A 144,179-nucleotide genomic window follows, 5' to 3' on the forward strand; every position below is an offset into this window, starting at 1 on the left:
ATCTACTCTTCACATGCTTTTGAGTCAGTCTATATTTAAACCTGTCTCCAGCAGTATTTTATTTCAGTTGTTTTAGTCTGGTTTGCTTAGCTGTGGATACATTCTTGATTATGCTGTATGTTTACTGAGAGATTTGCTATCATGTACTGCTCTACAGCAAACACTTCAAAACATCATTTCATTCACAGTTTAGCAAGCTGTAAGATCATTTCTTTAAAGTTTGTGAGAGGATAGCATGGATTCCTTGCTGTTTTCGTGGCAGTTGGCTGATTGCACCCACACAAAGCCCAAAGGACTGGGGTAAATCAGCCTGGTGTCACCAGGCAAACTGAGCTACACAGCTGAGGATCTCATCCTGCATATAATTTGTGTTATGCTCTGGTGTTGTCATTATTTGTTTAATGATAACCATTGCTTTGGCTGAGTTTTGAACACAAGGCCGTTCACAAAAGAATTTATGGAGTCCATATGTTTGTATTTCATTTAGCTGCCTAAGTAAGGGGGGGGAGGGAGCAATATGGAGGTTGTACTGTCCTGGTTTTATTTTGAAGCTGCATCTACAGACTATCTGGAGCCAAGCAGGGTAACTATAGGATGGGACAGTAACATCCAGGAGTGGGGTGTTGAAACTTCTTGGGCAACTTCCACAGAGCTGCCTGGCAGGGCTTCCCCCTGATTCCTCCCAGATCAAGAGGTTCCCAAGGGATAATGAAGGGTGGGTGCCAGAGATGGAAAGAGGTTCTGCAGCAGTAGGATGGAAAAGGACATGACTGTCTTGTGTCCAAGAGCTTTAGCGATTTCAGTGTGTGGGAATTCAAGCCTTTCACACCACTAGAAAAGAGGATTAAATAGGTCTCAGGATGTACAGGCTGCAGACTTGGGTAGTGAACCTGAGGATGCTGAAAGTTGGTGTTAGTTTCCCAGTTTTTAAAGAATTCTTAAGAGTTTATAAGAGTTTGAAAGAGTTAAAGAATATATGTAAATGTCTTCCATCAGCAATTTTCAGTCAATGTCTTATCAGGGGGGTAACTGTATTTGTATAGAGAACTCTGGATAGGTTCATGATAGTTCATAACACAATGAAAAGATAAACTTAATAAAGGGCAGAGAAATGGTCTGGTTTGCTTTGCTTTCCCCAGGTTTTCTTATATTTTTCAGCTGGAAACATACACAGATTTAGAGATTCCCTGGATAGAAAGATGCCAGAGACTGAGGGATGACCAGTCTTTTTTTTATTTTAAAAATTACTCCCTTCTAATTCTACAGAAGAAACAGGAGTGTGTGATGGGAAGCTCTGGGCAGTTATCTGCTCTTCTTACCCTGGGGATTTCTAGTTGTGCTTCCACAGCAGGAAGGATGTTAAATATATCAGTATCAAGAGGAAATCCCCCTACAACTCAGTGGGAGATAAGTGCTTTGGGTTTTTTGTTTTTTGGGTTTTTTTTATATATATAAGCCCAGTATTTCACACTATAATACATAAGTCATGACTCGACAGGAAACCCTGAGGGTTCAGGTTTATATGGACAATGAAAATTGCTCCTTTAGGTTTGGGTCAGAGATATTGATAGAGTACAGCTAATACATCCACCCCTAAAATCAAATACTTGGTTCTTTTCAGTATTTAATATCTTCCAGGAAAGCCACCCTGGCCAGACCAGCAGCAGGCACAGTCCTGATCCATACTGGAGGCCATGGCCAGGACCCAGTTCATGTACCACACCAGACAGTGCTGATGGGAAAGGACTGCACTGTAGGCTTTAACTACCACTGTATCTCCTTTTGCTCATTAAATCTGCACTTATCCAAGAGACCAAGGAATGAGGGTCTCACAACATCTTTAACAGGGAGCTTAGCTGTATATTGGGTCACTGAAGTTTCCAACCCAAGGAGCATCCAGAATCAGGACACTGCCCTGAAGAAAAAGAATTACTTTAAGTACAAGATATGTTGGCTCATAGTAGACTCTCTAGAAGGGGCTGCAGAAGATCAGAAATGGGCTAAGGCAACAGGAGAGAAAGGGGAGGAGGAAGAAATCCATTGTTTCTTGTTTGGAGAAGACAGAATCCATCGTTTCTTGTCTGCTGGGAGAGGGGAATGAGAAAGGTAGTTAAGGAAGAAGTAAAAAGGAAAAGTAAAAAGAACTAGAATTGAGACAAGCCTGACTAAAAAAGGGAGAGGGGACAGAATAGAGCAGCCTGGTGTCTACAGGTAACACCTTGCAATCTGCATCCAACCTCAGTGCAGCAGGGAAGTGAAAGCCCACCTCCTCCTGCCAGCTTTTTTCCTGCTCCCAGGAGAGATCTGCTCTACAGAAGACAGACAGATGGCATTGCCATTGCCTGCACTTCCAGATGGGGAGTTGGAAGCCTCTTTGTGCTGCTACAGCCTTCCTCTCCAGCAGCACTCGAGTGCTTGGGGCCTCTACCAGTCTGTGCAGCAGTACCACATGCTACTCATACCCGTGCAGACGTGCATCTTGGTACTGTGAAAATAACAGCTGAACCTTTCAGAAAAATAATTGTATTTATACCCAGGGTTTTCTCCATGTTTGGAAAGTATCCTTGTTGACTTTTCCTTTCTTGTATCATATGCCTGTATTGTTTGTTTGGGGTTTTTTTCCATTATTGAGAGATTGCAAGGGAGAACTGGGCCATTAGCACAGATCTGAAGTTGCCATGGCTGCTGGGCACAGAGGAACCCCAGACACCACTGCCTCACTCACACACTTCACCAGTCAATCTCAGAGCTTTCCAGTAATGTCAGCACACCTCTGCTACTGCCCACGAAGCACAGATGTGACAAGTTTCTCATCAGTACCTGGAAAAACTGCTGGGCAGCCCAGGAATCATCACCCTCATTACAACTCAGTGAGCTGCTAACTAGAATTGGGAAAAAAACCCAACCCATCACATTTTAAGTAACAAGAAGCCACCTTTGATCTCCACTTCCTTAACAGCAAAGCAAATGAGCACAGAAAGTAAAACTCTGAAAAAAAGTTAATGTGATTTCAAGTTTTACAATCAAGGGAGATACTAAGTTTAAACCCTTTATCTTAGTTACACAATGAATTTATGACAACCTCACCTGTGTAAATAAGTACATTTTGTTCTGCTTTCTTACACTTCCCTTCCTCTGCAACTTTCCAGTCTGCAATTGCACCAGGAGACCTTGCTCTTTCAACTTTCTGTTCAGTTTCATTTTATACTCATACTGGACTGCCAGCAGGCACTCCTGTCCTCCTGGTTAGTTTCATTTCTGCCAATAGTACCAGAAGAAGCAAAAACTGCTGCAGCTGAACATGTTGTATGGAAAGCTCATTATATGCTGCAACCATCAAGAATAGTATCACTACATTTATATTATTAAAGTTTATTAAAGAGCTTCTGGTTTTACCTTTCTGCTGTTCCAGAAAGCCTTTAAAATCACAGGAGCAGTTTACCAAAGACATTAGATAAGTTTGTTAGCTCTTATATTCACTCCAATGCTGTATCATCCTCCTGTGCCAGGCCTGTGGGTGGGAAAAAGGTGTTGCAATTCTTCCAAGTCTGATTTGCACTTCATTGAATTAAAAAGAAAAAGCCAATTTCAGGCTAAGATGCAATTCTGCATCTACAGAGCAGCCCCTGCCCTCAGCCATGCTGGGGCTCTGGACTGAGGCACTGCTGACATGTGGAGCTGTTGGATTCCCCTCTGCCAGGAGACTTGGGTCAAACTGGCATTGGCAGCATCAGTTGGCAAACTGGAAACATCTGCAGATCCATGGGGTACAGCTGGGCAGCTCCAGGTGCCAGCCACTTAAAGGAAGCTGGCAGCTCCAGACTGCTCTGGAAAGTATTTCTGAGTGACCTGTGTCAGACAAGCGAAACAAACATCAAAGGAGCCTATTTTGGGCATGACACTGTGGGAAGGAAAAGCTGCAACCACCAAAACCAAGCAGAGGTAAAAGTGCCTCATGGTGATGCTGTCAGTGCAGCCTTTCAGAAACAGCCAAAGAGTCTGTGGGAGTACAAATCCTCACACACAGCATGTAATACATGTTGATGAATTTGTATTCCTAGCTGGTAAAATTCAGGAAAAGAAGTAAACTGAGAAAGAAGTGAATATGGGGCTAGACAAGGCAGTTGAGACATGTAGTTTTCCACTAAAACAGCGTGAACAATACAAGGCCCTGACGAGGCTAACTTCTGTCTCGAAGATAATTAAAAGTGTAGGTCCTGTTCTTAAAACAAGACACTGCCAAGGCTAACTAGGCACCAAAGGAACATGAACATCTGCACAAAAAGAACATAAAGATGTTCACAACCAGCAGATAAGGGGAAAGTTATGGCTAGGGTCTGATATTGCCTTGTAACAATATAATGAAGTCAGCGAAATCAAGAAAGGTAAAAAGTTCAAGTTTGAGGAAGACTTCTTACTTCATCCAAAGACCCCCTGACAACCTCCAGATATCTCCCCAAAAGAAGACTGCCCGGACTCCACCTATCATGAATATCATAATGGCATGATGTAACCCTATGAATATGTATGTAAACCCACCTCCTTTTGAATATGCATAGAATTGTAATCAATAAAAGGTAATTTCCAGAGTTTTAGGGGTTGTGCCTGTCAGTGGAGGGGAGACTCCCCACGCACCCAGTGCTGTTTTGCTTATTGTAATATTATTAATTAAATTAAACCATTAACAGAATATTGAGTCTTGGTCATTTTTAACACATCAGAAAGAGTAAATATCACTCAGGGGTTTCTCTGCTGGTTGCTGCCCTGGCCATGACAGGAAGAAATCCAGAGCATCCAGCTCTGTGCACAACTCAAGCAATGCTGCTTGTGTTCCTGCTTCAGAGGGAAGCACTGAACCACCACTTCAGGAGATGGTACTAGAATACAACTCACTCGTCATGGCCTCACATAAACTGCTTACAGAACTATGGTGCAATTTAACAAAGGTACATACTTTGCTTGAATGTGAAGTACAATGTTTTTGGGATGACCAGGACAAATGACACAAAATGAGAAAAATGTGGAATTCATACTAGCGGAAGCATCTGAAAGCAAGGCTGGTGCTTGTTCACATAGATTCTATGGAAGTTGTAGACAGGTCTTGTCTGAATATATATATGTATATATACATATATTACACAGATAATATATATATTATAGCAGAGACAAACAGAAAAAGCACTTGAAGAACCTCCTTCACTAAAGCTCATGCTCTGAAATCCAGGACCTAAACCATTAAATACAGTACCAGACCACTTGAGGTTGGCAGGAACCTAGAGATCACCTATCCCAGTGCCCCTGCTGCAAACCAGGTCAGCAGGACTTCCCCAGCAAAGTCCAATTTGTTGCAATTGCTGTACTTCAGTAAGCTGAAGGAAGAGGAATATTCCTGGTTTGTCTTCCTTCCAAAACAATGGAATATTTAGCCACATATTTTCTCATTGTTTTAATAAAATTTCAGTGAATTCCCAGGCACTGGGCTGAAGATCACAATCACTTTTTTCGTTCTGCTACAGCACTGAACTACAGTTTTCTGGTAACAGCATCAGTACCATGAGAACACAATAGTGTGAGGAACCAGATATGGCAGAGTTTACAAATAACTGAAGATCACAATATTTGAGGTAGGATTCTATGTCCTCTATTTCTGAGAAGAATCTTCACTCTTGTACTCAAATTCCAGTATCTTTTGTGGGGTGTAAATATATGTAATATTTCAAGTATGTGCAGAATTTTAGAGACCCTCAGAATTCAGGAAACACAGCAACTGCTGTCTGTGCAGTCACTGAAACAAACTCAGAAGACCTGATGAAGATGCAACTATACAAGTAGTTACAGCAAGACATCAAGAAACTGTGAAAAAATCGTAAAAATGGAACCTTGGCATAGACCAGGGTTACATTTAACACAGGGAGAAGCTCACAAAGTCCACCTCTGGGGAAACAGGGAGTGAGCAGAGACAGGCAGGCAGACACCCACGTGAGGCAGTGCTTTGGTGAAGGAGAAACTGAGACCCAAGCTACAAGGATGCTGAAAAACCATAGAGGGAAGCAGTGTTTTCTCATATGAGTCCCTGGCCTGGGATCTGGTCCTCAAGAAAGAACCCACCATGGTTCACAAAAGCAAGATGGTGACCAGCAGTCACAAAGATTAAAATTTAAAACCAAAATTAAACAACAAAAACGATTTTTTTGGTTTAAAATTATTTCAGACACAGAGCAACCAGTCATCACCTGATTAGAATGCAACATACGTTCTACCAGACAGAGCTACCATGCCTCTGTACACTCAGCTGCTCTGGGGATAATAAGCTCCTATTTGCTACAAGCACTGCGTGTTCTTTTCGTTTTACTTCTGATGGCAATTAACCTCCCTGTTATTAAGAAAATTGAGCTAAAAGTGGAAGACAAACACACGCATTTGCAACGCTGAAGGAAGATCCTTTTACATCTGCCCATTTCTTCAAATGTGTTTTTACCTCTGAAGCTCTTTTTTGATACAGTTAAACAAATCAAACCTTCCTCCTAGTTTACAATTTCCTCAACTTCTTGGGCAGAAAATTCATGGAACTCCCACAGGTGCTTTGTGTGTGGGCTTCTCTTCTACAACTCCATCTTCATGGAGCTTCCATTCCCACTACAGATTATGACCTCCTTTGGACCACCACTCTAAATCCTGCTAATGGAAAAAAAATCTGACTTAATATCTAAAAAGCAAAGGGCATTTTCTCTGACAAAGATTTTTAAAAAGGCCACAAACACCAAGGAGCATGAGCAGTTTTGTACTGAGCATTTAGATGAACATTAGCAATTCAAAGCAAAAGACAAGAAAGTTTATCCCCAGTTAAGATAATCCAGTTCAAACAATGAAGGAAAGTTTTTACCCTCAAGCCTCCAAAAACTATCATGATTCATTTCTCAGGCACAAAACCAGAAACAAATTCAAATAGCAGCTGAAATACTCAAGGTCTGCATGAGAGCTGTGCAGCAGCTGAAGAGCACATGGAGGCAACCTGCTGCAGGGGTGATGGTGAAGAAGAAAAATGAAGAAAAAGCAGTTTATGTTACCGTGGGGGTGAGAGGTCAGTTTGTGCAGAGTTGGGAATGCTATAAACCACAGTGAACTTCCCAGAGTTTAAAGGGAGAAGAGCCTGCCATATCCTAATGGGATTGCAGGGGATGTTTTAGTTACACAGAATAAAAACGGAATTTGCAGAATTAGCTGGCTTCTGCCAGCATCTCTTAACCCCTAAGAGCACCAGCAGCAGTGTATGTCTGTACCAGTACACGGATGGCCTCATTTTCTGACTGCAGTTAGCAGCACACAAAGAACAGTGTTACTTATTTGCCCTTGCAAAGGTTTTTTTTCTATTTGTCTCCCAACCCGAGTTAACAACCAAGATACTGGGCTACAATACACCATCAGCGTCCTGCACCATCCTTCCCTGCAATGTGTGACATCAAAGAAAAATGATGTGCCAATGCTGGAAGAAAAAATGAGGCTGACTGTACAAGTGGAAAAGTTTGGGGTTTACACATAAAAGAGCTAAAGGCATGTGCAAGATTTAAGCAGTCTCTCCTTATATGGCACAAAAGCAAACTGAGGTCAACAGCACTCCAGTGACAGACTTTTGTGATAGGCACAGGACAACAGGGTGCTAACAGGGACGTGTATTCCACTCCTCATTTTCAGTGCCAAGCCAGAATTTAAAGAAGACACTTCAAATTCACAGGCAGACAGCTGTTAACACTGATAATCATTCAATTACAACTGATGAGCAAGGTGTTTTGAAATAATCACAGGCTAAGAAAGGGACAATACCCAGATGACCCTGCATTCAGCCCTCACACCTCACTGTTGCTGAACAGTTTTAACAACCCAAGACTTTTTTGGCAGGTTTTTTTTGTTTTTTGTTTGGTGATTTGGTTTTTGGTTGTTTTGTTTTGTTTTTTAAAGTTCAATGTTATATAAGGGAGTTAAAACAAAAAAACCCTGGCAAAAACTGGCAGAAAAATTCTGCTCTGAGACACAGTCAGCCTTAACAAAACAACCTGATCTGTATCTGTTCCTGCATTCGACAGACCAGGTCTTCCTGGGGCAGATTAAGGTAACCTTTGCTTGTTTGTGTTGCCTATATTTGGATGCACAAAGTGTGTTAATTCAGAACTTGTGAGGGCTTGTAGACTTGCAGAAGAGTTCTTTGGACTTCATCCCCAGGCTGGCTGCAAACTCTGATGATGGTTTGGAAGCAAAGGAAGGAGAGCTGTTAGGAGATCAGACTTGCAGGAGGGGACAGGCGGTCCAGCATCTGTGCAAGGTGTCCTCTACAGAGACACAGATCCCCCCTTTCACCTTCTCTCCTTGAATACAATCCCCAGTAAATTCTACTACTATAGACTACTACAGACTACTTGAACCAAAACACATTTTGGCACTTTTTGGGTATTTAGTGATTTACTACAGTTGTGATTTTTGTGCTTAGCTTGAAGCACACCATAGTTGTTATTGGAGGTTCTTGGTTTTTTCTCTGTATTCTTGTTTGGAAAAAGACATTCCAGCCTTGTATATTAGAAACAATTGTTAGTCCCTAGAAAGGAAATGCAGTAATACACATTGTACACTGGCCCAAGTGACTGAAACAGAAATACTTTTGAATATTAGGGCCTCAGTAACACAATCTCACTGGCATCAGGAGGACAGCAAAATGAGGCCTGTTCTCTTTCATCACCTCAAGACAAACTATTTCTGAAATAGGGTGTATTTCTTTTAACAAACATTTTCCAAAATTTTCTTTGCATAATGATCAGCACTGAGATGAAACAACTAAGGAAGGGAAAGCCTAAATGCCTCAGCAATGAGCACATCAGTCTCGAGAACTTGGAGCAATTCTTGCATCTCTACAAATTCTGAAGGCCCCTACCACAAGAAATAAGAACCTAACTTGTTAAAGCAATTTTTATTTAAGTATTTGGAGGGAAACTTTCATATCATGAGTCAAATACTAGAGCTGAATGTTGTTAAAAAAAAAAGTCAAGATGATGGGCTCTGTGCAAACACAGCAGTGTCTGATGGAAATGGGAAGTAAGGGTTTTCAAAACATACTCCCTTTCAAATAAAAAAAAATTAAATGCTAGTTAACTGCAGTACATGTCATAATTTTTATACAGTCAAGAGAATGAGAAACAAAAATTAGCTATTTAAGAGAACGCAACCTACAATGGAATAAATTCATTCGCAGCAGAGACAGAGTAAGACTGCTTTTATGAAAATTACAAAGAAACATGATACAACAAAAATAGGGTGTGGGAAATTTTCCACTAAGATTAAAAATGAAAAACAAAAAAAAAAAATTCACTTTTTGAACACGATTATTATTCAAACACATATGAAGTTTCAACCTAGGTTTTTTCTTATATATGGGAAACACTGTTAAAGTGAATCTTCAAGAGTGAGAAGGCACCATGAACTGTTGGCTGATACCTTTAATGCACACTCAAGAAAGAAGAAATGATCTGGCATGATGCAAAAAATCATAAAGTGTTTATATATATTCATATATCTTTTCATTAAAAAAAAAAAAAGCGGCAACAAGTCATTACTTCAGTGCCAAAATGTACTTTGTCTGGTTGACTTACTCATTAAGATGATTTCTCACTTAGACCTGTATGGTATTTTTATACAGAGGTGAAAGTGGGTGATTTTGCATTGTAGCATTTCCTATTAGATTTGTAAATCAAGTGTTTCCTAGGTTCTGAGAAGCCAATCCTATGAAGTATTCCTAAACTCTATGCAAATGGAATCATTAAATGCACTGTCCAGAATGGAATACTAATCTGTACGATGTGGCAGTTCCACTGGATTAATTTTGATATGTAATGTCTTGTAGCAGATGTTATAACAAAAATAACTTTTGCTTTTTGCTTTACCTCACTGAGGCCATTAATGCTGTTCTTATAGTTGGTTTTCTGGAGTTGGATGACACTTCACTGCTGTCCAAAATGAGTTTGAACCTCAATCCTCCAGAGTTTGTTCACTTTGTTGCTTATATTATTGCACTAGCTACTAAAGTCTTATATCTTCCTATATAAATCTAATTGTTCAGAGTGCAGATTCTATATTTAGGTAATGAACTGTATGAAATAAATAAAATAAGGGGATTTTCTGGTCAGAGTTGCTGATATGTTGAATATCTTAATTATTCCTAAAGTAAACAGTTTTGGTGTATATTCTTAAAAACCTATGGTCATTCAGCATAAAAGCCTTGACGTAATACTTTAAGAATGGATTTGTTTTCCTTCTCAAAAATGCATCAAAGTATTGTTTTAAATACAGAATCTGTGAGGCTTCCTACAAATTCATCTAAATCGTAATACAAACACAGTTTGTAATTCAGATAATATAGAAAGTTCTCTAGTGTCCACTGAAGTAAGGTCCCCAAAATGCAGTCTGTTTTGTTTCTGAATGGGAAAACATTGCAAATCATTAAGCGGTCCCACTGGCTGAGTAGGAGAACTGAGGAAAATGAGGTCTTCTCTCATTATCTACACAATCCATGCTGTCATCTGAAAAATAAATAAAAAAACAATAGACATTTGTTACCTTTTTAATTTTAAGTAAACAAACAACATGGCAAAGTTATTTCAGAAAATTTCACTGTTGCATTTTTCTCCCAAAACTTGGAAGGATGATGAAACAGGAAGTCACCCCATTAAATGGGCACCACAGGAGACCCTGACTGTTGTATGTAAACAGCTGTTCAGATGTCCATTTAAAAACCTGTTAGGAGGTGCATTGCTTAAATCCATATTCAGCATTCTGAATTTCTGGCAACTGCTGTTTCAGAGCATCAGTTACCATGAAAATAAAATCTCTTTTGATTGAATAAGGACATTAACCCATATTCAATAGACTCTTTGCATACTTGCAGTGTGTGTGCAGATGTACATGTGCACAATGCAAGAACTGATTTTTTTTTCCAGCAGAAAAGTGTAAATTTGGTGAAAAAAAACCCCAGTATAAATATTTTCACTATCTTCTAAACAGGTTTTTCCATTTCCCAAACTGGAAAGACATGTGAAAAGATTCATACCAGTTTACCAACTTCTTTGTCACATACATACGTGGAAACCCAGAAGCTTAAGCTGATGCTTTTTCACACGGTCTAAAGAGACCAGGTAACATTACAGAAGATTATTTCTGGTGGTCTGGAGAAAACAATGTGAAACATCAGGGAAAAATTCACCTTGGTCAGGAGGAGTGATTGTTATCATCTGTGCTGTAAATTCTTCATCAAAGTATCTTGTATCTGTTTCAGATGTAACTTGTGGCTTAAATGGAGGTACAAGCTATGAAAAACAAAAAAAAAATACTGTCAAATTATGCTCTTGCAGTACTGTTTGAAACAGGTAGAATTTGAACTAGTTACAAGCTAAAGTTCCTTTCCCATACATTACTCAAGTAAGTTTAAGAAAATGCAGTTCATGAAGAAGGAAACATGTGCAGTAAAACAGTATTTGTTTAGCTGGGCACTTCCTCTTTATGGGCATTTAAAGCATCTGGCCTCTATGATTTAATTGCACAAAGATAAACCTAAAATCCTAACATTTCTTCAAGTAATAAATAACATGCCTACAAAATTATTCTGTGTAGCACCAGGACAAGGGGTAATGGCTCCAAACTGGAAGAGGGCAGATTTAGACTAGATAAAAGGAAGAAATGTTTTAGTGTGAGGGTGGTGAGACACTGGCACAGGCTGCCCAGGGTGTCCCATCCCTGAAGTGTCCAAGGCCAGGTTGGATGGGGCTTGGAGCAACCTGGGCTAGTGGGAGGTATCCCTGCCCATGGCAGGGGGATTGGAACAAGATGATCTTTAAGGTCCCTTCCAACCCAAACTATTCTGTGATTCTACTAAATGTTTAGTAATAATAGTATATACTATTTCCTGACCAAACTATACAGAGACTGATGACTGGATCCAGTCAGATTCACATTTGAGGAGGATGAAAACGAATAATCGAGATGCTGACACCAAACTGATCAGCTGGGCTGCCTATCACCACAAGGGTTGTAACATTCTCCAAAGAATTTCAGCTGCAGAGCTACTGTGCCCAAACAGCTCTGAGTGCAACCGTGCTGTATGACAGGGCAACCTGGTAGAACTTAGGAAGCAGCAATATTAAACATTTATACTCCTGGTCTCCAAAAGCAATTTAGTATCAATTCTGAACTTAGAAAATCCGGAGTGCTTACAAAAAAATTGAGCATGCTTAGCAGTGAATATCCTCCTTGTGTTAAATTATGAGCTGCACTATTTGGGTTTTATTCTTGACACTTGCTTGGGCAGACAGGCTAGAAATCATCCACGTGTACCTAGGCAAGCTCTGGCAAGAGGAACTCCAGATGGAGCGGAGCTGCTTGACTGGGGCTGGAGGAGGAGTGTGTCTGGGAAGCAGGGTGGCAGGGCTGGCTGCGTACAGATGCACAGAGCTGGAACAGGTACAATTTTGGAGGGCAACAGAGCTGGAATTCAGACCTTGCTCACCTCCCTGCTTGCACGATGCAGCAGACAGGGAAGGTAAACTCTGTTCTTAGCCCTCCCACAGAGGACATGTAATAGCTCAGCACTGGGCCTCAGCTCGCCCACCACTGGGGTTAAGCATGGCCATCTTTTAATAGCACAGAGCCACAGCAGGCAACAATTTAGGAGTGTGACTGAGGAAGTATATGGCTTCCCATCTGAAACTGCAGAGAAAGGTTTATCAAGGCAAATGGTAAAATTGCTCCGACTGGAATTAAGGAATGACCCCAAGACTTGCACTTCGGCACTTACAAAAATAAAAAGACACCAACATGAATTAATACCTGGAAAACAAGAGCAAATCTTGGATGTATAAAACACCTCTTCCTCACCCCTAATTTTTCACCCAGCTTAGATCTGAAGAAACATTTGCAAGTTGGTTACCAAGAAAAGCATTAGTTTCAGCTCCCTATCATCAGCCTCATCTTTTTGATCTGTTTAGAGAGCACCTCACAGAGTGTCCTGTCTTAGAAAAAGCAATCCAAGGAAGCTTCCTCCTTTTCAATGTAAAAAAATTAATCTACACATAAGGTGATTATTTCCATATACAAAGAAACATTCTACAGTTTAATACTAATCTTTAAAAATCAAGTGATATAAAAATTCTGCTTATTATGAGAGAGCACAATGACAATATATATTCATCATCACTTTTAAAATTATTAATAATCCTCTGTGCCCAAAGATAACTTAAAGGAGCCTGGTCAGTGTTCCCGTGAATAAATAGGTCGTCAGAAGTAGTCTTTATATCCTGAATTTAAAAAGGAAAAGGAAACAGGATATCCCAAAGCCACAAGTCACCCAGAGCCTTACAGTCCTCCTGAAGCTATTGAAGAGGCAATGCTCCACATTAGAATGTTAATAATCCTATTCTCAAGCAAGCCAAACCAGCATATTATTAATAAAAACCCTGCTGAGGATAAGCATTCTTTTTTTAACATTTTAGCTCTTCTCTTTTTCTCCTTATAGCAGTTGTCTGCTTATTCCTTAAAAGAAAATCTCAGATTGTTTTTGACTAGCTGTGTGTGCACAAGTGTATAAAGTTCTATCTGTCCTTTTAAGCTAATGGTGCTTTTGGCACTCTCAGTGCTCCCAGTCTTGCTGTGTGCAGCACAGAGTGATTTAGGACTTGGTCACTGCAGCAGACACCTGAACTATGCACATCAGAATGACCTGGAGCAGCAACCCCAAGGCAGAACGCATGTGTGATGGGCTATCACTGCCTGTATCATTTTCCCTTTTATTTTAGTATCTGTTAAAAGCAATTTGAGACAGATTATGATCCACAAGATGATTTTTTTGCTGCCTCCCCCATCCCCCCCAGCTGTCACTGAGAACGTTGAGCTGGAAACAGAGGAGAAGCCACAGAAAGCCATAACACTGGCTCTACCAAGCAAATATGTTGCTTTACTGAAAAGCTGCTAATGCAACAGCTCTGCAGTTCCACTGGCAGAGGTGCCACCTGTAGCCTCCCACTGCTGCAGACCAGCACGATATCCGCAGGCTTATGTTGATTTAAGAGGCAAAGCAGACCAGAAAAACACCATGTGATTAACATCTCATTGCATCTGTTTCGCTTGTGGGTGGGCAAAATGCTGCAAATTAAATAGCAACTTTCTTTGCACCAGAGACAAATAACAGCACTCTTTCAGGAGAGTCTGCTGAGTATTTTAAATACCTGGGACAACCCCAGTTATTCAAAGCTCCTTATAATTCAACGCAGAGCCATGTTTCCAGAAAGCTTAATTACAAAGTAAGTGTTCTCCATTACCCCAAGCCTCTATTCATAAACAGAGTCACCATTATCTGGAGATAGTAGGTAACCAAGCTTAGCACATAAACACCTCCAGGCAGCAGACAAAATGCAGCTTTTATCCCTGAGAATACATTTCAGGTGAACAAGATTCTGTTTGGACCACCCAAAACAAAGGCAGCAATTACTCCCAAGCTTTTTGAAATCTCTTCATTTGCACAGCATGGCTATTTCTACAGCAGGTAATGGTTTACATTCAATTTCAGATGCACATGCTAACAGGACAGGAGCAAAACCAGAATCCAGCCTCCCTGATTATACCCAAATCAGAAATAGTCTCAGTTTGCAGACTGTTTTCTCCAAAATATGCAGCATTTGGAATTTCCTGGTATTTTGTACAACAATCTGAGTCACTACAACTACAGAACAATTTCTGAAGGCTTCCTCAAGTCCTATGAATAAATAAATTGCCTCCAGCTTGTTTAATTTCTCTTCCACTCAGAGAAGCAGAACTACCATCAAACAATAAATAACTTCACTGAAGAAATTTGAGCCCAGTTACCAACTTTTTTACCTTTAACTGCAAAAAGCAGCAAAGCCCAAGTATTCAGCTTCTCAGCTGGGTGAAAATGGGGATAAACGTCCTGTTTATTAGAACAGTATTTCAGATACACATTTTACATTATACTGAATAAGCTCCACACAACTCCCTCCTGCACTCATGACAGCTCTGTCATTGAAAGGACAGAGGTCTAAAATCTATCTTCACTTTCAAGGTACAGAATCTTGTTTACAATTTTTCTTTCCCTTTATCCACACAAATCTGTGAGGAAGTGGAACAAGAGAAGGAAACAGAGCACCCTTTGTAACTGTATGGAAGCACTGGACAATTTCCCCCTACAACATGGAAGCCAGGGATGTGATGCTCTGTTTTTAAAAATACAAATACTGATAATGGATCACTGTATTAGTTTTAGCAAAAGAATCCAAAGAACTAAATTGACCCTTTCTGCTAAGTTTCTTACTTTCTCCCAGCTACTGGAGGGAGAAATAAACTGTACTGGGAGATCAAACAAGGTCTCTTATCATGGTGGGCTGCTGGGGAAAGAAGGGAAACCGGGAAAGGCTGGGATTGAGTGAGATGATGTGACACCAGAAGATTGGAGCCTCAAATCACCAGACCCACATTTTAGACACATTCATGTAAGCATTACAGAAAATGTGTATGGTGAGAATCAAATGCTAGAGGACAACAGCAGATCGCCCTAAAAGTGGGAAGCAGGGAAACTTGGAGGAGTAGGATAAGTTATCTGTGAAGGAAGGAGCAGTGAAGCATAGACACAGTTATATGGAAAGAGCTGGGGTCTTTGACTTCAGTGGGTCTCAACCCAAACATCACAAACCCAGCGGGTCTCAAGGAAAACCAATAATTAACACCATGAAGTGTAGACACATGCCATCAGCCCTCTGTCACAAAAAAACCCAAAAATACCTATTAGGCTTATATCAATGTAAAAGCCTACACACTTCTCTGCACTTGCCTAATTCAGTCTAATTTCACCATTCAAAACAGGAGAATTGCAAAGGTAACAAACAGCCCATCTTCCACTACTGCTTCTAAGTCGTTTTGCTTCAGATGCTCAGTAACCAGTAAGTCCAGGCCTCTGAAAGGTTATGCCACTTGATAGCAAGCAAAAGCCATTTTAAAAGTTTGTATACACTCTATAGGTGAAAGTAATTTTGGTTACATCATTACATTTGGTTATTTATTCAGTCACAGAAACAAGTATCTCACTGAGAGATACTCCTCTCATTACAAAAAATGCCCTGGCTCAGAAGTACTCCAGTTGCAGTACTTAAAGAAACATGCAGCAATTTAGCCTTGTTAAAAACAATTGCAACCCTCTTCAGTGGAGGGCTTCTGTGTACCTTACAGAGGGCAACAAAATCTGAAACATTCAGTATATCCACAGCTACAGTTCACCTTGGGAGAAAAGTTGTGCAAGTACCTTTTTCTCGTATACATCTTGCCAAACAATGCCAGCAAAGAATTTGTGCTGCATAATCTCCTTGGCATCATCAGGACCGCCACCTAACCTGTTGGGAGCAAAATAAGTAATTAAATGTTTGAGTACAGTTATTTCTCTCATATAATTTTTATTAAGGAGTAGTGAGGAAATTCTGTGTTTATATAATACATTTGGGAGCAATTCTAGCATTTGCTTGTTTTTTGTGCAAGGGTTACAGGACAATTTATTTCAGGCTTCAACACAGTTGTACTAAAATATCTGAAAACATGCTAACAAACAGAACCAGAATAAACAGAATAAAGCAAAAAACAAAAACAAAAACAAAACCCCACAAAACAAACAAACAAACAAAAAACAAAAAAATCCCACCACATTTCAAAAGACCTGCTTCTCATGAAAAAGCCTATCTTAGGGACCTCAGCAAAGAACCTGTCTTAGGGACCCCAGCAAAACCTGTGAAAGATCTGAACCAAAGAGCCTTCTTCCTTTCCACATTAACAAATAACTACCTGTTACAATTTTCTAGAGCAGTAATGCCAGCTGTAAAACTGAACTTGATTTTGAAGTGTAAGAGAGGCAAGGATTTTTAAGACAAACTGATTTATGCAATCTGATTTAATTCCCGTTAAGGGAAAGAGTTGACAACTGCAGTGATAATATCATGTTGTATGCAAATCTTTCCTCCTCCTTGGCTTCACGAAGGTACAAAGGGTGTTTTATTGACTTAAGGTATATCAAGATAAAGCACTGATATTCCAAAGTAAAACTGTCCACACAGCTTATAGATGCAATCAGTTTAGTTGCAGTCTTGAGCTAACAGATGCTTACATTTTGTTATGGAGGTTGAAGTGTTCTCTAAAAGACTGAACTGCATCTGCAAGCAGAGGCATGTACAGAGAAAACAAAACACATACTGAGTCATCAGCAGGAGACTTACTTTCAGGTAACAAGGTTAAGACAACACTCAGGATTTTAAGTACAAGAGGTGTCCTCATGTTAATCCAAGCTGACATCTAGTATCTCCCTCTTCTCTGATCATTGGTCCCACTGGCAAACTGAGATATTATGCCTGTTTTAAAAGCGTGGAACAATGGAGCTATGTGATCAAGACTAGAGCTATACTGCTCCAGGAACATAAGCCAAGGACTGTTCTGTGAACCTGAAACCACGCTGTGTGGCCAGGCCTCATCTGTGCTGCTATCACCTCTGGACCACGTGTAGTAACCCCGTGACCCTAATAAGTGATGACTTGAGGGTGGAGGGAAGGGTTTCAGTTCAGAATGGCAGAGATAATATGAAGGCTATGCTACAGCCCAGTCAAGTGGTATTTTGACAGCTTCAGACTGTGCTGCATGCTCTGAAAACACAATGGTACTGGGACAGTGCTGAACAATTGTTTAGTGAGGAGGACTCAAATACAAGAACAGTGTCCATACTGCTGACTGGGAATGGATCCTGGTCCATGCCCAAACACTGTCTTCAGAGAGCACACTAGCAGAAGCCACAGCTGTACCAGAGAGGCCAAGCAGCAGAGGTTCCTGGCAGTTCAGAGTCCATACTTGCTTCCAGCCCTCATGTTGCTCCTTCAGGAAAGGTGCAGTTTTACACAGAACAGGTCTCCAGTCTTCCAGCAGCAAAGTGCTGGGTGACATTCTCAGATAAGCTCTAAGACCAAGCCTAAGTTCACCCTAGAGCCCTGCAGGCCAAGCAAGCCAAGCCAGGTGATGGTTCTCCCATCTGCCTGGCAGCATGTTACACAGCTGCAGAGCAGCCTGGAACACAGACAAACTCTAGGGCAGCCTGGAAAGAGAGACAAATTCTGTGAGTATTCATCTCTCTGCTGGTTCCCTACAGGTCTAGAGACTTTGCCAAGTCTACTTTCCAGGCTACTTGTTGATTCCCCAATGCAGATGACAACGGCCAGTGAAGAAGAGGGTGGAACTGATCCTACCTGTCCACAGGTGTCAGCAGACTGTACTTCTGCACATAAGTTCAGGACTGACTATAAGCTAAGAAGAACCTGAATCATGTTTTGCAGAAGCATGCAGGAAGGCTGGCTGGCTGCAGCCATGCACGAATGCTTTGGAGAATTACTAATAAGAGCCTTTGTTCCATGAAGGGCAAACAAATACTCAGGGAAATGCCAAGAAAAAACCCAGATGCTTTACTTACCTTTAAAAGATCTATACAACTGAACAAACTCATTAAAATCAACTGGGAAAGTAACAGAAAACTCTTGTTTTGGATATGCACTTACTCCCAAATACACCCTTGTTTTCCAGAATTACTCAGAAAGAACCCTCTCACGGAGAACAAAAGTAAATCAACACCTAAAGCAAAAGTCATAGATAAGCACCACTGAGAAATGAAAGAACAGCAGGTTTGTCTTTCAACTGAAAAAAAATATAGCAGAAATAAAAGTCTTGAGATTACTCTACAATAAAATTAAATTCTGAGCATTAAAGTCTTCAGACAAAACCAAAAATCATATAAATAAGATTTAAGATTTATAGTGTACAAGGAAATACAACAGAAAGCGTAGAGGCCAAAAAGCAACTTAAAAAAGCACAACTAAAATATCCTCTACACCCCAGCTTTTGTCAATTGGTCTTCTTAAAAATACGTGCCAAACAATTTTGGTTAATCATTTGACTTCTCTCTGTATCAGAGAGATTTTGTTTCCACATTTCAATTAAATCCAAAAGAGAGAATTATTACTAAAGTGCAACATCAATATTACACTGAAACCATTTCCACGTATTTAATTTTTGTGAAACTGTGTATTGCTTGCAAGATCCTTTAATCATTTAATGAGAAATATCCATGCTCCACAAATCAAGGGCAATCAGCTACCATTCCACAGAGGAATCATGTGCAAATATTTTTATAAATGTATCTACTTAAATTATATATATATATATTTATATTGAAAGTTTATAAATATAGTGCATAAACACAGTCGATAGTGAAAGCCTTGTTCTAACAGGCCAAAAGATTACAATTAGTGGATTACAGGACAAATACTGATTCTCTGCTTCTCTGTGTTAAAATAAACAGTGCTCAGCACCCAGGTCCATTCCCAGCTCTACAACAGTGCAAATACACTCACAGGGGTGAGGACAATCAGCTCAGCAAAAGTTATTGGTGTTCACCACCTCAGAGCACACAGACACATATTTTTCCTTTCCTGATACAGGCAGGATAACACGTGTCTAATGCAAACCTAGTGGACCCAATAACCCTGGAAAAGCTCCAGGCCTCCAGTGGCAGTAACCATGGAGGAGTAATATTTGAGGATGCTGAGGCTTGGGAAGTCTCTACATTACCAATTTTTAGAAACCTGGTGAAAAATAGATCCCTAAATTTGTGTTTTATGTTTTATTCAGTTTGAATTCAGATCTCTTACGGGTGAAATGCTTTGAGTTTGTCCAACTTCATTCTGCAAATAGCTTTGGACTGCATCAATTTAGTCTAAAATTATCATACAAAACAGCTAAATCTCAGTCTACCTGAAAACACCCGGTGAAACATGTATGAGCATTCTGCATTTCAAGAGATACCCAGGACACTGGTGTTACCTGCAGGTGGAAACACTTTTGTACTCACACACATACCAGAGCACACATAAGACACTTGTCATGTATGGTTTTGAAACTCTGGATGCCCACAAGGCATGAAGTCTGCTGCCTAGGAGGACCATAGGTCAAGTGACCAACTCAAGGTTTCCTCCATCTGCCTGCCACCAGCTAGCTGGGACCTCCTCGAGGCCATGCAGTCCCCTTGATGGTCACCTCTGTGTCTTCTGACTCCAGCAGCAGCTGTGTGGGCTGCAGATCTAGCTGTATCTGAGAGCAAGTTTGCTCAAGCCATCCATCATTCCCATGGCAGACCACCACAGAGGACACAGACATACACTTGAACTATAAATTGCCTCCCTTCACATGGAAAAAACCCAAGGTGTTTGTTTTCATGCAAATACAAGCTTGATTGACCCTGATCTTCCTGAGCATCTGTAGCCAAAGCTAAACTCAGGATATGGAAAGAGCCACCATCCCTAGAAGAACACAGTGCTAGATCTCTGTGTGGCTGCAAGGACTGAGCACCAGTTCCTAGCAAACACCTTCAGCACCCCAAAGCCACAACTACAACTCTGTGAAGCCATTAAATTTCTGAACAGGCGTTTGTGAAATGCTCCATCTTCTTCCTCTCACTCTGAACATCAAAGTCCAACAGCACCACAGAAGACAGAAGCAGATGAAGCAGCTTGTGACAAACTTCATCTGAGAGAGGCTGAAAAACCCTAAATTATGACAGGGAGGACTAAAGCATATAGTGGAAAGACACAATCAAAATTCAGAGGAAACCATCCTGAAGTTCTCTCAAGTTTAAAATCTGCCAAGATTCAGAGCTTGTGAGACACTCTGTTGATTACATGTTCACCCACCCATCTAAACTCAGCTCATCTACATGGAAAGCTCTGATCCATGCCCACTTTCACATGCTGGAGTTTCCACATCCAGAGAAGGAATAAGAAAAGTTAAAATTTTTGCTGGTTTATATGTTAAAAAAAAAAAACAACAACCACATTCTAATTACCTCCTTCCATCTGATATGTGTCATAAAGCAGTGAAGGAAGATTCCACATAACATTAAAAAGAAATATTTACAAAATAGATTTTTTCCTTCTTAGGAAAATTAAGGCTCGCATTGCAAGATTAAGAAATTTATATCAATCCCAAAAGAAACTTCAAAATTCCTTTTCTCTTACAAAATGCATTTTATATGACCAAACTTAGAAAACAGTCATTATTAACAGCAGAATACTATTTATTGTTTTTCACATCTTGCCCATATGCCTGTAAATTTGAAACCAAACTGGTATTCCTGAACACAGAGTGCCAAGACTGTTTCTGTACATCCAGCTCAGGCACTTCAGCTAATTTTTATGATTTAATTCATTATCACAGGTCACAATTCCCTACATCTTCGATATGTAACTTAAAATATCCTCATCACTGAGCTTTATTGTATCAACTTTTTTGTTGCAGTTTTTTGAGGATTTTACAAGGGTCAATATCTCCCAGTTTCATTTTTCTTATGGTTTTGGCTGTTTCCTCCATCCCATTCTGCAGTTCATCAGCAGTTACTAAATGCTGCCAATCCTGATGTTTTCTGCCACAGACAGCATTACAATGACACCAGTTTCTAGCCACCACTGGGCTGTGTGGAAGAGGGGATTTCTGTTGAATTACATAGTGGTTCCCCAATGCATCATCAACAGGCTAATGTCAACCAGACTATTGTACAGTACCTAAATTTTCACTGGATGTATTTTCACAGCTATTTGGCTTCTTTTCTTCAACATGGCTCCATGAATTCATTATGAGACAACTACCAAGTACCCCAGACACCACAACCCCAGCACACAGACCACACGGTAAAAAGAAAATTAAAATACAAGGCCAGGATTCAGGACTTCTATCCATGTGCTTCCAGCTCAGTTCTCTGTACTGCCTGGGATGCCACAAAGTGCAGGGGATTTGCAGAATTACAGCTTCAGTTAAAAAGTTGAGTGAACAGTGACTGGTGAGAAACCAGTATTTAAGAATGGTCCATGATCCAAAAAGATTGGGAAGCACCAGTGTAATTAGCAAGCTGTGGGCATGTGTGCAGGCTTGTCTAGTCCATAGTTATTTCTACCAGCAGCATGAAAATCATCTGTCCAACAGATCAGAGCATCATTGCTTCCAAGCCCGCAGAAGATACATGTGAAGAAGTGGTTATTTGTATAAAATGAGCATATTGTGGAGTAATTATTGGCACTGGGAAAACCTTGTAATTAGAAACAAGTGGGCGTTCTTTGTTTGTAAATAAATTGTATTTTGGTTGATCAGAGATGCTCCTATAAGAACAAATTACAGCAGATGCTGCTTATGTTTCCAGTGATTGAAAGGCCCCACCTGAATAAGCTACAAAAGGGTCACAACTGTATTTAACCCAGCACTCTCCTGGACAGGAATCCTATTGGCAGGAGCTGCAACCACACTTGCTCACAGAGCACAATGCCTGGGGGGGCTCATCAATTACACAACCTTTTCTTGGAGGTCCCCTTGCAGGCACTGGGCTTGGGAGGGGTGTGCAGCTGTTGCCACCTAGGACAAGGCTGGCAATGTTCCTGACTACAACTGCTCCTGGTTCTCCATGCCAGCACTAAGTTGAATCCTCTGGAAGTACAATCAGTGGATTTGCATTACAAGGCCTCTCAACAGGACTTTCCATCAAAAACAGAGATGCAAAAAGCCCACAGTGATGACAAAAAAAATCCTTGCTACAAGTATCCATGTACTGGCAAACCCCTTTTTCCTACCGTGTGCATGCACACCACACAGACTAAACAAATACCAGACAGCAAACCAAAATACTTTGCTTGCACCTTATATTAAAGGTTTCCTATTTGGGGCCCATTTAAAGTGGAAGGTTCACAATGTGAACAGGGAATGACAATATTATTTGTTTAAAGAATGTCTGGGTTGACAAGAGGGCAGGTTTTTAGGCTGGTGTTTATCTTTGTGTCAAGGTCAACATCCTTTTTGGATTTTCTGTTTTCTGATTGTTAGCCATTAAGGGCTTTGTGTGTTGTTTCGGATGTTTTTTTGGTTTTAAATCAAGGGTTTAAAAAAAAAACAAACAACAAACAAAACCAACCAAACAACCCCCTCCAAAAAAAAACCCAAGCCAAAAACAACACTACACAAAGAGGAAAAAGGAAAAATAGATTAAGTATGGTATAAACTCCACCACAAACGTGGTACAAACACCACCACCTACTGTCTAAAGCAGGATGCTAAATCACTGACACAGATTTAGTAAAAAATCCAAAATTCAGAAAACAGACAGCATCCTGAACTCGCACAGAAGGCGAAAACATTCCCTGTAAAGCAATTTATAATCCACATCAGCCATTGGATTCATTATGATGGAAGGCAGGGTTAGCTTGCTTTGTCCACACCATATCTTTGCATTCATGGCAGCCACCATATTGTGAACTTCATCCTTCTGATCACCAAAGCTGCTTCACATCACTATTTGCAGAGTCAGGTTGTGTCAAAAATTAAAAGAAAAATGAGCAACAGTCTCACCTTTGCTTAGGATCTTTCTTCAGCAAACCTGACAAGAGAGATTTTGCTTCAGGTGACAAAGTGCGTGGAAATCTGATCTCCTCCATAAGGATGAGTTCAAAGAGCTTTTCGTGGTCCTGATTGTAGAAAGGGAGCCGGCCACACATCATTTCATACATCACAACTCCTAAACCCCACCAGTCCACTGCACGACCATAGTCATTATCTTCCAGCACCTGCAGAAATGTAAGGAAAAGCCTTTATAAGATATTCCCAAACCCAGGCAATAGCACAGAATTCAAGGGAAAACCTCCCTCCAGCAAGGTCAACTTGTCATATGTCACAACCAAATCTACCAGTGGAGCATTTGCAGAGATCAATTTGGAAAGAAGAGGCATCTATGTTCACAGTGCTAAGTGAGGAGAAGGAAACAGAGGCAGTGATCACATTATGGCAGCTTCCTTCTTCCCTTCCTCTCACACTCCCTCACATTATGGTCACAATAAGCACAACCTTAGAAAGCCTGAGGCTAAGAACAGTTCTCATGTTACAGAGCCAGTTGTTAAATTCTTACTTATTCATCACCAACCATTTTAAACGGGATCCAATTTTTCAGAGAAAACTCAAACCACATAGGAGTCAGTATGGGAAGAAGAGAGAATACCATCAACCTGTTACTTCATAAGCAACAAGCCAAACTTCCCCATGGCAACCTGCACCCCCAAAAGGGTGGCTCTGCATATCCTGAAAGACCACTCACAAATACTAAATGAACAGTCTACATTAAACACTAAGAACAAGAACACCATTTCTAACATTTGACCAGCTGGAAGACCATAAAACAGCAGCCAAATTATCTAGAAATGTTTCCCGTGCTCTCCTCTGCTCCCCTCCAAAAGCACTTGCTCAGTAGCTCTAATGCCCCTGTCTCTGCATAAGAGGGCTGCAAACTCAGAAGCTGTCAGTGAGGTGGACCTCTCACAGTGGAAGAAGCCCAGGACAGTTCATTTTTCCCTTCCCCTGGGCACTTCCCTCTAAGAAAGACCCTGCCAGTGGTGCAGGCACTCAGGAGCCCAGCAGTGCCCTCCATCTCTTCCCCTTGCTCTGGAGAAGACCTGTCACAGTACATTTCTGATCTCCTGCACTGAAGGTTGCTGAAGGCAGTGGGAAATGTTTTGTGGCTTGAGGAGTGGATGTTATGAGGACTTCTCTAGACTTAGTGTCTCCTATACAGTTGTCTGTAGCTGACACCAATAGTCTCACGTTCCAGACCCTGTCCTCAGGTTCTAGTTATCCTTACTCTTCCCATGGATCTGCACTGAACTCCTTTCTCTTGCTAAGACCACAAACCACAGCCACACCACCAGTGTGTTTTCTTGTTGCACGGTGTCTGTGTGAGCTTTCACATTGTTATAATTCAGAATGCACTGAAAATTAAAAAGGTGAAATAGCTAAATGAAGGTAACACAGGTTTAACAAAACCAGAATCTGAACCTCTTAAAAACCCCAGTATGGGTTCTGCACACAAAAAAACCATGAAAACACCCCAGGTAACAACTGTTTGCACTCTGCTGTTCTTTATTCACTAATTATTCCTCTTAATTATCTGAAGCGGGGAAAAGGGCCTGCAGTAAAAATCAAAAGGCTGCCAGGTATCAGATTACCCCACATAGGTCTATTTACAGCATCCCCTGCCACATGATTCACACCAAACGACAGCTGGCTCTGCAGCTGCCCCGTATCTGTATACGGCCGACACAGCTGCTGGCCAGACAGGATTCCAGAAGCCTTCCCAAGGCATCGCAGCCCTTCAGCTCACAGGAGATATTGTGTGACAATGCAGTTACTGCTCTCTGAGTCACCCCGCTCAGTAAGTGCTTCCTGTTCACACTCCCTGACACTTGGGCTACTTAAAATAAAACAGTCGTAGGGCCTCTGATTTTTGTTTTTCCCAAAGGCTGCAAGAGATGCAACAGGAGAGGACAAAATAGAAGAAAACCAGAGGGACTTCCTTGTGCATTGTAATGGATGCCACAGGTACTTTTCAAATGCAGCAAATACTTCAAGCACTAATTCAGTAAGCATATTAATACCTTGTATCATAATCTAAATTACCAACTGCAACTCTTTCCTTCACCTCTATTAATTCTGAAGAGAATATAATATGCTTATTTCTCCAAAGTGCCCTCTCAGAATGAGCACACACCTGTACTAGTAATTGCACAAAACAAGGCAATGCTCTGAGCATCAAAAATACACTAACAAAAAAGGCACTGCAGACATCCATAATTTACTGTAACACACAGGATAGCTGGGGAGCAGTAAAGTAGCAAAATGACGTCACTTAAATTAAAGGATGATCATTCCCTAATGAGCAGCTCTAGACTGCAGTGCCATGGAATTTGAAAGAGAAGGTGCAACAGCTGTAAACATCACAGCTACAAATGCACCTGACACATCAAAGTTGACAGTGTTCACTGTCACCCATGCACAGGATTTCAGTATGAACCTAAAAACAACAATGCAGCAACTGTACAAACACACCACTATGCTGGATTCAAGTTACAAATGCAGACAAGAAGATCAAGACTCCCTGCTTTTAAGGATGTCTGACCTTAAATACATGGAATATTGCATGCAACCCATTTCCAGATTGTTTGCATGCTATCGACCAGGTGACAAAAGCCTCCAAAATTTAACACTAGAACTCACAGATGAGATTTGGAAGTAAGGGAGAGAGCTGGGTTAATTAAAAGGACTTGTGCTTCTGGGTTTTGAATGAACCAACGTATCATGAATATTAAACCACAAAATAATAGTAAATAATACAATAGAAAGAGCAACATAATAAGTGCACACATTCCAAGTTAGGAAAAACAAAAACAAAGCAATACATATTTTCAATCTCTTCATAAAATACTGCAAGAGGAACTGAAGTTCAGCAATTGATTCTAGAAGAGAAGCTAAAACAAAAGCCATGTTAATGAATAATAAAACTGTCATGCTGCTAGTAAGTCCCTGCATTGGTAAACCTCAAATTGTCTTGCAGAGATCTCAATTTAGATTCACTGAAGACTTCTGGTGATCCATGGAGAGCTGGCAGCTATCATGAGACTGGCTTCACCTCCTCGATACAACCTACTTTGACAGGTCCCACATTCTTCATTATTATGAAGAGACTGGAAGCCCTTGAAAGCAGCTAGGAGTTCAAAACAAAACAAACCACACAAACAAAAAACAAGAGCACGCTGCCATGGCTATGCATGTGGAGGAAAGTGCAAAAGCCCTGATCAGCAAGGACATCAGTTCTCAGTAGAAGTATTCCCCCTCCACTTTGGTTTTCCATACTTTGTACTTCTGCATACTTCACATCAAGAAAGTTTGCCAATGCCCAAGTCTCCAACCTCAGAGAAAAGCTATATCCTAGCATCCTGGCTACCAAGAATATATCATCTGCCAGCAGCCCAAGGCTTGCTTCTGCCTGTGCTCTGAGCTGGATGGAAACCTTGATGGGAGGGTAGCACAGCACTCACTGCAAGGCAAGGAGCCCTTCTGTGAAGCTCACCATGTTAGCTCAGGCTCAGTGCCCTGCTAATAGAGCCAGGCTGCTTCCAGACAGCTCAGAGCGTGGGCAGAGAAAACGAGCGTCTGCCTGCAAAATACCATGTATACATATTTCCTCTATCACACAATTTCACTTTTGATCTGCCTGTAACTAACTCACAGCTATAACACCACCTGTGTTGCACAACTCTCAGAAGGAGTATTTCTAGGATGAAAGTTGCAAGCACACATTTGCATTTTACACATTAAAAAAAAAAAAAAAGTAAAGTACGAAAAAAAATCCCCAAAACATGTAGTTTAGGAACCGAGATCTCCTGCTTGGATTTATTTCCTGTGAAACTGAAAAGTTCAAATTAACATCGAGTAATATCTCATGCTCCTACTGTCACAAAACAGTCAGCGGTTTTAATGCACACCATTCTAAATTCTGAATAAAAAGCTTGGTCTGTCCCTGTTTTTGAAAACGTGTTGCTTTATACTGTCTTCAAAGAGTGAAAGAAGTGGACAATACAATTACTTCTTAACCCAAGTCCCAGTGATAGCTTTCAAGTAGGCCAACATACAGCAAACACATTGCAAAAGAATCTCCAATCCATCAAGTAGTATTTAAAAAAAAATTTTAAAATAAGTATCTGACATAAGAAGAAAGCACTGTTCCAGTAAAATGTAAATATTCCCTACAGTGGAAGATGTTACCCTGCCTGAAAATTACCACACACATTAACACACATCTTATGCTAAAGATATACTCCAGAACATGATGAATAAAAGATCCTCATTATGTGTTATTATATAACAGGAGCTACAGTATGAACACATTATGACCAGGAATTATTCTGTATAGCTAATGCTATCACAGATGGTATTTTAAAAATATAATTTAGTTCAACAGCCAACATAAACAGACCTCTGGTGCAAGATACTCTGGAGTGCCACAGAAAGTCTTCATCGTTGCTCCATCCTTGATGCCTTCTTTACATAGTCCAAAGTCTGTTATTTTTATGTGTCCATCTTTATCCAGCATAAGGTTTTCCAACTGAGAAGAAAATCCAAATGAAAGACAAGATTGCATGAAACATATACTGCTCCTGAGCAAGTCAATGAAAGATGTGAATTTCTGCAGATCAGTTTTCAACCTCGTTCTCACAAGGGTAAGAACCATGGCAGCTGCCAAAGCACGTGTGATGTAAATATACCTTTGTATGGCCTTTCTTAGGTCTTCAGGGAATGTTAGGTAACTGTTTTGCAGACTTTGGCTAACTGACCACATACAGAGAAGTAATACAGAATGTATACCATGTATTTATGGTTCTACAATATTCTCAACAAGAGAACACCACTTCTTTTAAGAATTTATTGTGTACTCCCCCACACACAACTTCATCCCTGCTTTTACTTTAAGTGATTTTAAGAAATACTCTGTGACAGCAAAAGAAAACAAATGAAAAAAAAAAATAAAATGCAAAGCTAAGGAACCACTTCCAAGGAGATCCTAGCCTGCACCACTAAGTTTTAAGAAAGCCAAAGGACAGTTTCCACTGTGAACGAAATAAAGTACACTGTGAGTGAAATAAAGTGATATGGGAGAGAAAATCCCAGCAAGAATCCCAAAATTACTCTGATGTAGCCTGAAAACATTACATAGCATGCTTCTTTTTAGAGTGCTTCTAATTAAACTAGCAGAATCCCTTCATGCACTCCTGAAAAAACTTCTTAGGAAAAAGAAAATGCTAATGTTTCATTTTCCTCAAGAATTTCTCATGTTCATTTGCCCTGAGATTTCTTGTTTGGTTGAGGTGTTTCTCCCCCTTCTCTTCTCACCACACAAATAAACAACTTGAAGTTTATCCAGTCTTCTAATTACAAGCAGGTACTATGAAGACAGTACTGCACAGCACACTGCAAGGAAGCAGCACATCCACAAAGTATGAATTTGCATCTATCTGATAAAAACTGGTATGAAGAGCCCAGGATTACATTTCCACCACAGAGAAGAGCCAGAAAGGTTTCTCTTAGAACATAAGCAGACAAGCAAAAATACAACTCCTTCATATTCTCTGAAATGCTGCCAGGGTCCTGATAAATGCATTATACAAGACTATAAAAGCATTTGGACATCCTGTAAAGTCAGGTCCAACAGCTGCAATAACTATTATGCTCAAGGTCATCAGAAAAGGTTTTCTTATAGTTGAGGCTCATTTGCTTTTGTGACAAACAAAGAGCCCAAAACCTAAAAGCCTAGGAAATTATTTTTCTACATACCTTCAAATCTCTATAAACCACGTTCTTCTCTGAATGCAGGTAATCCAATGCTGAAACAATCTCAGCTCCATAAAACCGAGCCCGGTCTTCAGAAAAGACACGCTCCCTTGACAGATGGAAAAATAACTACAAAAACAATAATTGGGAACCTTTCAATTGCACAGTTCTGAGTTACGTCTCGCACTTCACAGACCATCCTGCTTGCAATGTGGTATTACCAAAGAGAAAACCCCTTCCTGCCCTCACCAGTTGTATTCCCAAATGCATTAATATGCATCATCCCTTAGAAAAGTAGACAATTATATCTCATATTCATGGAAGCATGCTGATAAAACTACTTTGATTGAACTACAATTACATAGTAAACTACAGATTAATGCATGATTAAGAGATGTCAATACTCCAACTTTAGTTTGCCCTTTTCAGTTCTGCTTCCAAATAACACATGCTCACAATATTCATTAAAGTGTTAAAAGAGCAACTAGAAAGCAACCTTGACTTCTTGAATTACTAAATGTCAGATTACAGTATGTTTCTCTCATGTAAAATACCAACCCACACAAAAAACTTCTATTCTCTATAAATGGAGCTAAGAAAATTAATAGTCTTATCTTAAAGTTAAACCTGCAAACAGCTCTGTTTAACTGGGACAACTTGTATTAATTAGAATTGCAAACATGGACCTTAGATAAATAATGTCAAGCAGAACCAGTAGTACTACAGGAAAAACCTAAAGTATGAAAAAGTATTACATTTCCCTTACCTCTCCTCCATTAGCATACTCCATGACAAAACACAACCGATCATGTGTCTGAAAGGAATACTTTAAAGCCTGAAACAGATTAAAACCAAAACTCAGAAGACAGAGCCCACTGAAAGTTATAAAAGCACTTCTAATAGATTTACAGAAACATAAACTTACATAAGATTTTCTATTTTAGTGGACATTTTGTCCTTGGACCTTATACAATACTCAAACTTTCTGTTGTAGCTGTGCACTGATCCACTGCTAGCTTATTTCATTATATAAATTTAATCAAACATTAAAACTGTCCCTTGCAAAAGCTATAGTAACACCTATAATGCTGTGAAACAAAGCCATGACCTACTAACAGTGATACAAAAGGTACAAATAGTGGCTCTCAAGTTTCCTCTCCAGGCCACAGGCTCCCATAGCTTCATCTCACAGACAAGAGGCCACAACCAAACCCCAGGAGCAAAAGGTTTTACTGCACTGGTTACAAGTTCTCTTACACGAAACACAAGACATTTACACACACCAGCCCCTGGGTCTCTGCCCTGCTGCCTGCAACTGCTCTCCATTGACAGCCTGCCAGAGGACTGAGCAATTATGTCAGTATCAATCTGTGAGCAATTCACAAAAACAGACTAGATGGAGGGTGTGATGGAGCATCACAAGGTGCCTTTGTACAGTCCTGTCACGTGTATTCCTGTGACAAGAATAACATCAACTTGTTTGCCACAGTCTTGGTCATAACCCAGCCTAGTAGCAGACTTCTCAAGACAGTCCTTGTATCAGGTATTTGGGGTTATGAACACATTTTTTTTTAAAAATAGTGCATATTATACCATTCTCTTCATTACTATGGCTGGTATTTTTAAACCAGTCATATTTTGCAGAGAAAGGGAGGACTGGGTTTGAGACAGGTCAAACATTTACTGATTATACCCAATGCAGCCCATATTTACTTCCAGAGGTCACACTTAAAAGTCTAAATTCCAGTTAAGCCCTTGAGTACCTGGACAAAGGAAACAACTGGGATCCTACACAAGTCTCCTAGAGGGCTTAAGAGGCCGGAAATAATTCACAGTCAACTTGTAATAAATACTTGAAACAAAGTCTTGAGGTGGAACTTTGGTATCTGAACTCAACACAGACTGCTGGTGTTGGAGGTAAAAACTGAAGAGTAAGGTCTGATTTTCCACCTAAGCAATCTAAAAGGAAAGCAGCAGACAGAACACAGCCCTGGGCTTCCCTATTTTCCCACCACTATCTTTTGGCTGGCATTACCGGTGCTTCAATTCTTTAGTAAGATGCTCCTGGGAGCTTAAAAAAATATATAGAAAAGCAAAATTAAAGGGTTTTTCTGACACTACATCTTCCTGAACTCATTTGTCACATGATTAGGGTCACCCTGAACTCTGCTACAAAGAGGAAGTCAAGCATTTGGAGGACAAGGAAAGCAGATACTTCTGTCAGAGATAGCAAGCCATTAAACGGGTGAGCCATAAAGTCAAACCACACCCTGAAACACTCTCTTTAAGAGGTACTAAGGACCTGCTCTGCAAGAGTCAGAAGACTTAAAAAAGCATTTTAATTTGTGCTTTCCCAAAACGGAGCATTATAAAAACACACAGCTGCTCTGAAAACACAGATCTGAGATGTGATACTTTAAATAACAAAAAATAAGCAAAATCTTGGTTGATATTGAGTTACCTTCACCAGAAGGAAGACACTTACTGTTAAGAATGGATGCCGTGAGTTCTGTAAAACACGGTTTTCTGTCAGTGTGTGAGCTACTTCGTCCTGAAACACAAGCAGCAGGAAATCAGTAATGTGATTCCCCAGATCAGGGGGGTCTATTTCAAACACTAACAGAGCAATTATTTACAAGTACTCAGAGAATCCTTGGTATGAATTTCCCAAAGGCTGTATCAAGGGTGAAGCACATTTCCAAGTTTCTCATCTGCTCACCTTTGCTACAATAACTTCCTTCTTCAGAATTTTCATAGCATAATACCGTCCAGTTGCTTTTTCTTTAACTAAAATGACTTTTCCAAAAGTGCCTTTTCCCAGTAGTTTAAGGTATTCAAACTCATTCATCGTCTGTTAAGAGTACAGATAAACAACAACTGAATTACATGAAGTAACAAGTATATCATTGCCAGACCAGAACTTCTTATTCATCTGAGAATACATTGCATATGTTACAGATGTGGGGGGTTTTAATCCTTTTGCTTCGTGGAATTTAGGAGAATAAATGGTTCTTCCATAAAAATGAATACTAGTGCACTCCCAAAGACATTCAAATTATTCAGGGAAAAAACATAAGCAGAACACATGACTCACCACTCCATTGTGCAAATACCACTCAACTTACTATTATGAATACATATTAATTTTGACCACTTTGCCTGTGCAGACATTCTATAATAGACACATGTTGCTCTGATTCCAAGGGATAAACCCATACCTTTTTTCTGATGTTTTCCACCTCACTAGGGGACCAGCTCTCTTGTGCTTTACTGAACAGCACCAAAACCCACAGGCAAAACCAGCTGCCTCACAGTTTAGCCACTCAGCCTTAGCTGCTTCACTGTTAGGGAAAATCATAATCTGTTGCAGGCTGAGGACAGTCTCATTACTGTTGCATCAATGACCACTGCTAACAGGGCAACAGTAAGAGTTATGCAGCCTTGGATGGGGAAAAATTTTAAGAAACAAATTACTTAACAATAGCAAATTACTTCTATATTGTTCCCTAGATCTGGCTGAGGAGACCTTCCACTACCTGTTCAATACAGTTGACGTCAGAACCCCAAACACCATTTTGACTCTTCTGACTTACAAGAGTCTGTCCCTGTCACAAAAGAACATGTTTATTTGACGAAAAGGTGGTTCTTGCATCCCTATGAAGAGTCACTTGGCAAGAACAATATTTGCTAATGGCAGCTACAAATCAGAATGACATGTATGTAGCCACTCAGATCAGTCTAAAATCACTGACATGACACAAGGCTGGTACACATAATTAGTGATGATGCTGGTAGGTGGTTATCTTTTTACTTCAAAACTTACTCTGTTTTCCCAAAACAGAAAGTAACTTACAAAAGTAAGTGTGGATGACAATGGTGAAGGTAAGGATGCAAAGAAGGGTCTTGGTACAATCCACAGCCATAGCATTTGCATGGGAGAAGGTTCTATCTATTATCTCCTACAAGAGCAGATGGGAATGCTTTGGAAAACAGATACCCAAACAGAAGACCACAAGAGGGCAGAAAGTAGTGAAAGAAGGTTGAACACTTATCTAAAATGACTCCACAGGGAAACAATCTCCTATGGCACACTCCTTTCATGGAAGGCCTCAGTTTAGCGAGCACTGTGCACTCAGACAATGCTGTGCCTCATGCAAAAACCTGAGCTCTAGGAACACCAGGGACAGACAGTACAGCAGCTGCCTGGGAATTAGCCTAAATCCTTAGCAATTAATCTGAACCCACCATAAAACTTGCAAATCCACTGGAATACCTTTGCACAGGCCTGCAAGGAGTTTACACTGCCACACAGTCCAGTAGGAGCTGAGACTTCAGGCTCTGCACCACAGGAAAATGGGCAAAACAATTCCAGACCTGAGCTGGCCTCAAAAGCCATCCAGTAAAAATCTTGAACTCAAAACTCCACCAGACCCAGTCAGGCTTTGCCTGGTACCTGCTCAGCTCATGCAATTGCTTCCTCCAGAAGGTGCATCTAAAATCAACACTGTAATTGTTATGAGAACACAAATGTATTGATGTTTTTCTCTTGTCTACATTCAAGAAGACCTAAAAATATTATTATTGCTGCTATGCTCACTTACCACTTTGTGTTTTGGCTTTGTCATAGAAACTTCCATTTCTTCAGCACCTGAATTATCACTGGGAGAACCAGATCTAAAATCCATCATCTCTTCCTCTTGTTTCTTGAGGCTGTCTGCTACTGTTTGGATGGCTTTTGTCCATTCTTCCCTGGCAAAATATAAGCAAAGTCATTTGTTACTTGTGACTTTAGATTACTGTCTGCCATGGCAAGGGTCACCAAGCAATACAGTGATACCAATGCTCTCAGATCAATCAATACAACATAGGATGAATTTTGTGCAATTTCAAGCACTGAAAAAATGCATTTCTAAGAGAACTTTTAACATGTACCTTTATTAATCATACTAGAAAGAAGAGACAACTGAAGTCCCCCAGTCTGTATACAATATAAGGCTTTTCGAGCAGAATTCTGAATGAATAGGCATTCAGTCAGCAGCTCAAGATATGACCTCATGAAACAGAGATTTACATAACAAAACCAGACTTGTCTAACTCCAAAAGCAAAAAGCTCCCATGCAGCACAAAGCAGTTAAACACAGTTACTCCATTCCTACTGTGCACTGAAACACATATACCCAACTGCTGGGGGCTCCACCTCTTCACACCCATACCCCAGATTTTAATGGCAAAAGGTGTTCTAGAAGAAGGTATTAAAGCCCCAGGATACTTAGAATTTTCCTCTGTTATGAAGATTATGACAGAAGTACAGCAATTCCTGAGTAAATTTTAACAGCATGTCGGAAAAAGCAATGACATTTTATCTTAGACACAAGTCTTGGTTAGGATAAAGTTTCCACAGCTGTTTCACTAGTGGGTGCTCTAATACTGACCCCTTCTACCTCCTAGGAGACCACTTCCACTCCAGTGTCCTTTAGAAGCTACTGAAGTGAAAGTTCTTGGCCTTCATCTCACTGCAAATTTATTGAACAGAGACCGTACAATTCTTATGGACTTACAGGGTCTTAGGATAGGCATACAGGGTGTGAAAAAATGTTCAGTAGATAATGGGAATTTACCATGATTCCTTATCTTTTGTTATCTGTAGGGAATGAGGCTTAAAGGTTTAGTTGATTTTTGGGGGGCACTGGCTAAACTCTTCTCCCAAGGACACCCCAGGTAAAATACTTTGCTACTATAGCAGGAACAGGAGCCAATGTTTAATGACTCCATGCACAAACTGCAGTGAAGCCAAGGCATCCTATTCACATTTTTCACTGTTTCTATGAAATCTTTCAGTGAAATACCACATGAAGAAAGTAGTCTGAACATGTGAATTTCAGTTTGTGATGGGTGGAAATGAGAAATTAAGCAAGATAATGCTAAACATTCTAAAAATTCTTGCTATACTCCCAGACTTCTTCAGTCACCAAATACATTTACTTTTTCATATTCAGAACTATTAAAAACTAACTTTTCCTTATCTCTCCCTCTCAAAAAACAAACGCTTTTAGAGGCACAGAGAAAGCTTCACATTTACTTTGAGACTGGTTACTGACTTGGTTGAGATCTCAGCCCTCCTGAAATGAGTATCTTTGACTTCTGGGAGACCAGAATTTCACCCTCAGCTTTTACTGCTCAAGCGTACACAAGAGAGGTGACTAATACCCCAAACCCTGAAGTGTCACAAAGCTGACTTAATTGGCTAGGAGGGAACAAAACAAGACTGAAACACAATCTTCCCCCAAGTGGAAACTGTTATTCACTCCCTTTAGGGTCACTGACCACAAATCTACTAAAAGAAACAAGAACCAGTTATTTTTCTTCGCTTTTAACTTTATTTCACCTTCTTCAGATCAATGTAAAAAAATCAGAAACAATAAACAGCAACCAGCAACCTTCTTAAAATCAGTGCATGCAAAGGCTACAAAAGAAAAAAAGCAAAAAAAAATTAGGTAGTATTTGCTGATCTTAAAAAGAAAGCTCTGCCAGTATTGTATTTAGGGAGGACAAGGATTTTTAAATTTCCCTTCCCCTAGGGCAATCATACTGGAATAGAATAATTTAAGTTCAGTTCCTGAAGTGTAAGTAAATATTTAAATACTCTGTAGTTGTAGAATAGCTGTGCTGGAAAACTCTTCTCTCAGGAGGTAAGAGATCGATTCTCCAATGATGAGAGCACAGAATACCTGCTTTTAGCTTTTTTTCCTAACAGCTGAAACAGAAATCTGCACCTGCAGCAGATAACTATCACCTTTATTATCAAATTTGCATAAAGCATTAGCAATCAGCAGCAATACAACTAACTTTTTTCCTTTATAAACAAGGATGTCTCAACAGACTTTAAAAGGTCAGTATTTTGATAAAACTCGGCTTTGTCTGAATCTCTGTTTCACTTGTGCTCTTGCTTCCAGAAACTCCCAGGTCAGAAATCCTTAATTTCACATACCACAACATTCCCAGTAAGAAATGAACCCTGATTTTCCAGAAATAATTACCTGTGTGCTGATACAACACCTGCACCTGTCCACTTTGGATCCCAAACATTTCATTTACAAATACTAATCAGAATCCACCCTCTGAAACATCCTCTAAGGTACCTTTTATCCTAGAAGATGCACTAAAACTGAGGCACTCAAAAATTATTTGTTGCTTTTCAGTCTAGACGTACATCATCTGACAAATAAGAGCTTCAGCAAAGGATCTTATATTAATGCTGAACACTTGCATCTGCTTTTGCAAGTAGTTTATGTATTAAATATGAATGAAACATACCGCTCCTCTGGAGTCTCCACATGAAATGTTCTTTCAATTACTGTGGTCCACTGGAGGCATCTAATGATAAATGTGTTTGGTTTAGGTCGTTCTGTCTTCATCAGCTGGCACTCTAGCACAATCAAGGAAGAAAGAGTCATGGTACATAACCAGGTTTAAATAATCATTTGTCTTTATTCTTATCTAGCAAACTGTTGCAATTAATCAGCCATAGAAATCTCTGTAAGTACTTCTTTAGGAGACTTGAGACAATTTACCTTGTTGATGAAACCAATAAATATCTTAGAGATAGTCATCTAAGCAATCAAATTTTGCTTAGACAGGCTCCACATTTGGTCTGCCCAGAGAGGTAAGCAGAAATGCAATGCAATGACACAGGAGCCATTGAGACTCAGGTCCTACACTCCAAAGGTCATCCAGAGCAGAGCACACGGACAAAGTCAGCTGATAATGCAGTGATTACATCCACTGAAAATAAAGCCAAGCCCCACGTTCCCTTCCTTTGACTTTCCAGACATAAACCCATCCTTAGCTTTCAAGGTGGTGTTAGAGAGCCTGTTTGGTCATTTTGCAGCAATCCAATGAAGATTAGACTCAGCATTTCCAGTCTTCAAACACTAGAGGGAACACCAAACTGCAGAGGCACCCCCAGAAAAGACCCCATCCAAAAGACCTTCGGGACAGCTGCCACGGAGTCAGATGTTGTCCCGATAGGCAGCTAACAGCTTCCATCCCTGCCAATATTTAAGTACAACCTAAAAAGGCTATAGAAGTATGGCTACACGAAACAACACCACTTCATAAAAATGTGCTCTCTCTCAAATTAGGCATTAATTTTGTTTTTTGAAAAGTCACACCTACTACTTTAACCTTTATAGGATGCTATGAGTGTTTATCCTTCAACTTTGGGCCTGACACAAACACATAATTAAGGGTACACTAGCTATACTGAACAAGAGAAGATCTGAAAAAAAAAATAAATCAATTAAATAATAACAGAAGCCAAAACGCCACATTTTTAGATTTCTATTAATAGAAATGAATGCTAATTAATGGAAACTAATACTAATTTCCTGTCCAAACAAAGCCAAATCAAGAAACCAGGTGAATAAGGGTAAAAAACAAAACAAAAAACAAACACAAAAAACCTGTGTTTTTGTTTTTTCTTACATTAAACTCTCCTCCATGCAGCTAGTGAAACCAAAAGCTTGCTATTAATTTGTCTTTTTTCAGGTTCCAAATCAGCTTCCAAGAAAATAAATACAGCACTACAAAGGCAAGGAGAAATTTCAGCTTACTGCTAGAGTTATGAACATCCTCCACTATCAGCAAGCTGAGGACAGAATCCAGCCAAAATAACAAAGCATTTTACTGGGGCTACCCTGGTATTGTTAGGTTAATTTTATTATTGTGAAAATTTAGAATGCTCAGTTTTAAATTCAAGCTCTTAATTAGCACCAAGATAAAATATTTACTGTCTGTGGTTTTGGGCGCTGTATTTTTGGCTATGTGTTTCATGCCTCATTTGCTACTGGAATTATAAGCTTTTCAATGAGTAACTTTGCATTTTTCATGATGCGAAAATCTAATTTTTCTTTAATGGCACGCTGAGGTTATACTCCATCCTACCAAAGCACTGCAATTAGATATGAGAAAAGTTTATTAATGAGTCATGAAAAGGTTTTAGTGTGATAAACGGCACTCGCTCATTCACTGAGATTGAGGAACTTGCACCGAGCGAGGCAGCCTTTCAGCTGAACCCTCCATCCTCTTGCTGAAAGACAGCTGAGGCCACTCACAACTGTACGAGCTGCTGCAGCCCAGGAAACCCAGTTCTGATAAATTTGACTAAAGGAGATCTCATTCCTGCTACTGGATGGTCCCCTTTAACTTAGCTGCTCTTCTGTTTTCTGTTGCTTGTTCTGTCTCCCACGTTCTCCTGCCTAAGGTGATCAGATGAAGGCTGGGATTGTCCTCCATCAGCCTGCACAATACAGCCATAACAGATACTGAATTTGGCTGAAGGCTTCAAGCAGGAAATCTGGCTATTTCTAACCTCGTACAAATCCAGGATTGTGCTCCCCTACTTACATGATGAAGAAATAAACCGAGAGGTTTATCTTACTATTTCAGAAGTCTCTAAATTCACTGTTAGTTCCTCAGATTAAGTATTCTGAAGTAGCAGCACAGGTATTTAAACTAGCCATAAACTCTAAACTTTAACCACTTAATTTCAGCATAATAATCCAATACAAGGCATTTGCTGTCATAGAAGGGGACCAATTAAACATCTTTTCCCCTAAATCAGCACTGTCCATTGATATTTGTTAAGCCTGCTGATCCAGCAATCTTTAAGGCATACAGCAAGATGAATAATAGAGATTTGTCAGTTAATAACCACTATAATTCAAGTATGTCACATAGAAGTGTTTTGTTTAGTGAACAATATGCTGTCTAATTACCCTGCTCAATCATAACAGCACATACCAAGAAATACAGAAGGCTTTATTTTTAAATTGCCTTACTAAAGTGCTGCACCACATAGGTTTCAGGAAGTTTGAAGCTACCACTTAGTTCTGCCCATATACAAGAATTGCATGGATTTGATCAACAAATCTTACTTTTGAAACTGTGTTCTTTACTGTAGCTGGCAAGGTAGAGAAGCAGCAAACTTGCCTTCTATAATCATGTACTGCAACACGCACCACTACAGCCAAGCACAGATACAGATGCTGTGTAATATTAAGTCTGATTCATGGCATGTTTGGGGTTTTTGCTATAAAAACCTTCACATTTCATGTAAGGGCCAAAGGCCACTTACCACTTTGAAGACAGCTTTTTCTGTCAAACAGGCCAACCTAAGTATTCCCCACTTGCAACAAAGTACTATAAACAGCAGCCTGTTAAAAATTACTTAAATTGCTCTAAAGAACCTCTTGGTTCTTTCCTGGCATTTGGTCTTTTAAAGTAAGCAGGACAGAGAAATTGTTCCTAACAGGAATAGACATCAAGGCATTCAAATGTAAATTACCATTTTGTATTTGAAAGACATTTAGTATTATACCAGTGACTTTCTAAAATGTCACAATATTTGCTTCTCCAGCACTTAAGCTAAAAGGCAGATTACTTGTGATGAAAGTGTCAAACTCTGCTCCCTATATAATGACATCACACTTTAAAACAATAATGTCAAGGTAGAATCCTCATTCCTGCTTTGGTTTAAGGAAGGGAATGGGGGGGGGGAAGGAAAGAGAAAACAGTATATCAGGCAAGAAGAAGGACAACTAAATATAACTTTGGAAAGGCAAAAAGGAATATTATGTTGGAGTGCTCCTTTTCTAGTAGCACCACTGGATAAATTCACCACCACACAGCTCAGCATGGCAAAATTCCGAAGCCTCAAGTTTAGAGACCTGGACTAATATCAGACACAAAAAATCTGTCTGCCATCTGACTATCCCATGCCCTGCAATAAATGCAGTCCTGTCCCTAAAGGAGCACTCAAATTGTTGAGCAATTATATTTTCAGATATGCACCACAGCTCACCCTTGTCCTTTTTGACAGAGAAATAATCCCTTGATTCTAACAGGAACAGCCTCTCTCTCCATGTGGTTTTTCAGAATATATGGTTTTAAAGGCTTATCATGTATGTCTGCCTATTAGGTTATAATCTGAGATTACAATCAGTATGAAGGGTACTTATCGCACAGATTTACAACACAGGCTCTATTAGTTATTTATCTCTACCATCCCTGTAGCAGAACTACTTCTGCTGTATTTCTTTCTTTCCCTTCTATCTTATTGGTGCTGAAGTACAGAACCTGAACACAAATATGACTCAAAAATCAGTTAAATGTTCATGCACCATCTTTCAGAAGTTTTGTTTTTTAAATTAATCACCCATACATAACTTCCAGGGAAAATAAACTTCTTACACATATAATTTAACATGGATATGTGGCAATTTAAAATGTGAAATTAGGTTGAGAAAAAGGTACTTTAAAAAAAAAAGTGAGATAACTACATTAGATGTTCTCTTTCACTATTTTCTTCTGAATTGAGTATTTCCTGCCTCTCATATCACTTATTATGAATAAAATCACTTATTATGAATTTTATGCAAGTAAGAAGAGTCCCTCAGTCACAAAAAACCCCCCAACCTTTTACTTGCAGAGATAAAAAAGCCTGCATTATTCTACAGCAAAAGAGGGTAAAGATTTCAATCAGAAACATGGGACCACTTCCAAAGAACAGACTGACAAAGACAGCCTGCCATCTCATTAAAAAAGAAAAAAAATAAATCTAGTTCACTAATTAACCAAAAAAAAAAAAAAAAAAAAAAAAAAAAAAAAAAAAAAAAAAAAAAAAAGCCAGGACTATCATGGTCTCTTGAAAAAAAAAGGCAGAATTCTCACAGAACATTTAAGCTGAATTCCCTCCACCTTCTACTGGCAGGAGGCTTCTGCAAGCTGCCACTGCAGCACAAGGTTGTGTTCTGGTCTGAGCCTTCCTCCAGAGGCAGTTCCAGTTCCCTCACACTAATTCAACAAGTTAACACAATTGAAAGTACCAGGCAAGCAGGTTCAAAGAGAAAACTTATAGTACAAAACACATCCAAATGATACATGTGGAGGGTATCCAGAAGTGAACCACACATCAGGTGCTGGCAGCACTGTGTGCCAGTGCCTACATGACAAGTTTAAATCCTGGTGGAGCAACAGCTGCTTCAGTGAGCCCAAAACCACAATAATCACTTTTAGCAAGGCCCATAATTATTAAGGCCTTCCCGACCTGTTGCTGGTTCACCAGGCAAGAGCCACTGCTCCAAATATCCCTATATCCACCACCCTCCCTGCAATCCCTCTTACAGGGCTACACCTCACTCCATAGGCATGCGTTGCATCTTTTTTGACAATGCTTCGATACCATGGCAACAAACATGTTTACCTAAAAATGCCAAGATTCATGGGCTCAATCTGCCCCACCGTATTTCTGCTGTGAAACCTGATTTAAGCTAACTCTTTTTGAAAGTAACCTGGATAAAAAGAAGGCAATGAACACATCCTTTTTTAGTCCTTAGCACCGAGCTGCAGTAAATAATTATCAGAAGTGATGCAGTTAGCAGCATCAGGATAGAAGTGTCCTGCAAGAAGTGCGTTTGTTAAAAGCCTCTGGCTACAAACCAAGTACTGAATTAATTTATGAATTAATGGCTTTCTTTACCTTCTCAATCCATAAGGCGATACCAGTCTAAAGAGTAAAGTATGTCATTACCAAAATGAAAACACTATGATAACTCTCTCTCTGAAACAAGACAAAAAACCCTGAAGCGCTCTTGGAATCCTGGACAGAGGCACCAGGCAATAGCACATCCATAATTTATTCCCATCATCAGTCAGAACAGGTATATGTTGCTACCAGCAGATAAAAGAAGAACATTTGCAATAATTCCTAGTGCTGCCCAGCCCTCTTCTGGACCCAGGGCATTCCAAAATAAATGTTTGCTTAAAGGTCAATGACAAAGATGAACCCCATATCCTTCAAGCTACCCTGTAATGAAAAGGTAAAGGAAGGGGCCCTACCCTTCTCTCTGCAGGATTTCACTGCCACTAGCCACCAGGAACAGGGAACCAGTTGCTAATACCAGGTGCCACAATGATGTATTTTTAAGTGGTAGAACAAGACAGAGGCTGATCATGAGATGGGAAAGATTAAGAATGGGAGAAAATAAAAGCTGGAGTTACACAGTGAAAGGTTAAAAACACGAGCAAGAAAATAAACTTCACAGTATTCTGTCACTTGCTGTGCTGTAGCACCTCAGCAAAGTGTCTGAATAGGAAGAGTGGGGAGGTTAGGGTGTCTGATGATTTCCAAATCTTTCTGTTGAGGAAATATGGGTTTGTGCTCAAAATAAAGAAAAAACTGAGTATCTTTCATTAAAAGCAGTGCTCATTTCACGTCCTCTTATGCTAACATCAAATAAGTTTAACCTATGCCAATGCCACTTGAATTCAGTTCTGGTGGCAGAACAGAGGCTGTGCCTACCTGCCAAGTGCTGAGACATGTCCCTGGGTTAACTTTCAGTCCAAAGTAACTTGATGAATAACAGACATACAAAATATTAACAAAAAGACTTGTTTTACTCTATAACCAGAAACAGTAAATTAGTAGAAAGCAAAACAACAGAGCATCAAACCTCTACATCACAGGTTGTGACTGAGAAGCATCATTACAAATAAACATGTTTATATACAAGCATAAACGTGTTTATATACATTGGTCTGGGCAGATCTGAATGTTACTTGATGCAGCTCACCAGCTGTATGGCTACAAGGTGCCATACTGCTACTGGACAAAGGTGCACGTAAAAAACACTTACGAGCTACTGAGAAGTTATTTAGAGGTGATTCCCGTTGGTCAACATCCTGAGGTCGCTCCTTGTACCCAATGAAAGTTCCATCGTTCTTTAGAAGAAAATACCGCGGCCTCCATGTTTTTATGTATTCTCCTAAAAGATGGGCAGAGTGAGAGAACATCAGAAAACACCCTGAAATACTAGACAATAATTTTTTTTAATAATTAAATTATATGTCATCCTGACATAGAAGCATTTTTAAGAATGTTCAGTTTATTCTGCTACAGTGGAAAAATACAGGCACTGAGTCAAATATTGCTAGCAATGTAAACCATAAAAATGGGACTTGATAAAAGGTAAATAGCTATGTTTTGTTCTTCCATATACTCCAATTTCCATTCAAATTCTGCAACATCTGCCTTAAATGCATTTTAAATTTTAAAAAAATCAGAGCAGATGTCCTATGTATTATTTTTGCTATTGTCATTTTTCATACTGACAAGTGGAGAAATTTTTTTCATTTACATTTTGCAGCGCAAGTATTTTAAACAACAATGGGTAATTTACTAATTAGTCAACTGCTTTATCAAACCAACAGTCACTTTTAGAACATAAGAAGATAATTCTCTGCTTAAGTTACATAACATCACTCACTCCTCTCACACCATCTCAAGCATGAAACACAAGATGATACATCACAATATGAAGGGGAAAACACTGGATGATGTATACTTACCACAAAGAAGAATAAAACCACCTACCCCAAGCTGAAAGATATTCTACCTATCCTTGTCAGAGAAAACATAACTAATTCCAACCATGCTACTGCTCACAGGTAATAGTCACCTGTTATACAACCATGCTCAGAATCTCCAGCACTAGCACAAAAACAGTCAGTCAAACCCTCAGTTGTTTACTGCATTTACCCAGTTGGGCTTCAGGGAAGGAAGACAGGGTTTCACTTGTGGCTCTTCTGGGTGACATTGACATGTGCCTCAGTTCTCCCTGTTGCTCAGTGCCCAAGTTATCATCTTCTCAGAACCTCATATAGCTTTATATGGTGCCAAGCTGGGCCCGTAGGTCCTACAAGGTCAAGCAGTAATGTTTCTGTTTGGCTGAATCACAAAAGCCTCACTCAATGTGCTACTCAAATCAGAGCACTAGCCACACTTCTCCAACTCTGCTCACCCTAACAACTGATTAAAAGGAAAAAAAAAAAAAAAGGGGTCACTACAAAGCACCCACAGCTGGGCAGCAGCAATGCCCTCCTCCCTCCAGTATGGTTTCTCAGTTGTTTATTCAACATCAGCAGGAGGCCTAGGGAGCATAGCAGGAGCCAAACTTCTTTCTTGTCTGCCACAGCAGAAGCACGCTTGCCCACCCCACCCGACCGCCTCTTCAGCAGCTGGTATCTAGCACCCATGGTTTCATCTGCTGGAGAGTTCTTCAAACAACCACCAAGAGCTGTGAGAAGAAAAGGTTCCCTAGATTTATTGGCTCTGGGCAGCCTTCTGCTGCTTTCCTGGTCTCCCAGGCTCTGCTGACACCCTCTCTTCCTGCTGCTCGCCTCTCCGTAATTTCTCTCCCGGCACTGTGCACCCTGCGCCCCAGGAACTCCCCTGCAGCTGCTTTGCCTCCTTCCTCTCCCCACAGACCTCCTCTCCTTCTGCACTGCAGTTTCAACCTGCTTCAGGCATCAGCTGTGTCATTTCTTCTCTGTCCAAACTCCTACTTTTCTCTCCTGCATGCAGAAGCACAAACAATCCCACAGCTCATGCTATGCAGCCATGGACACACACACCCCTGGCTGCTGCTTTCACCTGTCTGGCCATCTTCAGGCTTTAATTTTCTGATCTAAAGAAAAAAACCTAAAGAGTTACAGAACCAGAGGGAAGAGAGTGACACAGAACTACCTTCCCAACAGCGGCCATTCCTGAAGAAAATACCCATTTGCACTAATGAAACAAGGCATGGGACAAGAAAGATGAGAGAGGAAAAGGAATGAGCAGAGTCTTTCCTTTAGAGATGTCTGTTACAGCTGTAGGTTTTACACTAACCTATAAGAGGTTTACAAAAATGTCATTGTCACTTCAGAAATTTCAGAATAACTCACCTAAGCTGCCATGGCTTAACATTTATAAGCAAGGCAGTAAACGTAGAAGGTTTTTTTTGTCATCATCCTTTTAATTTTGACCTTAATTGAAAGCTGCAAACTTCCTGGGATCAGTAAGAGATTATGAAGCCTTTCACATTTAAATTATCAGTCCAACTCAGCCAAGATCATTGCAATTGCTCCAATCTCATTACTATTACACCACAGATGCGACTACAGGGACAAGCAGATACATGGCACACTCTTGCCAAGAGGTTTACCAGGTAAACAGGTCAGGAAGGTGGCTGCCTGGACTATCACAATATAGGAATGCACTGCTACATACCTGACTCATTGGTATTTTCTTCTCTTGCATAAAGCAGATCCAGGAGACCTGGGAACCAGCACGTATTTCTTATCATACCTACATTCAGGACTAAATCCAGATTGGATGGGATGAAAAAATATCTGAAGAGGGGCAAGACAGAGTTTTCATTTCTCTGACTCTCCAACACATGCTACACATCTTTCCTGCTTTATTTACAGGGAAGACATGTATTTTTGGCAGATTCTAAATTATTATCTGGTTATTTTCAGTGAAGTATGTATAATTTTACACAAAATGACACTGTACTGTCACAAGCTACTCTTCCTCTTAAATTAGATGCTTATGTTTGGCTCCCATACTTTCTTACACTTTATCCCACCAATCTGTTTCTCTGTTAGAAACATATCATGTAACAGGATTAATCACACAGTCTTTAAAATGGTGTATTTCATACATATATAGCATCCTCCTCCACACTTGCTCTTCCTTCACTCTTTGTGTGAAAAATCAAAGATTTCATTGCTATCAGGGATTTTGGAAGAAGCATTCTACTTGGACCTTTCCTTATCCATTGCTTTATCTGGTTCTGCTTCCTGATCCACCTTTAAAATTTGAAAATAAGTTTGAACTTCTTTTCTGACACGTCTGGAGCATAGTGAGTCCTGGGATATAGCAAGCACACATATTATTGATTACTGCTCTAGCCAAGGACAGTATAAAGTACAGTGCAGCATCTGTGTTACAAGTTTTATTATATAACACACTGAGGTTACACCTCTGCATCTTGCAAAGTGGCAAGATATCACCTGGTATGTGACATTCTAATCAGATACCTGTAAGTAAAATTTTACATTCAAGCCTGTGCAAACTATCACTCCTCTACAGAAGTTCAGAAACACAGATTCACCAACACAGTCATCAAGAAAATGTTCAAAGTGTGTATTCTTAAGAAACAAGCTTGTATTTTTATCTTTAGCTAAAACACTGTAGACTCCCTACAACCTGTGAGGACCACCACATTGATCACAACAGCACATATGAGTACTTTAAGCAGAAAAGAACTTTGTCAACACAAATAAAAAATAATTACATGGGACCACTGGGACAAAGCTCATTGCAAAACCTTAACACCTCTTCCTTCCTCCGATATACTCAGTAAGCTGTCATGCTTACTGAGTGAACTGAGCTGTTTCAATTTTTGCCTGTGTTTTTTGTTCCTGTTGTGATTTTCTTTTTAAGAATCAGAAGCAAGAAGTTACTTGAAGTCATTAATATTAGTTACGTAGTCACATTAGAAGAATTGCAGTGAGTACAGTAAATGCAACCACGCGTGGCAAATTCTATCGGACAACACTCAAAAAAAAAAAAATAATGATCCACCATGGAAAAGTGAACAATTTACAAAGCAAAACATTTTTTCCTCTGTGATTCATTGCTTGTGTAATGCCCTGGCAGAGCCTTCTTTGTTTTCAGTAACAGAATGCTAACACTGCAGAGACTGGAAAGAAAAGCATGGGTTATAAATCCTACATATAAAATCCTGGAACCAAATAGACTCCTCTGTAGCTTGCTAACTTTATTATTTAAAAATCTTTATGCACCATTCTGTTTATTCCAAGCAATTTCCAAATTGCAAAGATTCCCAAATTGTATATATCTGGAAATATACACGAAGATTGTTATAGACCGATTTCCCTTTATTGCCTTGTGCCTGCCCCCACACACTGCACATTAAAATACTTAACACACACTTAAAATGTAAATCCACCTCACGCCAGAAAAGCTTTTTCACAGTAACACATACTGCAATGCATGCTTACGCCTGAGTATTTCAGAAAAAGTTAAACACAAAACTCTTTTGGTTCATGAAAAGTTAATTCTACTGAGGATTTACAATAATGCAGGGTTAGGTTATTTTCCTCTCCTCCCCACAACAGTATCTCACCGAATCTGGAGCTGTCTACCACTGATAGAGTGTCTAACATCAGAAACAGCTGCCACTCCCTGGGAAGCTCACAGGGTAAGTGGAGAATAATGAGCAGCAAGCACCAGCAGAACAAAAGAAAATCCATCTTTATTTACCAACTGCTGCATGCTTGTTGCTGCATCAAGCTCATTCAAAGCCAACACCACACCCTTTAATTCAGAACAGACTATATTTAAAAAGCCTCTGCTTTTTTTTTTTTTTTTATCAACTCATACATACCAATGGTTTAAAAAAAATCATTAGCTTAACCAAGTCAGGCATCCTATGATGCCCTTGATATTTACAAAAGCACTGGACCAACTACTAACTTTCTTAAGCCCTGAAGTAACCAGAACAAGCCTAAGGGATCTGACTGCAAACAAGGTCTCAGTTATATAAAACACACTCAAGTGGCTACCACAAATCTATGGATAAATAATGCATTAAACTTTCTGCTCCGAGCAGCATAAGTAACACCATTAATTACAATCAAGGTTAACACTCAGTACGTTAGGGCTCTGCAGTTACGCAAGCCTTTGCTGCGTTCCCACACACTCCAAAGAGGTACGACATTCCTGGATTGTACAGCCCTGAGCTGTCCGAGGGAAACATGGAAGTGATGCCAATCGCTGCACTCATGTGCCACCGGTGAAAGGCAGGATGACTCATTTCTGAGGCTTTGGTGGCCGCCAGAAGTGGTCTGCATCCTGTTGGCCTAAATAAGGTTTTGGTGAAATCGATGCCAGCTTCCTTAGGGATGTGAAGCTTTCAGAAGCTGCCATCTCGTGTGCGCTGAAGAGCGGGCCGGGGATTTACGGTTAGTTTCTGCTGCTTGAGTAAATAGGGTAAGTGTCCACTCACTTCAAAAACAGCTGAAATCAAAACAGATTTGGAAAAAGAAAGCAGGGCTAGAAAACTTGCCTTTGCATTTCTAAAGAGCTCAGAAGCGAGCCCCTTCCAAACTCAGCGAGCTAATTCTGGATCTTAACAACTTGACACCAAACAATTAAACAAGTCTAGGGTGACCCGAATGAAAACTCTCACAGTTCAAATATGTATGTTTTTTAAAAATAGATGCACAGACACCCACCATGCTGGTGCAGCACTCTTCTCTTCCCTCAACAAACTGTCAAAACAAGATATTTAAACACAGCGCCAGGTTTTCGGTAGCTTGGAGAAAAGAAAAAAGAAAGAAAAAAAGAGGTTATGCTAATGTCTTTCCCAACACGCTGGCAGAGAGCGGGGGACCTCTGCTCTGCCTGCCTATTCAGAGGCGCTGCGAAGGGGGCCGGTTCTTTGATGGTGGCTTTTTTTTTTTGGCCCCTCTCTGGATGCCTCCCCGGCCGCCTCCAGCGTACAGCTGCGGAGCCGCCACCTGTGCCCTGAATCTCAATGAGGCAGCCGGGCCTGGAGCCGGGTCTGCTCCCCAGCGGGGAGGTCAGTGCACTGCCCGCCTGCGCCAGGCCGAGGCTCCCCAGCTCCCAACACAGCTCTTCCATGCCTTTCACCACCCTAAAGTGTGGTCCTCACAGTCGCAGCAGGGTAATTCGGGGCACGGCAAATCCGCTCCCCTCTTTATTCTCCCTTGGGCAGCTGGACGGGCACGCGGTGTGCCGGCGGCCCGCATGGCCGTGACTGACGTGACTGCCAACAGGTTAAGAAGAAATGCCTCCTCCTCCAGCCTGGCTCCAGCTTTTCTAAACCTACTGCCGTTTCTCACGCTCACACAAAGCTGCAATACAGGGGCACCTGCTTCATTATCATATCTTGGGGGAATTTGGGGAGGGAGGGGAGGAAGAGGGGAGCTGTGGAGGTGGGGCGAAGGGAGATGGAAGAGCGGTCTGGCCTTTGAGCCACAAAGGCAGCCCCATGAGGACTGCTGCTGGTCACCTGGCACCCCACATCTGTAAATTAACTTCAGAAAGCAACAAACAGCCTTGGCTCCAGGCTTCCCACAAAGCTCCTCAGGCACCCTGTGTAGAAATACCCACATACTGGAAGCTACCTCTGTCTTCAGTTACACAGCAGCACAGATGGGAAACACCAGAAGAAAGCAAGGAATGGGTGCTCCGGTTCACAAACCTGGGCAAAGGGAGAGATCAAAAGTCCTATTCTGGAGAAAGAAAATGTGATTTTCACCCAATACTTTCTTCATGCAGGGAACAGGGAAATACCACAGTCTTCAAGTCCATGTCTCTTCTCTCAAAGGGCTTGAGATCACCAGACAGCACCTCTGCTACACAGGATGACACCCCTGCATTTTTTACCACTGTATTTCAACTGTATGGTTATGTAAAACTGAAACACAGAGGTTTATCTTTTTCTTTTTTGCTGAATTTCAATTTAGAAGGTCAAAAATGTTGCCATATTGCTTACAGCAATCAATTTAAGCAATACCAGATATTCCCAAAGGAACAAAAGAGAATTAATCAGCATGTAAAAAACTCCTTACTCCTACCTTTGGCACAGCTTAGTCAGGCCAGTCCTAACCTACAGCTGTCTCCAGTGGGAGAAGATGTAAATGAAGTTTCATTAAAAACAGCAGTTTTAAGGATAGCTACATAAATTACAAGGAAGTATAAAGCAATTTCTTAAGCTACACTGAAAACAATCTCAGAGTGAACTGCATCTCCACTACCTCATGGTGGGAGCAAAAGGACTTAAAACTACCACAAGGAGTTTAACACAATTGGAGAAACCTTTTCTCTAATATGCTCACAGGCAGCTAACACTATATTAACAAAATAAAATATTCCTGTAACAGAAAGAGCCATCACGTATTCTTCTGATTTTGACAGGTGCCCAAATCCCTCTCATTTTTATGAATAAATAAAAATGACAGAGGAGGTGTCAGATTCACTGAGCTGAATTGAGCATGCTTGGAACAATTATTTTTCCCCAAGTAATTTTTACCTTGACACCATGATGGAAAATAGCACAAGCAGCGAACAAGGCACTTAAGCAAAGAAGCCTCTGCAACTTTTAAAATATCTTTCCTTGGAGGAGGGAGGTACCTACAACTATTCCTCGAGCTCAATCTGGAGTTAATACAATTAATATTTCTGCAAATCAGTCTCTTAAATACACCACATGTATTTATACAAAGGGTGTGACTTAATCCCCCAAAGATTTTATGATCTGTACTAAAAATACTAAAGGGGGGGAAATAAAAAACAAAACCACACAAAACCACAAAACCACCAAACACACCACACCCCAGTGTATTTGAGCATGCAAGGGCTTTTCTAGACATCATCTAAAATGTGATTTAGTTATTTTACCTCTTAGCATAAGCATCCTGAGCCTTGACTCTAGTGCTTATCTGAACATGTACCTTATTTGAATATAACAAACCAAATTTTGCTCTGAAGTAAATCCTGTCTTCAGACTGACAGTGTAAAAAGGGACAAAGCAAAGGTATGCAAACAAACCAAAGCTCTTCCAGAGATTAAACAAAGTAAGTCCAAAAACATAGCTTTAGTTTTTATTTCAAGGGCTGCCTACACAAAGAGGATGTTCAGAAAAAGCATTATTAATTATAATTTTCTCCAGCAATAAAAACTGATTTTAGATTAATTCCACCACTCTGTCCCATTAAAAAAATATTAGGAATGCCAAAGACTCAGGCAAGAGTAATTTTATGATGCATTTATTTGCTCTGCAAACATTAAATCTGAAAATTACTCAGATGCTTTCTATTAAAACCCTGAAGTTGGTAATGCTAAGAGGTGAGCTGGTAACTTGGGGATGGGCTCTCACATGGGTAAGTGAGAGCAGGGGAGAGAAAGAACAGGATACAGCCACATACAAAACATCCGTGATGAGGACTCCCAAGTCCCTGGCTCACTCTTCTCCCTCCTTCTCTCTAGACTTCCATTACTAGATCATTGTGTCCTTCACAAAGTGAATCTAAACCTTGGGGAACTGTAAAGAAATGGCGAAAAAAGGCTAAAGGACATCAGGGGAGATTTATGGGAACAGCTTTTCTAAAAGAGATGATATGGACCAACTTCAAAGACGGTCTGAAGCAGAAAAGAAAGCTCTATTTGTGGAAACTAAACCACAGAACACAGACTTTTATAAATAAGCAGTTTACAGAGGTAAGAAATTAACACATTGTATTGTTATCCTTTAGCTTCTGGACTAGAGTTCTAATTTTCAATATAAATGCACAGATTTGTTTTAGACCATTTGCAATAAAAGCTCTACCAGTAACTGTGTGACCATGCTGTCCATCAGGAGATTTCTTAAATGTGCCAAGAACAAAAAACAACACAGAATTCCAAACACGTTTAAGCAAACAGTTATTGGGTAAATATTTCATACGAAGATGCATAAAAGCCAAGCTAAGCAAATATTTCAATGGCAAAAATAAGAAGCAAATAAATAAATAAAAAAGGATGTACTGTTTATATAGCTGGCAAGAGTTTGGATTTCCCTTTTTCATTTCATCACTAGCAAATCTGCAAAATCCTGGAAGAGCACATGGAGACCATGTTAGTTCTAACAAAAAGTTTCATTTATTTTGAGCCATTTAATGGCCATCAATGGAAAAATTGCAAGTACTTCCCAGAAGGCAAGTTCTAATATTTGTTATCATGGCAACCTCCTGGTTACGCCTCCAAATTTAGTATTCCACAGATAACTTCTACTGAGTCACTACCCTAAACTCAGCAATGGAAGTCTCCTACAGATAACAGGAGTGCCTGCCTCAGTTCAGAGGAATTTTGCAAAGTAACTCAGCTGCATACTGAGAATTTATTAAAGCAGCTTCACCACTGGGTAACATGAGAGCAAAGCGTCATGGTAGCTCTGGTGCTAAGCTTAGCTGAGTAACACAGCCATAAGAAACTTTGCCAAGGATTTTTGTTCCCTGGACTGAGGTGTGTCGTCACTGTAAAGCTGAGACAAATCCACACTGCTGCCTCAACAGGGTCACAGGCTCAGATAGACACACTTCTGCCACATTCAACACAATTAAAAGTAATTTAATTCTACGATACACATTAAAAATATCAAGTCCTGGTATTACCAAACAGCAGAATTCCTGATGGATTTCAGTGGTACCAAAATTCAGCCCTGTAACATTTAATATGTCCATACTACTAAAACCACACACCTATAACTTTGACTTTTAATTTTTGAATCCCAGCATCCTCTACCATAATAAGCTTATTATCTCTTTCCCTAACAGTTCCAAGATCTAGGAGAGATGCATTATAGACAGTCACACAAAAATCCTTTTCTTATACAAGGAAGAATGAAATGAAAATCCGTCTAAATAAGGACCTATGTACCTTGAAATTGTTATCATGAATTAACTTTCATGTTGCAACATGGCTTGGTACATTCAAGCCATTTTTCATTAAAAAATAAAAACAAACACAAAACCAAGCCAAAAACCATCAAAAGTGAAAGGTATTTACACCACACAGAAGCAGACAGGCAGAGAAGATAGATGGGAGCTTGAATTACACTCTCCAGCCTGCAGTGCCTTATACTGTTGTTTTGGGAAGACATGGCAAAAATCCCAGTCTCCTCTTTTAAAACTATTCCCAGAGCAAAACCAAACATCAGTCCCTACTCCCAGCCAGTCCTACACTCACACCAGTTTCTGTGGGCACCAAACCTGGCACTTTTCTGCTTTTGACAGGTCAGGGACTACTGCACCATCCCCCCCTTTCCTCCACACCTGATTTTCTAAGCACAGCACACAGTGAAACTGCTCCTTGCCATGTGCATCCCCTTGAACACCTGAAATCAAACTCCATAAACCCCATCCTGTAACTGAGTGTAGTCCATTCTCTGTAGTTCATTCTCCCACTCTTACTAGCATGTCCCCAAAGAATGTAAGCAAAAACAGAATCCTCAGGGATATCTGCAAAAGCAGGTACAGGCATATACACAGAAAACAGCATGCAAACCCTGCTTTGTCATGTGATGCTTAGCACACACTCTGGTTACAGCATTTTTGTCCACTGGTCCCTGCTCTGATGCTATCAGCTCAGGCAACAGATGCTAAGGGGGAAGGGCCTGGACTGCTGAGAGCACAGACAAGTCAGGGAGAGGTAGAAGGCTGACCCTCACCCCAGACCACATCAGCTGTGCATGTGCCCAACACCAGTACCAAGTTGTGGTCCCATCCTAGCTGCAGTGGGGAGAGCTGGAAGGACAGGTTGTGCCTGGGGAGTGCACATGGGGAGAGTACTGCTCCCTATTCAGGATCTAGTTCTTGAAACATGGCCAAATATGACCAAAAATTTTAAATACCAAAGCTACATCTTTTAAATACACACCTATGTACCTTAAACCATGCTAATGCAGATCCATGTCCTGAGTGCAGAGCATCTCTGCACTGACCCCGCTCTTTCAAGTGCAAGAACAGGCAGAGCAAAAGCTCACAGTATATTCACCCAAAGTTGGGCTGTGTGTTCACCCGAAGTCACACATCCTCAGCCCACCCTCTCTGGTCTGGGGAAATTCTAAAGTTCAGATTACTCACCATTTAACAGTTTCTTGCATTTATTTCCCCCTCCCTCTCCACTCCATGAAAAAAACATTTTAACATCAGGACTTCAGTTTCAGAATCAAGCTAAGAGACAAAAAAGTTCCCTAAGAGCAGTCACTGCTCACTCGCAGTGGCTAATCTGCAATTTTCATTTATTCACAAAGCATTAAATGAATCTCAGTAGTTGGCAGCCTTTCATGCAAATTATTGTTTTCTAAATAAAGCCAAACTTGGGCACAGAGAGTTGAGGGTACAGGTGAGATCCTCTTCTCAAAAAAAAAAAAAAAAATCAAAACAAAACAAAAACAAAACCCCAAACCAAACAAAAAACCCAAACTACCAACAAACAGAGAATGAAGAACCTGCATGAAAATTACTGTCTTGGTGCTATACTTTCTGATAGAACTGCAATTAAACTACAAAATTAACTAAGCACAAGTCCACTACTGGGTCACCACCATTAGTTTGATAATAAGCTTTTCTATACACTTTTCATCCCTTTACCAGAGAATCCACACTTCCTAGTTTAATCATTCTCCCTTAGAAAGGGAACCTTTCTAAGCAATAAAGACATTTAATTATTTAATCACAGCGGCAATACAAGATTAAAATGGATTAGAAAAATTAATCCAAACTAAATGTCTATGCTACAATAAAGTTTCCCAATGAACCTTAAATCAGAAGGTCCCCAAGTTCAGGCATAAAATCTGATTGAAACTGCTGTTGCTTTGCAAAGCTACTGCTTTCCCCTCCCTGATCTTATTAAAAATGCAGTCCGAATTGCTATTTCCACAAAGAAATATGTCTGATATTGACAGGAGTTCTATGAAAAATTCTTGATGGCCTTCAGGGATTCTTGTACTTAACCCAAAGGTAAAATCCACAGTAATTTATCATACAAATATCAGCTGGTCTGCAGATCAGAGCTCCCATTCCACAGCATAGCTGGAATTTCTACCAAATGGAGGGTAGAAGGGGACTGTAATTAAATACCTTCATTGCAGTCCTCAGTTCTTTGTACCCAATTCATGACAGCACACAGGACAGAAAGAAAGGCAGTTCCAACACTCTTTACATGTTCCATTTCACTGGGTACGCATCCCTGTTCTAATCTTTAAAAAGGAAATTTTAAACAGCTGCAAGAAGGTTGATGATAAAACAGCAAAGACATCCAAGGGTGAAGGAGAAAATAAAAATAATTTTAAAAATGTTAAGGATTACAAAAATTAACGCCTTTTAAAAAGGAGATCTAGCCATATTTCCCCCTTCCTTTGTACTGAAGTTTAATAAACATTTTTCCAAGTTACCGATTTTTGAGAAAATCGCTGGATAAACACTTGTGTTAACCCAGTTACATGGCTCAGTGCCAAATGTAATGCCAAACTTCCCAGTTGCAAAACGAGCTGTTTTTACACACCAAAGTAACCACACAGCAGGCCTGCAGAGCCTGAAGACAGCTGACAGAGATGACTGTTGCTGTCCCCCCATTGCACCGACATCCATCCAAATACCAACATCTGCTGTGCTACAATTTACTTTTTACACAACATTTAGCAAAACAGTGCCTCTGACTGCAACATCATTAAGGAAGTAACAACAAATAAATCGCAAAGTCCCATCAGACAATTGTAAAATTAAAGCGTAGTTTGTCTTGCATACACTGAGCTTTACTTTAGATGTATTGGACTCCAAAAATAATAAGCATTAGAATCTGCTGCCTTTTATTAAGCACACAAGAAAAAGATTCTGTAAACCGTGACAAGTGTAATCCATCATTACAGAAAATTACAGTTTTGAGGATATTGACTTGACTCAATAGGCAGAGAAGCTGATGCCTGCGAGGCAGCCTGGCCTGCCCGGTATGATCACAGCATCCCAGACTACTAACAGGATTACACCGTGCCTGGAAGCATAAGAAGTGCACTTTCAATTCAGGGCCCACTCCTTTTGAGTCTCCCAAAGTGCATATTTGTGCTTGTGAAGTTAGGAATTGAAGTTCCTAAAAACTAAAGCAGGACACAGCACAGGGACCAAGGCAATCAGATGCCATCCCACAGAGGTGAGGTGGCAAGGCAGGCACACAGTAAGTCCTGTAAGAAATTCAGAGCCTGGGGCTTCAAACTGGGAATAAGGCTCCTAAAGAAAAGCCAGGTTTTGCTGGTGGTTCCACTGCACTGCCCAAGCCACCTCATGTCCCAGAACTCACTATGTGATCTGCTGTCCCCCACTTAGTTGTCCTCCATGCCTGTGTCACTCAAGAGTGTTGCAAGTCAAAATGGGGCAGCACTACTACCAGGCTTGGGCTTTCATCTGCACACAGGCAAAAGAGGAGGAAGAAAGAGGAGTTTTAACCTTTAAGATTGTGATCAGTTTTCAAAACGGATTTTGTTCTTCCTCTCTTGCAGCAATTCCACGGATATAATAATAATAATAATAATAATAATAATAATAATTTTAAAATATTTCTTTTGAAAAGCAGATACTGAATGAAAAATTCCCTCAGGAAACAACTTCAATTGTTAGGCATCAATTATCAAAGGATTTTCCCTAAAACTTTCTTCTCCTCACCTTTAACACAGCCTAGAAATCACTTAAAGTACAAAAAATTAATGTTTTTGTGGGAACAAAACACCTCCTACACCTCCAGACAATGTTTCTCTCAGGAACAACATACCCAACATACAGGTCAAGATACAACTACTTGGCAGGCTGTATCTCAAAGCAGTTTCCCCAAAACAATACCGTTTCCCTCAAATCCCTATCAGCTTAACAGTGGAAGACACTAACATTTCAGATAACATAGGCAGCAAACATTTTGGTAAGTTCAATGGATGTTCTTTACCAATTTGCAGATAAAGAGCCAACATCCACAGCAAGATTAACAGAAGTGCTTCACTAATTTGGCGCTTAAATCATTCTAATGTCAAGGGGTGAGGCACTTAAATACATCTAGGGCTCTGGGACAGCACTGATTTGTGTCAGACTTCAGGACAGATACTTATTCACCCATCGTGGGACACAGGGGAAGCCATGAAAAGTGCAGCCTACGTGTGGATCCTTTACCAAGCAGGGATTGAGAGGACTCGCTCCTCTGTGCTAGCATGTTTGCACAATAGGAGTCAAGGTCCATCGGAAACTTATTTGAAGAGTTGCTCCTGCGCAAACTTTAGGTTCAACCTCCGAGTTCAGAACTGAAACACTATTTGTTTGTCCAGTTATCCCCTGGCACGGTTGGCTTTCTGTCAGGCAGATGTATGCCACATGCAAGTAATTTCTCAACCTCTGCTCCACCTCCCTCCACGCACTCTGCACACACTCTGACCCCTCAGCAAATGTTATAAGAAAGGAGGAAGTGTTTCTGACAGTTTCCTTGCTCTTCACAACAATTTTATTGCAGGGTATAAACATTTTCTCCTGCCCCCCAACCCTTCTTGTAAGGAAGCAAAGCAAAACAAACAAAAAATCCACCACTTCCCACACAACTGAATGCCCTAAACCCAGCAGCAGGAAAGGAAAGGGGAGGGAAGGGGTGGAAAGGAAAGGACAGAGAGGATGGATTACACTAAAGTTATTTTTGTTCTGTTCAAGTGGATAGGCAGAGACAACTAAATATAGAATTTATCAAAGCAGGTGAAGGAAGATGACATGAGCTGCAGGTTTCAAGGAGCAAGCAATAAATGATGTACACTCCTACCTCCTGGCCCAAAAAACTCCCTCCAAAACACACTGATAGGCACAAGCAAGATTTGATACAACAACTTGATTGATTCATCTCACAGCAGTCTCCCCTTTGGACACATGACCACGTAAAAGCTAAGCATACAGGTTACTTTTCTCTTACCTGCTTGTGCTATAGATGAACAAGTACTACAAAGTCCACAATAACATGGAAGGAAGTTTGCATTTATGTGGTGCCTTTGGACAGAAATCCTTCCAAACAAAGTATGTTTGAGCTGAGTAATAGCACACCAGCTCAAACCAAACGTTACGGAATGTTACGTTGTCAGTGACAAGACAAAGGATGTGGTTTCTGTGAAATTTAAACAGTTATGTCAAGGACAATTGTTTTCTTCTGGTCAGGCTCATGTCCATGGCTTGTTCAGAGTATACAATACCATAGTTTACAAGCTAAAATCCATTCATGCGAATTTTTAACTCCTTCCAGGGCCTGAGCAAGTATGTGAAAAGCACTGGATGACTGCTGCCAGAGGCACACACTCCATTCAGTCACTGTGAGCAGCTCATGCCAGCAAATACACAAGTAGGAGGTTCTTGGGCTCTCAGAGCCTGCAGCCAAGGACGCGGACAACAGCATTTAGCAAGGATGTTAAGTGCTTTGCTGGTATGTACACAGTAGTTAAGCAAGGAAACGTTAAGGGAAAAGACATGGCACCAGTGGAAACCATGGCACCAGTGACTTCAGTGGAAACCACACTCGCATCAGTGCTGTAACCTACTGCTGGGCTTAAAGAACAGAAAGCTTTTATGTGGTACATTTCCCTTCTTCCATCTGTGCCCCCATATACCACAGTATCCAAGAGCCCCACAGCCTGAGCTGTATTTGTCCTCACAACATTGCTGTGAAGTAGGGAACTGCTGTTATCACCATTTTGCAGATAAGGGAACTGGGACACAGAGAGATAAAAATAACCTTATCCGAGATGATCATATAGGAGGAAGTTTGTGGCAGAGCAGGAGAGGACTGGCTTCAATTCTCAGTTCCAGGACAATACTGTAACACACCAGCCACCCCTTCACCCTCTAGATGCTCTGTCTTCTGTTTGACTCACCCAGATATCTCCCACGGGCAATAAGGAATAGGAATGTTTACATCTTTTATTAACAGCATTTCCAGCCCCCAAAAAATAGACGAGGGTATCAGATGCAGGCATTGTTTGTATTCAGAAGTCCAAATCAGAACAAAGAAATTAATTTCCAAAATAGTCAGCACTATCCTGGTATTGTGGGAAAAGGAAGGAAGACATATCAAGTATTCAAAGGAAAAAATTTGAAAAAAAGCCCTGGCAGGTCCTAAGTACAATTTTTAAATAAGTAGTGAAAGTTTTACTAGGAAGCTGGTATTAGACCTGTATCCCTCACAAAGCTCCCTGGCCTGGAGATTTTAGGTTACAAAGCAGTAAGAAATAAAAATAAATCCCCTTGGAACTACAGCTATCTCGTTTCAGACACAGATCTGATGTAGTTTCATATGGACACCCAGGCTCTAGACATCACACAACAATATTGTCTCAGAGAGACAAATTCCAGAGGCTGGAGACTGCTCAAGGTTTCCCATTTCTGCTGAGCCAGACTTCAACCCTGCCCTCAAAGGCTTTTTTCTGACTAAAATGGCACCTCAGGTCCAAAATTTAACTCTGTCCTTTGGGACTCCAGTTGCAGCCATCCAGAGCACCAGTTGTGAAACAATCTTCTACATCTTAAGGGCATTCACAAAGCAGAATTTAATGTCAACTGAGATTACTACTACCCTGCTACAAACAGCAGCCATCCAAAACCCCATGGACCACCTGATTTATCAGGTGTGACTCCAAAGTTTGGTTGTTCATCGTAATGGCCACAGGACGACTGACCACTACTATGACACCACAAAAAGAGCTTTATGAGGGACATGGTCACTATTCTGACAGGCAGAAAAGAAGAAATCTGTGGCTTTGTGATAGTTGAGGGCCATCGGATCAGCTATACTCAGCTTTCAGGTCACCTCTGCTATCAGTACACTATCCTGTCAATCTCTGCAGATAAGATGGACCTTATGGCCCAGACCTCCACTGTGTTGGTATAAGCATGAACAATGCAACACAGTACACCTCCTGTGCCATGGTCAGAGTCTTTAAGAGCTGCAGTCAACCTCATGTTGAAGGTGACCATCAAGGAACCTCATTTAACTACCAGCAGTGATGTAAAATAACTAAAGCCTTGCTTGGAGAAGACTAGAAAGAACAGAACTAATACCATCACACATTCAGATACCCCTATTTTCCCTCCTTCTTTTACACCAGGACTACAAAATGGTGAACAAGAAAGACTGGGATAAGGTTAGAAACATTTCTACTTTCTGCCTGGGAGCCTCAGTAAGAACAGCCAAACAAACCAACAAAAGAAAGAAAAACTCCCAGCAGCCTCACACCTACATAGCAATCTTAGTAAACCAAACATTCCAGTAATCAAAGCAAAACCCAGCTTTTATTTCCAAATCACAGATCCAGAATACAAACAAATAGTAAATTAGTGAGGTTTATTTATTATTCCACGATTTGAAACTTTTCCTTGAAAAATCCCAGCTTCTGTATTGGAAGTCAACATTGAAAAATGAAAACGCCTGTTGGCAACAGAGGAACTGCTATTTATTTTCTGTTTCACAGCCATCACAAAGAATATCAAAACTCAAACCAAACTCCTCTACAAGTTGGGTTTCTATTCTCCTCCAAAATCAGGCTGGGCTTTGCAAGAGATTCCCACTATCAAAACAGCCACAAATCATAAAGTATCCTGTAATTCTATGTTGTATGGAGCCATTGGAAGTGCGCTGGTCCAATATGCTACAAAAGAGTTTAACATTAATAGTACAAGTAAGCAATTCAGAAAACTATAAAAATAAAAAGGCAAAAACAAGAATGAACTCAACTTCATCAAACTACAACTTTCAAATCAAATTTGAGGAACAAAAACCTCAAGTCTACTTGGCTGTTTGCCATCATTTTGATGTCCTTGCCTCCAGGTAACTGGTTTGAGGATCATAAGAGTCAGCAAAAAGACTAATATCAATAAATATTCTAAGTGTGTACTGGTCATAAAAAGAAGAAACAAATTGTGTGTTCTTCCATGTTTTGTTTCACCACATGAATCATGAGAGAAACAGCACAGGGTTGTACATGGTCAAAAAGGTAGGCATGGCCTCTGAAGTGTGAGCTTGTATCTACAACCACACATCCTGTTGTGTGTCATTCCACTTCTAAAATGCTGCCTGAGAAAGAAGTCTCCAGAAACATGAGGCTTTGCCATAAACAGACACAGTCTAGTTGAGTGAGTAAACAAACCTTGCCGAGACACTAAAAAGAGCTGTTTGAAGTAGCCTGTTCCTAGCAGACTGGAGCTGCTGCTGAGAAGAAAGCTTCCCTCTGTCTGTAGGAGGATTCCCTAAACTGGTAAGAAAACTTCAGATATACTGATATTTGCACATTCCTGCCATAGCCTGTCAGAGGAGTAAAATCCCCCCTAAAAAACCCCAAACAAGGACAAATACACCACTGAAAAAAACCCAATCCGTTAAAAATGCACAGATCTAATCACAGTAAATCTTTTTTTTCTTATTATTTTAGATACAGCTTTTTAGATCGTAACTATTTGTATTACTGCAGTACACTGCAATTTCAGATACACCTGTGGTACACAGAAACCAATGAGACAGTCCCTGTTCTGCAGAGTTGACTCTTAGAGGGCAGGAGCAATGGAAGGCCAGACAGACACACACAAAAAAAGGGGAGGACCAATATTGGGCACGGCAGTGAGCAGCAGCCTCAGTACACATCCACTGCAAGTTGATCAAGGCCTTTCATAAGCAATGCAAGGAGTGAGAGCTTTCAAAGAGGATAATAAAGCAGTACTGCAGCTGTTCACAGGGACCATTTCCCAAGTGTGAAAGGGTAGCACAAGAGAAAGCACAGAAGTGGTTGCTTGCCCCCACGTCGTAGTCTCACTACAGAGCCATGCTAGGCTAACTGGAGGCAGAAGTTACCATCTTAGAGATGGTAAAAATAGCTATGAAAAGCAACAGCAGCTGGTTTTGCAGCTTAATACAACAGAGGAACTAGCAGAGAGCAACAAAGCAGCAGCCCAAAGAATGAGCTCTGCCCTGTTCAGAGCAGCAGTCTGAATGGGACAAGGATACATGCCAAGCATACAAAAGATGCAAAATGATGCAAACCTTAGAAAAGTACATTCCCCCCTCCACGTCTTGCTTTTGTTTTACATTCTCATGAATAACAGTATACTCCAACAACTACAGCAACTTTGAAAACATCAACTTAGAAAACATCAGCTTTGAAGATCAAAAAAAAAAAAAAATCCAGCCTCTGCAGACAATCTGGTTGTAGCTGCTGTAGTAGTGCTGAGACAAATCACTATTTCTAAAAGAAATTTGGCCAACTGCTGCTCTAAGCAGAGAAGGCAGTATTGATGTAAATCATGCATTTCCCTGAAATTACAACTGGTATTACTCAGGAAAACAGACTGGACTGGGATAAAATGCATTAACTTCAAATGGCACAGTTATGATGAAATGAATTGCTGGCTAGTAGTCTTCATTCAGTTGTCACAGGTTTGCTTATATTAAAATTGCTTTACTTTATTCCCAATGAACAGTATACTACAGCCACTTCAGACCTCTGGCTTTCAAGTCAGAAAGTAGGTTCACTAAGCCTTGGACATCTCAAAACCAATTTTTTTTGTTGTTGTTGTTAGGCATTTGCAAAAAAACAAAAACAAGAACAAAACAAAACACTGGCTATTATGGAAGGATGTAACACTTACATCACAAAAGGTGCCTACTGCAGCAAGAACAGCAGTCTAATCCAAACAAAGCAGTCACCAAGTCTAGTCCTAGAGCTCATTTAGGATCAGATCAGTCTTTGTCAGCAACAAGGTGTAAGTTTTCAGGAACTGCTCTTAATCTAGTTGAGCCACCATGGCTGAAAAGCAGAAGCTGCTTCACTGCACCTGTCCTAACACAGTGTTGTCCACCATGTTCAAAATGTGAGGCTAGGTTTGGATGCTATGTCTTTGCAACCCAAGTGTGTAAAGGGGATGAATTAACCCAGATTGTTCAGAGGAAGAATGCCTCATTTTACCTGAACATGCTGAACTGGCAAGAGCCAACAGTCAGAGAATACACAGAACCATTTAAAAATACACAACATCATTTATTACAGTGGGACAGTACTTTGTGTTGCACAATCCAAGCTTTTGTTTCAGGCAAGAAAATGTTTTCTAAATATTTTGTCACCATGACAGTCTAGCCTTGGACTTGAATTCTGCACTTGGTTATTCCAGAAAAGCCCTGTGAAGTCAACTGTGTTGCCCAGCTCATCATCACATCCCAGGCCACTGGGAAGACTCACCTGGCAGCACAGATCCCAGTGTCTTCTCAGCTCTCTGTGCTCTGCAGGGTGCTCTCAGCATGAGCATTTTGCATACTCACAAACTAGAACATTCAACATAAGATCCACGTGAAGAAACAACAATGCATGGAAGAGGAAGGCAGAACTAAGAAATGCCAAACATCTCCCCAACAGGTTCAGCTTTATCCGAGGAAGACAAGCAAAACAAAAGCCAATCCCAATATAGCAGAATTAAATATTTTAAACACACAAAGAAAAAGAGACTGAAAAACATCCCAGCTTTGAGGGCCCTGTTCCAAATAAAAACATTTCTTTCAGGGACATTAATTTGGCAAACTAAATCTGAGCAAATAGATCGTAAAGTCCACAGCACAGCCCTGACAAGAGCAGTGGAGCATTTCTGTATGACTCAGGGAGCCCAACGAAAATTTCTGCAGAACAAGATCAACAGGGTGTTTATATAGAGCCAGCAGCGTCATGTGAACAGGCAGCTCAGTTTGTGAAATGAATGTTTGCATTCATTTAAAAACAAAACAAAAACTCAAAAACCACCCTCTATTCCACACTTACAAGTTTCCAGCATTAAAAACATAGCAGGGGAAGGAAGTACTCCAGCAGCCAAAATTTACAAATTCTTACCATAACTTTGGCGCAGTACACTTCTTCAGTGTCACAAAGGCCTATTCTTCAGGGGGCTTGGTTGGCTTTTTCTTTTTTTTTCAGAAGGACTAATCCACATGTGAAGGCTATTAAAGAACACACATACAAAATGCCAACAGAAGCATAAACATGCATACTTTCTGTGTGTGTGTGTTTTTTCAAAGTTTTATCTGTCTTTCCAGACAGAAAGATTCATAGGAACAGCCTGGAGGCAGGTATTTCTGCTTTCTCTCTACTTGCTAGTGAAGCTTTTTCCTTGCCTTGCCATAAAATGACAATTCTATTTTAATTCTTTCAAATTGGTGACAGAGACTCATCTTCATGAGTTGCATTCCACAGCAAGGTTTCAAGAATTTAACAAAGACTGAAGATTTCAACACAGGGGGGGTGTGTGTTTTTATTCCTAACAGCAACCTTTCAATTTGTTTGAGAGGAACATTACTAGAACCTCAAAGAAAATGTTAATACTATAAGTTAACACTTGGCATTTCTGCACTGCAAAAAAACAAACAAACACAAAACCAAAACAAGCTCTGAAAGTGAGCACTTTTTCCTTTTTTTATCTGAATCTATATAAAAGCCCCACCAAAGATTTGAAAGAAATACAACAGAAAATCCAGCTTGATACATAGTGCTAAATTTATATTTTAGTTTTCAAAACACTGCTTAGACATTGGGCTTTAAGAGTTCTATTCACTGGCTAGAAAAAAGCCAAATGTTACATTTTAAAAGACTGACTTCTGAAATATTGTTGTGAGAACAGGGACAAGCTATGTAAACCCTAAAATTCTGTGGGTCTTTGTATTCAAGATTATTGTCACAAACTAAAAAGCTTATATTCCCTACTAAGCAAACATTTACAATTAAATCCATTCTGCACAAGGCATTTGCATTTTGAGATAGAACAGTCAGTTGTTCAGCTGCTGTGATTTAGATGGATTGGTTCATTATTGCTGCAGTTCGTTTTCAGCTACACTGTATAACAAAGGGGTGCCAATGTAGTCTTGAATGGCTTTAAAGCTAAGTATGCTGGTATTCTTCCATGATGATGTAATTTAACTATCTCCCCAACTCTCAGATCAAGATATCCTGACTTTTCAGGCTAAACCTCAGTGAAAATGACAGAAACAAGCTGTCACAATAGTGTTCAATAGGCAATATCTCTACAAGGCAGCTGAAAACTGCTGCTTCCAAGTTTGTAGTGATTTTCCATGTAGAAAAAACTACTTTCTCCCCAAAATATTTAGAAATAAATACTTTCCTATCATGCAAGTAACAAGGTAATTTCAACTTTAACACCAGGAGGTACATCAATCACACACCTACAAATGTTGGTGTTATAGTAAAAATATATTTGTACCACAGAAGAACTACAAAACTCTCTGACACAAAGGAAATTTCAACTTGAAAAACTCAACTACTACCCTCCTCCTTCACTGTCTGAAGCACATCACCAGAGATTAAAATTTTGCTATTAAGAACCATGTAAAAGAGCAAGATTTCGTTTTAAAAAAAATTATTGAAGAAAAAGCCATGATGATTAGTGAAGTCTAACCTCCCAATTTGAAGTGTGGTATTCCCAAAACACTGCCAGAACAGCACAAAGAACATTTATCACAGAATAAGTGGATTACTGGATTTATAGTGGCAAAGGCTTTGTATCCTACGTCTGGAAATCAGTTTCCACCCATAAAACTACCTCCAAGCCCCACAACCAGCACTGTTGCCACAGATATCACAGCTGGTTTCTAGTCTGCTCCACGCATAAACTTTTAGTGAAATAATAAACATGTAATATAGCTAAACCTATGAAACTACACATTTAAGTCCTGAATTACAAAATAAATGCTGTCTCCTCTTTTGGTGTTTCCAAAATTTCATTTTTACTCAGTGAGGACAGGAGGGGAAGGAGACTGCATGATCAAAAACTAAAAATTAATAAATAAAAAAATAAATTGCATTACAGATAAAACAATTTCATTTAGTTAACTGACTGTTATTTACAGAAGGTTTATAGACCACAGACAGGTGCAGGGATATGTATGACACACAAAAAGCCACCAGTCCAGACAATCTATGCCTGGAAGCCCCTGAAAAACAACCAGCAAATAAAAGGTGGTATTCCCACTCTGCAGCTATGAAGACTCCTGACGATGGATTTTGACCTGCTTAACAGGTTTGTTCAAGGGTGTAACGTTTTAGTGACACTTCAACTGTAAAGCTTCAACTCAGGCATAATGGCAAGAACATACAAAATAGTGTGTACCCTTGTATATCAGGGCATACATCTTACTTCCACCCCAGGGTAACTACCTCATTCTGAACAAGGCAACATTATATTGGCAGGTATAATATGGCATGTACAGAGGCTCATATGGAAACACATGCCAAAAACTTGAAATAAGCATTTTTTATCTTTGATTTTGAGATTCAGTCTAACTGAAGTTTGATAGGCAAAAATGCAGTTCAAGTATAGTTTCATTTGTATGAAATTTATTAGATATTAGACCTGTCCAGCCTCTTGCAGAAAATGCTAAAGTTATTCATTCATATTGCTTGCTTCCTGAAGTGCAACCAGGATGCACTTCTTCATCTCCAGATCCTTTGATAGAATTGCAGAAACGTATGATGTACTGCTTAAACTCAGAGTTCAGAACAATAAAATAATATATATTGTAAATTAATTTAAATCCTCTATTTTTTGCAATTTTTCATTAGAACTTATTAAACAGCTTTTTTTCTCCTCCTTAGTTTAAGTGTAAACTGTGAAGAAGGCATTCAAGTTATGTTTTAGAGTTTTTCCCTTCTCCATCATGAGGACTAGCAAGCTCCTTAACTTCAGACAGAAAAGGGGGCAAAACTTTCAGAATCTGGTCACTTCTACAGGTGGGAAATGATTTATAAGGCCACATCAAACACGAGCTGCACTTCAAATTAGCAGTGATTGCTGTAAGCAGACCTCACCTCCACCAGCACCTGAAGTTCATTTAAGTAACACCAGTGCCAACCTCATGAGTTAAACTTTCAAACCAGCACAGTAACCCTTGTCTTTAAGACCTCTCCTATAAAAAAAGGCTGGGAGAGCTTGGGCTGTTCAGCTGGCGATGGCTCCAGGAAGCCTCCCAATATGTAACAGAGAGCTTATAAAAATCACAGAACTATAGGAGCTGGAAGCGACCTCAAGAGATCATCTAGTCCAACTCTCCCACTAAAGCAAGATCACATAGAGCACATTATACAGAACTGCATCCGGGAGGATTTTTATTATCTCCAGAGAAGGGGACTCCACAACCTCCCTGGGCAGCTGTTGCAGTGTCTTATCACCCTCAGAGTAAAGAAGTTTATTCTTATGCTTAAATGGCACTTCCTATGCTCCTGCTTGTGCCCATTGCCCCTAGTCCTGTCACTGGGAACTAGTGCAAAGAGTCTACTTCCATCTTCTTTGCACCCACACCTTAGATATTTGTAGATATTGATAAGGTCTCCCCTCATCTTTCTCTTCTCCAGGCTAAAGAGTCCCAGCTCTCTCAGTCTTTCCTTCTAAGAGAGATGCTCCCATCTGCCCATCATCTCTGTTACCCTCCACTGGACCCTCTCCAGTAGTTCCCTGTCTCTTGAACTGGAGAACTCAGAACTGGATAAAGTATTCCAGCTGTGGCCTCAGCAGGCCACACTCTTCTTCATGCAGCCTAGGATTCTGTTGGCTTTCCTGGCAACAAGGGCACACTGCTGGCTCATTGATAAGTTACTATCTATCAGGACCCCCAGATCCTTCCCCATTTTTTCCGAAAGACTGAGAGAGGTTTTTTTAGCCTGGACTATGGGTACAGGACAAGTGATAACAATTTTATACAACAAGAGTGTAGATTTAGGCTACACAGTAAACACCCCCATATATATATATATATATATATATATGAGGGTGGTGAAACACTGCAAGAGGTTGCTCCAGTCTTCAAGGTCAGGTTGGATGGGGCTTTGAGAAGCCTCTATCTAGTAAAAGATGCCCCTCACCAGGGCCAGGGAGGTTGACTAGATGATCTTTGAAGGTCCCTTCCAACCCAAACCACTCTGAGACTGGACCTCCCTCCCCAAAGAGCTATCTCTGATTAAGACCATGGTCAACATCAACACAAAACCCACTTCTCTGGCATGCATGTTCTCTGGTCCTCATTGGGAGGACATTAATGAAGTGCCAGCAAAGAAGACTGATTTGATAACTCCATAAATTATTCGGATGCTGCACTTAGTCTCAGCACAATATACCTCTGCAGTCATGCACAGAACCACTGCCTCCAGCGTTTATTTCTACATGCAGTTCACCAAAGGCCTGGGCTTTGGACAGCACTTCTAAAAATGCTCTCCTGATTTACCCAATAGACTCAGGAAAACAGTAACTGGCTTGTCTGCAGTCTGTGATGACTGTTTACCTCAGCTGTCCTCAAATATGACCATGCACTTTTGAATAAATTGACAAATTTCACAATATTGTTTGACCAGCTATCTTTTCCACATTTTTGGCTCAACTTGAAGAGGTGGGAGAGTAATCCCAGAGTTCCATAACATGTTTTCCAACTGCACTCTAAGTCAGTCTTCATTATTTCCTCCTTTTAGTTGCAGTAAATATTTCTCACAGAGGCACACTACTTCACACCTAATATGGTGCTATTCTTTCTCCATTCTTATTCTTCCTCTTTCCTCACATAGTTTCCTGGTTTTTGTTCCCCCTTTAAGAGGCACATTGTACCTGCAGCATAATACATCTGAAAAAAATAATCCCTCCTTTGTCTTCCCCCCATGAGAGATGACTTTTAAAATACGATTTAAGTTTTTTTTTTCCCCTTAGTAAATCAGTTACTTCAATATGTAAAGGGAAAAAAAATAAACCACAAGGCAGACAGTTATTTTTGTTGGGTGTTTTTCTTAAAATGCTGTCTTTTAAAATACATTCAAATTAAATGTTCAAAATTTAAGCAAATCCCTCCTTCCAACACATAGTAAGGTTGGTTCCCTGAATTAATCTGAGACCATCAACTACCCTAATATCTAAGAGAATTATTAGTCACATAAAAAGTGGACGAAAGCAGATACTCTACATCTCATCATGTACTGCTCTAAGAGCATCAAAGTCCCCCCCCAGCTTTTTCAGATGGTAAAGTCAAGGGGTAAGAGTATTAACACAAAGCAAGTTCAGGCAGGGGAAGCTGCAGGCACAGCAACTGATAGTGCCTAGGCAGGGGGAGTGCCAGCAGGGAATGTTGGAAGGGATGGAACCTTCTGGCATCCACACAGGCTGCAGGGGAAGGCATTTTCAAGTGTGGACAAGGCGCCAAATTTAAAATGCATTGCACAGCACTTTGCCTAAACCACTCCTGCAAGCACAACAAGCAAGCTTTATACTCTCTTGATCTCTCTTTACCTCAAAATAGCATACTCACTTAGTACTTCTTTCTTCCTAAATCCAAACCTGATGATTTCTCAATATGCCTACTGAGAGAAAAAAAGAACAGAAAACCATATGTGGACTTTTTTTTCTTTTTTTTGCACAAGCCTACCTTTTCCTTCTCAAAAATGAAGGAACCATGAAAGAGAGGATCAAAGCCAGCACAGGCAGTTTCTGCATGATCCACTGTATCCCAGGCTCACTTCAGCAGGGTTTGCAATGTCCTAGATCCCTCATTCTCAAATCTCTTTTAATGACAAGAAACACTAATTTATGATGCCATCCTACTTTTAGATATAAAACTGAGACCTAGTTTGTTTCTCTTCTGATGTACAATAAAACAGAATATGAAAGAAAAATTCCAGGACTGGTATAAATAATGTGGGCATCAACATCTGAGCTCTTCCTCTTTGCCATTCAAAGTGAGAGTGTGTTTGGTGTCACTGGCATCTAAGTTCCAGACAGTAAGTTTACAAACACTGAAAAAAACAACTAACCTAGCATGACTTCTCTGAAGAACTGAAAGTATTTTGCAAAGAATGTGGGGGAAAATGTTGTAATAAAGATTTCTGGGAGCACATTTACTGAAAAAAATGAAACACTTGGACTTTACCCTTCAAAAATGTGAAGCTGTGGCTTAAAGAATGTGTTTTCCTAACCGAAAAATGTTATGGCAAAATCAATTTCTTAACAGGTCACTGGAAAGTAAAACAAAAGTGCTCAACAACTTAAGTAGTCTTCTCAGTGCAAGGATGATGAGCAATCTCTAGGCTACCCTAATTCTTTCAAAGACGTAGTACAGTATAGTTACACTGTACTAGGTAATTCTCAGCATCTGACCTCCCTGTCATCCAAAGCAGACTTTTTACAGTCCACTGGATCCAGCCTGGTTCCTATGATCTCTCCACAAATAATTCCATCAGATGAGATTTACCCTCCAAAAGTCTAGCTGACTAGCCATTATCAGCTCATATTTCTCCAGATGTTTTGTGATCTCATCTTTTCTTAATGTCTCTAGCATCTTGCCTACCACCAAGGTCAGATTTATTGGTCGACAATTTCCTGGTTCCTCCCCAATCCCCTTTTCCCAGAACAGGGCAAGCAAAATGAAAGCAACCAAGAACTAACATTGCAAAACTATTCTCCTTGTGTTGAAAAAGAGACATACAAGAAAAACCACAAACTGACACAGCTTATCTTTTGTTTCCAACGAGAAAAGCAACAGATTTCCCTATAAACCAAACCCTTTGGCTCTGGAAGAAGTGTCAGCTTTATTCCTTCTGTTACAAATTTTCCCACTCCTCTGTGTTCAGCCCCGACCTTGTTTCTTACCTTTCCTCTTCCCCCCAGCTTTTCCTCTGAAGCAGCTGTGCCCTCTACATCTGGCATCTTCAGAGTATGGATGCATCCCTTGTATGAAGTGCCCCAGCCACTCCTTTGAAATACCATGAAAGCCAGATGATCCTTCAACTAATCTGAACCTCAAAGGTTCTGGTTACACAGGTCATCAAGGAAGTGCACTGCTACATCACCAGAGACACCAGGAACAGGCAGAAGCCAAGGTAAAAATTAAAAAACGCCCCAAAATAAAACACACATACATACAAAAAGAGATAAGGAACATGGGTGAGAACAGAAGAGAGAGAAGAAATAAGAGGTGAAGAAAAATAGCAGCAAAAGGGACTCACTAGCTTAAAAAAAAAAAAAAAAAAAAAAAAGTTAATTTCTGGTGATACCTTGCAAGATCCTGTTTTGATTCATACTAACAGAACACTGAAAGTATGAAGCAAAAAAAACTAAATCTGAAGTTCAACATTTGTGCCAAGAAAGTTAGAAGAGCAACAACCAGCACTGAATCCTTGGCTTTTATTTTACATATGGATCCTGCATTCATTTGATGCAATTAAGCTACCAGAAGATCAATTTGTATGGACAATTGTTTGCTGGTTTTTTAGACATCTGTACCACTCAGTTTCACTGCAGAAGTAATTCTTTAACAAATAAATTTAACAGCATTTCTGTAAATGGGATAAGTATCTTTTCGGATAACTTCTCACTTAAGGATGTCTAGCAATTTTGATCAGTTTGGCTGCCAGACTCAGAATCAGTCAAAAAGTTTTACCTTCCTACAGTCCACCCAAAGTGACATTCAAAGGGCATGCTCTGGTTTTTACAGTTAAAATTACTCTGTTTATATACTATATAAAAACAAAAGCAAAAAGTAGCTGTACATTTGATGCTAAATATTAATAGATGAATACACAGGTCTCTCCTGCTGCTTATAATTGCTCCAGAGTTCTCAGAGTGAGAAATCAAGATTTCTATTTCCTTTTTTTAAATGTCAGGATACATTTTTCCCTCCCCCTTTCCCTGCCTCCCAAAGACTCCTTTTTCCATACCAGTTTATGCCCTAGTAAGAAAACCGGACATACTAGGGAAGTCACAGATGTCAGAGTATCAAAATGCACAATCCCCCTCTTTGTTAGCATTGCAGAAAGACATTAAAAAAAAAAACAACACCAAAACCCACCACAGGATGAAGACTGAAGACAATAGAAGGATCTTTATAAACAGGGACCAGAGCAGAAAGATGCAAGAAATCCAGTGAGATCAGTAAATAAAATACATTGTCATACCTCTTTTATCCAAAAAGTTCCTCAACACATGACCAAAATCAAGGATATTCACACTGAATATGCAGAAAAACAATCTGCAAAAACCTCCTGTTCAATCACAAGTACAGCATGTCTGCATCAATCCATTTCCCCCATCCTTTTCCACTACACAAACCTTCAGCATAATATAACCAGGAACTACATATTCTAGATGTACACATGCAATACACCAACCCCAAGTCTGAGTTTGTATTTTCTACATGTGTGTTGGAACACTTCAGCCATGCAGTGACGTGAAGAGTGATGAGTGTTTTAACTACTCTTTCTGTCTTCATGCATGAGTCTGTCGCCTCACTGAGATCAGCACCAAGTGCTGAAAGTGGGGAAAAGGGGAAGAAAATGGTTCATTCATAAATTCTTCTATTTTTGCCTGCCTAAGGTTAGACATGTCCTGGAGATGACTCTAGCCATGCACAAACACATCTGCATTACTGAAAGCAGAGCTTCCTGTAAGCAACTGACTTACAGAACTGCCAAGAGCTCTTGGCCAGGCAGTGATGTTTAATTTCATTTCTCCATTTGTATTTTTAATCTTGGAAACAAAAACAGAAATGTAAAGCATGCTGACAAAAGAAAACAACCCCACAATTCTAGAAAACCCTGCTATTTCCCTACCAGGCCAAAACACCTGCTACTGCTAATGACAGCTTTATGCTTACATACACCTGCCATCCAGAAGGGCTCCAAAGCACTCTGCAGCCTGATTTATACGTACACAAATCATTGAAACCACCAAAATTAAGCCACTGCTGGGTGAGATGTAGCAACTGTTAAACTACACGCAGCCATGCTGTTCAACTGCTCAGGACATGAACTAAGAGACACCATATCCAACTGAAGCTACAAGGAGAACGTTAGGTAGAGAGAACATCATTGCCCAATCTGGATTCCAGCCAGTCACTGCTTAAAATATTTGCATGTGGAAAGCCCTAGGATCTTTACAGAACACATGCAGTGCAACCTTTGGTTTTATAAATGATCCAAAAGACAAACAATATAAATTTCCTGTATCTAAAATCCTCCTCTAGCAGACCCTCCCTGCAGTAATTGCTGCTTATGCCTTAACTTCAGAAGCACATGGTATCAGACATCAGTTTTGGAAACATCCTGTGGTTGAAGCACTTGATCTTGCAGAGCCAGCAAATTGATAGGGTCTGCCAATAAATGATGATTTAAAAAAAAAAAATCATTTACAAAACGCGCATGCACGGGAGAGGATCAGTTCTCTACCCCTCAACAAATGAATTCTTCAATTTACCCCAAAAACAGCTACAAAACACCACAGAGTTACAGAGCTGACAGGCTGGCAAACTGAGGACAGATACAGCACTGCTTTCTAAAACCTTCCTGCTGGCATGGACAATGCCAAATTAACAGTTGCAAAGTCAATGAAGTGGAATGAAATAGGTGTCACCACACATGCTGGGAAGATAAAAAGGCACTGGCTAACTGGCTAAAAAGGTGAAGAAACCTGGCATCCAAAAACACCAAGAAAAGTTTAACAGTTTGGCTATCTGGGCACAAATTAGCATGCTCAAATATGCAGAACATGCAGGGTAACATTTTGGAAATGGAACTGTGTTCAGCAGATTATCTCATCATCACATTTTCAGCAAACCACCAAAAGTGATGATCTGTTTCTCTAAGGTAATAAAAAAAAAAACCCAAAACAAACCCAACCTAAAAACCTGATCAAGAGATTAGGGAATCTTTTAGTAAGACCTCTTCCAGAGGTCTCCTTACTTGACATTAGCTTTATTGTAAGCCTAGCAACAACAAAAATTCAATTCTCAAGACTAAATACACAGTCATTTGAAATACAATGTAACTATTCTGTAGTTTTCGAATACATCTGCCTCTGAATCATCCGGACCATACAATTCCATTTCCACACTTTTTAACATAAATGTTTCTCTGTAAAATTTTTTATAGAGTGCTCTTCAATATAACAACTTGTTATTTTAAGTTACAGGTAAGTGTAGCAAAACTGTAACAATAGACAATTAAAAACCCTCAGCCTAAAAACATCACTTTAACCTAAAAATATATCTCATTGATTCAAAGAGTTTCTAGATTCACAAATGGGAATAGGAAGCACAATTCTGTGTTTTGTTCTCTTGTTTTATGCAAACACATCATAATTCTCAAATACTGTACCAGAACAAGGCATCCTGGGTTACCTTGAATGAGTTACTTAAAAATAATGAGTAAAAAATTCTCGAACGGAAATAAATGAGAATTCAGAAAAAAAAGAAAAAAAAACACACACACACACAAAAACAAAACAAACAAAAAAACCTTCTCAAAAACGTTTTTTACATCAATCTGCAATATGAAGCTGTACATCCAGCTGTTAGAAACATGCTTCCACTCACTTAAAACATGGATTATCAACATGTTTTCTGAATTCTTAGAAATTTCTTATTGTTGCAGAACAACCATCTGCCTCTATCAACGTTACGATAAAGTATTTCCATTTTCTTCCAGAAATAATTATGCTACACCTTTGCACCTTCAGGCAAGCTGTTGCAAACCCTCTAGAAAAATCCTGAGTCTGCAAAACTGTGCTGGCTTCCCTGTTGCTGGAGCACACAAACTCTGGTTTTGGTCCAAAAAAATGACAGTATTAAGGAAAGTACCTAACACCACTCTCTCCTTTCCAAGAAATGATAGTAGAATACAAAGAAACAGGTAAGTCACGTACCTTATAGGAGCAATCTGCAGTATATGAAATAAAGATACCTCTCCCATACTTCCCATAGAAACCCACTATTTTGGCAATAAATGGTACACAACTACATTATTTTAGTTTTCCCACCCAATCGAGAATAAAAAGACTTTTTATAAAAATCAATTCCATTAGTGGTACAAGAGTACATAAACTCAAGGCAGAAAGTGCACAAACTCAAGGCTATTCTTCCTGTCCAGGAAACAGGTACCAAAAATGGCTTAGAAATGCACAAAACAGCACATTATCTAGCAAGTCTCTGCAAGAGCACAGCATTGTTTGCAAAATACAGGCATATTTTTCACCTTTCAAATGAAGATTCACCTCAAGATGATTCTCACACTAAGCTATAAAACTATATATAAAGAAAAATAATTTGCTGCAGTTTAACCTTCAGCAGTAAGTAGCATCTTCAGTCGTTATCATCATTTTCAAAGCAGTTGATGCAGTTTTTGGAGAACATGCACACCATGCACACACTCAAAGAAACACCCTTATACAAGTGTTTTCTCTAATTTGAGAGAAGATTATGCACACTCCTTACACACCATTTCCCATTATGGTGAATGAGAAAATAAAGGACTTTTTGAAGATATGCTGCTAAAGGACAGACCACAGTACGAGAGAAAACCCATCTACCCTCCTGGAGGAAAGTGACACTTACCTCGTTTGTGAAGCCACCCTTCCTTCACTATTGCTACTTCATTCATAATGGCAGGAATGTCTCTTGAAAAACCAGTTTATGCCAAAAGATCACTCCGGTGAGATTCCTGAACTCCCGCAGAAGACTCCACAAAAGTGATGGAGGGGTTTTTTCTGTTTTTCTTCTTCTCAGCGATTTCTAAAAGGATCAAAAGAAGAGTGCACCATCATTTTGAAGCATGTCATATGTACAGTAAGGGATACAGCAGGGAGTAGGTTTCATTACTGGCTTGTTGGTTTGTGGGGTTTTTTCATTATTATTACAAATCCTAAATGAGGCCTTAATTCTTATGAAGGATTTTTATATTGTGGGGAATGGAGGTGCCAAAACGCATGCCTGTGAAGGTCCTGCTTCTTCACTGAGCAGGCTGGTCATGGGCAGAGACTTACAACATCACCAGACACTATCTAGGTTAGAGATGGATGCAAGATCTTATCCTCACACCTCCTCTCCATAGCAATGAAGATTCTGAGATTCCACAAAATCTGGTTTTAAATATTTCCTTGTAAGAACAGTTCCAGAAATACTTCTGTAAGGTTTCTTTACAGCCTGATACAGAGCAGTCTATCAACCAGCACACAGTGCTTCTCAGAGATACACCTCTGTCAGCAAAAATTCCTAATACTCTTGCTTCAGATTTTTCTACTTTCAGTGTCAACCTGTTAATCCAGCTCAGATTTCCTTAACTTTCCCAAAAAGTGTTCTCTGCCTTTGATATCTGTATCTCCTACCTCTCCTTGAGGTACACAAAGAATCTCAGTTAAGCTCACATACCTTTCCATTACCTTAAATCAGCCCTTACAGCACTGATCAATTTACTGCTCTACCCTGAATGCACTGTGGCTTACTGCTGTCTTTCTTGCAATGAAATACACCTTAGCACAATTTAGGATTGTTACCCTTCTGCTTTATGAGAAGTCCCTACCTAAATATCTCAAAATTGCTCTATCTTACTGAAAATATGTGTGGCTCATAGCTGACTACCACAGAAACATTCTTCATGCTTCTCTCCCTCACTGTAAGTAATCTCTCCCCAAATGCACTAGCTTTTATTATTTTTCTAAATTGAATCCAATTATTTTTCTGCATGTGGTACAAATGTTCTCTGTTTGTTTTTCTTAATGACTTCTGTGCTTTCCAAAGTGTCCATACCACCATTCCATTTGGTATTATTTGGGTGATCAAAAAATGTAATTGGTGACAAATTCCCAGCAGTAACCAAGAGGTTTAATAAAACAAAACTTAGCAGCATTCATAACCCACTACCAAAGACCTGGCTTTTACTGGAGCCTCCAACCACACAACACATTCCCACCCAACAAATATATACCCTCTCTGCATGTGTTTGGCACACATGCATCACTTATCTCTGAGCACCCAGGTGATAGCCATTCATTAGAAACTAGATTAAAAAGCTACTAATTCCACATAACTCACTAAGACACAATTCTGGATGGAAGAAACAGGTAGTTAAAACTAATCCAACCTAGAACTGAAACCCTAGCAGGGAGAGAGGGGTCTCTATTGTACATCACCAGTGCTCTGAAATGGACAAACTTCAAATCAGGGTCATACGTGAACAAGTTCTACCACTGCAAGCAGAAATGGACTAGGAGAATGAAGCTCACTCAGTACTTGTCTGTGAAATTTCATTGCTCATTATGATTCCTAAGCTTTTCCAGTGACACTTTGTTTTCTAGTTTTTACCCAGAAACACACCAAATTACAGATCTGCCATATCTCACTGGTTATAGTTATCAACACCAAGAAACAGATAGGACATTTGCCTGGAGGAAGAAAAAACACAAAACCCAACATTGGAACAAGTGACACGTAAGAATTTCTTAATTTCATAAATAAATATGAGAACACCATATGCTGCAGAACAGAGACCAGTAACATAGAGCTGCCAGAGTTATCTTGGAATAAACTCCATTAGATGCAGAGCAATTAGGAGAACCTGACGAACATGGCAGGCTTTCATTCTTTCAAAACTGCAAACACAATAGACATGTGCACTAGTCTTTCTTGTTGGTGTCAAGAAAAGACCAGACCTCGTTTTGAGGCTTTGTTTAAGCATTGAGCATTTTGCAAAGTGTTGAACAAAACCCCTAAGATTATCACAGCTTATGGAAATGCAGCACCTAGGTGTGAAAGTTAACACTTCTGATGTTGTGCCGTAACACAGAGACTATGCAACCTACTTCTGCATCTTGAATTCAACACTTTAGCTGCACTGAATAATCAATATACTTTTCAATAATTGTATATCAAAAAAGAAACTACAAGCCTAACTAGTCTACAGAAAGGGCAATCTTACTAGTAAGAACAAGGAAAAAGTGCCAAGGTCCAAAATTCAGCAATCTGCAGCTAACTTACTCCATGTTTTTCTGGGTTAATCAATCTTGCTTGTCATTGGCTAAACTATCTTCTCATAATTTGAGTTTGAATGCTAATATAACCCAAAAAAGCAGATCAACAAAAAAATCCATAGTTCAGAGAACTACTTTTTCTTCTCTCTTTGGTTCCCAGAAAGTTCAGACTGCCTTTTCCTAACAGTTTCTACCCAAGAAATATTCCCCATCTTCTACTGCAGCCCTGCTGTCAGGGATGTGTCTTTGCCTGCCAGTGTCCTTCAAGGGGAGAGGAGTGGTGAAGGACACAGGGGGAATTATAAAGGAGCCATGAAGACTGGGTAGCACAGCACAACAAAAGCATGAAACATGCCCCAACACTATCCTGCAGCATGGACTGCACCTTGGTCCTTCAACCAGCTATGCCAGAGCACTTATTTTATAATGAGAAACTTAAGCTATTTTTGTTTCACACTGAAGAACTGGGGATCCCTTCTCACTGTCCAATAACTTGTCTGTAGATATGGCAAACTCACTCAATCACATATTTTAAAACACACATTTAAGCTATGCCTAATATATCTCTTTTAGTAAAAGACTACTGCAGACACAGGCAACAAATAAGAGTAATTTCTCAGAATAGGCAAGAAAGTTAAGTACAGGTCAACATACTACTGAAGATGCATAAAACAGAGAAAGTTCCTTTTCCATAAAATCCTTGGAGGGGCGTGGAGGGGGGAGAAAGCAAGACTGATTATAGTCCTCATTTATGGCATCTAGGAATGGTTCCCAGTGAACAGAGGGCATCTGAGGTAAGTATGACCTGGCTGCTCCAGCCTGTGCCTGCACATGACTGAATACTGTCAAAAACTAAACAACTCTGTCTTTCTCTGAGCCTTCTGTTTGCTTGTTTTTCAATATGCATTTCTGTAATACCTTTGTCAATACTAAAGTATTCCTCATGTGGCTGAAGTACAATAAATCATGAATGGCATGACATCAGTATTGTATCACAGTGACGCCAGTTTTACGCATATATTAATTCCTTAAAGGTTATTAACTTCTTCATAAATAATGAGATAACTCACTTCCTTAGACACTACAGAAGTAAAACCTGCTCTAAGGAGTCACCCAAACCAACTGCCCAACGGAAGGTGGAGCTGAACTGCCTTCTCTGTATTTGGGAGTTGTGTTAAAGATCCATCTCTTATTCTCTTCCACATCTGATGATCACCTTTTGCCTCTAAAAGTTCAAGAGATTAATCTGTCCTCCTTGCTCTCTTTATAAGATAAAACCTTTTGCTTCTACTAACACCCTAAAGCAGAGCAGGAAGAAAAATAATTCCTCCATTAACACTGAAGCTGAAACTTCTGAAACTGGACGCTGAAACTGGATGCAGAAGCTTCTATGGTAATTACCTTGTCTATGAGGGAGAGTAAACAAGATAAGACATACCAACCTCCGTCCTGCTGCTTGCTGCCTCACCTGACATGTTAGAGTGTGTCCAGGCTTTACTAGTTAGCTCAGGTCAGGAAGCAGCTTGTAGCAAAGCACACTCTTTCACTAACACTTTGCCCATCACACCACCACTTACTGATGCCCACTGCCCTGGTGTCACATAATCCTTATGCTCCCAGGACACCCTGAGCCCCAATGTGCTGCTACACATCCTTACTAGTTCTTATAATGCGCAAGAGCAGGACTGGGAAAGAAAGGACCCAGCTCCCCTTGGGCACATGACACTGTCACCAGAGCAGATGACACACACAGGACCTAGAAGGGAGAAGCATGTGTTTAGACCTGGGATATCATGTAATGACAGCAGATCCTGGATCCTCATGTAAGCTCACAGCTGACAGACACCTGAACAGCACAGGCACAACAAAGTTGGGCTCCAGCCAACATTTCAAGTGGAGCATACAGATAGGTGTCCCCACCAGACTTTCACCACTGAAGTACATCTCCTGCATTATGCAAATCCTGCCTTGGGTGTTTCACAGGAGCGGCAGCGGTTCCAGTGTGCTCAAGGCCCTCTAAGCACACAGGAGCAGCTTCGCACCATGACCCAGTTACTGAATCTGGCAGACAGCTTTAAAGAAAGCTTAGAAGGACCAGGTTGTTCCAGGATCTTAGCTTACTTCACAAAAACACAATTGTGGGCCATGAGTTAGGCGTGGTCACTAGTATTTGCTTCTATATGTTCCGCACAGAACAACACCACGTACTAAACTGGTATTTCACTGCAGCACATGCAGCTTATCACAAGGTTCAGAAAGCCTTTGCTGAGCCTAAGAGCAATAGGAAAAACGGTGAGCGGAGAATAAAAATCTCTAAAGCCACATCCATTTTTCTTTCAGCGTGTTAGCCTCATCTAGGCTTACAAAACTGTGACTTGAAATAGTTGTGCTCTCATGCCTTTGCCAATCAATAGACAGGAGGTTAACACCGTTCAGGTGAGGGGCCAGAGTTACGAGTTACGACATCCAGCTGTCCAAGCTGCAACCACCTCTACAGTTGGATAGGACAAACTAAGCTGCCTATTTTAAAACAGAGCAATGGCAGAAAAGAGACTTCTTCATAACCTCTCTGTCAAAGACACAACCCAGACAAAATCCTCTTTATGTTCCCAAACAAGAACACGTCCTTTTACAGTTTAGGCTCATATAATTTAAGAACTGAGCTGCTCAGAACTTCTGTACCAACTTGAGATGGATTTAATCAAACTCCATTTTAAAGTATAACTGAAGTTTTGTTCTTTCCCCAAACAAATCACGTCAGTTGTGAACCTATTTAATTCTTAATCACTTACAGGACATTTTTATTAGCCAGCAAGTGAATACTGAAGCTATAACTTACTTGTAGACATTAGATCAATTCTTAAATTTGATTTATCACTACTGCACACCAAAAAGAGTTCTATAAACATCACACACAACAGAAACCCTCCTATTTTAAAAAAAATCAAGGTAGTTCTATAGTGTCTTTAAATCTGTTAACTCAGACAAATGTTTTGGCTGTCACTGGAAAATTAACTACTACATAAAAGTAATTACTAGTCATGCAGTATGTCAAAATTGATTTACCTGTAAACAAGTATTCTTCTGAATTAAGTGTTAGTAACTGCTCTTTATAACTGTATTTTGAAATGTACATCCCTCCTGTGGTATAAATAAATGAGCAAATCAGGAATTTGCTTCTTATATGTTAGAGGTGGTAGGAAAACAAAGCAAAATGAATAACAGTTAAATTCCTTCCCCAGGGAAGTGAGAGAAAGAGGAGGGAGGAAGGGGGGGGAGGAGAATACCAATAAGGTGCAAACTGCATTAGCATACTATCAGTAGAATATATAAAAAGCCCCAGCACAATCATGTACTTCTCTGATTTACGTGTTTCACAAATAAACAAAACAAAACTCAAAAAAGTCTCTAAGAACATTTCAGCAACTGCAGAATTTCACCCGGGGGAGGGGAAGGGGGGGGGAAACAGGGGGCATCTGCAAACAGCTTTCTACAGCTCTGCAAAACACGACTGGAAAAAAAAACAAATTAAAAGATTAAAATTCGAGTCCACAAGCGCTGCACAGGCACCTACACACGGCAAATACCCACAGAGATAATCACACCCCCCTTGGCAAACAGTGGTCCGCAAAGCGGAGGTGGGTTGAACAACGCGGCTACACAAAACAAGGGGAGAAAATGGGAGCGGATGAGGTGGGAGAAAGGGGAGGGGGGGGAAAGAGAGGCACTTGGCGACTTTATTTGCCACTCTTTTAGAAATAACACCCCCACAGCCCCCTCGCTACCTCCCGCTTCCCTGGGGGATGCTCGGACTGGTCCCGGGCGGCCCCAGCCCCCATCGGCTCTGGAGGGCCGCGGCTCAGAAGGGGCCGGGGCAGGCCCGTGGGCCTCCGGTGAAGCCCCCCGCCCCGCCGCCCTCTCATCGACCGCATCCCGGCGGAGCCAACAGCTTCCTGTCCGTCCCGGGCCCGCCGGCAGGACGCCGGCCGGGGGCCACACGCAGCCCGGCCCTCCTCACCTCCCAGCCTGCCCGGCAGCCCCGGGGCACCGCAGCCTGTCCGTGCCCCGAGGAAGGGGAGTCGGGGCGGTAGGGCAGCCCCCCGCCCGCCGCTGCGGCCTAGGCGGGTCAGCAGCCGCCGCCCGGGGAAGGCGGAGAGCAGCCGCCCCCCCCCCCCCCTTTCTTTCCCTTCCCGTCCCCTCCCGGCCCCGCACAATGCGGCGGGCACGGCGCGGCCGAGCGGAGCAGGCCCCGGCCCCGTCGCTTCCTTCCCCCAGCCCTTCCCAGCCGGGGGAGCGGGTCACTTACATGGCTGGAGCCTGGGGAGGAGGTGATGGGAGGGTGTCGGCGGCAGGGGAAGGGAGCCAGGGAGGGAGGCAGGGGAAGGGGAGGGAAGGGGGGAGCGAGCCAGCAAGCGAGCTGGGGGAAGGGGGATGCTGGCGAGGCGGGCTCTCCGGCGGGTGCCGAGCGAAGGCCTCACTGGGCTCCCGGCAGCCGCCGCCTCCTCACCATCCCCGGGCGGCGGGCGGCGGGGCGGCTCCTCCTCCCCCTCTCGCAGGCGCTCGGCCCATGGGGCTCACACGCCCGCTCCGGCGGCTGGCCTGCCTTCCCCGCCGCTCCGCCTCGCCCCCGCCCTGCCCCCGGCCGGGAGAAGGAGGCCGCCCCTCAACCTCTCGCAGCTACCCCCCAGCAGCAGCCGCCGCCTCTTCTCTCCCGCACCACCGGGCCGAGCTCCCGCAGCCGGGACCGGGCTCGTCCCACACGCGTCTCCGTGGCGCTCGCTCACATCCTCCGGGGAGCGGCAACCGGGTCCTACCGCCGCCACGCCGCTTCCCCTCCGCCCTGCCGTGCTTCCACGTTCCGCGCCGCTCCCCGGAGGGGGGAAATCTGCCGCCGCCGGGGCTTCGCCGCCCGACCCCGCGTCGCCGCCCTCCGAGCTCCCCTCGGCGCGGCGGGGCAGCGCCCGCCGGCCCGGCCCTCCCGCCGCCCCCTCCGCCCAGCCGGCCCCAGGCCCCGAGGGCGGTGTTTCCGGGCCCTCAGCGCGGCCTGGCCCCAGGCGGACGCCCCCCCACCTCGCCTCTCTCTTTCCTGGCCACGTCCCGGCCCTTGACCCCGGCGTTTGGGACGCGGGGCCCCATGAGGTGATGTCGCCTCTGTGAAATCGGCCCTGCGGGAAGCCCGGTACCCGGCGTGTGGAAAGTTTACCCCTAAAATCAGGGGTCCGCTGCCGCCGTAGGGTAAAGGCCCGGGCAGCCCCCAGCGTTCCAACCTCTGGGTAGGGCCAGGACCCTGCAGACTTCTTGAGGGGTCCCCAGCAAGTTTCCCCGAAAGCGCCTGTACCTTGGGCCCGCTAAATACTGATTGATTTCATTCATTCAGTGTCACAGCACCTTGGAGGATTTCAGTATCCCTTTGGGCAGCAGGCGGGCTGTGAGGTGTGGAAAGGTGAAGCGATTGTCCCGGGAATGGAGGGAGTTGGTGGGGGTGGCGAGTCTGGATGGTGGGCTCCAGGCTAACCTGTTCTCAGAGCAGCAACAGCTCAAAACATCACAAATTGCTTGAACTATGCTTACAGGGCAGCAATGTTTTGTAAAGCTTTCAAAGAGCTGTTCTGCTCTGAAAAACGGTGTTGTGGAAATGCCTTGGACAGATGTATTACCCCATGCTTCCAGTATCAAAATTTGCTCTCTGGTTATTAAGGGAATTTGTTTATTTTCTCATTGACAGTGCCATAAATGCTAATTGGGCTGTAAGAACTGACCGTATTTCTTTAGAAATGTGTGATCACTGATGATTGCATTTCTGCAATCAAGCTAGCTGGTATTTCAAAAACAACACATCTTCCCACACCTTTGCACTGCTGGCTACGTAAAGGTGCATAAAGGACATTTACAGCAGCAAAACTGGGGAATACAACATACAGCTGGTGGCAAACCTATTTTATAAAAGAAGAGGCTTTTCTACTACATCAATTGAGTAACTGTACACATGTAGTGCAAATCACTTTCTTCTGCCAATTTGCCCAGCCAGATCTGCCTAATCATAGCTGTCACAAGAGTTCCCTAAGCATCAAATGGATTCCTAAACCTTGGGTTCAGAAGAGCCAACAATGAGACAGAGGAGGAAAGGCTTCTCTCTTCATGGTGGAGGGAGGTGGAGTAAGACCTCCTTTCCCACCAGAGAACAGACCCTTTTTTCCTGCCAGAGTTACTACACCAGCATGGTGTTTTTTGTGGCTTTCCTTCAGGTGTACTAGGGCATGTTTCAGCACAGTTAAAACTGTACAGTTTGGGCAACTTGGCAGAATAAGCAGGCACCATGGTACAGGCCCAGTTACCCCGCTTAGGATCCGAACCTTCTCTGCTGCAGAAAGATTTCTGTTGATACCAGGGCAGAATGAAATGGCTTTGAGAACTTTCTAAGATGTAAATGTAGCAGAAAGGAAAAATCTGGATCTGTAATCATGTTTTGACCTGGGTTTAAAATATTTAGTGTAGCTTAAAATGCAGGTAGCCATTAAAGATATATTTAAATTAATCATCAGTGTGCAAACCTTGCAGGCAGCTCAGAGGACACGTATAGAAATTCATTAAAAAAAGAACATTCACTTACGAACTATTCTTGAGTCTTCAGACTGCATTTACACCTAGCAATAAAAAGCATGTGTTAGTACAAGAGTTCACTGGCTGTAAGACATTTCTGTCTAGGCAGGGGGATCTCTGGTAATAGATCTGATTGCAGGAGAGCTTTCTTGCCTTCCTGCCAAACCCTGTAGATTGATAAGCTCCCAGGCTGCGTGGTGAGCAAGGTCATTAGGACTTCCCCCTGCAAACGAAGCAGACGTTTGAAAAATAAGGTCGCACAGTAAACAGTTTTCTGTCCTGAAAGGGAAAAAAAATAAACCTCCGTTGTTTGCTAGAGAGGAAGTACAATTAAAAAACCCCAAAATTTCAACACCAGCGGATTGTTTAGCTTTTTTGACTGTTGATTTACCATGATGAAAGACAGGCCCAAACTAGAAAGTTGGGATTCCAGTCTGGATCTGACATTCCCCAAATTTGAGGGGGGAAGTGTGATTTGGAGTCAGGAGTAAGGGCTTATCTCTCAAACACAGCAAAGAACGGAGGATAAAAATACCCAGGTAAAGTAGGAAGTGCCTGGTCTGCAACAACAAGAGTGACTTTGTATCAACAATGAACAAAAGCAGCTTTTATTTTTTTTCTTTGAGAACAATGAAATCACTCAAGAATTGTTATAAATGAAAACAATGTGCGTTTTATCACTCAGTTATCATCAATGGGATTATAGTCTATGAACCCTTATTTTCAGGGAAGTCCCTAGATTTCCCTCTGCGCTTCCTCAAATTTCAAATCTGTTTGCTCTAGTTTATTAAGTGCTTCAGGATAAGGTGCATCAACTGTTCCTTGGTATTATTTTAACAAAAAATACTGAACATAAGGCTTACTGGCAAAGAATAGTTGATTACTAGGCACTGTATCAATACTACACCAGAAAAGCAGGCACTCCTTATCTATTTTTAACAAAGAGGTAACATATAATTGGATGTAAGTTTTTTTTAAAGTTATTTTAAAATGTGTAAATTATGCAGCTTTGGATAAAAATGTTTTTTATCCAGTCAGGCATTGGAAGAAAGACTGGCATAGGAAGATGAAGTTGGATTATTGAGTTAACCCCCAGCAGAAGAAGTTGTTAGTAGTCACTGCACCTTTAAAGGCCAACAGCAAATTTCTTCCTCCCCTTTTAAAAGGTGGAGTGTACACAAAGGAAGAGACTATATAACAACCAAGAATTACAGAGCTAGTATCTCAGACTAGGCCTTAACAGCTTTTAAACAAATACCTCAGGTTCAGTCTCAAAAAAATACCTAGCTCAATAAAAATACAAATTAAAAGTGCATTTCACTGTGCCAAATATAATAAACACATTTGTGCTTCTAAAATTGAATTAATCCAAGGCCTGAAGGTGTATTTCTCAATAGCAGAACAATAGCAAGCTGTCTGGAAAAAATAATAAATATAGTCGTGCTGAAACATTTGCTTTTTAGAAATTCATCTTGTGAATAAATAAATGTATAATTTCATTTGTACTTCGTTGAATTTCCTGCAGGGATAAGTGTCAGCTAAGAAGCAGTGAACCTGTTTGCTGAAGCATTTTTGGGAGCTCTTCCAGATGGCTCACTAAAAGCCCTGGAAGTGGTCAGAAAGGAAACCTAGGCTTGGTTTCCAGCTTCTGCTCCTGGACAGCAGGATGCTAAAGCTGGACAGCCCTGGGATGGCAGTGTCCTTTCTCCATCTGGAGCCAGAGGAAGGAGGCAAGCTTCATGGTCCTGCAAAGAGTTTAACTGGCTGAGTCACCAATGGTGTTGACAAACTCCAAAGTGAGAGTTGTGGAGTCCTCTTCAGGAATAATGACACCCATGATACCAGCGCAGCAAACACCCTGTGGGGAATTTGGTATATAAACAGGAACTGGATTGGTTTGCATAGAAAACGTGTTAGTTAGATACAGAAAGTACAAAAATAGCAAATATATCAGTTCTGTCCCATACACCACAGCAATTGCTTTTGTTGTTACAGCAAGAACTACAAGTCCCAGTCTGGACCAGGCAGTGCTATGCACTGTAGAGACTGACCAGTAGATACAGTCTTTGATCTGAAGGATCTGAAGTCGGCTTCAAACCACTGCTTTGCCTCCTTGCTTATAAAGTAACATGTCATGAGTTCTTAGTTCTGGGAAGACATCTGAAAATACTGAAATTCCAGTGGTCTGTGTGAGGAAACGTCACAATCTGAATGATAGAAAGGCAAATCCCCTGAGACTGAAATACCAAAGTTATATATATTAAAACAAAAGAGAAAACTTTCAGGTTCCTTTTGCATTCCCAGCTCTCTGTGGTTGATTACCCTGCAGATCCCCATGTGGAAAAAGCAGAAGCTTTGCTGCTGGAAATGGGATTGGGCACAGGAATGGGTTCTTGGAGCACTGGTTCTGCATTGACCTCCAAGTGAAAGCCAGCACAGAGCAGGCCAGTCTTCCTCAAGATGTCTACAATTTCCTTGATACCAAGAGCAGTAATTGAGCTGTTTAAGGTTTTAGGCATTATGGTGACAGGTTTTCCTAGATCCTTTAAAATGCATGTACGTATGATATTTATCCAGTGGAGTGTCAGGTTTTTTATTATTTTTATATAAACACCAAAAGAGAAGGGATTGCTTTTAATTTCTTCAGTGTGTTTTTAGTGGCATCTGGATGCATGCGAAAATTTGCTGCTCTTTGAATTACCTCCTCAAAACTGTATATTGGAAAATTTAAATGGCAGAAGAAACCATTTCAGAGTCATTCTGATCTGACTCTACGGCTACTGCAGTCATAACATTGCACTTAGTGAAGTCTTCATCTGTATTCACACCTCATAGGTAAAAGAGATGGCACTACCATGAATAAATGCAGGAAAAGAGAGGAACTCGATCTTTGGTGCTCTCTTTGCTTCGTGACACCTTGCTGCATCCGTGTTTCTGCAGTCACAGTGATCAGACAGACACCAACCAAAAAAAGCAATGACTTATGGAGCAAAAAGAAGAGTTTCTGCTTTATTTATAATGCAAGAAGCAGTCCTATGAAAGGAGAGCTCAATTAATAACTTCTATATTATATAATATGTATAAAATATTTTAATAAAAACCCTCATATATATATTTTTTTTTTCTTAGGGTATCACTTTCCTGTAGTTCTTTGATGTGTAATAGGGTTTGAACTCAGACTGCCAATTGTTCTCAATGAAATCGCTGATGTCTTCTTTCCTGACTTTTTCATTTTTAAAAAATTTCCAAGTGATTTTACTAGCCACTTTACTAGCCATTTTTGTTAGCTGTGCCTACAGATGGGTTTGTGGCTATTGTACCCAGAGGTAGTTATTGCCATCCTACTTGGATTGGCAGGGCTCCTCTCTTTCTCTCCCCTGGCCTGAAGTTTCCTGTGGACAACAAATGGAGATGGTGCTGAGTCTGCAGGAGCAGTGGGGTCCAGGAGTGGCTCTCTGGTGTTACTCAGCTGGTGTTGAGGACCCTGTCTCCAAACCAAAGGTGTTTCAGTGAGGTGGGGGTGCTTCAGGCTAGCACTAACAGGGTGCCAAGCAGTGGCCAGAGTTTATGTGAACTGGTTTGGAAGATGTCACTGCTTTAGGCTGAGTGGAAGGAAGCCCAGGTCATGCACTCCCAGATTGACACAAACTAAAGCCCATGAATCAGCATGATCAGAAGATCCACTTCAAAAGCAAGCTCCTGATGAAAACATGTAGATGCAGGCACTGAAAATGTTGGTGCCATATGAGTTCATGGTATCCAGAAGTTAAGAAGATATTAGGAAGAAGAAGCTTAAGAAGATATCAGGAGTGAGAATCAGGCATATGCACAAACACTGCAAAATTCAGGCTAAAACCCCCCTGCATGTGTGCTGATGTACCAAGTACCTATTTGGTTGCCCTCCCCACCCCACCCCATCCCACACCATACTCAGCACGTAACCTTTTTTTTCTTGGACCTTGAGTCTACAAACATAGCATGTCTGCAGAACCTTCATCCCAACCTTGGAAAGAATGGCTTACATTAAGCTGGGTCCACTAAGAGCCTGCACATAACAGGGCCATTTCCTCGGGGCTACTTGTGACAGGACCTACATCTCAGCATGTCCAGTGCCCAGCACAGCCTGCACAGGAGCTTCCTGGTGTTTATCTAACACAGATGCAAAATATTAAAACTAGAAAGGCAACTGTGAAATAAATCAGCCCGCTGACCTGCCTTGCAGTCTTCACTGCCCTCAGCTTTGTCATCTGTATTCAGCTGCAGAACCAGCTGCTCCTCAGCCAAATACTCATTGCCAGCCTGGAGGGAATCAGGTCCACTGTATTCTTCTGCTGCATCCAGCCTGGCTCTCACACAGTATTCCCACTGCAGCCCCTGAGCCTGCCAGGACACGATGGAAGTTGTGGAAAATGATGTCACCAAATGGGCAGGGCTTCTTCACCACAGATAACATCTCAGCAAATGTCCTCTGAATGTGCTCACAGTTTTTCCCATCAGAGCATCTTTACTTTGCATTTACCTTTTGCCATCCCAACACTTGAGTTAGAAAAGAGTTTAGTCATTGCTGAAGATTGTGAGACAAATGGAAAAGAGTTTTGCTGCAGTTGCTTTAAGTGTTTTTATTTATTCTTAACCAAGAAAATACTGCAATTTAGTAAAATACCAGTACCCAGATACTTTAAAGCATATAGGTACTATACTTCCACTAAAAAAGTTAATTATTTTCCCCTGTTCATTCATTTTCTGAAATAAAATAAGTGATAGACGAAGTTGCTACACTGCATACCTTATGCAGGCACCCCTGTGATCCCATTACTTACTGTCTCTTCCCTATATATCATGCAGGTTTTATTCCTATCTACTACATCTCATCCCTATTTAGAAAATCAGATCTACCCCAGGGAACTTTTCTGGACATGTACAGTTCCACTGAAATCAGCAGAGACCTGTTTAAGGACATGCCTGCAGAGAGTATCTGTTATTCTATATTTACACAGTACCCAGCATAATAGGACATGAAACCTGATTAAAGCCTCCAAATGCTACTGCCATGGAAATCAGTCTTGTTATTGACTGATGACTCAACATGTCTGAATTTAGATGGAAGAGGGCTACTTTCAATTCCCAATTCTTTTATAGAGTCTCGGCATAACCTAGCCAAGTCATTTAATCTCCATACCTCAGACACTCCTGTATTTAATGCAGAGAAAGTCAATTATTGATTGATTCCCTTCCCCCAGCCCCTTCTCTGTTTTTTGATTATAGGTTCCTTTGGGCAGATGTTGCCTCTTGTGAGGTGCCAGGACACCACACAGCACCAGGGAGCTCTGGCAAGCCTGTAAATGATAAAATAATAATCATGTTCAGTTATACAGAAGCAGCTGTGATTGCCCTAATATTTGTCCTCATAGAGTAATTTTTGAATTGAAAGCACACCTGGGACAATTCAGATCCAGAAGAGGCTCAACCTGAGCCTGAGATGATGACAGCCTAAGCTGTAACTGAAGCTACAGTATTGCCTTTAACAAAGTAAGAAAAGGTAAAATGAAGACTCAGATTTTTTGCAAAATGTACAGAAATATGGATGGATTCAAACCTTAAATAAAACACCATCAGCCACACAGCTTTCCCTCTTTATGAGAACAGATGTGGAAAGCTATTATTATAATTTGTAAATAATGTTACTCCCTTAATGTGTGTCATTGGAGCTTTTTAATGACAAGTCTTCAGCTAGGCAGTTTCTTACGTAACACTGTTATTCTGTTTTTATTTCAGATGTAGTCATTAGATAATGGCTTTTCATGTATAGGTCATATTAATAAATACTCATCAGTTACATAGCTAGTTATCTCTCAAAAAATTACTATTTTTTAAAACATGAAGGTATTTCCTAGGTTCAAGTAAAAGTTAAGATCAGGAGCATGCACAGATCCCTACAGGTATGCCATACAACTTTCACAGACAACCATTATTAATACAAATCACTTCCATTAAAATTGGCATGTGAGTTAATTAATAGTGTGTTGACTGATAAGCAAGACCTTGCTCATTTTATCCAGGCATTTGTTGATTACCTGCCTGACATTGCAGCTGGCTGGTTAGGATGCACTCCTGCTCTAGGAACATTGTAGGTTTTGTGTGCATTCCAGTTCACTGGCAAAGGGCTGTGCCTTGAAAATTATGTTATTTTTGAGCCATGGGTTATAAACTTTTGTGTCTACCTGCATCACAGCCGGGATGTATGTATCAGTTCGTGCACAACAGGGTAACTATTATCTGCCATGTGATGGCACAGTAAATTCTCCAAATTTTTGCTGACCTATATGTTTTTTCTTCTCTCCCCTGTTCCCACCCCCCCATCTGACAGCACTGGCAGCCTCCACAGCGCTCTGCAACAGCAAGCACACTGCGACACTGTTGCAGGGGTTCCCTACAGCAAAGCCTTCCCAATGCCATTGATCAAGCCAAAAGCACTAGTTAAGTAATGCAAGGTTGCTCTAATTCCCTGACTCATCTCCTGTTCCCCCTGGAAATCCTAAACGTGGTGCTGGAAACCAAACTGCAGTCCTCTGACTGCAGCAGGATGAAGTAACTTGGATTGCTGAGTCACCACGTTGACCCACACTGCTCAAATTTCTGTTTATAGTTAGCAATAGTGGAAAATGCTCATTGTAATCTTATCACAGTAGAGGTACTAACTTCCCCCTCCCTGCAAACACATTCAGGTTGTCTTTCGGCTCAGGGTGCAGACTTCCCAAATCAGGACTGAAATCGTGTTTACAAAAAACACTCTTCATTTTAAGTAGCCTTGACTTTAGTATTCTTGAGGTCCCTTTTTTTAATGCATATGTCATTGCAGAGCTAATCAGCATTCTACTCTTGCATTTGCAACTGCTGAGAAAGTCAGTTCTTAAAAAGCCATAACTCCCCGACAATTTCTGCCCGTCGATAGCTCATACAAGCATAGCAAGTAGTGTCAGGGAAAACTGAAGATCAAATTATTCCCAGGTATGAATTAAATCTATTGCTTTGTAGCCACCAACCATCTCCTTGCTCTGTATGGTGATGTACTGCATGCTTTTAAAAATGCCGCTGTCCTTCTGGGCATGATATGTGTTTCTCTGATAGAAATCTTAAGTTTTGCTACAGTGGCATCACTATGCAACACTTCTGATAATGTTTGCTATGAGTCCCACCACTTTAGATGCAAACCTTTTGTTCTGGCCTGCGATGTGACGTGGGATGTATTTGATGTGTGCAGACTGCAGAGACAAATAGAAAAGTAGAAATGCTCACGTGCTACAGTTTGTTCCTAGGACTGATCTTGACAAGTCAGCAAAAAATGAAGCGTGTCAATATAACTGCCATAAGACTTCTTCATCAGGAAAAATTATTCTTCTTGGACACAGGGCAAACAGGAGTTGACTGGGGATGCCTCTTTACCCTTTCAAAGTGGCTATTCTGTCTGCTTGCAATTCAAAGCAAAATATGGAAACAGATCAATGTAAATGCAGATGAAGGAAAAGGAGACTCACGTCAGAGAAGACATAAATGAAAAGGCATGTGACCAGTTTAAAAGGCAAATGAGTTTCTGTTAAAAGAGCTCTCTCCAGTGACCTTCTTTCCTGCCTTGTGACCAAAATCTTCAATCAGGCACTGTAAAGAAATACTAAATTTGCCTTTATTTTCATTTCAGATCAGGCCCTGTTAGTGTATACTTGCTGTATTCATTTATTGCTCAAATAATCTCACTTTCTGCTGGAATCAAAGGGAGTTTTTCTTGTAACCCCTTTCCTGGCTCTGCTCTGGGCTGCAGTGGTGGTGCCCACAGCCTTTTACAATCCCCAGGGCCTGTGGCCAGCCAGCTCCCTGCCATTATTAGGACCATCTGGGAAGGGAACAAGTAATTTTAAAACTAGTGAATGGCTATGGAAGAAAGCTGGTGTCTTTTTTGGGCTGAAGGGCAAACCTCTCTGGAAAGAGCAGCCCTGGGGTGAGCAAAGGGTCCTCTCTTTGGACTGTACTTAACAAATGTCCTTAAAGGAGAAGCAGAGGAGTACTGAGGTGGGTACCGGCATCTATGCAGCCTCTTTAATTTATCCAAATTCCTGTGGAATCACATAGTGGAATCACAAATGCACTATCTGGTATCTCCTTCTTCTCCATCCCCCCTCATGTAAACTTCCAAGGCTCCCAGAAGAATTTCTGACGTGTTCCAACATTCAACATAGCAATCTCTGATCTTAAGGGGAAAAAAAAAGGGTTTGGTTTAATACAGGCAACTGGCAAAGATTCAAATTGCATCTTATTTTAACCAAAACAGTTCACCAATCCTGAGGAGAGATATGAATTTTTCAGCTCCAGTCAGATGCCTAATTATTCATTTCTCCTTATCTTGCTTTTAAAATCTTGCCAAGGCTGCACCCAGCCCTGTATCTCTAGGCGTTTGAATACCATTCAGGAAGCATCTGAGCCCTTTGACTGTAGGCCTGTTTTCAAGTCACCACGTAACCTCTCAGGAACCCCTGCAGATGCTGGTGTGCTGACAGAGTGCACCTCACCTTGGAACGATGCTGCCTCTTACCTGTAGAGGTACCACTCCATCCACCATACCTGAAAGGATCTCTAGGACTGTCAGCCTGGTCGTACCAGACAGCAGCATGCCTTTTTCTAAGGGGATGTTTAAGCAGAGCTATTGTGTGTGACAAATAATACCATCTTTTTTGCTCTAGGCAGAGCCCAAGATTGAATCCTCAATCTGTTACTGACTGCACAGTAGGTGCTTCCTCAAACTGCTGAGTCTAAAATCAAAGTGAAGGGGAAAGAGGGTAAAGCATGAAGATTGTGCAGCATAAAATTAGACTTTTCAAAAATTCCACTTTTGTTTTCCTTCCAGATATGATCCCCACCCAACTTCCTCATCTTCCATTCCCTCCCCGCCCATGTGTTCTGCAGAAGTCCCTCTCAGAGACTCACCGTATACTTGTTTTCTTCAGAGCTTGATTTCAGTCCCACTGAAGTCTGTGTCAGTCCTGAAAAGAACATGAGAGGATCATATCTGAGCCCTGGAGGAAGGACACTTAGGCTCCTGGCAGGGCATCGGTTGGAAAGCCAGAACAGATTTTTTTTGTTTGTTTATATGCTCCTTGCAATTAAAGGAGCAATATAAATGATGGATAAATTTTGTGCAGGTTTTCCACAGGGTCTGATTTTATCCCAGGTGTGGGTTACCCTCACTGGGAGAGACTGATGGCATCTTACATGGCCTGGGAGAAGTGCTGTACAAGCCACAGGACTAATTTCCTAGTATTTCATATCAGAGGGTGCTATGATTTCCTGCATCATCTCCCACTTCTAGATCTGCTTAAGCTGTATCACTTTTAAAAGTTATTATTGTTCATTACTTTTTGCTTCATAAGTGGTCATCTGCAACTTAGCAGTACAGAAGATGTTTACAGTGAGATCTATTTCACTTCCCTCTCTTTTGTCTGCAGTTTTGTGCATGGGCTTGGGGTTGGCATGAGGGAAGTTTAATCAAAACACAGGACTTCATGTGATCCTCAGAGAGCATGTGACACCAAAGCCCCTCTCCAAAAAGCCTGGCTGTCTCTCTTAGGCTTTAAGCAGAGCAAGCATCAGTGACATTGATAAATAATTTAGTCACCACCTTCAGGGTACGTTAAATTAGCAAATTCCCTAATTTGCTAGGAATTCACATAGATGAATTGATGATTAAATAGGTGAAGAACCCAAATGGAGCAGTTTGTTGCTAATTTAAATGCCGTCTATGTCTAGACCACTCTCCTTGTTACATTCTAATTGACCTCATTACTTCCAAAAACATTCTTTTTGTCATTTCTTTCACATTTAGTTCGTTCAGTATGAGGGCTAGATGTGGGAGGAGGGCTGTTCTGGTGTATTACAACAGCAGAGAGTATTTTAAGCAGTGACTTTGGGTAGCAGCAGCAGTGCCTGCTTACGAAGCTGCAGAGCTTCACGTAGACCTGGGGTGAAGTCTGAGGCTACCTGTTTGAACTTCACCACTCTACAACCACATCCACTTTTACCACGTCTTAAGAATTAATGAATCTCCAGAAAGGTCTTCTCTCATTGTCAGCTGAGTTTCAATATCATAGCTCAGACATTTGATTGAGTTCTGCCATTTGACAAGCTCGTGCTTGTCAGCCCAACTCAGCCGGGCAGCTCTTCCAACCGTGTGCACACTGTCTCACGTAGAGGCAGAGGAATGGCACTTCTTGTGGTGGGAAAAGCAAAACTGAAATAGCTTACAGTTGCTGTAGGGAGCTATTGTTACTGCTTGTAGGAGCAAGTACCCACAGAGTTACCACATCTCAGCTGACATGAGGTAGCTTGTTCACTGGCAGTAGCTGGATTGTGCATCTGAGCCCTGCAGAGACCTGGGTTTCCCTCAGATAATAGTATTACCTTTAATTTGTAGTAACAATAGCATCAGGTGTTATCATGAAGAAAAACTGAATGTTAAAACACATTTCTAGTCCTCTAGAACCTCTATTTTTGATGGCTACTGCCTATAGCTAGTGTGTGTGGAGAATCCACCACAGTGGATGGAGTAAGCCATCTGCCCTAAAAACATGCTTTACACGTTCAGGCTGAGCTAAAAAAACTTCACCCTCCAGCTCCTGGTCCTGTTTCACCCTGGGCTGTTGGATGATCACCTAAAGTTACATTCAGTCATCGATGGAGCCAGAATGGTTGTAACTATATTTAACTCTTCTAGGCTGCAAATAGGTATCAACATGCATGACCAAAGGAGTCTCTTGTTTCCCTCATTTAGGTGAAGAAACGGAGGCGAATGAAAGAAAAATTACTTGCCCAGGCCCAGACACAATATTAGTAACGGTGCAAGTAGGAGAATCAGGATGGCCTGGTTCAAGGATCATCTCATCAAGCAGGAACATTTTAACTAAATTTCATGCCTATACTTCACTGACTTTAGCTGAATTACCCCTGGCTCAGTTTTGGTGGTGGAGAGAAGAAAATGAGGCTCGAGATGCATAAAACTGTGTTTTGTTATTCCTCGTGGCTGCCTTGATTTTTCTCAGCTTTCTGTAGCTAGAGATGTGTCAGTCAGATGCTATGCCAGATGTTTCCCACAAACTGTCACGTAAATGAAATAGCTGGAACGAGCTAGGAACATGCCCATTTGCCAACCAGCTGCCAGTGCCCACTGACTGTGTTCAGCAAACCACAGAAAAGTCCCAGTCAACTTCAGAAGATCTGCCTGTCCCAGAGATCCAGAGCAGGTGATGATGGCCACAACTGGGATAAGACAAGTGGCCACCCTGGACCAGGCTGCTCCTTTCCCTTGCTCCCAAAACATTCAGGATCTCTTGGCAAGGGCTGGTTGGTGTGGCAATCATTCAGTGGCCTTGCTGAAGATCTGGGCAGAAGGACAGTTGTACAACCATGGACAAGAAATAACCTAGAACTTGGTGTGAAGGGTTCTGCTCCAAAAAAATTTCCAACCACTTCCCAAGCAAAGTTGCTTTTCCAAAGGTGGAGTGCCAGGTGGGTGTTTCCTTCAGCTAGGACTACACCTGAATCTGAGGTTTTATAGGAAGTTGTCAGCTTACAGAGCACTGGATATATTCTCTTGTGTCAGGCTATCAGAGATTGCTGTCTTGTACTCATTCCTCAAATTAAGTGCATAAAAAGATGGTGCAGGCAGCCAAGTCTCAGACAGATCCGGCTGGGTACTGCCAAGTCTTTATACAACACCACTGACCACTGCAACTGGCAGCCAAAAGCAGCTCTCTAAACGCATCAGCCTCCTCTGGAGCTGGTGCACAGTGTGCTGATGAAGAATGTCACTCCTCCCCTGGGGTCAGCTGGCCAGAGGCTCCCCAGCCTGGCCCCCAGTTTCCTGATCCTACCATGCTACACAGTTAGCAGGGAAATGGGTCTTTTCCCTTCCTCAATACAGCCTTTCCCTTCCCACCCCTGAACCCTCAACTCTCATCCCAGAAAGAAACCATTTTAGGGAATTTAGAAATTAAAATAATTGCATCATTATCTCTGTCTGTCCAGTATTTTGAGCATTATTCAGCTGCACCTTCAGATGTATCTTAGGAAGTTTGTGGTTTGGGAAATCACCTGTCACCTGAAACAATATACTACATAAACCCTATAATTACATCAGTGATCTCTCCTCTGCTCATCACAGACTCCTCTCCCTTTCCTGGTACTTCAATCAGCTCCTTGGTCTTTTCCTGGTTTTGGTGTTGTGGGGTTTTTTTACTTATAGCATGATTTTTTTATTTATAATTTTTCCAAACCCTGGGAAGTAGAATTCTTTCTATGTGTGCAGAGTATTTTTCTCTGAAAAATACTTCTGCATGCAATTAAAAAACCCTGATTCTGTACATTTTATAAATAAAGCTTCTAGACTTATATTTAGATTACAATGATCTCTTGGGCATGAACTGCTTTTCCAGTCTCTATTTATGAAGCACATAAAACAATAGTAACAATAAAAACAATGTCATCTAGTTGCATTCATACTGAAAAGATCTATTATCATCTATATCTGGAAATCCTCCTTTCATCAGTGGCATGTGAAAAAGAAATTATATGAAAATTTCTTATTGAAAAAAAATTATTTCCAACCAAGAGAAATATTCTTGGAAAATTTCAGTTTTACTTATGATTGGTTTTGTTGGAAAACTGGGCACCCTAAATCCCTTGCAAAAAGTTACATTCAAACAAAACTTAAGAGGTCTGGCATGTTGAGGTAAAAACTGTAATTTTGGTTTCAGCCCAAAGATGCCAACAAAAGAGGATTAATAAAAAACAAAGAATTCCTCTTGCTACTCTTTTGTTTGCAGCAAAAACTGCCGAACAACATTTTCTTGCCAACTCTTGTGCAAATAACCTTTCTTATGGTTTTGACAACTTCCTTGGGATTATATTGCTCTATTTCAAGTTCTTCCTTGTTTTCTTTCCTCTACCTTAATGCCAGCATTGGCACCAAAGCTGCCCTTAATGATGACATATGTTCCTCACTGATTTAGAGTATGATCTAACTCTTTATATAGAGCATCTGTTTATTTATCTGTGGGACATGTGGCTAGAACATAAACTTGAATGAGCTGTGGGAAAGGCCAATTTTAAATATGAAAATAGACTAACATTGGTGTACTGACAGACACTCACTACTCCCTAATTTGATTACTAGTCACAGAAAATGCTTAGGCACTCTCATGACAATTAGTATAAACATTTTTCTTCCCATTGGAAAAAATATTATCATAGCTGGACAAGTAAACTGACCCACAACTTGAAAATTAATGTCATTTCAAAATTGCCTTTGAAGGCATAATTCAGTAGCAGTGCTTAATATTCTCAGCTGTCATCAACTATGCAGTAATTAGTTTCAGTACTAATGAATATTTATTTATATGAACAAGGCATAAGCATTGCAAATATCATATGTATTTGACCACAGTTTATGATGATGACACTGTATGATTGCATGTATGTATTCGTTATTATTACATGAATATTTCATAGATCAGTGTAAAATGTAATTACACCCTACTGTGTTTGGTTAATGTCAGTGTCAACAGTTTGATCAAGATTAGCATAAGATCAAATCATTTTCTCAAAGCAGACCAAAGTTTCTCATCTCCGATATCAAGATCAAGATTTTGGGGATCATAAATCACAGTAAGGTACTTGAGATAGCTGACGTTTTCCACAGCTTGAATCATTTGCTAGAAAGCTTTTCCTCAAGTCAAAGGGAAACATAGAAGAGGCTGAAAGAGCATGTTTAGTTTTCTTGACTGTTTAATCTCTGAATAATCAGAGACAGGACATTTAGTTATTGAGTGTGATGCAAGGATCTGCAGTTCATTTAAAGACATTTATCTATTGTTATTTTAAGTCTCAAGAAGACTCCTAAATACAATAAATCTTTGTATCATGCTGTCAGTAAGAATAAGATAGTTTTATCACATGCTAGCACCTAAAAATGTCCATTTGCCTGAAATGTTGGAAATTCTCCATAATCACAAATATCCCCTAAAAATAAAAGATCAGAGAGAAAATAAAGCACTCCTTTCTATTTTTGCTGGTGTTTACTTTGTTCTGTTGTTATAATGTCATGCACAAAGCCATTTCAGTTCCCTCCATCAAGATAGTTTCTCTTGCAGTTTCAGTGTGTTTCTCACAAGAGAGCAAACATGCTTTAAAAATAGGAAAATGTGATTGTGAAACCACAAACTTGTGTTTTGAACAGAAAAGAGGTGACGATGATCAGAGAACTACTGCACAGAAATCCCTGTAATCTAAGTTTTGAATTGACAAAGTCTTACTAAAGATGAAACTCTTCACTTTTATAGTCATACCAGCCTTGGTATCAGAACCTGTATACACTTGAATGGGGAAGATGATTTCTCAGTATTATTCAGCTACGTAATTTCCCTTTTTTGTGTGTGTTTCCCCATTTTCAGCACCTCTTATTTGCTGATAATGCTGCCTCAAGTTGTTGATAATTTCTGAAATACTTCTGCTGAGATTCTAAACCATAAAGTTTGCATTTGATTCATCTGCCAAGGTTGCAATACCAGGGCAGCGCTGTGACACTCAGCTCAGGTCCACTGCTGCCTTGGTCTGTTTTGATGTTGCTCAGGAATTGTGGTTTCTTTGGGAAATCTGTTGTGGGAAATAAATCCTTCCCATGGGCAGTTGTTCACAGACAACTTGACTTTCTGAGCCTCTTAATTGTGAAGCGCGTGTTAACATTTTCTTCTAGTTACTCTTGCCCATTTATGAATGACGTGTGTGGTTTTGCTCAGGACTTGACATTTACTTGCCTTCCCTGTGTCTAAGGCAGAACTTCGTGTGCTGTTCCCTGTCCATGATGGACCCCGATTACACATGGATGTCATTAGAGATGGGTGGCTGAGTCTTGGAAAGGGCTTCTGAGGTTCAGAGTGCTGAGAAGCCCCACGGAGAGAGTATTATGATGGTCAGGGATCGCTTTGGAGGCCCTGAGTGGTGCACTGTTGTGGAAGAACTGATGGATTTTTGTTGCTTGTAGGAAATCACTTGGTTTGGAAAAACTCTGGAAAAGGAGGAAGGATTTGTCTTTGCCTGGAGTCCTTCTAAGTCATGCTGGCTCATGATTCTGGGACCTGAGATGATTACCAGGTGTTTGGACCAAACTCACCAGCCAAGGTGACCGCATGCACACAGGTTGTGACAATATAATGTGCATAGTGCTTGGCACAGGGATTGTGACACATTGGGTTGTGCTGAGAGAGTGCCCAGACCCAGTGTCTCTGAGATTTACCAAATAAAGCTACCAAAGCCCTGGAAGGCACTTGGCAAAGAAGTGACAAGAACCACAAGCTTTCCAGGCACAGATGATTTGGGGGTTGCATAGCACACTCTGTGTTTCTTCTCATGTGGGCTGTTTTTCTTGGCCTAGCAGGTTGATTTCAGCCCCTTGCTCCCTTGCTTCTATCAGTCATTCCCACCATCACCTCACAGCCAGCACCACTGTAACTTCAGCTACTCAGCCTTTGGCTCTTCTTGGTTTTAATCTTCCTATCCTTTTTCCCTGTTTCAAATCACAAAATTCTGTCCTCCTGAAGATCAGTCCTTTTCTCGTTGTGCTCCTGCTTGTTCTGCAGCTGAATCTTTCCCTGGTGCTTTGCATCTAAGGAACAACTCAAAGGCATGAAATGCAATGTGATCCCTCCTTATTATTATAGATTGATGTTGAAAGGAATGCTTCATGTAAGATTTTAATCAAGAAACTGCAGTAAGTTTATGAGCAATATATATCTCTCTTAATTTGGCCAGCAATGAAAATTCGGTTGGCAGGGGGAAAAAAAGAAAACTCCCTCTTGCTCACCAATGTACTTTCCAACATGAAAAAAAAAAAGGATTTTGAATAAAGTGGCAATATGGATGCATTCAAAACTGCAAAATGTGATTCTTAATTGCTCATGATTGTCTCTCCAACAACTGGTAGGTTAACCACGGCAGGCTGACAGCCTGTACTAACTGACAATCAATATTGTTGAAGCGCAGAACCTTTGCCTGCGAGACACAAAAACATTTCATTTTCAAACACTACAGGACATCTGCTTCTGGAGAGGAAAAGTTGCTTCTCGGCAATATGCACTGACTTGTAACTTGTTTTTTCTCCTTGCTCGGAGGAAACAAAAGTCTTCTTTATACCATATCGTTTTCACTAATCTGGCAGCTATCCAGTGTGGGTTTAAACAGATGTTCTGGAAAAAAATATGGCATATACAAATGAGATGGAATCCAGCAATACAGTCATGGATTATTACAGATATAAAATACGAAAGGGCTAAATTCTTCCCAGATACACATTCTATAGAATATTTGGCACTAGATGTAAGAACAGCACACAAACAAATCATTAATACCCTCATTATAATAATTATTGTATATTTAGCAGAAAGACCCGAGGCTGGCTCAAACCTTTCACGTTAAGTACTGCACAGATTCATGTTCAGGCTGCGGAGTTTCCACTCAAATGGCTGCCTGCACCAAAGGCACAGATACGTAAGTAACTTTACTTGTGCATGTTTACAGGATTAAGCCCACATGTGACTTTATTATTGGCAACAACAGGCATTTCTTACTTTCCATGCTGCAGCCTTTGAATAAATCACACAGTAATGAACGATTTGATGTTAAAACTAAGGAGTTTTAAGTATTGCTGTGTGTAGGTCTACTAAGCCTTAGGGCTGCCACAGGGTTAGCAGCAGTGGTAGAAATTATATGGACACATGCTTCATAAATATACACTACACAAAAGGAAATGAAACTGATAAAATTATCTTTTAAAATGCTGAAATGCATCTTATGGTCTCCTGTTGTGAAGGGCAAACACCTAAGCCCAAAGCTCTGGTAACACTCCCAGGATGAGCTGTAAAAGCATCTGGGAAGAAGAGCTGGTACTATGTGATGGGCCAACTGCAAGGTGGGAAAAAGGGAGGCTGGTAACTTTGGAAGAGGCACAAACAAAGAAATTCCTCGTAGCTTTTACGATAAAGTACGAAGAATATGATCTGCTGGACAGAATAATACTTAACAGCAAGTGTACCTGCATGGTCTGTGGAGATCACAATCTTCCCACACTTCTGGGCAAATCCCCCTCACCCAAATTCAGGCTGAGCTCACGGTGGTTGGCAGTGGACCCACCACAACCTGCTTTTCCCCAAAGCTTTTCTTTTTAACTTTTTCTATTTTTCCTGCTCCTTACTTTGTTTCATTTGAGTTTGAAATTAATTTGCCTCAGGCAACTCTGGTGTCCTTTCATGAAATGTGCTCTACCCCCCAAAAAAACCCTTTTAAATAGTCCTGAAAATGTATAGCAGCCCAATATTTATGAGAATAAATTAAAAAAAATAAATCACTTTTTTGAGAATTCACAAAGGACATTTGATTACTTGACAAATAATTATGTTTCCTATTGTTGTTATTGCTGAACAAAAGAAAACGAAAGATCTTGGGGAGATGCCAGAGTGAGGAGTGGGAGTGATTAATTTGTCCCCATTTTCCCAACTGCTTTTCTTTTCAGTCTGTAGCTTCTCATAATTTCATCAACTTCAGAAAAATTAGAGGGCAATGAAAGTACAGCAGACTCTGGCTTTTGTACCCCAATACTTCTTAAAATCAGAGTTCACTTGATGAGTTGCAATGGAGAAATTATGAGAAAACACAAGTGGAGAAGACAAAGAAGTGGGCAGGTTTGCTATTTTCCCTGGAGCCAAGGTGAAACACCAAACATCAGGAATCTGCTAAATCCAAGGATAGCAGAAAATCATAATCTGAGAAATATCCCAAACATTTCTGGAAAAGCTGCTGCATTTGAAACATCAGGAAAGCAAAACAACCTGCACTTTTCTTTCCAGGAGTATGACAAGTCTGTTCTTTCCTATCCCCCTTCCTGACTATTGCTTCTAGGTTTATTTTTTTCCTTGCCTGCTGCAAAGGGCTGGGCTCACCTCAAGATCAGCTGCTTGGAACCTCAGCCCTCTGCTGGGGCAGATTCTGAGAAACCCAAGGTGCCAGCACTGCCCTTGCCAACCTAAGCATCACTGCACGCACCCTCCCTGAGGCACAGAGCCCTCCAGACCCATCCAGCATCCACTTCATTCCTCTGCAGAAGTGCTGGTGAACCACTGCACAGACCTGGATTCCTTACAAACTGTTGAGCAATTTTATCTGTTTGAACTACAGAAGGAGCTGAACTGAATATGCAGGCTTGGCTGTCACAAGCTACAGGCTCAAGAAAGGAAGTGAAATAGGGCACAAAGATCAGTGTATCCTCTCTAAGCCAGTGGGCAAGTCAGGCTTTGTGAGTTATTTGATGATATTTGACTCTCCTTCTATACGAATAAAATCTGCAAACACACCAAGTCTCTTCGAAATTGTTTTTGGTTTAAAAGAATCTGTTAATCTGTTATTTATAGTATTTCAGTCACTCCCTGGCTTGCTGTTTTGGCTGGTCACAGCGTCACGTTTGAGTCTTCCCCTCCCCTGCCTCAAGGAAACATTATTCCCATAATAATCAGGTGTTTGTTATAGGAGCTTCCAAAGACAACAGGAGAGAGCCCTGATACGATAAGCCTACTGCTGGGGGTTAGAAATGAGGATGATGATAAAGCAGGGACAGAAGACAAAATTAAATGAAGAAAAATATCCAATTTCTGGAACTCCACTGGCTACATTTAGATTTCTCAGCAGCAGCCTGCTCAGCACTAGGCTGACACATGCCTGCATCTTGCCTTGTGTCAGTGCATCCACCTGGCTGATGTGGCAAGGCTGGCCATCCCAGCAGCTTTAAACTTCCCAGCCATCTCAGATTCTTTCTGAGCAGTGATGTTTGGTTTTTATGAAAGCGCAGAACTTTTTGCCTTTTTCACACCTGTCAAGTAACAGGAAGGAATTAGGAGAACAATCCTGTGGCCACCACACCTACCTTCATCATCTCCACCATATGTCTAGAGGGCTTCTGCAACAGCTGCCAGTAGCAGAGAGAAAGCAAACTTTCTTCCTGATCTCCATCTAGAGATAATAAAATTTTAAAAAGACCATCCTGGAGCAGACCAAAGGTACATCTAATCTAGTGTCCTCTCCCCAGCAAAAAAAATACCTGATGTGGAGGGATGAATGTGAGAACAAGGTAAGCAACCAGTGATACATCCTAAGAATATTGTCTGTGCTTTCAACACTGTGTAGCTTTCTAAGCCAAAACCAGTATGTTGTTTTTCCCACCTTTTGGTGGATTTATTGACCATGATGTTTTCTCATGGTCCTCCAAATCTATGCAGTCTTGGCACCCTGAAGATGCTCTACCAAGGAGATCCATACCTTAATTACAATTGTGTAAAGAATCACCTCCATTAATTCATCCTAAACCTTCTATCTTACAAGTTTACCTGCTGCCCCTGCTTCTTATCCTGGAAGAAGGCTGGAAGGACTGATCTCCCCATACTGATCCAAACTTGGAGGCTCCTACCATCCCTTCCTGAGCTGCCTCACACCAAGGCTGCAGGACCCCTCCCTCTGTAACCATCCTGACACTGCATGGGTGTGCAGGTCAAGATCCCACCAGCCTGGATGGCAAGTTTGGGACTGGGAATGGTCCCAGACACACACTCCTGTCTGGAAAGATCTTAAGCCTCATCCAGACAGTGTGGCTTAATTCATCAGTGCTTGCAAGGAGTCCAGGTACACAAGTGTGAGGCACTGCATGAGTGGCAGGAGGCAGAGTTGCCTGTACCCCAGCCTCTCCATGTATTCAGACAGACAGCAGTGTTTTGCAATCATAATATTTCCACAATTTCCCCAATCTTACCTCCTCTTTCCTTCCAGTCTTTAAGGTAAGCAACCTTAAAAGCAGCTCTGGAAATTGGTAGAGGCTGAAGAAGAAAGTCCCAGAAAAGACACTTGGGCAGGGAGAGGCGGGAGGGAGGCACATGCCCATATGCACCCTCACCAGCCTGCCTGAAGAGAGAACTAATATAATTTGTGTGGGATTTTCCTCCCCCTCCCGCAGATCAAAAGGACAGCAGCAATGCAATCTGCTGTTTGTGTAGGAAATGTGTCAGAAGAGGGAAGGAGGGGATACACATGGGAACATCTGCTCCAAGAAGCCACTTGAAAATTAACCATTTAAGTCCTGATCCAGGAAACACCTGCCTAGTGCTAAGCCTCAACAACACTGGGGCTGTGCTTGGTCACAACACCTTTTGCAAAGTTCTGGAGAAGGATGACAAGTTACTCTGGCTTCCTTGGACTTCGCTCATGCAGAGAGAGGGGAGCCCTTCCTGCTTCTGGGCTGTACTGAAGATGTAGAAGGATTGTGCATGGACAGATTCACTCATCTCCATCCAGGCACACCTGGACAAGTGCAACATTTGCAACCTGTCTCCCTGAGTTATGGATGCTAAAAGCAGGGTACAGGGGGGAGACAGTAAAACCTCCCTTCTCCTTCTCCCCTTACTGCTCTCTCCCTCTTCCTGCATCAACTGGACCTGGCAACCTGGAGCTGAAGAACCCACTACAGAAAGTTAAGGGTGGCAGAAGCACATCCTGTTTTTTCTCTCCTACCTGTGACTATTACAGGTGCCCTTAAAGCCAACCCTTGTGCCCTTTGCACAAAAACTTGTTGCCAGAATAAAATATCTGCTGACCTGGCTTTGCAACATTACTACCTGCTAAGATAAGTACAGCAGAGAAAAAGAAAGAAAAAAGAAGAAAAAAGAAGAAAAAAGAAAAAGGGTGTTCTATTTTTTTTTTTCCTTTCTGTGTGTAAAATTAAAAATCTCACATTGTCCCAGTGCAACGGAGTCAAGCACAAAAGGGAAAAAACAGCCCCGTGTTGTTCTAGGCCAGGTGCCAAAACAACTTGTGTGAGTTTGTGCTGGCAGCAGCGTTCCCCGGCTGAGGGTCCACGCTTGGCCGCAGCAGAGACGTGGCCACCAACCCTGCCTCCCAGGCCACTGAATCACTGTCCTCTTCTCCCTCCCACCCCTGGCCAACCTGAACCTCCCACACACTTAAGCAAACAGTTGTTTTGGGTTTTTTTATTATTTATTTGGCGCGTCCTGTAAAATGTGTCCCATGACTGCCGTTTACTACCCAGGGTGGCATAAGAAAGGCTGCTGCCTCTGTGAAAACATCAACCTTAACCCGGTTTTGGACACAGTCCAACAAGTCCTTTACCCACTGAAATACTTTGACACAAGTATTTCAGTCAACAGGATTCCTTGCATGAGTAAGGGATTGTGGGACTTAGCCTTTACCCATCTTATTTTTCCGGTAAATAAAATGTACTTTTTTCAACCTCTCTAGAGAACGATTTTTTTTTTGCCTTTTCCTCCTCTTTAGGTTTTGCCTATTTCCCCAGAGTCCCTATCACTTCAAACACCATTTAATTTGCAATTTCTTTCTTTCCAATCTCTCCTCTATATAAATAACTACATTTACCCTCCTTACTTGTAGGCATGAGTTAAAACAGTAATGTGATCCCCAAGTTAGCAGAGAGAGATTGTTTGGATTTCAGGTGCTGCATCAGAGCCGGTTTTCTCGGTATTGATCCTGCATCAAATGCTGGAAGAGCTGCAAGAGTTCAAGTGTAACTCCCAGTAACCAAAGAAAAACCCAAATGCCACGTTTTTTTATCATAACTGATCTTAAGAGGACCTCTGCTTTCCTTTTGTTTCTCTGCCTTCTTACAAGTCTGGTTTAAATGTGTGTAGTCACAAATCCTCCCCTAAATTCCCAAGACACAGCAGAGAGCCTGAGAGTATCCCGATTACACAGGTACAGTTTGAACATTGCTCTGGACTTGAGCTGGAGGCTATCTCTGCTTCACTTGTCTGAAAATAAGTACTTAGCCTTTTGGACTATGGAATTACAGGCAGACATGAGCTGCAGCACATCACTTGGTGTATGCTGCTGGCTATGCAAACTAAGGTCCCACAGCCATGCAGCCACCATCTAGGCACATCCTCAAGTCCCAGTTTTGAAGGTCAGACAAACTAAGGGAGATGTTAAGAACCATGGGGCTATAGCATGACTTACTGCAACTTTCCTGTTTAGTTTTACTTTTAGTTTAGTCCATTTATGTTAGGTTTCTTTTTTCTTTTTCCTTTTTTTTTTTTTTTTTTTTTTGCAAATGAACGGTTTGCTGTCGTGCCAAATTCTGAGACACCCTTTTGCATACCGAATGGGAAATACTGTCACCAGCAGTGACAGGGGTCCATTCATCCTGTCCTGCTTTGACCAGCTGACACCCACAGCTCCCTGGCAGGTGACAGCCATTCCAGGTTGTTTTCTTTCACTTATTAACTGCTACAGGCTGGTCTCCATCTACACATGGTGCTGTGTTGGAAGCCTTTTTCCTACTCTTTAATAAGTGTCACCATTTTGACCAGAGAAACATGACACTTTGCACGAGCATCAGGAGTGTGTCCTAAAGAGCTGTTTTGTTTTGGGTTTTTTTCGCATGGTTTTGCATGCCTGCTGACATTTCCACTATCCCATATTTTGAGGCATTTAATTTCCAAGTGCAACTTACTAAAAATTCTTCTCTTCCATGGGTGCTCAGGCTCTTTGCTGTGTTGCAGGAGGAAGGCAGTAATGCAGTAGCCCAGATCTCAAACTGCAGCCTGAACCCCTGATGTTGTCAAGTCTGTCACTTCATTGCATGAGAAAGCTGTGATGCAAGCACAAAGTGTACAAGAACTGGCTCTGAAATCAAAACTCTTTACAGACAGAGAGGTCTACCTGCAGATAAATCCAAGGCAATGCCCTAGTTTTGGGGAGTCCCTACCCCTCCCCTACACCTTTGCCTGGGTGCTAAGTGCTCATCTCCCCAGGACCCAGCCATGCCACCAGCTTCAAATGTTTAACTCTCCAGCCATATGCTTAAGCTTAATATTATTCACATATTTCAGTGATTCATTAAAACAGGACTTGCACTGAGAGTCTAATTAAGACCAAGGTTCCACATTCATTTCCAGAGAAGTAAAAGGCAAGTTATGTAAACTCACAGCAAGTACTTCTTCTTTTACCAGAAGAGCAAGATAAAAGCATAAAACACATCCATAGGCAAAACAGTAAAGGAGGGGAGTGAAGGTTTTGGCAGACAGTACATAAGAGAAGGAAGTCTAGAAAGATATTTTTATTTGCATTTCTTACATGACATTCTTTGGACTTCCCCTCCACCTGGAACACATCAGAGGGAAGTGGAGCGACCAGTGTGATGGCTACTAAACAGCCCTGACACAGCAGCAGTTCTTTTTGACTAGAAAAATGGTCTGTCTTACTCTCCCCATCCCCAGCTTCCTGTTTCTCTCTCCATTTTTTTGGGCTGGACTGAGAGGCACAGGTTTGGTACTCAGGCTTCCCAAGGGGTCAAGCAGAGGCTGGGAGCACAGCAAGCACAGATTCTCTCTGCACTGAGCTCCCAGATTCACCCCAAAATCCCTCCCATCCAGTTCCCAAAACCCCTGTCCCAGTTCCTCTGACTAGACTGAGACACGGTGAAGAAGAGGACAGATGTCCCTGCTAAAGAGACCTAATATGTTTAAAAACTGCTAGTTTCTGTATCTGGAGATAGAAATTTTTTTTTCTAATGTAGGAAGTGTGGCTTTTAGAGACAGGGAGGCAGCTCTGGTCTCAAAGGAGAGCACAAAAAGGGTTGAAGGAGAAGAAAGTATCCAAGGAGAAAGAAAGGGGGCTAGAAGACACCACTGAGTGCTCCAAATTAGAGAGGGTCTTGGAGGTGGGAACAAGAAACCTGGTTTTGATTTGGCACATGATAAAAAGATAAAGAAATAGAGGATGTGATTGCTATAGCTATCTGGTTGTGTTTGAAAGAGCAGAAATGGGCAGCACTAAGGCAAACAACAGAGAGATGATAGCAGTGATGGTGTGAACTGTGAGGCATGTGAAGGTTTTAGTATGGGGAACAGAGAAAAGCAAGATATTTGGGATTTTATTTTTTTTTAACAACTGGGGTGCTTATGTTCATTTATATTTGCTCGAGATGGGTTGATTTGGCAACTCCTTGGAAAAGCAAAAATCAAACGACTGATATTATCTGCCACACACATGGCAAAAGAGGGGCCTTTTATGCCCTGCGACTGCAAATTTATCTAAGAGGGATAACAACCCTTATTCTAAGAATATTTTTGGCCAATGCTGTAAGTCCCAAAAGAGGAATCTGCTTAAGCCACCTTCTATAGGCAGTGGGACAGGTACACCAACACTCCACCTTATAAACCTCAGGGTAATAGTTAGAGGTACAAATGATTTATTCTGGGAAAAAACATTTTCTGAGCAACAGCTACTAAGCTGTCACCAGAACATAACCAGGACTAAGGTTTTTATTCTAGGTTATATTTTTGCTTAGCAAGGATTTTCATTGTGAGATTTTCCAGTCCTAATCTAGCAAAACACTTCTGCAATATTTAGCCCTGTTTTCTCCTGGGAGTTACTAAAATAAGGTGCATTGTTAACATGGTGTATTATTTGCTTACAAACAGAGCAACATCAATTAAGAACCTCTCCCTTAAATAAGAAATTAGTAACTCTACGCTGGACCTTACCAGCTCAACCTATCCAAGAATACATCAGGTTCTGATTTAAAGACCTCTGTCTGGGCCTGATAAATATTACGCCTAGTCCCAAAGTGGACACTGATTTTGTCTTGTACTATCCACAGTTATTTTATGGCCTTCCATTGTCATTCTTTATATATCATACTACAAACTTCTATACACCTGTTAATGTGTAACATAGGTTCTCAGAATTCCTTTCCAGGGACAAATGGATAATGCAATACAATAATAGATAAATAATACAAGTATTAAAGAGGAAAAAACTTGCTTAATTGTACCAGATTTTTTAAAGTAAATGTATATTTTGTCCCCAATGTACCAAAGAAAACCTAAGCCACATTAAAATTTGGCTGCCAGGGTGATTAGCAAGGGTGAAACAGGGGAAAAACCTCTCTGAAAGTGTGTCTTATCAACACCATGCAAATTTCCTTCACCTCTGCAAACCAAGTGTGCTCCCTTTACAGAAAAAAAAAAAAAACCAATGAATTTTGAAAGATTTTGACTATTTCCAGAAATCCAGAACATGGCAGACTGTGACAAAAAACAACCAGAAATTGAGGGCTAAGGAAGCTGAGTGGAACTACGGAAGATAAATAACTGAGAGGAAGCTGTCTCCCAGCTGCTGACAAGAGAGCTGAAGTACAGGTGTGATATTAAATGCCTGGCTGGTTCGGGCAGGGACTCTTGCTGCGGAGTCAAACATGACCTGTGCCAGTGGTACCTTTGCAGGGTCCTTTGTGCCCTGAATGCATGTCACTAGATTGCTGTATCCTTACTGATAGCTGTGGTGTAGCAAATACAAGTTAATGTGTAATTTATATTTGCAGCTTAGTGCTATGAGCCTATCCATTTGGTAGGATGATTTGACAATGGATACGTAAGGCCCTAGCTGCTAAAATATATACTCACAAATACTGCAGTGCACACACAGGGTCTCATTATCAGGGAGAAATCAGCAGGACAGCCATAAAACAAATACGACTCACATAAACACACTGCTCAGGAGACTGTCTGCAATATATGCTCTGATTAATGTCTGGAATGGCAATAGTGCAAGTTAATGCTTCCTTGAGTCTTAGATGACGTGCTTGAAAAGATCTTTGGGAAGGTCATGCCCACTTTTATGACCTGACTGCAAATGGAGCAAACATCTCCCCCCCAAAAGACTGACCTTGGATTTGACTGCAAGGTAAGTACTGGTGTAGATTGCAAATTGGGGAAGATCTGAGAACACCAGTTCTCTTAACACCATGGGGTTCAGCATCTTCTGGAGTTAAAATCCTGCCTGTTTCAGAGGAGGAAATGAAGCATTTGGTCCTTCTAACAGCCCACTGCTGTCTTCATGGGAAAAAATCAACTTTTGGAAAAGTTTGGAAGAGCTTCTGCAAATAAACCTTGCTATGAGCAGTGCACTGAAAATCAGTCCCTGCCAGTATGAAACAATCTCATACCCTGACTTTCCCTGTGAAATGCAACTGGATTACCACAAAGAAGGTGCCCTACAAAACAAAAACAAAAAAACAGAAAAACCCAAAACAATCCAGCATAAAAGCACTGAAATCATGTAGCAACAAACACAAAGAGGCTTCTGCCCAATGTTGGGAGAGACAAAATGATTAAATCACATGAAAAACCTGTTGCTACCACTCATGCATTTGGCCAACAAAGAGGGCTAGAGAGGCCCCATTTGGTAAATATATACACTTGTTGGATCAAAGGGGTAAGAATGGAAGCGAGTCCTCAGGCTTTATGGACCTGGTCCAGTTGGTTTTTCTACTAATTTCTGTGGGCTTTGGCTCATGTCCAGGCAGCATAAAAAACCAGGAGCGGGGCTAGCCTTGCTTGGCAAATGAGAGCCCTGCCAGCACCACTGATTTTTACTTGCTCTGCCCTAAACCTGGTCTACTTGTTCAATTCTAGAAGTCTCTGTGAGCAGCTGAAGGCTTGCTGGCACGCAAGAGTGGTCTGGCTGGACCCAGGCAGGCACGTGGCTGCAGAAGGATGCCTAACATGGTGGCTCTCCACATCTTCCATCAGTCCCCGTTCACATTCAGCTGTCCTCATGTTCGGCAGCAACATGGTTGTCATCTCTGAGCATGGTCGGAGAGTTTCCTTCAGCTGAGCAGCTGCTGCCTGGCTCTGTTCCCTGGGGGAAGGACTGCAAATGGAGCCTCTTCTCAGTTTTGGGGTCAGGGAGCCTTCAGCAGCCTCCAAAGGGCTCAGGGGGCCAGGAGGTGGAAGCAGAAGGTCTGCTTCCCATGTTGTGCCTTGGCGAGGGCCTTGAGGAAGGCAGAAGCCCTCAGAATAAAGCTTCTGGGGCAGTTCCTCCTGCTGCCTTGCCTCCAGTAATCACTTTGGGCTTGTTTACATTAGAGAGTTGTACTACCAGTATTTTATACAGCCATAGTTAAATCAGTACAACACCTGTATTGTATCTATGGTTGCCTTGGTGTGAAGGTGAGTATAGTATTTCTGAGCCCTGAAAAAGCAAGCCAACAACATGCAAAATGGATACCTAGAGAAAATGGGAATGCTCTTGTGTTTTCTGACATTTCAAACTTGGTAATGACCAAAGACTTACTGTGAAATTGTAATTAGTTTACTAAAAATAAGATACTGCTGGATTGTAGACAATTATTCCTAGCTCACAGAACCCAAACAGGAATTAAAACCCTAGTTCTTTTTCAATCTACTTTTTTTCTTCCTTTATTAATAAAAGGGAGAGGGAAAATGAACTATGAAATAAAATAAGGGATTCCTGCCAAGTAGCACAATTCATATGAATACTAGAGAGAGACTGTCTAACATTTCCAGTGTACAAAGACAGCAAAACTCTGCAAGTTGACAAATCCACAGAGTAACTTAATGGAAACTGCACTGGCACTTTGGGGAAGAAACTGCTCCACTATTGGTAGTGTCTGTATTACTAGGCTGCAATTGTGGGATAATGGCTTCTTTAAAAGGACAGAGAGCTCCCATTCCCCAATCGTGTCTGCGATCATGGACAAACAGATAAAGCTCTCGGCTTTACTGAATGGTGACAGATTTAACCCCAGGACCTTTAACTCTTTCACTGGAGCCAGGCACCTCCATATTCCACACTGGAGTTTCCCAATTTGAACAGTATGGATGGTTGTAATACTGAATACGTGAGAGGAGCTTCGTGGTGATGAAGCTATTGATCATCAAAATACACACAAATATTCTGGCATTCACTGGCAGTGGAGTTAAATAGTTGAGGTCTGTGAGAGAGAAGTGATGTTGGTGGACCCTGACTTCTAGAGATAAAACATCAGAGAACAGGATTATATACATTTAATATTGACTTAACAATCAATAAACTGATGTTTTAAGGTGCTAATATGCACAGTGCATTGGAAAACAGATACACACACACACAAAAAAAAAAAAATTAAAAAGTTGCTATCCTGTGAATATTATAATCTAGACACGGTAACCTACAGGAAGAGAAAGGAGTTTCCCAGCTTCACTTGGAACCTGAAGCACGGACTCCGACTGGCAGCAGGTGTGGGGTTTGCAGGGGACCTCTTTAGTGCCCCCGTGCCCAGCTCCTCCCCTCCTTCAAAAAAAACCACCTGACACCACTCTCAAACTCCTTTTTTTTTTTCTTTCTTTTTTTTTTTTTTCTCTTCTTCTTTCCCAAGGGCGGCAAAATCTTTTAAAAAATACCAACCTCGACCGCGAGACCCAACACAGCAGCGATATCCACAATCCCTCCACACTGACCCCGCTCCCGGGGGGGGGCTCCGGTAGCACGAGTTTTGCGGCTGGGAGGTTGGGGGGGTGGGGGATGGATCGCGATTCCCCTCCCGCTACCGCCTTCCCCCCTAACCCTTCCTCTACGCTCCGCGGGTGCGGAGGCGTCGCAGAAGAGTTAGGAGCGGGACGGCAGCGCTGCCAATGCAGCGGCCGAGAAAGGGAGGAGGAGGAGGAAGGGGAGGAGGAGAGAGGGGGAGGGCGCAGCCGGCAGCGCGCACCGGCCGCCGCCGGCGGGGCTGGCCGGGGTGGCGGGGGCTATTGTGTGCACCAGACGGGGACACACTCGCCACACACTCACACACACACAGACACACTCAACACAGACACGGATCGGAGGGAAAATATCGCGAGAGCGGCCGGTTAACAACCTGCTCCACAAACACCGCCGCGCAGCCGACCCCGCGCCGCACCCGCGGAGCGCCGCGCACATGCGGACGCCGAGCCCCGCCGCTGCACGCCGGTGAGTAAAGCGGGGAGAGGCGGGAGGCCCAAACCCAAACCCCCCTCCGGCAAGGAGAAAAGTCCTCCTTGCAAAGTTGGGGAGCGCGGTTGGGAAGAGGGGGGTGGTGGTGGTGTTCCCGAAAGCGGCTCCACGGTGCTTCTCCCCCTAACACTAACACACACACACACACACACACACACACACACACACACACACACACACACACAGCCTCTGCCGCCCCCCGCCCCCCCCCCCTCCTCAACCGCGCTGCGCGGAGCCGGGCGCCCGCGAAGGTCACCGCGACGGGCTGCGGGGAGCAACTTTGCGGCTGGAGGTGGGGTGAGGGCGGGGGGCAAGGGGGGGTTAAGGGGTAGGGGAGGGTAATGTAGGGGCGGGGGCGGTCTCGGGGCAAGTTTGTGGGATTTAATCGCGGGCTATAAATGGGGCTGCTGGAACTTTAAAAGGCAGCAAGCTGTGGTTGGCTGGTAGCGAGATTTGGAGTAACATATGGCATTAAAAGGCGCACAGCTGGAGGTAGCATTTCCATCGCAGTGAAGTCAGAGCAGCTGACTCTCCAGCTTGCGGTGTAATTAGCAAACCGAGCACTCCTCCTTCCCTCCCTCCCTCCCGCCTGCCTCCCTCCCTCCCTCCTTCTATCCCTCCCTCCCGCCGCGCCTCGCTCGCACTCGCACCGCGCCCGCGCTCCCTCCTGCCCGCCCGGCTCCGCGCCCGCGGCCGGCTCCGCCGCGCCCCGCGGGAAGGTAAGCGCCCAGCCGCGGCAGGTAGCCGACTGCAGCCTCAGCCCTGCCCGCTCGCTGTCCTTGCGCCTCTCGTTTTGCTCCTTGGCTTTTAATAACTTCAAGGGAAACTTTTTCCTCTTTATTCCCCCCACGCCCCCGACCCTTACCGCATGCGGGGGCTGGGGCCGCTTCCACCCCCCTAACCCGCCCTCCCCACCCTGCAAAAACGCCACTTCCCCAGCACCAGCCGCCACTGTTTTGTTGTGATTCCGTGCATAACGACTAAGGATAAAGTTTAAATGTGCGTGTGTGTATGTGCATGACGTGGGTAATAGGCTTTATTAAAAGATGCCCTGAGTTAGCGTCGCTGGGAAGACAGCCTGGGAATTTAGGATTTTTTTATGTGTGTGCGAATGTGTGTGCGTGCTTTCCTTCTCTCCTTCTCTTAATTTTATTAAAGTGCTCAGTGGGAGAAACAAAGGTTGGAGGGGCTGCTGCTTTACTAGCTTTTGTTTACTTACAATCAAGTTTTTCCTGTTCGGAGCAGGTGCGAAAGGATGAGAAGCATGTTGTGTTGTTTTGTTGGTTTGTGTGGGTTTTTTTCCCCTCTCTCCCCCCCCCTTAATAAAACTATTTACAGACAATTAACAGTAAACGTTATCTCCAAGGCTGTTTCTTTGGCTTGTGTTACCAAAAAGCCGATCTGTTTGTTACAGCTGCTAGGAGGCTTTAGTTTACAGTAGCATTCAAGTTTTTCCTGTTTTGAACAGGTTATGAAGGAAGAATGGAGTTTCCAGACCATAGCCGCCAGTTGCTGCAGTGTCTGAGTCAGCAGCGTCACCAGGGCTTCCTGTGTGACTGTACTGTTTTAGTTGGAGAAGCTCAATTCAGAGCTCACAGAGCCGTTCTTGCCTCTTGCAGTATGTACTTCCATCTTTTCTACAGGGACCAGTTAGACAAAAGGGATATTGTGCATCTGAACAGTGACATTGTCACAGCCCCTGCCTTCAGCCTGCTGCTCGAATTCATGTACGAGGGAAAGCTGGAATTCAACAGTCTCCCGGTCGAAGATGTGCTGGCTGCGGCTAGCTACCTTCACATGTATGACATTGTGAAAGTCTGCAAGGGCAAGTTGAAAGATAAAGAATTATGTTCCGAAGAGAAGATTAATGATGAGGCAGCTAGTTTGGAGAAAGCAGAGCATTTTCTAGATGCTGGGGTGCCCCTGGTCCACGAGTTTGACCCAGGAAACAAACAAAAATTCAGCGTTGCAGAATACGAGAGAGCAGCAGGCAAAGAAAAGGTCAGCAGTCACCCCGCCTGGTCCTCTGATCATCTAAGTGTCAGCTCTGTGCCGACAGAGGCAGAACCGTGCGCCGCAGCAGCTGGAAAAACAAAGGCTAATGTCAATAGTTCCACGGGACCTTTGTCCCAAAGGTCTGTTAACCATCCCCTGGCTTCGAGTGATGTGGACTGCGCGCTGGATTTGTCTTTCAAGCCTGTGCCGGGGAGAGATTCCTTACACCCCTCCTATGTCTTTGGACAGCTGGCTTCCGACAGCCAGCAGCAGGGTACCGAGCCACTTGTTAAAGATGAACAAGACTTGCTGTCAGATCAGGAGGATGGCGAAGCCAGGAGTCCGGAGAGTCAGCATTTTGGGAATTCAGCCAAAAGCCTAGTGACAGGGTTAGGACACATGTTCGCGGGGAATGGCAGCTCTCATGCCCGAGAGGAGGATATAGATCAAGAGCGAGACGAGAGCGAGGACGACATGGATTCCTCGGACATCTCCTCCTCGGGTGTCCTCGTGCCTCCCGGGCATATCTGCATTTGCCCCCTCTGTAGCAAGGTGTTCCCCAGCCCACACATCCTTCAGCTGCACCTGAGCTCCCACTTCCGTGACAAGGACGGCTCCCGGACCCGCCTGTCCCCCGACGGGTCCGTCCCCACTTGTACCCTCTGTGGGAAGACTTTCTCTTGCATGTACACCTTAAAAAGGCATGAGAGGACTCACTCGGGGGAGAAGCCCTACACCTGCGGCCAGTGTGGGAAGAGCTTCCAGTATTCCCACAACCTCAGCCGACACGCTGTGGTGCACACCAGGGAGAAACCCCATGGGTGCAAGTGGTGTGAGAGACGGTTCACCCAGTCTGGGGATTTGTACAGACATATCCGCAAATTTCATTGTGGCCTTGTAAAGTCCTTGGTTGTTTGAGATGTGGGATTCTTATTTTTCTTATTTTTTTTTTCCCCTGCCCTTTTAAAACAAAACAGGAAAAAAAAACGGCAGCATCTGAATTTTATTTTCCCCCCCTCCTCTTATTTTATTTTGGTGATACTCACTTCAGGTATATGATCTTTAAAAGATGAAGAGGTGTACACTCCAGAGGCCTTTCAATGTAATTCTTCCACCTCTCCATCTTCCCCTTCCCCTGCCGTGCTCCCTTCTCAGCCCTGTCCTTTAGGTCTTCTCTTGCGCACCCATGTTACATTATTAATGTGAAATGATCTAAGTAATTCTGCAATGATTTAGCATCTGTTTTCACACTGGAAGTACTTGCTTTGTGGTCAGGGTTGGTTTTTTTTTTGTTTGTTTTGTTTTGGATTGGGTTTTGGTTTTTTCCAGTTTAAAAAAAAGATTATCAGTAAATTCTGGAGAAAAATTTGAATTCCATTAAGCTCCCCTAATGTTCTCTGTGTGTTGCAGAGGAACCTATGAAGAGATGAACTATGATTTAAATACATTTCAGTATAGAGAAACTTGTCTGCACATTACAAATGGCCCTACTCTTATTTTACAGAGCTAGACAAGACCTTAAATAGGCCCCAATTATGAAGGGGGTCAAGGATTCCTGCCTGTGTCTTTGGTACGGGTCATTTTTTTTTATACCCTTTATTATATTAGAATAGTTCTGCAATTGGTCCTTAAACCTGAATGAGAAGTTTTTGCCTCGGGACTTGACTTAAATTTTCCCTTCCCCCCATTCTCCTTGGTGAACTGGCCTACTGAAAAGCTGCTTTCAAGCATAAAACGTGGACAGAAAAACTCTGTCTGCAGCATATTCACTCCAGAAATACTGAAGGATGTGCACTGGAACATATAAAAAAATAAATCATACGATACATCAGTATTTTCATTCCCATATTGACACCTAGGGGCTGATCCTGTCCCCCCTTGGGGGGTGGGAGGGAGACAGGAGTCCTAAAGCCAACAAATAAACCATCTCCATATCAGGTTCTTGGGGTGTCATAGTTCAAGGTAACTCAAACCACACGTATTAGAAGGTGCCCTGCTGTCTTGTCCGTGATGTTTGCTGCTACACTAGAATCGGCAGCTCAGAATTTTCTCTTTTTTTTCTTTTTTATGAAGTTTATGATTCCCTCTGGGCCAAATTCTGTGCAATCACTGGTATTTCGAAGGGGCAGGATGAGGATAAAATGCTGGAGGGAAAACTTGGCCCAACTTTTTTCCCCGTGTCTCACCTTTCAGGGGAGGGTTTTGGGGTTTTTTTAGATATGGGGGTTTTGTTTGGTTTTTTGGTTATTGTTGTATTTTGGGTTTTTGGGTTTTTTTTGTTTTGTTTTTTTTTTACTTCGTAAACTGAGGCTGCTTGTAGCTATAACAAGTTTTACTCCAAATAACTCAATTACTTGCTTAATAGAGCATACTTTGGTCTGTGCATGTTAGTAAATATCAGATTATTCCCTTCGAGTCAAATTACCCATTCAAGGTACATGTACACGAGACTGAAATATAATAATGATATCTGAGGGGTTTGAATGTTCTGCAGCGTTAGCATTGCTTCACCAGCTTCCCTGACACTCCTGGAGTTCTTTTGTGAAACTTAAGCTTTTATTATAAAATTATTTTGAAGCACTGAGTTAGATTATTTTTAAAAGTTGTGCTTGAAATACTGTATTTCATCTTATGAAGAAAAAAAATTTCCCAATGCCTTCCCCCTCTGGTCCAAAAACTGAGCACTACCTACATAAGTAATATGGAATTGATTATTTTTTTAATATTTTTTTTTTATAAAAACATAAGTACTTCCTCTTTTAAAGAAAATCAGGATCTCCCTGTTACAGCATCCTCTTATTATTCATCTCTTAAACTATGAATGTACATGTAATGTGAAATTTTGCTTCTATTTATAGTTTTGGGGTTTTTTTGTTTTCAGTCTAATTTCTTGACTGTAAAATATTTTTGCTGAACCTGTTACAGATGAAAGTTTTGGGAGAGTTCTCTATCTTGAACATAAGTGGCTCTGGTACTGTGGTCTTACACTACTTAATCAGTTTTCTTCCTTTTTTTTTTTTTTTCCCTCTTTTTGCTGTGATTGGAAATAGCACTGAACAAAATCTACTAAATTAAGTTATTTTTCTTTCTACTAAAATTAAGTTATTTTTTTCTCCTGAAGATACTTGATATAGTATTTATTAGATTTTTTTTTTTTTTGAAGTGGAATTATTTCTGTTAATCTATTTCAAAACTAGTTAATTTACACTTCACTTTAAATTTTATAACAATGGAGTTTGCATGTTGAACAAAATGTAAAGAGTTTAATGTAGAGTCAGCATTACTGAAGCTGGTAATCTTAATTCTGCATTCTTGTGACACTTTCTTGCATTTCAGTCTTCAGTTACTGTTGGTTTTGGTTTTGATTTGTTTCTGTTTTTTAATTTTTTTTAAAGATCATAAAATAGGATGTGCCATAAGAACATCATTAGAGTATGGAGCAGGGAAAAGTTTAAACAAGTTTGTGTCTGATCTTAGTATAGAAATAATTCATTAATCTGAAGCTATGAGCATGCTCTGTACTGCAGTGAATATGGGGCAAAAGTTTTTTTTTTTAAAAAAAAGAAAAAAGAAAAAAAGACTTTCTCATTCTTTACTTACATCATGAACACACTGTTCTCATAGTCTGATATTTGTGTTCCCACTCCTCATAGCTTGAATTTCTAAAGTAAAAAAAAATTTGCACTTATTTTTGTTCTTAAGGTGACTTTTCTTGGCTATCTCTCTGTGTGTGTCTCTTATTTTTAAGTTGCAATAGCTCAGAGCATGTTTTCAAAATGGTTCATGACTCTACAGAGAAGTACTAAAAACATTGCACACTTACGCTTGTCTCTTGATAAACTATTTCACTGTGGGGTGGTTACTGTCTCTGTAGGGGACAGTCCTGCTCTGCATTTTAAACACTGGATTTGTCTTCTACTACAAACAAATACTGTGAAGTTAATGTAAAAAAAAAAATCATTGATATTTTTAATTGTTTTTAATCTTGGTGCAGTTCAGATTAAATATGTATATTTAAAGACACTAATTTTTGTGGGAGAGTTTTATAGTATACAGTATGTAGAAAAGCTATTGGAATGGAATATATTTTATAAAAACGTTCTATCACTGTTTTATAGTGAACTATTTTTTTCTTCAGTGTTAGTGTAATATTGTTAGTCTAGATATGACAATCGCAGGAAGAGTGATTCAAGCTACTGTTAGCGCTTAGTTTTGCGTGGAGTTCTGTTTGCAACTGTATTGGTATGTGCTGTATAATGTGACAATCGTGACTAGGATTGTTGTCTTTATAAATTTACACAAAATAAAATGTGCTAGAGTTGTAAGCTTCAGCCTCCTCCTCGCCCCCCCCCCCACCTCAACCCCTTTAGCAGAAGGCTTGTGATGTTTGGGCTTTTCGTTGTTATTTATTATATGAATGATTTATTGTTTTCATTATTAGTATTTTACAGGTGCTTGTCCCTTTTTCTTTTTTGTGTTTTTATTATGTATTGTAATACTTTATTTCTTTTTCAGGGCCATGTGGAATTTAAGACATGTGAGGAGTTGCCATATCTCAGTCAGAGCCTGACTGAGCATTTCCTTAGTGACTGGGCAGGACTTCTGCATCACTTCTGCATTTTAACCAGAGTATTGGGGAGGATTGAACTGGCTCAACTCTCTCTCCACAGCCCAAGAAGTCTCCAGAGCCTCCAAAGTGAGCTTTGAACTAGCTTGGTTCAAAGCAATGCTTCTTTACAAATGCAGTGAGGTGCAGGGGACCGGGTGACAAGCCTGGGGATGCAGAAGTGATGCAGCATGTGTGGCAAAGGGCTCTGGTGCCTGCTGGCATCCTAACGCCTTGGGCTGACCATAGCTCCATTGGCTATTATGCCTGAAGAGATTCTCTTGGGAGAGTCTTGAGTCTGACCCAACTTCTGCTAGTAGCTGCCTTGAAACTTGGGTTGACTTTAGCAGGAGCTGGAATTAGAAGCAAGAAGACCTGAGCTGCCCATCTCAGCTGCTTCTCGGGGGAGAAAACGAGGCTGCTGGATAGGCTTGCTCCTGTACTATGCATACAGCCTCTTATTTCTTGGAGGCAAAGGATCTTGGAAGAACAGGACCACCTCAAAATGTTGCTGGTTGAGGAATAGGCAAATTGGAGTTAATCCTGGCGTGAAGGCGCAGTGTGCTCTCTCCCCTCTCCCCTCCAGATATAGCAAACTCACTTTGCAGTCATCTCAGAATAGGTATTCCTTGCATTCAGGCGTTCTGCCTGGTGCCTCCAATCTGTGAGAGCACAGAAAGCTGCTGGAGGTGCTCCGTGGTCTTGCTCCCATGTGGTGAACTGTTAGGAATTATAAATGTGTGCCTATATGTATATATTTTTATTTTCTGCTACTGGGGGTGGCTATCCCTGCAGATGCTTATTTGTGGCACCCTCTCTTTTCACTCTCTTCTGCTGTTTGTGGATGTATGGAAGAAGATTCAAAAGTGTTTCAGCCTTCCTGACCCCCAAGGAAAAAAAATGTCACAATTCCAGTGCTGTGGTAGGGGAAGGGCTTTTCTTTGAGGGAAAGGACAAAGCAAACTTGAAGCTAAACCTTGGGAGGTGGATGGCTTGCTAACAGGCTATAAATAACTGTGAGTAGATTGAGGAGAGCAGCCCACATCTACTCTGGCATGGGCATGCTGTGCCCATTTTCTTTGTTGATAGCAATTGCTAATGTGAATTCTGGCACTCCAAATCCTGATGCCTGTTGTTCTGATAACATAATTAAATCTTAGGAATGTGAAATATAAAAAGCTTTGAGAAGAAACCAGGCTGCTAAGCAGCTACTGGGCAGGGGGAGTGTGATGGTGGGGCTGTGGGGTGTGTTTGTACTGAATAAGCTGTGGGATCTCTCTAGGCAGGGTTCCTTCCTTGCCAGCTCATGGGTGCACTGGGAAAGATCCTGCCCTTCTCTATGGGAAAAGGAGTCACCCCAAAGGGTATCTGCTGTCCTAACCCTGGGCTTCAAGGGCTGTCATCTTTCCCGGATTATAGAACATAATGGGCTTCTTAGGCTGGCAAGGGTCAGTCCTACCATTGCCAGCAGCTTGGGTTCCTGCTGCCCTTGCTAAGTCCAGGTCTCCTTGGCCTGAGTGTTGTGATATGTTTTTATTTATTTTTAGCTTTTGTTTTGAAGTGCTAAGTGCCTTCTGGAGATGATCTGGGCTTAGATAAGTGCAGGGGTGGCTGTGGCTGTCCAGGTGCATCTGGCTGTGTGTCACTGAAAACGCCACTGTGCAGCTGGAGACCACAGTGGAATGGCTTTTTCCTAGCTTTGTGTGGTGGGATATGGGCTTGGACTGAATGCCTCCCAGCCACTGAGGAGAGTTCATGCTGGCCCATGTGGATGTCACCAGGTGAGGTTCCCTGGTGCTGTTGGATACTGCATCGTGGGAAGCACCATGTGAAGGGACTATATTTGTTGTTTAAATTAGATTATTGCAGGTGAAATAAGCTTCTAGGCCTGTTAAAAAGGAGGTTCCCCATGAGAAATTGTTGGAGTGGAGGGGTTGAAGGATCTTTTTATTGCCCAGCTTGTTGATACTGTCACCATCCAGCTTCTACTGGTGCTCAGGGCTGGATTGTGCCACCCTGAGCTTTACCCATGAGTATCTTTGCTGTTTTGCTGAGGAAGGTGTACAGCAGAACATGAAGCAGCAGCTGGTATCTGAGGAAATCAATGGCAGGTGTGATCCAGCAGAAACAGCCTATGTAGGGCAAAGCTGGGCTCAACTGAAATGGAGTCCATCCTACGGTGCAGTTGGTGTGTGAAAACGCTTTGTTCTGGGAGGGGGAGGAATTGTGAACGGGGCTGTGAGCAACCTGCCTTGGGAACATTTTGTCTCTAATGATTCGATGTTTTGTGCCGGGAAGGACCTGGCTGGAAGTGTCGTGGATTGAGCAACTTTGTTCAGCAAAGTGTCTTTCATAACAACCCACTGAGGGATTCCTGGTTTCCAACTTTTCCTACATGGGGATGAGCTGCTGCAAAAGGATGCAGAGCCCTTTCCAAGCATGCACCCTCTCTTTATGCACCATAGCCCTCTGCTCTCTTCCTGAATACTTTGCTACACCCAAATAAAATTAAAAAAAAAAAAAAAAAAAGGCTGTGCTGTTTAATGGGAGGAGAGTGAGCAAACACGTTGGCTATTGTTACCTGTTTCCTGTTCGTTGTTCTCTGTTGTACAGCTGCACACTTCTGTACACAGCTGGCTCTTCTGCTCTTTCAGAATGATCTGGTGCAGAAAAGTAAATTAATTGTCAACATGGCTTTAAAAAAAAAACTAAAACAAAAAACCCCACACAAGTAAACTTCAAAAACAGTTGAAAACCTCTGTTTATATTCTTGGGCCTTTTATATGCATCAACCTTGTATGTGCTCTACCCCAGCAAGAGGACTTGGGCACAGGCAGGGATGGTGGCTGGTTCTGCTGCCAGCCAAAGCGGGCTGGGCTGGGCTGCCAGTGTTTTCCATCAGCAGAGGGTGGGTTCCACCATCTCAAGGGGTTTTGAAGCACTACACATTTTAGACCTTAGGGCAGAATTGCCAGGAATGGGATGTTATCGGTCTTAATAACATAGGAATTTGGGGAAACAAAAGTTCAAATGATAGCCTGATGCACAGGTTACTTCTCCCTGGGGATAACCTGGCCCGCGTGCTGGGTACTCTCTGTTCCCCAACCTTCCTTATCTCTCCCTTTTTTTTTCTGTGCTATCCAGGTGGTGTTACAAGCCATCTGCTGCAGTGATTCAGCAGAATCCATTTAGCTCTTTCCCAGTGAGGCCAGCATCTGCCAGGCAAGGGGGAGACTGTGGGGAAGCCCAGCACATCTGCCGCTGTGTCTGCGAGCAAGGTCTGGGGTCAGCCCCTAACCCCTTCCCAGCCACCCTGCAGGGAGCAGCTTGTGTGGGGGAGCATGGTGATCTTCACCTTAATCATTGTGGCTTGCCTGGCTCGATCTGGGTGGTTAATTATCAAATGGCTGTTTTGGCTTTAGTCATGAAGGGGAGAAAGTGCCTCGTACTTTGTGATGTGCTGTGGTGTCTGGTCGGTGCTTGGCAGGCATTGGGCTTCCTGGCTGGCACAAGATGGGAACAAGACAGTGCCATCTTCATTCCCAAGGTCGGACTCAGGGAGCTTGGACTCAAAAGCACAAATGTCAAAAGAGAGTGTCCCCAAAAGTGGGAGAAATAAGGGCTGAATTCCCCTGTGAGGTGATACAGCAGCTCCTGTCCAGCAGGATTTTTCAGAACACGTGCAATAAGGGGCTGGCCTGGGTGCAAGGAGGGGTGATGCCAGTTCTGTCTTGGGTATCACAGATTTTACTCATTTGCCTTGGGTAGGTCCATTAATGTGAGGATCACCTGAATTTTGCTTCAGGGTGGAAAGAGGATGATAATTCAGATAATACAAAGAATTTCATTAGCAGTGCTGGCTTCCCAACCAATTGGTAAGATGCAAGCTAAGGCTTGGCAGTGATTGCTGGCAAGTACTGAGTTGGTATAAAAAGTAACTACCTGGCAAGATGTTTTAAAAGCCTGTACACATTTTAGCCTCTGGCAGGAAACATAACAGACCTTGTATTCAAAAATCCATCACATCTGTGCCATAGGTTATGGCAGTGAGCACTGAACAAGGAACAGGAATGGGTCACGACATTTCTCATGTACCAGAAGCTATATTTTACAGAAGGCCAGTGACATTTGGAAGTGTGTAAGCTTCTATATCTCTTACTTTGTAAATTAAATAAAAATATCTTAGTTTTTGATAGGCTAGGAGTAATCTCAGTGACTAGGATTTTTACTTTTCTAATGTCTAGACAGCTGTCAGAAGAAGCTGGTTTCATTTTAATAATTTCCTTAGGGATGCTCATACACCTCTAAAAGTTTCTGAAAGTGTTTCGTAAGAAAACCTTTTTGCCCTGCTGCTGTCAAAGAACATACATAAGATCCTCGGGAGAAGATGGGAAGAGACCTTGTTTGGGCATCTGGTCTGTCCTGTTCCTGGGGAGGATAAACTAAATGTTAGTTTTACCTGACAATTATGTGTCTAACCTGCATGTGGGAATGTCCTCAGGCAATCTGTCACAGTGCCCACCTGTCCCTTAGCCTGGAAAGCTTTTCTCACCCCATAGTGTCTAATATAGGTCGTGTGCTCTGATATTTTTGTCCTTCCAGGTGGACAAGGAGTGAGGCTCTACTGGCAGCATCATGACTGAGATGTAAAAATAGGGGAACTGACACTACTTATAAACTAGACATGGATATGAAGTCTTGGTCAAAGCAGCCAAAGTGCAGAACAAGCTTATTCTAAAGCCCCCTGAGGGTTTCATTTTATGGCCAGTAAGATATGGGAGGCCTCAGGGCAGAAGCTGCTGTCTGTAGGTAGGCATGAGAAATGTGCCATTGGTTCACACATGCAGAGGTGACTTTTGTAAAATATGCAAGGTTAAGACATCAATGCCATGTTTGTTCTTCAGGAGAGTTTTACTCTTTCACTTGCTTGGCGAACAGCAGGATATGCTCTCCTGTGCCTTGCCTTAGGCTTTTGCTACAGGTAGAATTTTGTCATCTTTTTTAAATGAATATCACTGAAAATTTTAAAGGGGATTAAATATGGTTATCTTCCCTTTCTTGTAGCCTTCTTGTAGCCTGGAGTGAACCTCCAGTTCTGACTTCAGAAATAACCCATTTAGCCTCTTACTAATGAAACTTGTATTTCTTGCATTAAATTGAAGGTGAATGATAGGAAAAGGGAAGCAGAGGCCAGGCTATAGCAGAGCTGATTGTGAGACCCATTAGACTGCAGGACAGTGTAATGTGTGGTGGTGGTGGTAAAGTGAGTGAGGTAGAGAATGTGACCATCCTTCCTGTGTGCTGCCACATAAGGCCTGAGTGCTTCAGCTGATGTGTGTTGAAACCATGGTGGGGAAACTCACAGCTGGAGGGGAAAGGGCCTGGCACTGCTGGGGGACTTCCAGCAAACACCTGGTCCATGAGACCTGGTACTGCAGGTACCTCTGTCTCTGCCCTGCTCTGGGCTGGTGGAAGGGTGAAGCAGGATTAATGCCTGCTCACCTTCATCTTCTGGTCTGGGACATGCTTTGTCTCCTGGTGCTTCTCCTACACCTCTAAGACTAATTTTCAGCTCCGTGCCTCTGAGAGTGTGGAAAGTTTGCTTAAGCTCAGGTTTACCCAGTGGGTTGAGTTTTGTTCTAGCTGGGGAGCAGGTCTGAGGGAGCTCTGCCCAACTGCTGGGCTGCCACCCAGTCCTAGTCTTAGTGCCATGGAACTGAAGCACTGAAAGCTCTTCAGCTCCACATATCCAGAACTGGTGCAGTCTCAAGCACTCATTGATGTCTCATCACAACCTTCTCAAAGTTAAGGAGGAAAGGAACTGAAGTCAGTGATGCTGTTTGGTGCAATAACCCAGGGGTGGCAGTCCTTGCCCGGGAGGGATGGAGGCAGAGCTTCAGGCCTTTCACAGTCTCTTTTTGATGTTGAACTTGCTGTTCCCAAACTCGGCTAGTGCCTCACTGCCTAGGGCACAGCCAGCAGTGTCTGCATGAAGTTCTCTATCCATCTGAATAGACAGTGAAGGTGAGAGCCAGGCTCTTCACCCAGCGGGTGAGGACATCTTGGGGAGAGAGGAATCTGGAGTTGCAGACTTGAACACACAGAAGGTGATTAGTTTTTGGAACAAAGTACAAGGCTATGGGCATGGCCTCACCCTAAAATGATGGTAACAGCTCTGCTGCTTCTTGTTGCTGGTGCTACTGGGACTGAGGTTCTCTGGCTCCCTGTAGCACCAAGTTCCAGTGAGGCAGAAAAACTGCAATACTTCCTGAGTGCTGCGTTCAACTCCTCAGCATAGCAGAATCAGAAACTCTTGTTACCTCTAAAATTAGGCTAAAAAGTCACCTGAGACTTTCAACAAAAAAAGCCACCTGTTTTATTTGGCTCGGAGTTTTTTGGGGGTTTTGTTTTTTGGTTTTTTTTTTTCTTAAACCTTGTTGCTTGTAAAACTAGAATTTAAAAGATCAGACAACACTTTGTTCTACAGTATTTGCAAACATCAAAAGATGACAAAACTTACTGAACACTGCTCTGAAGTACAGTCTGAGCACAGTGACTTTCTTGCAGCGTTGCACTCTGCCTCCAGTAGCATACTGGCAAGTTCCTGCAATGCTTTATCATTCACCTTCAAACCAGAAGTTCTGGCATTTTGTTTCATTTATCTCAAACCCAACAAAAAATGTCAACTGCTTGCATAATAACAAAGTGTAAAAGATTTATCCTGGAAATTGATTTTTCATAATATGTTTTTGTGTGTGTGTTTTCCTTTGTTTACTGGGTCTTCAGGGTATGTGATGCTGCTGTGTGCAGTTGATGGAGCACAGGGGAGGCAGGGAGGGATCAAGAATGTAAATACAACCCCCAAATTTGTCCCCTAGGATGATCTCATGCACAGTCATGATATCTGCATCTCTCAATTCTCCTCTCAAGTTGACATATCTAAAAGTCTTGTTGCTGAAATGTCAGTGCTGGGAGTTTGCCTGGGAGAGCCTGTCTCCACATCATGACCTGGCACAGACTCCCTTAGCTTTTACAACTGCCTGGTGCTAAAGGGTTCTGTGGAAGAAAAATAGATGGAGTTAGAGCTGTTACTGCATTGCTGGCTTTTGGCACTGCAACCAAAGCTGGTTGACTCAGTGGGTCTTAAAATACAAGTTTAAAATATGATTTATTTAAATTTTTTAATTTTTTTTTACTCTGAAAAGGACAGTATTAGATTTTCAGCCTTGCAGGAAGATGTCTTCAGGTTTGCAATCCCCATAGATTTGCACATATGGAGGTACTGAACTGCAGAAAATACAATGCACTTGCTATGGAAAGAGTCTGGATAGTTGGCCATATCCTGTGAAGCTCTGCCCTGGTGAGGCAAACTCTAATGCAACAGTGCAGACTTTTGCCCACGTAAAGGCTGTTGAATGGGCTCTGAGGTTGCACAACTTCCCAGTGGGCACGATGGTGCAGGCTACCTGTGAGCCTCTGCCTCTCCCCTGTGTACTTTGAAACCCTGAGGGAGGGAGAGCAGAGAATGCTTAAGTCATTGGGAACAGATGCTGCACAGTAGCAGCGAAACAAATATTTTGTGTTTCTGCTACTTCCCATTCAAGGGTAATGCTAACACCAATGTATCTGTGTTAACTTGCCCTTTCCTCAGCAGAATCCCACAGCAGAGCTATCAAAGCTGGTTGGTAATAAAAAGCTGCTTGGAGAGGGGAGAGCACTGAGCTCCTGAAGATATGCAGTTTGCTTCCTAATTCTGCAAAGTGTTGGTTATTCCCTTGTTTATGTGTCATTTCTTCCCCTGCCTGACCTGTTTGCTATCCCCCTGCTGTGAGTGGTGCTCTGCTTTGCAAAAGAGGAAAGACACTACCCAGAAGGACTCAGAATTTTATTTACAGCTTTGTTTTTGTTTTTCTTCTTTTTCCCATTTCTTTTTTCAAAGGAGTTTTTGGGTAGGAAGCAGATACCCTGGGGTGTTCTGTTTTTTTCTTTTTTTAATTTATTTTTTTTTCCAAAGAGACCTGCCTATGCCCCTCTGCAGTGTTTTTCTTATAGATGTGATGGGCTTGGGGTACACAGCTGGCTGAGAAGCTCCCAGTTCCCCAGCCCTGGAGTATATTATCCCCATGGCAGCATCTGGCTCTTGGCAGGCTCTGCGGGCAGCCGTGCTGGCAGGGTTTGGAGTTCCCTTTTAGCTTTGTCGTGTGGTAATCTGTCAGTTGGCTCTTCAGGCTCCCTTGTTCTCCTGTGTGTTTTTTTTTTCTTCTCAACAAACCTCTTAATTTTGAGTTGGTCAATGAAAGCCTTGAAAATGCTCCTTGGAACTGCTCTCCATGAGGCGTTTCTTTTGCTTTGCTCCAAAGAGGGTCTTTTGGCAAATCTTTATTTTATGATAATTGTAGCAAGGAGGGAAAAAAACTGATCAGGTTCCTAGCAGCTTGGTGTAGTCCGTTAGTGTCAGAGGACAGGATAATTTACTCAGCCGATTGTTCTGGCGCTGATTATTTACAGTAACCCTAAAAGCATTGCCTCCCTCCCCAGGAAGGAAGCACTGGTGGTTTTGAACAGCAAGAAAAGACTTTAAACAAACCAAGAGTAAAATATAAAACACCAGCTCAGCTGCTCCTCTTGAAAACAAGCGTGTTTGGGGACAGATCCTCAGCTGAAGTAAATCCTGACTGTCCCTGGGATTGTGTCACTGCACACCATTTCAAAACCGTCCCCCAAGGATATTACTATTCTTTTATCCATGTATGAATAAGCCACTTACAGTGCATAGCTGCTATATTACAATTTCCTAAGAGGTGCTGGCATCTGGAGAGATTACATTCCACTGGCCCCCGGGATGGAAAGAATGAGTTCAAGAACAAAGAATGAAACCCTCACTTCTCTGCTCAGAAACCCAGCATTTGCTAAAGGGTAGGGGCAAGCTGGTAGCCAGACCTCAGCATTGCTGGTGCTTGGTGCAACCTTCCCTGTTTCTGCTGAGAACTGGGCTGCACAGAACCATCCATAAAGTTAAACTCAATACCACTCAGGCTGAAATTGGAAAAACAACAGCCAAGAAGTCTCACCCGTGAACTCTGCGACGCCAAAACGTGTGGGATCAGCAGCTCTGAGATCCGGTGTCTATTTGCGGGACTGGCACGGTTCACGCCGCGGTGTTGGCAGCCGTGGCGCAGCCCCGGCACCATGCTCTGCACAGACACCTTTCTGGGTGGGAGGAGGATGCTGAAGGCCTGGCTGCCTGCCAGCGAGCATCCAACCACCATGCAGGTTGCAGTAGAGCTGCAAAAAAAAGGGAGATCGCCCACTCCTCGCAGTCTGTGCCATCGGCTGTCTGGCAGGATTGATGGTTGTCACTACCGAACGCTGCTGAGCTGGAGCCAGAATGGAATGAGTGGATGTCCTCGTGAGCCTGCTTGGGGGAAAGAAACCCAAACCAACAAAACTTAAAAAAAAACCCTAAGAACTTTTTTTCAGTTTAGAAACTAAACTAAAGAGGCTTGTTCCATTTTATAATTGCTTAGCTGGGAAGAAGGGCTGGGGAACATTCCTGCTGCATGCAAAAGTGAAAGGTCTGATGTTTTCAGCTGTCTCCCCTTGGTTCCATTTTGGTACCACTCTGGCAGGGAGGAGGGAGAGTCCCTCAGGCATGCTACACTGTCATTGGGACTGGAAGGGATGTTTAACCATGACCATCCCCAGTCTTAACAGCTGTGCTATAAGCGACAAGCTGATGTCTGCTGACATTTATTTCATCTGTCCAGATGGACATCCAGGCCGGGGCATACTCTAGGTCACCATCATAGGGGTGGCTAATAACTGATTGCTGTGAAGCAACTAGCTATTAACCTACTTGGTAGAAGTGGGTACTAGATTTCCTGAATCTGACTGAATGGTGTAACTGGAGGGTTTTTACAAAATCCTGGTAGGAATGTGGTGTTAGAGCCTGGCTTGGCTGCAGTGGCTGAATTGAGCTCCATCTACACCATTAGAGTAGGAATGGGGCCCTGGCCTTCTGCAGCCCTGGCATGGAGTCTGCTTACCTTTTGGTCTTCAAATCATTCACAAAACAGAGACAAGATGTACCTGGACCAGCATTTACTGAAGGGTGAGAATATCCTGGGGAATGGTGTGCATAACTCTGTGCTCTGTCACCTCTTGAAAGAAGGACAAAAGGAAGGAAGGAGACACGCTTCCTTTTCTCCTCTATGTTGAAAAAAAAAGCTTATTCTTCTGCCTGATTCCTCCTTCCCTCCCTCATGTCCTTAATGTGATAAAATGCAAAGAATAAAAAGTGTTTTCCTTGACTATATGTGTCAAGTCCCTCTCTCCAGATGAGGATGCTCTGGTAGTACTGCTCCCAGGGCTGGGGAGAGCTGGATCTGATTATGCCTCTCCTGTTTTTCCTACTGATACTGGTAATTTGTGTGTTTTGGGGTAGATCTGAAGTACCTGAACTAAATCCATTCAGATCTGGGCCCTCCTAGAAAAATGGTGCAACATAATCTAGAGTTACATCAACAGATGTGATGCTGAAGGTGTCTTTGTGCCTGCTGGAGCTGAAGAAAAGCCTCCTACCTGGTGATGTGGCCTCTCCAGGACGTGTCCTTACATTTCCTTCTAATGTGACTAGAGGGGACTCATCCTGACAGTGAAGGTGGGTACTGCTGTGAGGGCCTACGGGGGGGGGGGAAGCAGTGAAGGGATGTTTCTTTCTATGGCATTAATGTCACCTACCTTGCTCATTCCTGGGGGTACCAAGTTGTAGAGCTGAAATGTGTGGTATTTACTGTCTTGGCAGGTGGCAAGAGCACAGATACCTATGCCAGAGAAATTTGTGTGTTTGTGATCTCAGTAAGATGGCAAGCAACAGCTTCATAGACTTGCGTGGTACATAACTAGTGGGGAAATCAGCCAGAAGGATGTAATGACAACAGTGAGGCAAAGACTGCCTGCCCTGCCCTGCAGCCCAGCACTTCTTCAGGGTCAAGAGACCCTGAAAGTCTTCTCCAAAAGACAAAAACCTCCTTGCTGCCTCAGGCAGGGATCTCTGCTCTTCAAATGGGCAATGGACATTTATAGGAGGAACCAGAGGAGCACTGTGCTGGGCAAACACTTCTGTGACTTATCAACACAAATTACTCATGTGAATTGAGTTCTCAGTTTGGAGTTTGCCTAAACAGCATGTTTGAAACAAAGACTTCCTACCTTCCTGAGCAGGCTCTTCCTCTCTGAGTTGGTTTTAGGAAAGAATTTTGTCCCCTCCTAGGGGGAGGAATGCTACCTCCTTCCCACCTCCAGCCCTGGGTCCAGCCTGGCTTTGCAACCCCATGGCCACCTTCAGCCTGAGGGAACCTTCCATCACTGCTCCGCTTTGGAGAGAACCAGAGCCAAGTGTTGTTACTATCCCCAGACAGGTGTGCAGAGGATTAACTGGCCACTTGTTTGTATCCCATCAAAGATGATACTTGGTTTGGTTTCTTCTCCCTCCCTTTTACCCATGAGGCTGGATGGTATCTTCATATGAAACGGTGCAAGAGAAGAAAGAAGACTTAAACTCATTTAACCTTGAACATAGCCATTAGTTAAGCAATTAAAATTAAAGGGTGAGTTAATGGGCAGTGTCAAACATTCGGAGAAACATCTGTTGTAATAAAAGTCTGCCTTTTAGCTGATGAAGAATAGATCTACTGTTTGTCAGCACCTAAGCCCAGCCAAGGCAGCAGCATTGGCACTGCTGAACATCTCCTGTGCCCCCTTCCTGAACACAGGAAGAGCAGGAGGACTTGGCCACCACCACTTGAAGATACCTTAAGAAAAACACCTATGTATTACCCTCTTGGTTGAAGTTGTCCCTGTCAGGTCTTCTCCTTTCTTGGGATCAGACATGTTGTTTCAGGTCTAGAGGAACTGATGGTCTATTTTTAAGTCTTTACTAATGCTTATGTGGACGGATGCTGTGTCTGCTTAGACCTATAGCCAGAGATGTAGATGACTCAAACCACTTTGAATTGTATCCGAGCTAAATTAACCTGCTTTTTGGCAGTCAAGGGATGTGAGTGAATATCTTCACTAAGACACTTGGGCAATACGCTAAACATGGACCAGAGTCTGAGGGGTAAATAGCAGAAAGCATTTTTTCTTGGCTGTGATAGAGCCAATTAATGCTGAAGTCCCTTCTTTGACATTGTCATCTCCCACAGAAAGCCCCCTCTCCCTAGAATAACAAACAGCAAGAGATATTTGGGTGAAATCTCGTGTTGTGTGAAATGAAGGAGAATTCTGCTGTTCCCAGCAGAATGGGGTAGAGCACGGAGTGACAGAGAGGGGTCTGGTCCCCATGCTGAACTCCTCCACACATCCTGCTGCTGAGGCTGGGGCTGGATAAGTGCCAGAGCGACCCAGAAACTGAATTGAGGGCATAAAACATTTGTTGCGTGGGATGTGGGAGATGGAAACACGGGTCACAGAGGGATTCTTGATGTGCTGTTTTGCATATTGCCTCTCAATCCCTTAAAAATAGTGTTGTGTGATTCCTCAAATCTTGTGTGTGTGAAACAACACTCAACTAAACCAACCCCAGCTTCTTGCTCCAGCACAGAAAGGATGGCTGGTCCTGAGGGTGGCTGGTCCTGAGGATGGCCATGCTCTTACCCTTTGAGCTGTGAGGTAATAATTCCCATCTGGCTATTTGTTACATGGAAACATAAAAGTCACCTCCACACTTCTAAAGAAACCAGTTGTATCGATATTTGGTTTTCATATACTCATCCCTTTTTGTTTTGGTTTGGTTTACTCTGGACTGTAGGCAGAATGTGAATTTCTGCAGCAGTCCAGGTTTTGCTTAAAATCATGTTAATCTGTACTGGCATCATAAACATAAAGAAAGGGAAATAAACTGAGATGTGAAAATTAATCTGTGTGTCTTCAGCTGGTTTTAGCTGACAACAAGCAGAACCTGTAGCTCAGCTTCTTCCTCCATCTCCCTGCTTGCATGCAGAGCCTGCCTCAGCATCTGCCTGCACTCTTGCTGCTGCTTCAACTTCTTTCTCTGCTTCTTTAGACCAGAGCAGCTCTTTTCTCAGTATAAAACTGTCCCTGTATTATTGTCAAGTGTTTGCTGCCTTGCTCCACTTCTACCTTTCATTAACTCATCAATATTGTCTTTAATGACATGTGAATGCAAACATACCATGCTTTGAAGCCTGTGTACAGCAGGCAACAAAGTTAGCTTGTTCTGGAGCTCTTTGAGGCGAATTCTGTTTAAACAAAATTGAACTGCTAAGGTTAGGAACGTGCGTAACCACCCATCCGAATGTGTGTGGAACGTGTACAGAAAAGATGTTCATGTTGAACTTCACTTGTAAACTTTTTTAAAGGGAAGATAACTGTGAGGATAGATGAAGCAGAGAACGAAGTTGTTTTTTTGTTTTTTTAATCCTAGAGGATTTTGCTTGAGGAAAGGAGACCAGTAAAGTAAGGAGATAGTATTCAAAACTGTAATTCAGCCATTCCAGCTCTATCTCTAAAAAAGGTGCTATTTCAAAACTTCAATAACAAAAAAACCCCTAAAACCAAAACCAACAAACAACCAAACCCAAAACTCTTTAAAAAACTAAAAAAACCCCAACAGCTCAAAACTGACTTTTACTTATTTCTATGCTCAGCTATATTGGAGACCCAAAATTATATTTTTTTACTTTAAAAAAAAAAAATGCCTACTTATAGCTCCATCTCAGACACAACTGACATTTTCACTGTGGTGATATGAGTGACACTGTTTCCATTACAACCTCGTGGTTACATTTTCTTGGCCATGAACCTACAAAAATAATAATTGTACTTTCTTTCAGACACAGGTTTTAAGTGGAGGATTTGTGATGAAATCTATCCTAAGTATTTTATCTGAAGTTTGTGTTTATTGACTTAAATGGAAGCAGATTTGAGCCTCAGGAAGGCTGCTGCCCTTCAGATAACTTCCCCAAACACCACTTTTTTCATGTGCAGTAGCCAGATTTTTTCTGAGCTGACTTCTTTTCATTGTTCTGTTTACATCTACAGATAATAAATGGGAGTTTACCCCAGAGCTTTCTTGCCACTGATGACCATTTCTCCCCCATGTGCCACATCTTCCCAGCAGCAGAACTGCTTTATCTGAGGGTGTGGATTACAGGAGTGGCTGTTTCAGAGAATTGGAGTTTATCCATGTGAATCTGGGATAGCTGGGAGGTGCCAATCAATCTGCTGGAATCTTACCCTCTACATTACTACAGTCAAGAATGTGAGTGGTAATGCTTAATTTTTAGTTGCATTTTTATTAAGATTATTGATTAGTTATTCCATCCCCACCATAAGCAGCTGGGCAGGGAGGGAGGGGAGCAGAGCTGAGTCTGCAGGGGCATCCTCTGCCTTGCCTGGTCTGAACAAACACCATGGGGCTCTGATAGCGAGGACAAATTCAGTCTCTGCCCAAGCTTCCCAGAGCCCAGACGCAGGAGTCATCACCTGGAGAAAGAAAACTTTCTGGGAGCCCTGCAGGACAAACTCTGCAGCTTCCCAACCTGCCTGCTGTCCTCTCTGCCCAGCAGACACGGAGCTGTGCCCCGAGAGGGCTCAGTGAGGGCACAGCTGGAGGTGCAGGGATTGCTGCCACCAGAGGGGAAGAAGCAGGTGGAATGAGGAGTGATGGCTTTGTGACCTGGTGTCAGCCATGCAAATGAGCTTGGGAAACTTCACGGATTGGACTTACTGGTGGCCAGTTTGCCTTCTCTTAAAGCTGTCTTGCTTCAAAAATAGAAGAACTGTTTGGATGCCTGATGCAGGGCTGCTGGGTATAGCTGTTGCTCTTCTGGCTCTTTGAAAGGCTAGATTTGCATGCATGTATTCTTTTACAAGGCTGCTTTTTGATTTCTTAAGGAAAAGCTGGGTGTGCTCCCCTCTTTGTGCCCCCATCCCTGAGGACCACATCTGCTGCAGGCTGAAGGTTGAGCACCTGTGAGGAGGTGGCAGCAGGAGAGGGAGCCTGAGCCTGGGTCCCCCTTGCTATGCTGTATCCATATCCAGGGCCAAATCCGGGGTCCTCCACCCCCTGCCTGCAGGCTGATGTGAGCTGCTTGGTTTGAAGCTGCCTCTTGTGTTGACATCCCAGCTTCACTCCCAGAAGAGATGGCCCTGAAGCTGTTCAGATCAAACTGGGCTGTGGTCTTGAACCAACTTCTGTCCAAAGCTGCTCATGCTCCTTAAAAAGCACAGAGCAGGGGCACTGCCACCTTCCCTTTTGTCCTTTGGTCTGGCTTTACCCAAGGCACTTTCAGAGCCACGAGTTCCTGCAGATGCTTAGGAGGAGAAAGTGAAGTTCAGGAGGGAGGAAGAAACCTCTTCGCACTGTAAAGACATCCTAGAGATGCTGCTGGGGCAAGCTATAATACTGCTTCATTTAAAAATAAAAGGGGATTGATTTGGCATTTTCTTCTGAAAACCTGTTGGCAATTTTAGCAACTATTGAGGAAAAATAAGGAAAAAAGATACAACTTCCCAAACCTTGGGTGTTCTGCCAGCAACTTATATCTCTGCTCTGCCTGTCATCTTCAAACAAGCCTGGTTACTCACCATAACAACTGTTGGAAGAATCTGTTTTTATAGCCTAGAAATGGGGGGTTGACCTTGGCCTTTTTTGGTAATCTGTTTGGGACTGGGTGGTGGTTCCTGATCAACAGTTGTTTAAAGCTGCTGGCAGCCTCATGGTCTTCACACAGCGGCTCAGTGGTCTTGGGCTGTTTCCAGCTCTGCACATTAAACATTGCTTTCCCATGATGCAAGGAAAAGCTAGCAGTCAATATTAAAAGGCAGAAAATTTAAACCTGATGAAAAGAAATGTTTTTCCACACAATGAGCCTTTGGGATTTTTTATCACATGGAGACACTTAGGCCAAACATTTTGCATGTCTTTGGAGAAGGAAAGGGTGTCTGGGGATTTACATGGAAAACAGATTTTCTGAGGAAAAGGTTTCCAATTCGAACAAGGGGTCTAAAGTTCAGAGAGCAGGAGCCTCACCTGCAATTTGATCCATTAAAATGCTCTCTGGACTGCAGCAAGGCAACCTGCAGTCCCAGGTGAGCACCTCAACTACCAGTTACACCATTAATCTGCTTTTGTAATTGTTTTTTTCTACCACCAGTTCACCCAGCATCACAAACTTCCCCACTGGAGGAGTTTCAGCATCAATATGGTTTATGTTACCTTCCTCCTTGGGGCCCTACCAGTAATAAAATGGACTGGGCTTGATGGTTTAATGTGTGGGCAGCACAGGCATTGGTAGCTTCCCCTGTCCCTCCAGCCAATGCTGACTTTGTGCTGCAGGAGAGGTCAAAATCTACCTTCCCTTCAGGCAGGAGCAAAGTATAGAAAGTTTTGTGTTAAGAATAAGTTCTTCTGGACAGACTGTCAAGGCAAAAAGGCTGGAGCAAGCCTTGCTCCTAGGAAAGGTTTCTCCTGGCTGCAGCCTCACAGGTGCCCTGAAGAGCCACTTGAGCTGTAATTTTAGTGTGGTTGTGATGGACATGGCATCCTCTACTCACCTTGTGCTGAAATTCAAGTGGTTTTTTACAGTGGTTTTTTTTCATTTCTCTTTGTTTTGAGAATGCCAGAACTGTCTTTAAAAAACAGAAATTCCCCCCCTGGGTTTTCCAATTCCCCCTGAAACTGCAAGCCCTTCATTTAAAATCCTTTTTTAATTTTTTTTTAAATTTTTTTTTAAAATTTTTTTTTAGTTTGAGTGTCATCTGTCATTCTGAATTTGCATCCAGGTGTTTTGTTACTCTGGATTTGTTCCAATGCATTGCAATGGGTTTAATCCTACAAAATGAGGCAGTTTTCTGAAAAGGGGATGAAAAGGGAAAAGTCTTTCAAACCAGCAAAACAAAACCACATCAGAGTAAGACACTGTTGCCATTACAAACAAGTGCTTGGTACAAAACCCAGTTTCTGCAGACGGCCCCTTGTTACTGGTCAGAGGGAAGGAACCATTGTGGGTCTGGATTGTACATTTAGATGTCATCTTGGATCAAGGGGAGCACTTGGATACTTAAGTATGTGCTTCAACTTTCTGCTGGCCTCCAGGCTGATTTGTGAGGGTGCCTTGGACACAGAAATTCCCCTGTGGTACCCCAGGAGCTACTGGGAGAGTCCCCCAAGAGCTCTGCCTGGCAGCCCAAGCACAGAGAATCCCCGAGGCTGAAATGTAAGATTTTTTTCCAAGTCCTGGGAATGCTTGCCTGATGGAATATGGATGCTGTGGTGGGATGGTTACTTCTCTGCAGAGCTGAAGAAAAAGACAACAGCCCCAAAGTTCCTCCTTTCCTTCCTTGTTGTTTACAGTAATGATTACATAGAATCATAGAATCATAGAATCAGCTGGGTTGGAAGGGACCTCTGAGATCATCAAGTCCAACCTATTACAGCACAGAAGGATGTAGAAATGTCCTCTATCTGATATTTGTTCCATAATTTATGTTAAAATTATGTCCCATGTAATGTCTAAAGAATAAATGGTTAAAAAACAAAAAAGAAAAAGAAAGAAAAAAGTAAAGAAAAAACCTATTGGGCTTATCTAAGTCTCTGCCTGCGTGCATGCATGTTTCAAATGTATATTGAGTAGTAACAGCATTGCAAAAGCAGGGGGGGAGAGTAATTTTTGTCACTACTATGTCATTTATATTGAGTGTCTCTCTAAGCCTGGGCTAAGCTTTGGAATACTTTCTGAGCCTTGAAAAGTTTTGAAGCTCTGCGGACTAAGTAAAAGGCAGCAGTTTATCTCTCACTGATGACCCAAGAGCATCCTCTAGTGTATATTTAAGGTAATACTTACACGTCCGCTGCCTGGCTGCCCAAAGAGAAATGGGATTGACGGAGCAAAGGAGCAAAACCCCTGCATGAAGTTCGTGGTGAAAGGCAGCACCAGATGCTGGGTAAGGAAGGAAATGCAAACTTGAAGAGCGGAGATTTAGGTTAGATATTGGGAGGGAATTATTTACCGAGGGTGGTAAGGCACTGGCCCAGGTTGCCCAGGGATGCTGTGGATGCCCCATCCCTGGAAGTGTTCAAGGCCAGGTTGGATGGGGCTTGGAGCAACCTGGTCTAGTAGGAGGTGTCCCTGCCCATGGCAGGGGGGTTGGAACTAGATAATCTTTAAGGTCCTTTCCAGCCCAAACCATTCTATGATACTATGATTCCAAACACAGGCAGTAGTACTGTTCTTGCTCCCATTCAAAACTGGCTTCAGGAGGAGTTTACGGTGCTGAAACTGCCATGGGATGGAACCTGGGGTAGCTCAAATCTATAAATCTCTGAGCAAAACTGAGTGCCAAACATTTTGTAAAAACATTTTGTAATGGTAAATGTATTGAGGTGAACAGTCAATTTAAAAATGGAAGACTTGCTGCAGACAAACACCTTATAACAAGCTAAAATGAGTATTATGTGCTTTTGGAATCACAGTAATGTCTGTAAGGGGCGTGTTTTGACTATAAATGTATTTTGCTAATTAGAAAAAGTAAGTGAAACCACTTTTGAGGTTCTGGGATTTTTTCTTTTGCTTGAAGACCTACTTTCTATTTTTGGTAACAGTAAGCAATTTTCCCATGCTGGGATATTTTGATTTTCACTACGCTGTGAAAAATGATGCATAATGAAGAGTGCAGCTCAATATTTTAAAATAGCCATTACATGGCTATTATGCATACTTATGCTATTATGGTATTATACGACACAAATCTAGCTCCCCTGTGCCTTATTTTTTTTTCTTCTGAAAATGGAAAAAAGGCAAATTTCCCTGCCTGAGAAGGGAATAAATCTATTATCCAGAGCGCTCAGCTAAAAGAGGATATGGAGCTGTAGAAGTATTACAGGTGAGTAGACACATGGCCAATGACAACAGATTACTTTCCAATATCTGGACAGAGGAAACAATGCCATTCCTTCCCTGACTCACTGCACCTTAGTGTTTCCACTTCCCTCAGCTAGCAAACTACCCCTTCCTAATTAAGTCACAGGAGTGACACAGTTTCCTCTTGCCACATCATTTTGCAAGAAAATCTACTTCAAGCCTGATGCAGTGCAGACATGTGTGCATGTGCATAGCATACATTATAGATGATAGAATGGTTTGAATTGGAAGGCACCTTAAAGATCATCTTGTACCAGCCCCCCTACATGGGCAGGGACACTTTCCTTTAGACCAGGTTGCTCAAAGCCCCATCCAACCTGTCCTTGAACACTTCCAGGGATGGGACATCCATAACTTTCCCCTTTGGGAACCACTGCCTCTCACCACTGTCATAGTAAAGAATGTCTTCCTAATATCTAACCTAAATCTACCTTCTTTCAGTTTAAAACTACTGTCACTAAATCTCCTGATAAAGAGTCACTCCCCAGCTTTCCTATGGACCTCCTTTTAGGATGGAAACCATCCTGGTATCAGAGTGGGTTTTTGTTTTTTTGGTTTTTTTTTTGGTTGATGCTGTTGTCTGCTAAAAGCCTATGGAAAAATCCTGATGGAAACTTCTGCAGGAAAGGAAGGCAGCACATTACACTCTGATCTGGAGAAGAACAGCTATTAGGACAAGTAATACACTCCATTTGTGCCTGAACTTAAAATGAGTTGAGAGGAAGGGTAAGATCAGGACAGCCATGAGTTAGATTAATCTCACCTGGGTGGGATCAAAGGCTTTGAAAGAAACCTTGAAGGGATGAGCACTTACTGACATGGAAGCAAATAGAAAATGAGATAAGATCCAACAGAACTTACCCAAAGTCAACCATGCCAGCCTAACCTGTTAGCTTTTTTTGATAAGGGATCTGATTTTCCAGATAAGAGTTATTGCATCCATGCATTCCCTGCCTGTGCTCTTCCACCATTGCCTCTCAAGCAAAAGATATTAGTGATGGTCAGTGAATCCCAGTCAAGCAGACTGAAGCTGAAGTGTCCATGGTCACATCTCTGGCCACAGTGCTGTGGTGGTGTATGATGCAAGAACCATGTGCTGGGAAGGGTGAAGGATCTGGCTTCTGGCTTCAATGCTAACACCAAAATGGGCAGATCCAGGTTGTCCCATGAGCAGTTTTGGCTGGGAGTGAACCAGCTTCTAACTCTTGGGGCTGGAAGAATTTTCTTGTGGTAATAAGTATCAGGAAGAGAAACTCAGAGTGAATTTCAAGGTAGAACCTCATCTGTTTATACATAGGGAGTTGTGATGGAGTTGTCTGAGGCTAACAGAGGACCAGGCCCAACGTGGGAAGTAGCTGAGCTTTATAATGCACCTAAGGAACAATATGCTAAAAAAAAAAAAAAAGAAATTAGGAAGGGAAAAAGACCTGAAAATGGAGCACATTTGTTTTTCAAGGGAGAAACATGAACTGTTTCACAGAAGGGCTCATTTTAAGCAATTCCCTGCTCCTGTCTCACCTTTGTGTACTTTTAGGCGCAGAAGTAATTTCAGTCTCTGTTTCTACCTCTTGAACTATACCGAGACAACACCACACTTATCACCATCCTTCATGCAAGTGCAGTTTTCAGGATAAATAGATGGTGACAATTCTTTCATTTATTTTTGCAAGGGAAGATGGCTAGACAGGCATAAGCCAGCCATACACTGGTGGGCTGCATTACATTGTTTATTTAGCTTTCAAAAAACAGAGTTCACATTGTCAAATATTCTTTAAGTTTAGGGGTTTCTTTCAACTAAAGCACAGGCTATTGTATGCAAATACTTGCATGCTTGTGTTTAAAGCCAATCATTGTGTTATCCATGCACTGCTCCATATGAAAACTGTGTTGAAACAGCTGAAGGAGCCACAGCAAAACCAAGAACTTAGAAAGTCCATTATATACCAGAGAAACTTAAAATCTGTATTTCATTTAGATACTCTCCAAATTATTTTCTAAATATGAGTATCTCTTGATGTGATCAAATACATGAAAGGACAAATCCACAGCCTATTACAAATCTGGGAGGACTGAAACCACAAAACGTTGAGCTCAGTTCACATAATACCTTTTGTAGGTGAGGTTGGCAGTGCTACTTCTAAACTTCCCCTCATAAATCCATTTTCAGCTTCATTCAGTGTGAGGATTAGTAATGTGGACTAACCCCCTCCATCCTCTCTTTGCCTCAGGCCCAGAACTGAAGCCAAGTTTCTTTTTAGTTATTTCTAAGAAAGACAAGAAGGGGAAAGAAATGCTGGTAACTCACTCTCTTTGGAAATGCTAGCAGTGTTCTCTGTTTCAACAAGATGGTGAGGTCTGTTGAGACCTAAACCTTGGTCTTCAAGCCTATCTCTCTTCCACACCTGACCTATCTTCCTCACCCAGACGTATTCACCTGTGACCAAACCAGAGATGGCCAAGGTGCCATCTGTGCCCCTTCACCTGCTGTTTCTCACTGCCCAAGTCTTCAGAGAAGACTTGATGGTCCTAAGTGTCTCTTCTATCTTGAATGTTTCTATGATTCTATGATCAGGAGGGAGCAAAACAGCACCTGGATTAACTCAGAGCATCTGAATGTGCACCAGCCCTTACACCTCAGGCTTCCTGTCTTCATCTGCTTCTACACCATTTCAAGCTGTGGAAAAGCAGGATTTTCAGTGGGCCATCTTCACTGGCCTCAAGGAACTCAAGTAAATTTAATCTAAGGCATGTACTTGGCATGCCAAATTTTGAAAGAAATGCTTCTTATGGTAAAACCACAAGTAACAGAGTAAAGCTGATCTACTGGGAGGTGATGGGCATATCTACCAGGCCAGGCTCCAGGAAAAACATGCGTAGCTTTTTGTAGGCTCATATTGAAGTTGTGGATCCCTACCAACTGGAACTATTTTATTTTGCTTTAATAACTTCAAGCATGTGTGGGCATACACAATAATTTTGAACTTACTTTTTTTGCTAACTTGTGGTTTAATCAGCTAAACACTGGACAAACAGGTTCAAACAATATAATTATTGAAAATCATAGAAGAAAACGTTCACAACACCAAGGCCACTCTGGATTTTGCCTATTCAAGATTTTAGCTGAATTTCAGGTTGCTGAGTGTTGTGGACTAATGCCCTCCTCTCGGCAGCTGGGGTGGTTCTGTGTAAGGGTGTGTGAATATCTGGCCATGGACTTGCAGGGCTGATTGCTCACTTCCTGCCCTGCCTGGATCCTCTGTTCTCTGGGTAACCTTTTGTAATTCCACCTTGAGAGCTCACCAGCAGCACCAGCCAGTTTATACTGGCAGTGGTTTCAGTAGAAAAACGTGGAGAGTGGAAGCATTGCAATAAATGCGTATCATAAATATGCAGGTGGGGCCAAATGTGTCATTTGGTCAATAGAAAGACTCTAAATAATATTTGATCTAGATTGTAGAGCTGCTACCCAGCAGTGGTGAGGAGAGGTGTTGCTGCAGTTATTCATCCAACCTCACACAAAATCTTGCAACCTTCTGCCACATCCCATCCCACCCTGATGAAAAGAGCAGTGGCTTAGCTGCTAATCAAATTGGGCATGGATTAAGTGCTGGTGAACATTGTATTTTCTTCCACTCTCTGTTTTAACTGGTAATGCCACCTGCAGCACTGATGGCCACTTTTCTCCCTCAGTATTGAGTGATGCTGCATCTGCTGCCTTCTTGGTACCTGTCTTCCTTCTTTCTAACCAGGTTTTCACATGTCTGCTCAGCCTATGCTACTTGCCCCTTGCCTGTCAGTGGTCAGTGGGTTCTGGAGTAACTTCTGTGTTGCTCTTATGCTCCTTGGCTTCTGTAATTTTTGTGGAAATCCATCCTATAATCCCAACATCCACCCCTCTCCCCCTAACCCAGCCTTCCAGCTATACCATCTCCCTTCAAGTCTTAGCTATTCAGAAGCTGCTTTTCCCAGCAAAGGAGCTAAGTTTGGTTTATAATATCTATGGTTGTTATCAGTGCAGGTGACTCCTGAACTTCTTTTAAGCCTCTCCTTTTCCCTAGAAGGCTTAGCAGTTGCAAGATCCTTTGTATTCACCTTGCAGGCTTGCTGAGCACAGCAATTGTGGTGGGAAGCTTTCCAGAGCCCCATCACCTTGTGTATGACTCAACTCAGGTGAATCATTAGTACTCAGTGCCAAGAAATCACAGTAATTGCATGAAGGCCTGAAGAAAAACTCAGTGCAAGATGATCTATAACAGCCTTCTGATGCAGTGACCCATTTGAATACAGGTGTCCTAAATCTCCTCTGCCTCCACCAGTACCAGGGAGCCTGCTGTGCCCTGATAAAGGAAGGCAAAACATGTCCCCCCCATGTACCTTGTATCTTTTTGGTGCAATATTATGTTGTGAATGATTAAAAAAATATCCTGTGTTCAAGGAGAGGCTGGGCAGGTTTGCAAAAGTCCATTTAGCAGAGAGAAACCACACAGACCTCAGGAAGGTCCTGACATGTGACTGGCTACCAGCAGGGCAATGCCCTGAGCAAGAAGGCATTTTCTGCATTTTTCTCCAGGAATTTGGTTTGCCTGTGGCCAGAGGGGCACTGCTGCCTAGGCAGCTTCCTGCCTGACAAAGTACCACCATTCCCAGGAAAGCTGTCACTTCCCAGAGGGAGTGTGAGGTCTTGCTCATCACAGGCTGTCTCTGTATGAGGATGGCTGCCCTTGGTTGGAGCAGGTCCTGGAGGCATCTGGAGCCTCTGTAGTCTGGACCATCCTGCCCTGTGTCAGGAGCAAAGCAAAAGCTGGTGTGCTGCCCAAAACGCAGCTGGCAGTGCTAATTTTAGGTCAAGAGATTTAAGTTTCCCTTCAAATAGCAAAGAGTGCAGTTTGAACCTTTCCCTGGACACGGGGCAATGTGTGTCCCTGACAGACAAGGACACAGCCTGTAAAAGTTGTCTCGAGTCAGCAGGAGTTTATCCCTTCACTTGAACGAGGGGCTTTTCTGGGCAGCCCTACCTTTCTGTCATGAAGGAGCAGAGAGATGCAGTCCCATGCAGCTGCCCACAGTCAGCAAATCCTCCTGTCAGGAGCAGCGGATTTATGAATTTTCATGGTATCCATTAGTAGTGAGTGGAAGTTGCCTTAAGACAGACTTTTTCTTAATTAACCTCTGAACATGCACTTTTGTTTCTAACTGGTGAATGAATTTGGTGTTCAAAGTCTTCCTCACATGCCCCCACTTCTTTTCTTTTTCTCTTTCAGGTTAATGCAATCCTTCATGGATAGTAAAATGATTACCAGGAGGCAAGAGCAGTAATTACACAGAGCAGAATAAATGCACACAGTCAGACCCTCTGTTAACATAAATAGATTTTGAGGGACCTATTCCTACTAGATGAGGATGTTCAAAGCCTTTCCTGCCCTTCTTGCTCCCCAAGGGAGAAATTTGGAGTCCAAGTTCTCAGGGATGTGAAATCTCACTGTGTAAGGATGTTAACATCTCCACATTTACCTCTCAGCTTT

General features: G+C 42.0%; 2 protein-coding genes and 1 long non-coding RNA gene across 8 annotated transcripts; 1 reads left to right on the forward strand and 2 right to left on the reverse strand.

Moving 5' to 3' along the window:
* Positions 1–8,939: 8,939 nt before the first annotated feature.
* Positions 8,940–82,558, reverse strand: AKT1 (AKT serine/threonine kinase 1). 5 transcript variants are annotated; one of them, XM_030452702.1, is made up of 14 exons: positions 82,398–82,509; positions 75,173–75,349; positions 42,996–43,124; positions 36,616–36,727; positions 33,903–34,050; positions 32,021–32,152; positions 31,787–31,852; positions 30,068–30,136; positions 29,305–29,430; positions 27,950–28,078; positions 23,500–23,714; positions 16,340–16,427; positions 11,243–11,345; positions 8,940–10,562 (listed from the first exon to the last, which is right to left on the reverse strand). In XM_030452702.1, exons 2-14 carry the CDS (start codon positions 75,216–75,218, stop codon positions 10,483–10,485), a joined length of 1,443 nt encoding a protein of 480 aa, XP_030308562.1. In that variant the 5' UTR covers positions 75,219–75,349; positions 82,398–82,509; the 3' UTR covers positions 8,940–10,482. The 5 variants fall into 5 exon arrangements, with proteins under 5 accessions (XP_030308562.1, XP_030308563.1, XP_030308559.1 ...); XM_030452703.1 differs by lacking the exon at positions 82,398–82,509 and adding an exon at positions 81,602–81,677; XM_030452701.1 differs by having other exon boundaries at positions 9,145–10,562; positions 82,368–82,558.
* A 9,801-nt stretch (positions 82,559–92,359) lies between these two features.
* LOC115598487 lies at positions 92,360–112,747 on the reverse strand. The gene is made up of 3 exons (XR_003987694.1): positions 112,540–112,747; positions 93,160–93,215; positions 92,360–92,425 (listed from the first exon to the last, which is right to left on the reverse strand). It is a non-coding gene; the product is annotated as an uncharacterized LOC115598487 (long non-coding RNA).
* A 101-nt stretch (positions 112,748–112,848) lies between these two features.
* ZBTB42 (zinc finger and BTB domain containing 42) lies at positions 112,849–119,429 on the forward strand. Of its 2 annotated transcripts, none has more exons than XM_030452705.1 (2): positions 112,849–113,085; positions 114,578–119,429. In XM_030452705.1, the coding sequence occupies exon 2, from the start codon at positions 114,592–114,594 to the stop codon at positions 116,020–116,022; it is 1,431 nt and encodes a 476-aa protein (XP_030308565.1). In that variant the 5' UTR covers positions 112,849–113,085; positions 114,578–114,591; the 3' UTR covers positions 116,023–119,429. The 2 variants fall into 2 exon arrangements, with proteins under 2 accessions (XP_030308565.1, XP_030308564.1); XM_030452704.1 differs by lacking the exon at positions 112,849–113,085 and adding an exon at positions 113,757–113,828.
* The last annotated feature ends 24,750 nt before the right edge of the window (positions 119,430–144,179 follow it).

The sequence above is a fragment of the Calypte anna genome, chromosome 5A (assembly GCF_003957555.1).
Source record: "Calypte anna isolate BGI_N300 chromosome 5A, bCalAnn1_v1.p, whole genome shotgun sequence".
NCBI classification, from domain to species: Eukaryota; Metazoa; Chordata; class Aves; order Apodiformes; family Trochilidae; genus Calypte; species Calypte anna.

Coding starts and splice junctions, on each gene's coding strand:
- AKT1 (XM_030452699.1), bottom strand. CDS start 63,063: ATGCTGAGAGCACCCTGCAGAGCACAGAGAGCTGAGAAGACACTGGGA. Junction 32,153..33,902: donor CAAAGCCAAAACACAAAGTG/GTAAGTGAGCAT, acceptor TACTCTTAACAG/ACGATGAATGAGTTTGAATA. Junction 11,346..16,339: donor AAGATGTATACGAGAAAAAG/GTACTTGCACAA, acceptor TGTTTTTCATAG/CTTGTACCTCCATTTAAGCC.
- ZBTB42 (XM_030452705.1), top strand. CDS start 114,592: ATGGAGTTTCCAGACCATAGCCGCCAGTTGCTGCAGTGTCTGAGTCAG.